At 41.4% G+C, this 121,192-nt stretch overlaps 8 protein-coding genes and 1 pseudogene across 9 annotated transcripts in view; 2 read left to right on the top strand and 7 right to left on the bottom strand.

The window, feature by feature from the left end:
• Window positions 1-12,832: 12,832 nt before the first annotated feature.
• On the bottom strand, window positions 12,833-14,449 carry LOC146275099 (uncharacterized; annotated as a pseudogene).
• A 2,613-nt stretch (window positions 14,450-17,062) lies between these two features.
• On the bottom strand, window positions 17,063-24,800 carry LOC146275098 (uncharacterized). The gene is made up of 6 exons (XM_084703690.1): window positions 24,743-24,800; window positions 24,463-24,616; window positions 24,030-24,190; window positions 23,719-23,925; window positions 23,444-23,625; window positions 17,063-23,323 (listed from the first exon to the last, which is right to left on the bottom strand). Exons 1-6 carry the CDS (start codon window positions 24,798-24,800, stop codon window positions 17,771-17,773), a joined length of 6,315 nt encoding a protein of 2,104 aa, XP_084559816.1. The 3' UTR covers window positions 17,063-17,770.
• A 5,773-nt stretch (window positions 24,801-30,573) lies between these two features.
• Window positions 30,574-34,946, top strand: LOC146275097 (patched domain-containing protein 3-like). Its single transcript, XM_084703688.1, has 7 exons — window positions 30,574-30,731; window positions 31,005-31,078; window positions 31,880-32,076; window positions 32,258-32,410; window positions 32,663-32,790; window positions 32,939-33,084; window positions 33,226-34,946. The coding sequence occupies exons 1-7, from the start codon at window positions 30,574-30,576 to the stop codon at window positions 34,944-34,946; spliced, it is 2,577 nt and encodes an 858-aa protein (XP_084559814.1).
• A 6,747-nt stretch (window positions 34,947-41,693) lies between these two features.
• On the bottom strand, window positions 41,694-45,177 carry LOC146275096 (patched domain-containing protein 3-like). The gene is made up of 4 exons (XM_084703588.1): window positions 44,491-45,177; window positions 44,083-44,210; window positions 43,746-43,891; window positions 41,694-43,604 (listed from the first exon to the last, which is right to left on the bottom strand). Exons 1-4 carry the CDS (start codon window positions 45,175-45,177, stop codon window positions 41,893-41,895), a joined length of 2,673 nt encoding a protein of 890 aa, XP_084559714.1. The 3' UTR covers window positions 41,694-41,892.
• A 3,117-nt stretch (window positions 45,178-48,294) lies between these two features.
• Window positions 48,295-53,274, bottom strand: LOC146275095 (patched domain-containing protein 3-like). Its single transcript, XM_084703608.1, has 4 exons — window positions 52,588-53,274; window positions 52,237-52,364; window positions 50,327-50,472; window positions 48,295-50,183 (listed from the first exon to the last, which is right to left on the bottom strand). The coding sequence occupies exons 1-4, from the start codon at window positions 53,272-53,274 to the stop codon at window positions 48,445-48,447; spliced, it is 2,700 nt and encodes an 899-aa protein (XP_084559734.1). The 3' UTR covers window positions 48,295-48,444.
• A 255-nt stretch (window positions 53,275-53,529) lies between these two features.
• rdh12l (retinol dehydrogenase 12, like) lies at window positions 53,530-60,525 on the bottom strand. Of its 2 annotated transcripts, none has more exons than XM_084703118.1 (7): window positions 60,399-60,525; window positions 60,016-60,131; window positions 59,540-59,695; window positions 59,303-59,407; window positions 55,119-55,328; window positions 54,590-54,769; window positions 53,530-54,398 (listed from the first exon to the last, which is right to left on the bottom strand). In XM_084703118.1, the coding sequence occupies exons 1-7, from the start codon at window positions 60,410-60,412 to the stop codon at window positions 54,286-54,288; spliced, it is 894 nt and encodes a 297-aa protein (XP_084559244.1). In that variant the 5' UTR covers window positions 60,413-60,525; the 3' UTR covers window positions 53,530-54,285. The 2 variants fall into 2 exon arrangements, with proteins under 2 accessions (XP_084559244.1, XP_084559243.1); XM_084703117.1 differs by having other exon boundaries at window positions 54,577-54,769; window positions 60,399-60,524.
• Window positions 60,526-78,768: 18,243 nt separating this feature from the next.
• Window positions 78,769-85,099, bottom strand: LOC146275093 (carbonic anhydrase 1-like). The gene is made up of 7 exons (XM_084702968.1): window positions 84,924-85,099; window positions 84,422-84,619; window positions 82,838-82,956; window positions 82,347-82,439; window positions 81,800-81,862; window positions 81,492-81,647; window positions 78,769-80,419 (listed from the first exon to the last, which is right to left on the bottom strand). The coding sequence occupies exons 1-7, from the start codon at window positions 84,955-84,957 to the stop codon at window positions 80,300-80,302; spliced, it is 783 nt and encodes a 260-aa protein (XP_084559094.1). The 5' UTR covers window positions 84,958-85,099; the 3' UTR covers window positions 78,769-80,299.
• Window positions 85,100-86,466: 1,367 nt separating this feature from the next.
• On the top strand, window positions 86,467-87,809 carry rbis (ribosomal biogenesis factor). The gene is made up of 4 exons (XM_084702425.1): window positions 86,467-86,553; window positions 86,859-86,975; window positions 87,100-87,216; window positions 87,312-87,809. Exons 2-4 carry the CDS (start codon window positions 86,865-86,867, stop codon window positions 87,378-87,380), a joined length of 297 nt encoding a protein of 98 aa, XP_084558551.1. The 5' UTR covers window positions 86,467-86,553; window positions 86,859-86,864; the 3' UTR covers window positions 87,381-87,809.
• A 9,505-nt stretch (window positions 87,810-97,314) lies between these two features.
• Window positions 97,315-121,192, bottom strand: part of ralylb (RALY RNA binding protein like b) — a 31,240-nt gene continuing 7,362 nt past the window's right edge. Inside the window, exons 2-8 of the mRNA XM_084703020.1 lie at window positions 106,718-106,793; window positions 106,059-106,106; window positions 105,192-105,379; window positions 102,250-102,366; window positions 101,680-101,849; window positions 100,433-100,471; window positions 97,315-99,273 (exon numbers count right to left, since the gene is read on the bottom strand). Coding sequence (XP_084559146.1) covers window positions 100,439-100,471; window positions 101,680-101,849; window positions 102,250-102,366; window positions 105,192-105,379; window positions 106,059-106,106; window positions 106,718-106,793 — 632 coding nt within the window. The 3' untranslated portion in view covers window positions 97,315-99,273; window positions 100,433-100,438. The remainder of the gene's footprint in view (window positions 99,274-100,432; window positions 100,472-101,679; window positions 101,850-102,249; window positions 102,367-105,191; window positions 105,380-106,058; window positions 106,107-106,717; window positions 106,794-121,192) is intronic.

Below are 121,192 nucleotides of genomic sequence, written 5' to 3'. Positions count from 1 at the left end.
TGCAGTGTTCTGTTGCATGGTGCAGATTTAGAGCCCCATTCACCTTTGGCTTCATTACTTTCTCAAAGAGAGATTTGTCAAGGGTTTCAATCAACTCATCATGCAGGACAACGGCACTGTGGAAAACCCCTCTGATTGGACAGGAGCGGAATTTCTTGCCAATCTGACCAATTGCGTTTTGCACATCCTCAGAGACAGAGACATCACACTTGATGCAAAGGATGCAGGAACCTGTCTCTTTCTCCACATTGTTTATTTCCTCCTGCATGTCTGGTGAGGGATTACGCCTGGAGAAAATGACAACATGCCCTCCCCCTTTCTGGGAAATGAACTTGACTGTTTCAAAGCCCAGCCCAGTCAGACCACCTGTAACAATGTACACCGCTCTTTTTTGGAAAAGCTGGATGGATTTCTGTTGCAAGGGAATATTGGAAACTGCACCTCTGGAGTCCTCCTTGCCCAGTGCCACCACAGGAACAATCCTTAAGTTGAAGTAGGAATCTTGCTCGTCCAAAGGAAGGAACTCAATGCTTCCGGACGTCTGTCTCTGAAAAGTGAAGCTGTCGAGAACAAATGCCCTCTTGTCTAAGTGCAAAGACTTGAGCCAATGATAGACATGTGGCATCTGTGCTCTGAGTGATCCCTTCTGTAAGATAATAGTCATCAGGATGTTCTGTGTGCGAACGCTATCCTTTTCACTTCTGACAACTGTGTGGGTGAGCAAGCCCTGGGTGTGGGATTCACAGACAATGACAACATGCTTCACTCCAGGAAAATTGACAGCTTTTGCAACCAAAGACTCATCAAATGGAGGTAGGAGGACAAATGCATCTATTGCATCAACATCTACAAAAACACCATTGGAATGTCCTCCTACAAGAGTACCCCATCCAGATTTGCTTGCTGTCATAGACAGGACTTTCAGTAGAGCTGAGTCACGAATAGAAGTCACGATTCCCAAAGTTTTCTTTTGTTCTTTTACTTTGGGCAATGCTCTGTTCATGATCTCCCATGCCAACACAAAGTAAGAAACACATGGTGTCTCTTTTAGAAATTTAAATCTTTTTGTCTTGTAGCAAGCCTCTTCAGGAACAATCATCTTTGTGGATGCCACAACTGGATAACAAGAGACAACTTCATCTCCCACTTTCAGTTTGCGTACACCATTCCCTACAGCAGTGACAGTACCATTGAAGTCTAGAGCCAGAACATTGTGGTTCTGAGCATCATGTTTGCTCCAGTAGAGTGTCTGGCCAAAGTTCAGGTCAGAGACGCTGACGGGGAAGTAATCAGAGGAATGAACGCACATCTTGTTGAGCTTAATCTCAACAGTCTTATCAGGAATGTACTGATTCTCCAAGTCAGAGGGAATGGCAGACAAGGTAGTCATTCTGTATGGGTCAGTAGTCTGAAATGTGCAGGGCTCAGTTGTTGAGCAGACTTTCCCTTCAGAGATTGAGCTCTCCGTTTTTTCAAGGGGAATGTGAACAATGGTAGAATTGAAAACCAACCCGTTTTTCACCACCAACTCAGCATACTTGCTGCATGGATACGATCTTAAAATGTGTGACAGAGCTTGGATGTCGTCAGTGGACATGGAGTTGATGTCAATCCACTGAATTGACAGCTCAGCCATCTCTGCAGCACATGACCTAATCATACCAGATAGGGCAAAGCCTGAGCTGATGTGGTCAACTGTGGTTTCTGCTGAGCGATAGGTTATTGCTCTGATGGAATTAGTGAAACGAGTGTCTCTAAGTTCTAGGATGACCTGTCGGAACGTCTCACAGCAGTTCACCATGTTCTCCAGAACACTCTCAGATGTATGCGCTGTGAGGTCCTCGTTACCCCACACAAACAAAACCTCCTCAAAGTTCTTCTTTATGTCTGTAATCTTGAGGTTGGCCAAGAGTGTGGCAAATCCATGGGTCAGGATATCCTTAGCATGTGTAAAGGAGATGTATCTAGATTTTGAACTCAAGTGCTGTTGCAAAGACCTCGATATTCCTAAGTGGTCAGAGAAAACCAAGGCTTTGCGACCACGAGATGATGCAATGTCTTCAGAGACGACACAGAATTTATTGTGGTAAAAGTCCTCCTCAAGTACAGCAGCGCGGCTCCCAAGGTACTTGATCAACACATCCCGAAGCTCAACCAACACCCTGCCCTCTTTGTCTGCGAAGCAGCCACACACCTCAAACTGATGATCCTCCACTTTAGTGGCTCTCAGATAGATGATCATCTCATCTTGCAGGGGTTCATTTACAGTCAAGCTTCCAATTCTGGCTGGGAACCCTGGCCTTCCATCAAATGTATTGGAAACAATAGGGAAGAGTTGCATCAGGTAGTCTAACACTACGGGATGAATGCAATAGTCATGCAATTGAGGCAGCAACTCCTCAGAAACAGTGACAACTGAAATAGCCTCCCCAAATTCATCCCCGTAGTGTATATCCCCCTTGTTTTGGAAAACATTACCATACTGAAATCCAGTCGAGTTCAGGTCAGAGTAAAGCTTCTCAGAAGTAATCAGTAGCTTGCATCTCTTGTAGATGGAGCTTAAGGAAATGTTCTGCTCCTCAATCAGTCTCTCTCGCTTGCACCCAACTATACCCATTGCATAGGTTGCAGTAGAAGACTGCATTTTGAAATGTGTTTTACCTTCATGAGGCTCAACATGCACTTGAATCTCAGGTGCATTCTGTGTGAGAAGGAATGGGCTAAGAAAGTCAATGCTGAGTTGCAGGGTATTAAGTGGAACCTTTGGTTTGACACTTTCCAGGGCAACAGTTAAACCCAAATCAGCATAGAAGGCACCTGGCAAGAGAGGGACACCATTGTGCTTATGTTGTAGGAGGTAAGATAAAGATGGCGAAGACAGATCACAGCTGAAGCCATTGCCGTCACTTGTCTGGCTTAGCGCTTTGTGATTACTGGACGTCTCTTTCTGCCATTTTCCATTGATAAGCTCTACCTTTTTATAATCAAACCTATACCTTGGGAATGGTGTTGGTGAGACTTCACATCCCTTGTAGAACTGGTCCCAATTAACATGGACTCCCAGCTCAAACAGTTTGGAGACAACAGACAGCATTGTCTCATGATCTTTATCTGGTTGCACAGAAGAGATGACTGTGATGTCCTTTCCGAGAGTCTCCATAATGTTCCTCTGTAAAGCCCTTCTGGGACCTATCTCTACAAAGACCACATTCTTCTTTTGGTCAGCTGCTGACCTCACTGCCTGCTCAAAAGCAACAGGTTCTCGGATGTTCCTGGCCCAGTACTTACCTGTCGTGAAGTCTGCCTGTTCCACCTCCTTCCCTGTCACTGTTGAGAACAATTTTGTCTCTGTCTCGTTCACCTTCAAAGAGCCAACCCTGTCCTCTATTTGGGTTAGGATGGGGTCCATCATATGGCTGTGGTAAGCGGCAGGAACGTCCAGGATATGGAGGAACAGAGTTTTATTCTTGTCTGGCATGTTTAACTTCTGGTGGAGACTCTTAATAGCATCTGCATCACCAGAAAGGGTGCAAGACTGTGGGCTGTTGTATGCAGCCATGCAAATCTTTCCAGAGTAATCTGGAAGCATCTTCAAGATTTCCAACACTGCCATGTTGCTAATCACAAGCATTTTTCCACCTGTGACCATACCCTGTAAGACGCTGCGGTGATAAATCACCTTCACAGCATCCTCAAGAGACAAGAGGCCAGAACAGTGGGCGGCAGCAACCTCTCCAACAGAGTGCCCAAGAACAGCGTCAGGTTGGACGCCCCAGTGCTTCAGGAGACTGGCGATGCCAACTTGAACGGCGAAGAGCAGAGGCTGGACAACCTCTGGTTTTGAAAAGTCATCAGCCTCAGACTCAGCCTCCAGTCTGTCTAAGATTGCCATGTTATTGAACCCCCGGAAAAGGCTCTCAACTTCCTTGACCTTGTCTCTGAACACAGGTTCCTTTCTCAGAAGCTGTTTGCACATGCCTTGGTAGGTCACACCATTTCCACAAAAGACAAACACTAACCTTGGATCTGAATTTGAGAGGGCAATGTTTTTATTCACCGTCAATTTCAGTTGATTTTTCAGATCATCCAGAGTGGAGGTCATGAAAGCCCTCCTGTACCTGTGTTTCAAGTGGCTTCTCCTACATGCAGATGTGTAGACGAGACTCTCCAGGTCAAATTTGCTGTTTTCATCTATCTGCTGAATTGTGTCCTCCATCATCATAGTAATCGACTTGACAGAACTTGCAGATAGGACAAAGCACTTGTAAGGTTTCCTTCCGATCTGTTTAGGAGTACGAGTATGCTTGTATTGTTTGACAATAGCATGTGCATTTGTTCCACCAAAACCAAAGTTATTTATTCCTGCAACCTTAACAGCATCTGACCACTTTTCTGGTTTGGATGGAACTTTCAAATTCAGGGCTTTGACATCTATACTGGCACTGTCCTCAGAGTAGAAGACAGAAGGTACCATGGTTTTATACTTCATCATCAAAAGTACTTTGATCAGCCCTGCGACTCCGGCTGCAGATTCTGTGTGGCCGATGTTGCCTTTCACAGAGCCAATGCGAAGTGTTTCTGAGCCAGGAGGTCTGGCTGTGGCAATGACTTTGGCGATGGTCCCTGCCTCTATAGGGTCCCCAATTGGGGTTCCAGTCCCATGTGCCTCGATGTACTGGACATGGGTCAGGTCAGACGCAGAGTAGATTGTGCGCAGCAGCGCTTCCTGTTGGACCATGGACGGCTTGGTGATTGGAGTGACTGAGCGGCCATCTTGGTTGACGGCAGTTTTGCTGATGATGCCCCATATTTTGTTGCCGTCCTTGAGAGCCTGTATAAAACAGTTAATGTGCGATATGACTTTTAACAATCTGTTCATTTAATGTGGCTCAAGTTTAAATAAGAATATTTTGCTTTTTTGATGACTGATTTTACATATAAAATACATTACTTGTTTCAATGGCTTTAACAACACCATCCCACAGCCTTCACCTCTGCCGTAGCCATCTGCTCTGCTGGAGAAAGGTTTGCTGGTGCCTTCAGGTGAGATCATCTTTGCTTTGCTAAGAGCGACAAAGATCCACGGGTTTATAATACAGCTGACGCCCCCGCACAGAGCCATCTCACAGTCACCTGATAAGAGGAAGCAAAAAGAAAGCATATTACAACTTTGACTTGTCTTGAATTATCAATCCAAGGTTATTGATGAATTTCCCTTGGCTATGTACAATGAATAGAATATGTACTTTAAGACCTACCTTGTTTCAATGCTTGACATCCTAAATGAATGGCAACCAGAGAAGATGAACAGGCACAGTCAATGGACACTGAGGGTCCAGTGAGATTGAACATGTAGGAGACTCGATTGGCTGCTATGCTCATAACCATGCCAGTGCCTGTGTAGTGGTTGATACTATTTGGGCTTCTCTGTACAGCACAACTCTCATAATCTCTGTTCATAAGCCCTTCAAAGTAATGCAGACACAAGCAGCACATGAGGTGTGGCCTTACAAAAGCCTTACATTTTAAATGAATCCTTGTTAAAGCTGGTAACTTAATTATCACTTACCCACAAATACTCCTGTTCTGGTCCCACTTGCCTTTTCCATTGGCAGTCCAGCATTCTCTAAAGTTCTATATGTACACTCAAGAAGGAGTTTGTGCTGAGGGTCCATTTGTTCCACTTCAGTTTCTGACATACCGAAGAATTTGTGATCAAATTCATTTAACCTGGGAACAGTAAAAAAACAAATAGAAAGAAGAAAAACATATCTCTATGTCTATAAAATATGGTGTTCGAATTGTAATACAATTTATCTGTGAAATGCATCCTTTGACTGTTTATAATTAATACATCATGTGGAGTATTTTGTAGATCCCAAAATCAATTCGTATGAAGTGCAAAATAAGACATTTGATGTGCTAGTCTGTTAGCAAAATATTTTACACAGCATGTAAATGACTCATCAAATATTTAACATCCCTCAACGGCCAAGTTAAGATAGGACATACCCGTCAATGAGAGCAGCTTTTTGCGTGCGGGATTTTCCGGATTTGTTGTCGTCTGGGTCATACCATTCGGACATGTTAAATCTTTCGTTTGGAATTGGCCCAGCACAGTTCCTCCCCTCCAACAGCACATTCCAGAAATTTTGAAGCCCCTCTCCTGTCAAAAGCATAAACTCAACATTTAGTAAATAGCTATCTTATCGGAATATATTGTATATGATAAATATAATTATATACAAGTCTCTGATACATAATGGTACGTAAAGCCAAAATAAATGTGTACCTCCTGGAAAATTGCATTCCATGCCAATGACAGCGATTTCATCTTCAGTGTCACCCATATTCACCTTACAGTGAAATGCTGCTGAGGATCACGCACATACAGTGTTTTACCAATATGCATCAAAACATATCATCTAAATAATAGAACAGTCAATCACAGCACTTGCTCTAAGTTTCAGACATTGAAGTTTGACCAAGAATTAATACAGTAAATAACCAATTCAACTGAATACTTTAGTCCCACCTTGTCTGCAGTGAATCCTGGGTTGGTACTGACAGCATTTTCTTTTTAAACCTTTTTATATCTTCGTCTAACCTTTCCTTGGAAACCTATCAGATGCTTTATTAAAGTGCCTTGTAAAATATTAGTAAATGATTCCTGTTCACAATAAGTACAGATAAAATGTTTCACCTTAATAATACTCAGGACAGGAAGAAGGAAGTACAAAAAAAAATCTGGTTTAAGGAGAACAATAAACAAAGACTGACTTAACACTTGATAAACTTTTATCACAGTCTTTGCTCTCTGCTCTTAACCCTTGCGTTATGCAACGTAAACAAAAATCCATTATATTATGGGTCAAATTGACCTGCACAGTTTAAACACACTCAAAACAGTCAAATAATCAAGTAAAAACAGCAACAACTTTATTTTGTCTCATCAGACATTTCAGAAAGAAGAAATACAAGACCTGGTGGTGAGTTGGCTACGATGGTGGGGGAGGACGCTGGTCAGGCCTGGCAGGCCCAAACGTAATGTGAGGGTCTGCTGGGAACGGCTGGCAGAACCCCCTGTGAGAAGGAGCTTCAACTCCCACCTCCGGGAGAGCTTTGATCATGTCTCGTGGGGGGCCGGGGACATTGAGTCCGAATGGGCCATGTTCCGGGCCTCCATTGTTGAAGCGGCTGACCGGAGCTGCGGCCGCAAGGCGGTCGGTGTATGTCGCGGCGGTAACCCTTGAACCCGGTGGTGGACTGCTTTTTGCAGATGATGTGGTCCTGTTGGCTTCATCAGGCCGCGACCTTCAGCTCTCACTGGAGCGGTTCGCAACCAAATGTAAAGCGGCTGGGATGCGAATCAGCACCTCCAAATCTGAGGCCATGGTTATCGACTGGAAAAGGGTGGACTGCAATCTCCAGGTCAGGGAGGAGATCTTGACCCAAGCATAGGAGTTCAAGTATCTCTGGGTCTTGTTCACAAGTGAGGGAAGAATGGAGCAGTGATGCATCGGTCCGTTGTGGTGAAGAAGGAGCTGAGTCAAAAGGCAAAGCTCTTTATTTACCAGTCGATCTATGTTCCTACCCTCACTATGGTCACAAACTATGGGTAGTGACCGAAAGAACGAGATTGCGAATACAAGCGGCCGAATTGAGCTTTCTCCGCAGGGTGTCCCGGCTCTCCCTTAGAGATAGGGTGAGAAGCTTGGTCATCCGGGAGGGGCTCAGAGTAGAACTGCTACTCCTCCGCGTCGAAAGGAGCCAGCTGAGGTGGCTCGGGCATCTGATCAAGATGCCTCCTGGACGCCTCCCTGGTGAGGTGTTCTGGGCACGTCCCACTGGGAAAAGGCCCCGGGTAAGACCCAGGACACGCTGGAGGGACACTGTCTCTTGGCTGGCCTGGGAACGCCTCAGGGTCCCCCAGGAAGAGCTGGTGGAAATGGCCAGGGAGAGGGAAGTCTGGGACTCCCTGCTTAGGTGGCTGCCCCCGCGACCCGACCCCCGGACAAGCGCAGATAAGAACGAACAAATGAAATACAAGACATTTTATCTAAAAAATATATATTTAAATACTATTTGCTAAACATATTTCCCCAAGTTTCCCCAAGTAAGCTTTTTTTCCCCTATTGGTCAATATTATCCCTTAAGTCTTTCTCTCCACATGTTGAACACATTGTGTGTGTGTGCTTTCTGTAGATGTATTTATTGCGTTCTACACAAGTGGTGCTTTTTTAACAGACACATCCACAATGTTGTAGAAAATCCCCAAAGGCCAGCGGGCAGTCATGGGCTGACAACTATATGTTGCTGTGACTTTATCCAAATTGTCAACTCCTCCTCCTTTGGTGGAATTGTAGTCCAGTATGATTTGTGGCTTGATGTCCTCTCTTGCGCTCAGCAATTCATCTTTGTGCCTTACATTACGAGAACATTCTTGTTCTTCTTTGAGAAGTATGAAACGACTGATGCATTTTTAGAGAAAGCAAATTTAGAGGAATGTACAGTTCTGCCCAGCATTTTCAGAAGCTCACTGGGAAGTTAGGGTTGTTTTTTTCTGATTGTTCCAACCATGGTCAGTCCAGCACTGAAATCCTGGTCCACTCATTTGTCACATCCCGCATCGACTACTGCAATGCCCTCCTCACCGGACTCCCCACCAAAATCATCAACAGACTGCAAATCATTCAAAACTCGGCTGCCCGGATCATCACCTGTACCAAATCATCGGACCACATCACTCATGTACTCATCCAACTTCACTGGCTCTCCTGGGGCCAAAAGGTTTAGGGCAGATGAGTCAACTGACTAATCCTAACCCCACTCTCCCCAACTTACATGCCCTTGCTGGCCATTGATTATATCAGTCATAAATACCTTAGCTTACCATTTGTTTAAACACAACCTCAGTCTCTTATAAACACATACTTTGTAACTATGTCAAAAAATGCCATTACACACTCCGCCGGGTGGCTTCCCAGTGTAAATTGCATATTCCATGCATACGTAGCTTGATGTGGCACCACATGCTGCCCACATTTTGATGCCATATTTTGCAGGCTTGTTTGGCATATATTGTCGGAAGGGACAGCGTCCTCTGAATGGAACAAGGCGTTCATCAACTGTAACATGAGGACCGGGATTGTACAGTAACAGTAGAATTTCCACCCATTTATCCCATACATCTCTGATTGCAGCTAGTTTGTCTCTTTCACGTTGACCCGGACTGATATCACGGTTATCAAAGCGAAACACGCGAGAATTCATGTGGAATTCATGTAGAGACATTGTTGCCCGAAATATTGGCCTTCCATTCTCTTCATTCCACAGGCTGGCCGTTGCTTCTCCGGTAGACCGGTAGACTTCAGCTAATATGAGCAATCCAATGTATGCAAGCAAGTCAATCCGATCCAGTGGCTTCCAGTTCTCTTGAAACACGGCTCCCCTCTAAGTTGGTCATGTCCAGTACAATTGTCTCCATTGCTAGGGGTAAAACAAGCTCAAAAGCAAATACAAAGATTGTATGTCATGGACTCGAGTGACAGTAAATTGTGTAGGCCCTGGAACCATTTTTATGACATTGGAAGCTGAGAGTTGTATACACAATCTACACAGACATTCCACAACACATCAGTGTGTCCAGATTTTGCAGTACTTTGGTTCATTCATTTAATTTCATGGTGAAAAGGAGAGGTTAACTAGTATTTTAGACAACTCAAAAGTGGAAATGGGTCAAATTGACCCACAACATAATAGAAGGGTTAAGATAAATCGAATTGATGTTTGGAGTAGAGGACCAGTCTCAGCATTTCGAGTCTTTATCCATGCTCATGTTTAGATTTGTTTCACAGGAAAAGGGTTGGTATTTCCAACTAACTGACTAACAACAGGTGAACTAAATGTCCCCCGTATAAGATTTATATTGAGCGCCCTAGAATACCCAGTGAAAAGGTATTCAGAAAGGTATACAACCTACGAATCTGCACTGATAACTTCTTTGGAACTTTAGTTATCTAGCTTGCGTCATGGAAACCTGGCCTGCGATTGCTGATGTGTCTGTTTAGATTAGATTAGATTTTAGTTGTCATTGTGCAGTAAAACCAATGCTGCAGCCATCTGAGTGTGAGGGGACACCAAAAATAGCCTAATGAAAAATGATCATAGTCATAATAATTATAATTCCGATATTATTTCAATATATAAATATTAGTCACGTTTTAGGCATGTGTATCTCAAAACAGGCAGAACAAGAGATATTTAATTGTTTAACTTCCCAAGAGACATTTTGCGCGTGCGCAGTGGATAATCTCCAACCGCGTTTTATATATGTCAATGTGTGGAACAGGTAACAAGCCTACAAAGCAGTGTCCCTGGAGCAGAGGGCCACTTCAGTTCATTCGACCTCAGGGACAAGGCCCATTACAAAGTACACAGGGCCGGGGCTGTGCTGGATGCAGGTGTTAATGTTGCTGCGGGGCCACTACCTACTCCTTCCACAAGCGGACAGTTTTGCTTCTCCCGGTCGGCTAGCTCAGCAAGCCCCTCAGTGCCACTCAGGGCTCAATCCCTGAAATACTTTACAAGGTAAGGCACATTTTTTTCAATTTCCATGCCCTTGTCAATAGAATATAAATATAATGTTCTCTTGTATGTTTAACATTTTGAATGAACCTAAATTTATTTCTGAATTCCAGGACTGTCAGTCTGGGAGAGGTACAGAGTGGAAAGGTTGTGAACAGCAGAATGGTGGTTGTAAGATGAACTGGCCAGTGTCCCATCCATGATTGCCAAAGTAAAAGCCTTAGGAAGCAATGAACAACTCACCCTGACAGACCACAATGAAGTGGAAATATTGCACTCAAAAGGAACAAGAGGTGCTTCATTTGAACAATTGTATTTACCATCTCAAATTATTGTGCAGGTAACCCTGTGTCTTGAAAATGTACTGTGAAAATAGCCTGAACTTTTAAGTTGCTTCACAGGTAAGTGGCAAATACATTGGACTATTAATTGTCACGTCAACATTTATAAAGTCTCACATTTTAAACTGGACCCATAAACAATCAAACCTTTGCCGTTTCAGTTAAATACTAAATGAATATGAATTCACATGTCCATCTTCAAGAGTGAGCTCTTATTAATACATACTGTATATTTTTTACTCAATTAGGCACCTTTTATTGGAAGCAAAACTCTCGAAAAATCATGGCTGTACCAGAGGTTGATTTCCAAGCTGTGCAACAAAAGAGGCGAATAATCTCGTAAGTTGGACTACCAGTGGCTTCTACCCCTCAGTTTTTCTTCCTGACATCAGGCACTGTGAAAGGCTAAGCATGGCCTGAATTAAAGAGCAGAGCTGGTCTGATACAACATATTCAAAGAGACTACATGAAAGCACCTCAAATAATGGCACATTTCTCCGTCAGTCTGTCCAGAAACACTGCCATGTTTATCTGAGTCTTTTCTTTGACAACTATATCTCCTACAATCGGACATCTTTAGTCAATGGACACTTTATGCAATATTTGATTGGCACAAAAGCAATCGTTTCTGTGTCCATAATCAATCTGAATGTAATGGCATGTCACAGCATTTGCATACATTAACAGTTTCTAATTATTTAATATATACATGTGGCGTTTCTCTTTCACAGACGCAGAGAAGATGAGGGTGGACTGGACAGTATGTTCGAGAAGATCGAGGAGCTTGTCCTGGCTGCTCAGGGTTTGTCTGAGGTGACAACTGCCATTCAGGGACTCTTTGACCTGGTCCATTGAAAGAGGAACAAAACATTGCTACCGACCGAAGAAGAGTCCAGAAATGTTAGGGATACATTCACTTGTCTGGTTTGCAGAGGTAAGTCTTGTCCTTAGGAAGGAGGAAATTCATGTATTCACCCTGACAAACATATTGTTGTTGTTTGGTGGAATTTATGATGTAGCGGTCATTTACAAGCTTAAGTGTCCTGCTCCTGGTTGTCTTTGTTTAGCCAATTGAGATTAAGAAAACCAATCCATAAAAAAAGAGCCATTCCTTAAGCGTACTTCAGGAATTTACATCCGTGATGTTAAGTGGTACGGGGTGTGCTTGGAGTATCTGTAGACAGAGAAAGGAATTTGTTAATTCTCACTGAACTTATGCCATATATAGACTCAGTTACATAAAGGATGCTTTTTGAAATGCTGTCTGACATTCATTTGGAAAATATTTTTCAGTCTTCATCTAGTATATGTTGTTTTGTGTTTTCAGACCTCTAATATGTATTTCTTACACTGACAGGAATCATGGAAGATCCATTATTTGCAGCATGCTGTGGAAGTTTGGTCGGATGCAGATCCTGTACTACTGTGTGGCTTCGGAATTCCTCAATGTGTTTGAAGTGCAGAGCAGATGATCAACATTCACAGAGTCACTGGCCTTTCTAGTGTAGTAAATGTCATGAGAGAGCTGGCACGCAAAGAGTAAATGTTGCTTTTCTGCTTGCCATCAATCCTTACTTTTCAGTGTTATTTCATGTTATAAATACTTTTGATATTGAGGATTGATGTTTTTATGTTGCATCGATGTTCTTAGCTATGGAGTTTTAAGAGCTAGAAGATTTAACAATGTTTTATGTTACATCATTGTTCCCACCTCACAGTGATTTTATAAGAGCTAGTAGGCCTAAATGTGGCAAGATGTGACAGGCTCTTCTGTGGAGATTTGCAAAGCTGGATTTACTTTGTTTACACAATTTATGTGTCTCTGATTATTCTTTCTGTACAAAATTTAAAAAAAATCTCCATAAAACTACCCTGTGAATAATGTGTAATATGGATACAATGACAGTAAAATTATTTATTAATGGTAACAAAATAGGCAGTTGACATTTTTTTGTGACACTTATATACACATGTAAAGTAAAACTTGTATGGTAAATACTATCAGGGTATACTTACACCGTCTACTGTTGTAGTAGTAACTTCATAATGGTGTCCACAGACACAGATGTCTTCACAATCCAGTGCACATGAAATTAGGAACAAGTCTTTGTTACATCAATGAGGTAGATCAAGGCCTCTTTGAAGGGAACATAGCTGTAATTGACAGCACTGTCAAAAACAACTGAAAGGTTGGGGTAATAATGTGCAAAGTGCTGCTCTGCTCTCACTTTGTCTGCCTCAGACAGAAAGGGGTCAATTCTGAATAAAGATACTCTGGTTAGGGAGGATCCCATGTCCCTGTCGTACATGTCAGCTGCAACTGTGGCATCTGGTAGAAGATCGGTTGTGATTTTTCTTGGTGTTCCAGTCCCTGCTAGGCGATTTGGTGACCCTCTCTCTTTAACAACACTAAAAATGTTTACTGTGATGTTCAATGATAAAACACAAACTGAGTAACTTTTAAGGGAAATGTGACATACCTGGAATCCTGTGAGCATTCCATGATTGCACAAATCTGTGTATGCCAGTCTGGCACATCTGGCAGGTCAGATTAGATGTGCAGACCCTTGTCAGATTAGATGTGCAAAACCTTGTCCTCAATATCTATTGCTTCCTGATCTTGTAGCTGGATGAGGGCCTCCTTAAATGGATAATTCACTCGGTTGTTAATTTCTGGCCACATCCTTTTCACTGTGTGATTCTGTGTTTTTTTTTTTTTTTTTGAATATTATAGAAGTCTGTTAACAATGTGTTTCTATGTTATTAACAGTTGGGAACTAGTGAATAGACTAATAAAAACCTTGTTGTGTAAAATTCCCAAGACTACACAATGTTGAAAACATAAGAAAAGGTTATGTATTCAAAATCCTAGAATAAGTATTATCGGAGGTACTGATTGTAACCACTCTTGACAATTGGCCCAGGATATATTTTAAATTATTAGATTACTCATTATGTAGTGGAGTATAAAGTAGCAGGACATGGATATGCTCAAGTAAAGTACAAGTTCCTCAGACTTGTACTTAAATGCATTACTTGGCTAAATATACTTTTCACCAATGGTGTAATGTAGATGCAGATGTTGACATTACCCTTGTTGACTGTGTTTGGAGGTATGGCTGTCTTTGCTGGTTGTGTCTATATTCTGACATCCTCTCTTGCATGTAGAGGCACAGGTAAAACTCTTTGCCATTATCCACACAATCTTGATCCCACATTCCATAATGTGTTACTGCAGGTCTACATAAACACATATAAACGCTCAATTATTAATATTATTAGAATTGATAAAATGTGTTTGATCAAACATAACATACAACACTGACCTGTACACCTCTTCATAGATGGCAAGATTTGTTTTTAGCAGGCATCGTTGCATTTGCAACAAGTTTTTTTCTGTATCCATCTACAGCAATCACATGAGTCACTGCAAACATGACCAATTTATCATTTTGGTCCATGTACATCTTGTGTCCCATATACTCAGCATTATATGGGATTGGGTTAAAGTTACGGGAACCCAATGCAAGCAAGAAATATAAATATATTAGTCAGCATTAGATATGGGCTAGGTATTATTAGGTATACATGTGCGTGGTATGGGCTACATGGCCAGAAGGGTGTGCCACAGAGGCATTGTTAGACTATTATTTTTTTTCTTCCAAGCATGCTCTGCACAATATACTCCTTGGCTATAGAAACTCCCTTTGCTTAACCCACTATACAACAGTTCAGGGACGCAAGTTTGATATCAGCTTTGGTGGCAGGGAGAGGTATATACATTGTTGGAATACTCTGCTGTTCGTTTGAGGTTTTTTATTAATAAAAATATTATAAAAGTCATCATTTTTCAAAATTGTACGGGTAGTTTTTACCCGGTCCCTAACGCGACACTGCAAAGTAGCGTCTTCCGAATGTGAGACGAATGTAGAATATGAAACTAATTCCACCTCGGTCTTTGGCAGGGACATCAATAGTTAATGCCAGCGTACATTCAAATTCGTATCAATTTGTGCGCAGATAGGCCTACATTTTTATGAACTTCATGTAATATTGTTTTTATGTTTTAGTGAAAATACGATGATCGGTAGGCCTATCATTTTGAAACTTTATTTAGTTTTGTAATGTTTTCTTAGCCTACCTCAATTGTGTCCGAGTCCTACACCTGGACTTCTGTGTGCGTCCTGCAGTGGCTATTTGGCAAGCTCAGAAGAGCGCAGTGACAATTAATTCTGCAGGCATCGGTTTGTGTTTTTGGTTAAACTGCTTTGATTTTACAAGCGTTGATACCTTTATTTTTTTCCAGGATCATCAATCTAAATGAATGCACTGACTAATAAAGTACATTGTTAAAACTCAAACTTTTGATTTTACTGGGGCACAGCAGATTTATCATTGGTCACGTGCCCCAGTAAAAAGGGTCTAACGACACCCCAGGTCTGCCAGCAGACCTCTGTGGGACTCCCATCTGATGGAAATTACATCAGAATCACCCACACTCTGTAAACTAAAGGTAACCACAGTAATACATAAACGCTGTTGGAGATTATCCATTGCGCATGCAGAATTGATGGCACCGTGGGAAATTGAAAAACAAATAAAGAAAAAGAAAACATCGTAAATTCAAATTCAAAAAATAATAATTTTTCCGTTTCAAACCCAAATCGGAGAAACCGAAAAACAAATTTGGTTGTTCTGCTTCAAAACCAAAACCGAAAAAGGGGAAAAATAAGTTTTTGATTGTAATTGTTTCGTTATTGTAATATTTTGCTGAAGTCGTGGAATTCTGGTGGAAATGTGGAGGTGCAGGCGCATTCAGTTCACAGTTCAAGATGGCTGCAAGCTTAATAGTTTTTGGGGGATTTCCTGCAGGTACAGGCACATGTAAAACTCATTCCCATGGTCGACCCTCACCTGTTCCCACATTCCATTGTTAACTACTGTACATCTGGAACAAATGTAGACTATATGTTAATATAACATGTCCAGTTGGTGCAACAGTCATACACAAATTCATTAAATGCATTAGACTCAATGATATACAATGCATAGACCAGAGATAAAAAGCATGTTTTAAATGGAGCGTTGATCCCAAGCATGTCTGGCTTGGTAGGTGGCCAATGCCTAAAGGGGTGCCTACTAATTGCAGAGAGGGGTACTGTGTGTAAGTGATGTCCGCAGACACCCCCTGTGGATAAAGGGTAATGTGAGTTTATATATAGTGACATGGAGGAGAAAGGGGAATAGGTGAGATTCTCTGCAGCGCTGAATTATGTGATGACAGGTAAGGAGGGCTAAAATGTTCTACAAAGCAGAAATGGGGTGAGCGAAACAACTTGGCTATGACCTGTGTGTTGATATTAATTTGATATTAGGCAGGTCTAATCAAAACGTTGCCCCGACAAACAGTTTAATTTGACTTGGCTTGAATATTTAATGCATACGGTTATTAACATTTTCTGATGCACTTGGATATGAAAGTAGCCTTGAGCAACCAGTCTTGGGAGCTAATAAAAGGGGCATCAGTAGACATGAACTTCTGAGCGTGTAGTAGGCTACTGAGCAATTATAGGCTACAAAATAGACTGTGTAACTGTTTTACTGTCATAGTTGCTGCTGGACAGTCATTTCATAAACTATTTATCCTCATCATCAAAAAATAAACATAGCCAACTGCATGTATCTTCGTCACTACCACACACAGAACTTAGAAGTCCATTGTTTTTACAATTTCAACTTTTCAATCATCAACTAGGCCAGCCTACTATGTTTTTTTCCCCCAGTTATAATTGACTTAGGCTTACTCACGGTTGGACATCGTTGGTGTGTTTTCACTTCCTCAACGCTTATGATGGGGAGACAAACATAGGGTTGGGACTGACAAAATCATCAAAGCAAGCTTTAATGAGCAAGGCAGCTCATTCATTGCAACAAAGTAGGCCTATGTGATCCAATTATGATGGTAAAACGAAGATCGGAGGCCAATAATTATATTCAACAATTTGGCAATGCATTCCTAGCCCTTCCACACCATTTGTACACATTCCGGGGAGATCTGCTTCAACAGTGTACACATTAAGTTTAATTGAAAATTGTATGCAAACAAAGATCGGCCTTTCATTACATAGTGAAGCTCCTGGGTAGGCTACACCTATGCAAATTATTGACACAAGTTAAACACAACATCAACGTTTTGAATGTCCTTTATTTGAATTGATTTCATGATGACTAGTTTAAAGTAATGTGACTATGATCTACTGTAGGCGATACACCAATGTTCATCTGCGTGTTGAAAACATTTTCAAACAATAAAGCATGTGCATTGCATTGTAAATGTGTAAGAGAATGTACTACATTTTGGACTTCACAACATTACAGAATAAAAAATAACAGTTGCATTAAAATAGTAATCACAAACAATAATGCTATGGTGATTTAGAAAATCCTAATTGTACACAATACAGTATACCTTTGGCTTCTAATTTTATGATGCCTGAATATCATCAAAATCCTGCTGGGATGCATTTTGCACATCCAGTGACATTCCCTTGATAATATGCTATTTACCAAGTAACAATATTATTAATATTATTGTTAATGATAGATTAATTCAGATTTGTAGCCAATTGTAGTTGTTTTTTCATCTTTGCATTGCATTAGTTTTTTTCATCATTTTCCTTTTTAGTAAAATCTTAGTTCACAAATTCCTTTTTTTTTTTTTTATATATCAGTTTCAATTGATGATTATAACCGTGTTGTAGTGTTGTTTCCTGCAATAAACGAATGCTCTTTCCCATGTAATGTGATTATGCTTTTATGTTGAACATATGCATCAGAGAGGCCTACAGCCTTGTTGCATCGAGGACTGCTTCCTCATCATCACCCTGATCCTTCTCAGCCTCTGTGCTTTCCCCCAGAACTGCTATCAATGTAGACAGTGAAGCGTCTGGGTCTAAGATTTTAACCAGTGGCAAGTTCACACCCCTCTCATGAAATATGCGATTTTGCAGAGTCATAGCAAGCATTGAGTCAATGCCCAAGGCATAGAGGGTGGACTCTTCGTGTAGCTCGTTCTTGTCAACACCCACTGTTTCACTGAGGAGAGATTTGATATATTCAGCAGGAGAAGGTAAGGAGACAGTTGTGTCTGCTCTTGAGTCTGACAGTTGAGTTTTGCGGAGTGTTTCCTCCACAACATCGATCAGGCGGACCTTTAGTGCAGCGTTTTGAGAGAGAACATTGTTGATAATGTTTTTGAAGTGAAACCTACACACTGCCTGTTGGGATTTGTTTAGCAGTAAGGCTTGCTCCAACCCTTGGCGTATCTCTGCCACATCCATCACCATCAGCCCCTTAGCTTCAAGGAACCTATGGAAATGGTCTTTGTTCAGCAGAAGACCAAGGTTCAAAGCCCCCCAGTTGATGGACTGCCCAGCCAGTCCAATGTTCCGTCTATACTGACAGAATGTGTCCAGGAACGTGTTTGCTGCACTGTAGTTAACTTGGGCGGCGTTACCAAGAAAGGCAGCAATGGAGGAGTAGCACACAAAGTAATCTAACTTGCAGTGTTTTGTTGCATGGTGCAGATTTAGAGCCCCATTCACTTTTGGCTTCATTACTTTCTCAAAGAGAGATTTGTCAAGGGTTTCAATCAAACCATCATGCAGGACAACGGCACTGTGGAAAACCCCTCTGATTGAACAGGAGGGGAATTTCTTGCCAATCTGACCAATTGCGTTTTTCACATCCTCAGAGACAGAGACATCACATTTGATGCAAATGATGCAGGAACCTGTCTCTTTCTCCACATTGTTTATTTCCTCCTGCATGTCTGGTGAGGGATTACGCCTGGAGAAAATGACAACATGCCCTCCCCCTTTCTGGGAAATTAACCTGACTGTTTCAAAGCCCAGCCCAGTCAGACCACCTGTAACAATGTACACCGCTCTTTTTTGGAAAAGCTGGATGGATTTCTGTTGCAAGGGAATATTGGAAAGTGCACCTCTGGAGTCCTCCTTGCCCAGTGCCACCACAGGAACAATCCTTAAGTTGAAGTAGGAATCTTGCTCGTCCAAAGGAAGGAACTCAATGCTTCCGGACGTCTGTCTCTGAAAAGTGAAGCTGTCGAGAACAAATGCCCTCCTGTCTAAGTGCAAAGACATGAGCCAATAATAGACATGTGGCATCTGTGCTCTGAGTGACCCATTCTGTACGATGCTAGTCATCAGGATGTTCTGTGTGCGAATGCTATTCTTTTCACTTTTGACAACTGTGTGGGTGAGCAAACCCTCGGGGTGGGATTCACAGACAATGACAACATGCTTCACTCCAGGAAAATTGACAACTTTTGCAACCAAAGACTCATCAAATGGGGGTAGGAGGACAAATGCATCTATTGCATCAACATCTACAAAGAAACCACTGCACTGTCCTCCTACATGAATACCCCATCCAGATTTGCTTGCTGTCAGAGACAAGACCTTCAGTAGAGCTGAGTCACGAATAGAAGTCACGATTCCCAAAGTTTTCTTTTGTTCTTTTACTTTGGGCAATGCTCTGTTCATGATCTCCCATGCCAACACAAAGTAAGAAACACATGGTGTCTCTTTTAGAAATTTAAATCTTTTTGTCTTGTAGCAAGCCTCTTCAGGAACAATCATCTTTGTGGATGCCACAACTGGATAACAAGAGACAACTTCATCTCCCACTTTCAGTTTGCGTACACCATTCCCTACAGCAGTGACAGTACCATTGAAGTCTAGAGCCAGAACATTGTGGTTCTGAGCATCATGTTTGCTCCAGTAGAGTGTCTGGCCAAAGTTCAGGTCAGAGACGCTGACGGGGAAGTAATCAGAGGAATGAACGCACATCTTGTTGAGCTTAATCTCAACAGTCTTATCAGGAATGTACTGATTCTCCAAGTCAGAGGGAATGGCAGTCAAGGTAGTCATTGTGTATGGGTCAGTAGTCTGAAATGTGCAGGGCTCAGTTGTTGAGCAGACTTTCCTTTCAAAGCTTGGCCTCTCCATTCTTTCAAGGGAAGTGTGAACAATTTTAGGTTTAAAAACCAACCCGTTTTTCACCACCAACTCAGGGTACTTGCTGCATGGATATGATTTTAAAATGTGTGACAGAGCTTGGATGTCGTCAGTGGACATGGAGTTGATGTCAATCCACTGAAATGACAGCTCAGCCATCTCTGCAGCACATGACCTAATCATACCAGATAGGGCAAAGCCTGAGCTGATGTGGTCAACTGTGGTTTCTGCTGAGCGATAGGTTATTGCTCTGATGGAATTAGTGAAACGAGTGTCTCTAAGTTCCAGGATGACCTGTCGGAATGTCTCACAGCAGTTCACCATGTTCTCCAGAACACTCTCAGATGTATGAGCTGTGAGGTCCTCGTCACCCCACACAAACAAAACCTCCTCAAAGTTCTTCTTCATGTCTGTAATCTTGAGGTTGGCCAAGAGAGTGGGAAATCCATGGGTCAGGATATCCTTAGCATGTGTAAAGGAGATGTATCTAGATTTTGAACTCAAGTGCTGTTGCAAAGACCTCGATATTCCTAACTGGTCAGAGAAAACCAAGGCTTTGCGACGACGAGAGGATGCAATGTCTTCAGAGACGACACAGAATTCATTGTGGTAAAAGTCCTCCTCAAGTACAGCAGCGCGGCTCCCAAGGTACTTGATCAACACATCCCGAAGCTCAACCAACACCCTGCCCTCTTTGTCTGCGAAGCAGCCACACACCTCAAACTGATGATCCTCCACTTTAGTGGCTCTCAGATAGATGATCATCTCATCTTGCAGGGGTTCATTTACAGTCAAGCTTCCAATTCTGGCTGGGAACCCTGGCCTTCCATCAAATGCATTGGAAACAGTAATAGGAAAAAGTTGCATCAGGTAGTCTAACACTACGGGATGAATGCAATAGTCATGCAATTGAGGCAGCAACTCCTCAGAAACAGTGACAACTGAAATAGCCTCCCCAAATTCATCCCCGTAGTGTATATCCCCCTTGTTTTGGAAAACATTACCATACTGAAATCCAGTCGAGTTCAGGTCAGAGTAAAGCTTCTCAGAAGTAATCAGTAGCTTGCATCTCTTGTAGATGGAGCTTAAGGAAATGTTCTGCTCCTCAATCAGTCTCTCTCGCTTGCAAACAACAGTGCCCGATGCATAGGTTGCAGTAGAAGACTGAATTTTGAAATGTGCTGTACCTTCGACAGGCTCAACGTGCACTTGAATCTCAGGTGCATTCTGTGTGAGAAGGAATGGGCTAAGAAAGTCAATGCTGAGTTGCAGGGTATTAAGTGGAACCTTTGGTTTGACACTTTCCAGGGCAACAGTTAAACCCAGATCAGCATAGAAGGCGCCTGGCAAGATAGGGACACCATTGTGCTTATGTTGTAGGAGGTAAGATAAAGATGGCGAAGACAGATCACAGCTGAAGCCATTGCCGTTATTGTTCTGGCTTAGCGCTTTGTGATTACTGGACGTCCCTTTCTGCATTTTTCCATTGATAACCTCTCCCTTTTTGCTATCAAACCTATACCTTGGGAATGGTGTTGGTGAGACTTCACATCCCTTGTAGAACTGGTCCCAATTAACATGGACTCCCAGCTCAAACAGTTTGGAGACAACAGACAGCATTGTCTCATGATCTTTATCTGGTTGCACAGAAGAGATGACTGTGATGTCCTTTCCGAGAGTCTCCATAATGTTCCTCTGTAAAGCCCTTCTGGGACCTATCTCTACAAAGACCACATTCTTCTTTTGGTCAGCTGCTGACCTCACTGCCTGCTCAAAAGCAACAGGTTCTCGGATGTTCCTGGCCCAGTACTTACCTGTCGTGAAGTCTGCCTGTTCCACCTCCTTCCCTGTCACTGTTGAGAACAATTTTGTCTCTGTCTCGTTCACCTTCAAAGAGCCAACCCTGTCCTCTATTTGGGCTAGGATGGGGTCCATCATATGGCTGTGGTAAGCGGCAGGAACGTCCAGGATATGGAGGAACAGAGTTTTATTCTTGTCTGGCATGTTTAACTTCTGGTGGAGACTCTTAATAGCATCTGCATCACCAGAAAGGGTGCAAGACTGTGGGCTGTTGTATGCAGCCATGCAAATCTTTCCAGAGTAATCTGGAAGCATCTTCAAGATTTCCAACACTGCCATGTTGCTAATCACAAGCATTTTTCCACCTGTGACCATACCCTGTAAGACGCTGCGGTGATAAATCACCTTCACAGCATCCTCAAGAGACAAGAGGCCAGAACAGTGGGCGGCAGCAACCTCTCCAACAGAGTGCCCAAGAACAGCGTCAGGTTGGACGCCCCAGTGCTTCAGGAGACTGGTGATGCCAACCTGAACGGCGAAGAGCAGAGGCTGGACAACCTCTGGTTTTGAAAAGTCATCAGCCTCAGACTCAGCCTCCAGTCTGTCTAAGATCGCCATGTTATTGAACCCCCGGAAAAGGCTCTCAACTTCCTTGACCTTGTCTCTGAACACAGGTTCCTCTCTCAGAAGCTGTTTGCACATGCCTTGGTAGGTCACACCATTTCCACAAAAGACAAACACTAACCTTGGATCTGAATTTGAGAGGGCAATGTTTTTATTCACCGTCAATTTCAGTTGATTTTTCAGATCAGCCAGAGTGGAGGTCATGAAAGCCTTCCTGTACCTGTGTTTCAAGTGGCTTCTCCTACATGCAGATGTGTAGACGAGACTCTCCAGGTCAAATTTGCTGTTTTCATCTATCTGCTGAATTGTGTCCTCCATCATCATAGTAATCGACTTGACAGAACTTGCAGATAGGACAAAGCACTTGTAAGGTTTCCTTCCGATCTGTTTAGGAGTACGAGTGTGCTTGTATTGTTTGACAATAGCATGTGCATTTGTTCCACCAAAACCAAAGTTATTTATTCCTGCAACCTTAACAGAATGTGACCACTTTTCTGGTTTGGTTGGAACGTTCAAATTCAGGGCTTTGACATCTATACTGGCACTGTCCTCAGAGTAGAAGACAGAAGGTACCATGGTTTCATTCTTCATCATCAAAAGTACCTTGATCAGCCCTGCAACTCCAGCTGCAGATTCTGTGTGGCCGATGTTGCCTTTCACAGAGCCGATGCGGAGTGTGTCTGAGCCAGGAGGTCTGGCTGTGGCGATGACTTTGGAGATGCTCCCTGCCTCTATAGGGTCCCCAACTGGGGTTCCAGTCCCATGAGCCTCAATATACTGGACATGGGACAGGTCAGACGCAGAGTAGATTGTGCGCAACAGCGCCTCCTGTTGGACCATGGACGGCTTGGTGATTGGAGTGACTGAGCGGCCATCTTGGTTGACGGCAGTTTTGCTGATGATGCCCCATATTTCGTCGCTGTCCTTGAGAGCCTGTTTAAAACAGTTAATGTGCGATATCACTTTTAACAATCTGTTCATTTAATGTGGCTCAAGTTTAAATTAGGATATTTTGCCTCTTTGATGACTGATTTTACATAAAAAAAACATTACTTGTTTCAATGGCTTTAACAACACCATCCCACAGCCTTCACCCCTGCCGTAGCCATCTGCTCTGCTGGAGAAAGGTTTGCTGGTGCCTTCAGGTGAGATCATCTTTGCTTTGCTGAGAGCGACAAAAAGCCTTGGGTCTATAATACAGCTGACACCCCCGCACAGAGCCATCTCACAGTCACCTGATAAGAGGAAGCCAATAGAAGGCCTGTTAAAGCTTTGACTTGTCTTATATTATCAATTACACTGGATAGAATATTTACTTTAAGACCAACCTTGTTTTAATGCTTGACATGCTAAATGAATAGCAACCAAAGACGATGAACAGGCACAGTCAATGGACAGTGAGGGTCCAGTGAGATTGAACATGTAGGAGACTCGATTGGCTGCTATGCTCATAGCCATTCCAGTGCCTGTGTAGTGGTTGATATCATTTGGGCTTTTCTGTGCAGCACAACTCTCATAATCTCTGTTCATAAGCCCTTCAAAGCAATGCAGACGCAATCAGTACATGAGGTGTGGCCATACAAAAGCCTTACATTTTAAATGAATCCTTGTTAAAGCTGGTAACTTAATTATCACTTACCCACAAATACTCCTGTTCTGGTCCCACTTGCCTTTTCCATTGGCAGTCCAGCATTCTCTAAAGTTCTATATGTACACTCAAGAAGGAGTTTGTGCTGAGGGTCCATTTGTGCTACTTCAGTTTCTGTCATACTGAAGAATTTGTGATCAAATTCATTAAACCTGGAAACAGTAAAAAAAATATATAGAGAAAAATAAACAGATATACACTTAATTTGTTTTGTTCATGTCAAAATGTGTTTTGAAATGTATGCTTTTAATGTTAATAATTAACACAACAGGTCGAGTATATTACAGCATTTCTAGAACCCCCCAAAAAGGTGGACATTAAGACATTTGATGTGCTAGTCTGTGAGCAAAACCTTTTACTCAGCATGTAAATGACTATTAATTTTTTTTATATCCTTCAACAGTCAAGATAAGATAGGACATACCCGTCAATGAGAGCAGCTTTTTGAGTGCGACATGTTCCTGTTTTGTTGTCATCTGGGTCATACCATTCGGAAATGTCAAATCTTTCATTTGGAATTGGCACAGCACAGTTCTTACCCTCCAAAAGCACATTCCAGAAATGTTGAAGCCCCTCTCCTGTCAAAAGCATCAACTTAACGTTTAGTAAATAACTATCTTATCGGAATGAATTTTACATGACAAATTAAATAATATACAAGTCTCTGATACATAATGGTACGTAAAGCCAAAATAAATGTGTACCTCCTGGAAAATTGCATCCCATGCCAATGACAGCGATTTCATCTTCAGTGTCCCCCATATTCACCTCACAGTGAAATGCTGCTGAGGATCAAAGCACAGACAGTGTTTTGCCAATATGCATCAAAACATGTAATCTAAATAATAGAACAGTCAATCACAGCACTTGCTCTAAGTTTCAGACATTGAAGTTTGACCAAGAATTAAAACAGTAAATAACCAATTCAACTGAATACTTTAGTCCCACCTTGTCTGCAGTGAATGCTGGGTTGGTACTGACAGCATTTTCTGTCTTTATATATTTGTCTTTGATTGGAAACCTATCAGACGCTCATGCCTTGTAAATGATTAACAAATGATTTCTGTATCACAAAAAGTACAGAACAAATGTTTAACCTGGTTTAACTCAGTACAGGAAGAAGGAAGTAAGAAATTATTTGTTGGTTTATGAGAACAATAAAAAAAGGCATGACACTTGACGCACTCATAAAGTCTTATCACAGTCTTTGCTTTCTGCTCTTGAGATAAATGTAATTATGTCTTGAGTAAGGGACCAGTCTCAGCATTTTGAGTCTTTATCCATGCTCATGTTTAGATTTGTTTTACAACAAAACTTACGTATCTGAACTTATTTGGAACTTTAGTGACATATGCAGCCGTCATGGAAACCTATCTGGCTTGTGTTTGCTGATGTGTCTGTTTCACTAAGTGAGTCATAACTGACTAAGGTAGAAAGGATAGTCGACCTTATCATTTAATGCAATACTTATTTGAAACTTGCTTAATAAGTCAAGCATCTAATAATATAAATAAATCATCTTATTTTTTAATGGTGTCTATTAAGTACTTCAAATACGATAAAAAATACATAATTTATATATAATTATATATATAGTTCAAGTTCAAGTCTTTTTATTTGTCAGGTACACAGAACAACCCAAGGTCAGACTGGGCACTGAAATTCTTAAGACAAGACAACGCAAGCACCTGGCATAACATTACATATAAGTACACAGAACATAATTTACATATATGCTGAGCTTAAATAAATTAAATTTCCGAAATATACAGATAGCAATAAATAATCGACTATACTAACGCTAATACTAAAACTTCCTAAATTACAGATAACAATAAATAATACACTATACTAACCCTAAATGCACATAAAACCTATTTCAACCCAATAACCTATTCTAACCTAAGTGGAGTACTGATATGTTACTGATAGTGCAACCAGTAGCTGAAGAGTGACAGTGTATAAGTGACTAGTGTGCAGTAAATCAATGTCCATATCATTGTCCATTCAGAAGCCTGATGGCCCTTAGGTAGAAACAGGTCCAGTCTGCATGTGCCCGACCGGATGCTGCGGTAACGCCTGCCAGAAGGCAACGGGGTAAAGAGACTGAAGGATGGGTGGGAACAGTCTCTTAGAATCCTGCCGGCTTTCCTTAGGCATCGTGTGTGGTAGGTGTCCTGTAGGGCTGGGCGCTTACTGCCGATGATGAACTCAGCAGAACGGACCACACTTCGTAGGGCCTTGCGGTCCCTGTCTGTGCAGCTCCCATACCACACTGTAATACAACCAAGTCAGAATGCTCTCTATAGTGCATCTGTAAAAGTTAGTGAGGATGACTGAGTCCATACCAAACTTCTTCAGTCTCCTCAGGAAGAAGAGACGCTTACGGGCCGATTTGACCACCTTGTCCGTGTGAACAGACCAGGTGAGGTCGTTGCTGGTGTTCACCCCGAGGAACTTGAAGCAGCTGACCTTCTCCACTTCAGATCCATTGATGAGTAGGGGTGCATGCTCCTCCTCCTGCCTCCTCCTATAGTCCACAATCATCTCCTTGGTCTTGCTGATGTTGAGAGAGAGGTTATTGTCCTGACACCATGATGTCAGGGTGTCAACCTCCTCTCTGTAGGCTGACTCGTCACTGTCAGAGATGATGCCCACGATGGTTGTGTCGTCAGCAAACTTAACAATGAGGTTGGAGCTGTGCGTTGCCGCACAGTCGTGAGTGAACAAGGAGAACAGGAGAGGGCTGAGCACACAGCCCTGGGGGGTGCCTGTGTTGGTGATCAGTACAGATGAGGTGCGGTCACCGATTCTCACCATCTGTGGCCTCCCCGTCAGGAAGTGGAAGATCCACTTGCAGAGGGAGGTGCTTAGTCCCAGGTCCACAAGCTTGGAGACCAGTCTGGAGGGGATGATGGTGTTGAATGCTGAGCTGTAGTCAGTGAACAGCATCCTCACATACGTATTCCCCTTGTCCAGAGAAAGAAAGATAATAATATAATGAGAAAGAAAAAAAGTTATTCATGGTCAAAGACCATGACTAGAAGAAAAAAAGTTTACCAAATTTGGCTTTGCCAATGTTATCATGTACATTGATCAATTTGTTTAACTTCCTGGAACAGACCTTTTATTTTCTTGTTTCCTTGTACTATTTGGATTGCATTGCTCACGTTTAATGGTTTGATGATCTCATTTTAATAATGAACTCTTGTTTGTATTTATTACATTTACATTTATGCATTTAGCAGACGCTTTTATCCAAAGCGACTTCCAAGAGAGAGCTTTACAAAAGAGCATAGGTCGTCACTGATCATAACAACGAGTTAGTTCCAAACACTGCAAGCAGCCAAAACATGAAGCATACATTGTGAAAAACTAAACAAGTGCCAAAGGGAAGACCCATAAGAGCATGCAGTTATACAAGTTACAAATTAAAACAATATGAAGCCCAAAAAGTGCAAGACTGTACCTGTAGGAGAACAATCAACAATAAAATATTTCACAGCGAATACAAGAGTTCAAGAGTGAACTTCGTTATAACTAACTGCTCTTGTTGCCTACAAGAGCAACAAGGCTCTCAATAAGAGTCATTGTGATCCTGGAGGAAACTAACATCCGGTCCAATCAAGCAAGCATTCCTAAGTGCCGTTGTACTTCCGGAATAAGTGCGTCTTGTATTTTCCCGGCATGACCTCACTCCCAGTTAGTAAGGAGTTAATATCAGACCGCGGACCGGCGATGAGGTCAATACGCGGCTGGCATGACTACCCATTAGCCAATCAGAACGCTCCCACTGTCGTTGCCATATCATAATATAAGGTTTTAGTTTTCACCCCCCCCCTTCCTCCCACACACACACACACACACACACACACTCACACATGCACACACACAAACACACACACATTTTTCTCTCATGCATTGCAATGCTTCGCTCAGCTAATTCAGGCATGGCACTCGGGCAGCGCGAGCCATATCACCCATAGCCGTGTTCTCAGCCCATAGGCTGTAGGCCGTGCACACATGCACGCACACGCGTCCTCGATTACCTTGTGTTCTGCGCAGCTGCCACCCACCACCATCCCCTTCTCCCCCATGTTGTCTGTCTGTTCTCCTCGTGGGGGATTGAACTCGTTGCTCCCTGCCTCATGTCATGCATGCTGCAGTGAAGGCAGGGAGCGCTTCCCCATGTTCGTTCCGCCAATGTTTAACCATTTGTCATGTGTATGAATAAATTGTGAAATCAACCACGTGAGTGTCTTGACTGAACTATTATTGAGTATCTTTACTGTCTTTATTTGTTTCTTTCTTCTTTGTTTTAGTGATGGCCAAAGCAATCAGACTTATTGCATATCATCTACTCAGTTTGCTGTGAAGTGACCAGTTCTGCTGCAATGAAGTATCTACTGTATACAATACAGTACATATGTGATGCTACAAATGTGAAATGATGATGTAGAACAGACATTTTGGTTGTTTCTTGATTGTATACTAAATTACACCTAGAGCCTGGAGGTCTGTAGGTCTTGTGAGATTAATTTAAGGGGGCCGAGCATTAAGCCAACATCCATTGTTCATCCCTCAGAGAGGAGGATGGAGATCTTGGCTGTAAGAGGTGGGCACTGGGCAGGGATGCCAAGGAAGGGGATGGGTCATGAATATGTAAACTGCCACATGCTCTTATTGTGTTTTGAATCTCCGAGAAATCAAATTTTTGGGCAAATACTACAAAAAATATAACAATTAAAAAAAATATATGTAAAAATAAGAATAATAATTTGAATGAGCAGCATGAGTGGGCAACTTAGTGCAATGAGAAAACTGCTCTGCCTTTCTCATACAATGTCACTTCTCTATCTTTTAGGGCCCTGACGACAACATCGGTCTCCTTGGTTGTGCGCCTGCAAATCCGCCATAATAATAACAATTCGCCATGGAACAAGCGCTGCTCTTAAAGGGAATGTGAGATGATGCTCTGATTGGTTTATTGCACGTTACGCCCAAACCACACCCATTAGTAATGTAGCTACTTCAGACCAACCCTTTTTAGATTTCATTTATCCCGCCGGCAAAATAACAACCAAGCTGAAGTCACGCCCACAAAGTTACTTGGGCTTTGCGTTTTGATACTTGCCTTTCAGATTGTCAAAATAGGGGGTTGGTCATTTAGCAGACGCTCTTATCCAGAGCGACTTACAGTAAGTACAGGGGCATTCCCCCGAGGCAAGTAGGGTAAAGTGCCTTGCCCAAGGACACAATGTAATTTTGTACGGCCAGGAATCGAACCAGCAACAATTGGATTGTTAGCCTAATTCCATAACCGTTCAGCCACCTGAATGCCTCACTGACTCCCACATGACATAAATTCTGTACATTAGGATCTTCTGACCCCTCCATAGACAGCATAAGTTAAAATTGAGATGACTTCAGCATTGATCAACAATGCTGGGACAACAGCAGATGGCTTTGAGATGCAGATCGGTGTGAACCACATGGGTGAGTACAAGCATGTATTAACAGGGCGAGGCAGGCACTTACACTTGGTCATTGCCAGGGAGATGCAAACATTTAACCTGTGTTTAGGCCACTGTTGATGATTTACCCTAATCATATAATTTGAAATGTTGAGCGACCCCAAAATGATAGTTAACAAAATAAGGAAGTACGGATTTAAGCATTGTATAATGCTGGAGTTCAAAGTTATTAATGGACGTTAGTCAATGCATATAACAATAATTAACAAAGGTAAGTTACATAATTGAAAGGCCCTTTCAAGGTTGAGGAAAGAAATCTGCCCTTAATCATTTAACTTGTTAACTGTCTTTACCATCAGTGATAATGTACCCACTCACCATGAATAGTTTTCAAAAAGTTAATTTATTTCCAGGTCCTGTTTCTATAACTTAAGGATACTATGACACAGAATAACTAAAGTTAAGTAGATGTTTTTTTGCGTGGACCCCAGGAATACTAGCAAACGCTTTGTGGAAGATAATGGTGATAAAAGAGAAAGAAAGGAATGAGTAAATACATAAAACTAAAAAGGGAGACATACACGGTCAGTTAATTCACCTCACAGGGTCTTGACACACATAGCCTGACGTTGTCATACTCATAATTTTCTGGTCCGAATATGAGTCTGAGAAACCTCCGTTTGGCTGTGAGTATGGGGCGTGTTTCAACCGAATTTGTCAAACAAATGCCTCTTTGCTCAATTAGATAGACGTACAACCAATCAGAGCAACGTAATATGTTGTTTGTTGAAAACAAATTCAACTCAAGTGGTCTTTTATGACGTTGATTACATTATTGTTGATCATCTGTCCATGATCGTATAAAGCCCGCCCTGACAATTTGATTGGTCCGAACAGCTCCTGTTCGGACGTAGTTTTTCCCCAACGAGGTTCTCCAGACCCAACTTCCCGACCAAAATTGTTTTGTTGTGGGCGGGGCTAAGTTGGGCTGGCAGTCAGGCTATGACACACAGGACCTGATCAAGAGATCAGCCCCATCCAGGATCATCAATGTGTCTACCATGGCCCATAGCTGGAGCACCATCAACCTGGACGACATCAACAGTGAGAAGGGCTACAACAAGAACAAGGCCTACAGCCAGAGCAAACTGGCCAACATCCTCCTCACTCACCTACTGGCCAAGAGACTAGAAGGTCATCTTTATCTCTCCTTCATTTGGTTAATGTACGGGACTCTGTACTGCAGCAGTCTATTTACCCTTGAGCACCTCAAACATGAATGCTTTGTGTGGTGTAGCTGCAAAATTATACAGTGTTGTACGTGAGATATGATGTTGTTGCACAATGTCTGGTCGTATAGAGATTGTTATCCGGCAATCATTTAAAAACAGTATTTATTATTTTGTAAAGCCTATACATTTGCTCTGTTGATGCTGTAGTTACTGGAATACTGTGAAGCCTCATGTTGTGTGTTGTCTGTGTTTGCTCACAGTGACTGTGCACCTGCCACCTGCTCCAGGGCTGCCACAGACGACAGTGTGGCTCAGAAACTGTGGGATCTCAGCTGTCAGATGCTCTCTATATCCTGGGATTGATCTGTGTTGACGTCGTCCAACTGTTTCCTCATTTATTACATAAAATCAAATATACATTTCATGTTGAGTTGTACTAAACCAACACTCATGACAATATTGAAATTATTATAAATATTTGCATGATATTTTGTGCAGAGACAAAATACAAATGAAAATGTTCTATTTTAGCACCATAATCACAGGCTTTGAACTTTGTTCTGTAAATGGTTGAGGATGAGTACAGAACTTTTTCCACGGAGGAATAACATTGAACTTACTCTCAAAAAATATATGTTATTGTTCCTGTAGACAAGTAAATAATACTGTATGTAACAACAATATAAATCTGCTTATTGGACCTGGCGAGTTATTACTGTAACCTTAATCATTAAATGTATTTTTATTAATTTATAAATATATTGTCTGTGATTTGTCTGTTCGGTGACATCGCTGTTCACTGTTGCATCTGATGCACTTTTATTACATGTTATTACTACAGAATATGAATAGTTCAACTATTACTGTAGAAAGCACGTCTTATCTTGTTGCCATGGACAGTAATAGCACACTGTATAAAAGGGTCTGCTATCAGACCTGACGGGAATCCAGAGTAGGCAAGTTGTTCACTTAGAACTGCACCTTAATTTCTTCTAAAGAAGTTAAATTAACAAGAAAATGCCTGAATGCAATACAAACTGCATTGAAAAGCCCTTGTCAGAGGGTTTTGGGAAACTGGGAAATTTTGTTGGAAGGCATCACTGGTGGTTTTTTATTATTCCTCTGTTCGTCTCAGCCGGTCTCGGAGGAGGATTCTACTTCCTCAAAGACAGAGAGGCAAAAGGCATTGAAGAGCAGTTTACACCTGTGAATGGACCTGCTAAAGACGAGAGACTCATTGTCAAAACTAACTTCCCAAACAATGACAGCGAATTTTCTCGCTTGAGACTGTGTACTGAAGGGACTTTTGCCTCCCTGATTTTGAGTAACACGGTAAATGTGCTGTCAAAAGACGTTTTTGCAAAGATTGTTGAAACGGACCAACTTGTTGAGGATATTAAAGTAGCAACAATTGGCTTCAAGGACATTTGTGCCAAGAAAAAAAACTCCTGCTGATGCTGAGAGCACAAACATTACATACCCATTTAATGGTGGTATTTTCACTGCCTCTGAGATTGGTGGTGTGAAACTTAAACCAGGGTCAGAGCTAATTGAAAGTGCAAAAGCTATCAGGTTATTTTATTTCTTAAATGATGTGAACCAGACTTTAAATACAATGTGGCTGACAGAGTTCATCAACAACATTTCAAAGATTGAAGACAACGAGGTAAGAACTTTTAAGATTGTACATATTTAGTACTACACATTCAAATAAAACAGTGCTGCTATACAGTTTTTATATGAACTTTGAACATGATTTTTCTTCTTCAAAAAGACTTGGAATAATGCCAGTCTCATATCTCACAAATTATAACTTTTGCAGTTGGCGAGTGAAATCTTTTCAAAATTTGTTCTGAGTTGTTTTAAAAAGGTGTGTGGGATGTACCACTAATATGTAACATTTCTTTGACAATTGCAGATGTCAATTTCTTATTTCACTTCACTATCAAGAGAAGAAGAATTTGAAAAGAGCACAGACTCCATCATCCCCTTGTTCTCAGTGACGTATACCATCGCCATTACTTTCTCTATTATGTCATGTACAAGGTATGTCTTGTCTTCATTGTATCTTACATAAACTTTATAATCACTCTAACTTATCTCTATAATGAAAATATCGTATCTGCTGTACTTATTATTTATAGTATTTTTTCATGGATGAACTCTTAGCTAAAGAGAGGTGTGTTGTTTCTAGGTTGGACTGTGTGAGGAATAAGGTGTGGGTAGCCACCTTCGGTGTCCTCTCAGCAGGCTTGGCAGTGGTGTCCAGTTTTGGGTTGTTGCTCTACTGTGGGATGCCCTTCGCTACCACTGTGGCAAGTGCTCCATTTTTGATTCTGGGTAAGTTTACAGACTAACATTGTGACACACGAAACGAGTTAAGAGGGATCCTGTGCTCTGTTACAATGCAACGATCTTAAAAGACGATGTATGTATATTACATACTGTGATAATTCGAATACTGTATTTTCTTTTCTTTAGGAATCGGTGTTGATGATATGTTCATCATGATTTCTTGCTGGCAGAAGTCTCAAGTTAACCACAGAGTAGAGGACCGTATGGCTGAGACGTACAAAGAAGCTGCAGTTTCCATCACCATCACAACACTGACCGACGCCTTGGCTTTCTATATTGGTCTCTTAACTCCCTTTGCTTCTGTGCAGTCTTTCTGTATGTATACTGGCACTGCAGTTGTATTCTGTTACTTGTACAACATCACTTTCTTTGGTGCGTTCTTAGCACTGAACGGATGCAGAGAGAAAAGCAACAGACACTGGCTGACCTGCAGGAAGGTACCAGAACCCAGCTCTGCCAAGTACAACACATGTAGTGAAGGGGGCTACTATGATGAAAACACAGGGAAGGAAGAACCAATGCCAATCAACAACTTTTTCAAGAACTATTATGGGCCATTTCTGACAAAGAAGTTGACCAAGGGGTTTGTAATGCTCCTCTATGCTGGATATTTGGCTGCAAGCATTTATGGCTGCTTCCAAATGAAAGAGGGCATCGATCTGAAACAGTTAGCAACTGATGACTCATATGTGGGTAGCTATTATGATGACGAGGACCAGTACTTCTCAGAATTCGGCCCAAATGTGATGGTTGTTGTGACAGACACACACTTCCGATACTGGGATGCTAATTCCCGGGACAAACTTGATGCTTGTCTTCAAAAATTTGAGGATCTAATCATTGATAATCGCCCATTGGTCGCCAAAAGTATGACTATATCTTGGCTAAATAAATATCTGACATATGGACATACAGCAAGTTTGAATCTTTCTGACAAAAAAATCTTCATTGATAATTTACCAAATTTTTTCAATCTTTCACCTGCCACACAAGATTTTAGACAGGATGTGAACTTTTCAGTGACTGAAGGACATATTTATGCCTCCAGAATGTTTGTCCAGACAGTTGATATTCGGACAGCTATTGATGAAAAGGACATGCTGAATGAGTTCAGAAAGACAGCTGAAGCCTGTCCTGAGGCCTTGGTTGTCTTCCACCCTGCTTTCATTTTCTTTGATCAATATGCAGTCATTGTTAGTAACACCATCCAAAACATTGTTGTGGCCACTGTTGCTATGCTGGTCATCTCTCTTCTGCTAATTCCCAGTCCCATATGTTCCCTATGGGTGACCTTTGCCATTGCCTCAGTCATAGTTGGAGTTGCTGGTTTCATGGCTTTATGGGATGTTAACCTAGACTCTGTCTCCATGATCAATCTTGTCATCTGCATTGGGTTCTCAGTGGACTTCTCTGCTCACATTTCTTATGCCTTTGTCACAAGCAAACAGCCCACAGCTGATGACAAATTAATAGAGGCTGTTTTTAACTTGGGGTATCCTATCATTCAGGGGTCTCTGTCTACTATTTTAGGAGTAGTAGTTCTGTCTGCATCTGAGAGCTACATCTTCAGAACCTTCTTTAAGATAATGTTTCTGGTCATTTTGTTTGGGGCTTTACATGGTGTGACTTTTATACCAGTGTTTTTAAGTTTCTTTGGAAAATGTAGTATTCAAATAAGTGATGAAAAGAAAGACATTGAAAAGTCTGGCTCATCCAACCCACCAGTTAACGTGTATGCAAATCAGATAAGTATCACTAACTCCAGTCCTAATTTAAATGTTTCAAAGTATAGCACTAATGAAAAGGTGAACAACGCATTTGAAACTGATGCTCAATTCAATAGTTAAAAGAGGATAACTGTTCAATGACACAAATAAACATTTAAAATGTAAAATCAAATTGTTGTATTAGTCATGGGATAGATTATATGGCATGTAAAACTGATCATGACTAACAAGGAATGTGTTGAATCCTTGCTGGACAAAAAAAAGGATTTTGTTTTGGGATTTAAAAGATAAACAGTTGTCTGTCTTTGTATTAGAGGCAATATTACTACTACTATTAACTACTGAACGCAATAGATTCAAATTGAAATGATTGTAAATAAACTCTATTTAGGTTTATAAGTGTACTATGTTATTTTAATAATTCGCTATTATCTACAAGCTTCAAGTTATTTATAATATAAATACTGTACAGTTTGATATTATATGTTTAGCTGGATGTATTTGGGTCTGTTCAAATGGTGAAATACAATTTCATATTTTTTCATCAAGTTCTTCTATGATTTGATTATTTGTTTCACATTGTATGACAGACTTTAGGACTCAAAACACTGTCTAACTCAGCATCGATGAGCATTAATCCCTTATATTTACTACTCTCTAATAGTTGGTGATAGCTTTGCTTTGCCAGGCTGGATTACATTTTTCACTCAACAATAGGTACTTGCAAAACTGTCCAGGAGTATCATCAAATGCCGTTCATTATATAAAGATATTTTGATTACAAAAAGCCTCGGTTGAAGATAGTCAAAACCTAGGCAAGGTCACATTACACAGTAAGTACATCATGTATTTCGGTAAAATATTCTTTAAACATGTACACATACAGAACTTGCAAAATATATTGTAATGTTAGCTATTATTTTGACATTAATGATAATTTGGTGGGCGGAATTTTGCGTATTTACCATTAATGTGTGGCGGTCTGCAAGAACCTGTCAGATGTCGCGGCCGCTCATTGTTGGCTATAAGCCAAAAAAGATCGAAAATCTGTTTTCTGTCCAAATTCAGATTTTTGATGTTTTGTATAGTTAACACCCTAAACTTAATTGTAATGTACAAAAAGTATATGATAACTGAAGAGGTCTGTCCTTAAACAATTGATCAGTTATAACAACAATTAAAGATAATAATTACTTTATTACTTCTACTGTTTAACATTTTCTGAATCTAATAAACAATGTTTGATCCATACCTTACAATATTAAGCTCACGAGCACATAACCCTTGGTAAGGTCCTGGAGAGAAATGCCTCTCTATTAAGTTCCTTGAATCATCGATAAACTGTCATTGTGCTGTTTTCTTATGCCTGCATAGCCATGAAGTTAGGTGCCCGTAGGGTGACTAGGAAAGACCACACAATACTGCCAAAGTCAAAGTGTAAAATGCCATGCTACTTTGAATGAAGAAAATAGAAGGAGCGACAAGGCCATTTCTCTGAGCCCTATCTGAAGACCTAAACAAAAACTATGTGTCATTCTGTGTCATTTTTCAGTGCCAAGGCTTTGATAATAAATGTACATCCTTCCATATTGTGATACCATATACTCTCTTGATTTCCTGTATTCAATGTCTAGTCTTTTGTGATACTCAACTTGAGTGTTACAGACACCTGAACCTCACATTTGTGTAATAAATACATTGATTTTGTCTTGAACTTGTCTTGAACTCATCTTACTGTAACTGTTCCTTTCATTGACTTGGTACTTTCATAGCAATTGGGTACTATCTAATATGTCTCCATTACCAATGAAAAACAGTTAATTTTAATGGTTTTTGGACATGTTAGCTAGCATGATTATCAAGCCATGTCAAATCAAATTATGAAATAGAGTGGAATCTGTGAATGCAGTTTTTTCCCTTATCACTTTTTGTCACAGATCAACTTTAAAAGTATGTAACTTTAGTTGTGATAAAGATATCTGAGTGATTTAAACATATTTATATTCAAGATAGTTTGTAGTTCCAAAGATGTTAACAAACCCAGAAAGTCACATTTTCACCATGTGAAGGGTTTCCCCATTTTGTAAAATAAAGAAGGATTGTAAAATGTGTGTTATAATTAACATATCTGTTGTAATGGTTAAATTAATATGTTTTGGCCAAATTATTTACATTTTGCATTTACATTTATTCATTTGGCAGACGATTTTATCTAAAGCAACTTCCAAGAGAGAGCTTTACAAAGTGCATAGGTCACTGATAATAACAACCAGATAGCCCCAAGCTTTGCGGGTAGCCAAAACAAGAAGCACACATTGTGAACAACCCAAAAATAAGTGCCAAAGGGAAGAACCATAAGAGCATGTAGTTAAGCAAGTTACAATTAAAAACATTAATTGCTAAGTGCAAGTGTACCTGTAGAAAAGCAAGCAACAGTAAAAATAAAATAAAAAATAGGATTAACTAAAATAGAATATTTTGCAGCAAATACAACAGTTTAAATCAGTTACCACTAACCAACAAGAGCAACAAGTCTCAAAGCAAGAGTCATTGTAATCCTTAAGGAAACTAGCATTGGGTTCAGCAAACCATTCCTACTACCAGTCTGTAGTTCTGGAGGACGGCTGGGTTAAGGGAGGGTTTTTTGAGTAGAAGGCTAACTCTGGCCTGTTTGAAGGCAGAGGGAAAAGTGCCGGAAGTAAGAGAAGAAGGACATGGAGAAGAAAAGTTATGATGGACGGAGAGATGGTTTGAAAGAGAGGGGAGGGGACTGGATCAAGGGGACAGGAGGTGGGGCGATGAGAGAGAATGAGTCAGAGATCTCTGCCCCAGACAGGGGAGAGAAAGGGTTTAGACATTTAGTTGGGTCAGTCATAGAGAGTGAGGGAGTAGGAAAGGAGGGTTCACAGAACCGACTGCTAATGTCTCCGACTTTTTCCTCAAAGAAGGAGGAGAAGTCATCTGCTGTTAGGGTGGAGGGAGGGGGTGGGGGAGGTGGGTTAAGAAAGGAGGAGAAGGTAGAGAAAAGTTGGTGGGGGTTTGAGGCGGAGTTTATTTTGTTCAGGACGTAGTGGGTTTTAGCACAAGTTATGTGAGCAGAGAAGGATTTAAGGAGGGAGTGATACTAATCAAGGTCCAGACCGTCTTTGGACTTGCGCCATTTCCTCTCAGCTGCCCGAAGGGTGGACCGTTCTTTACGAATAACATCCGTGAGCCACGGGCAGGAGGGGGAACGAGAAGAACGAGCAGGCCTGCTTGACAGGGGACAGAGAGTGTCAAGTGATGCAGTTGATGTGGATAACAGGGTGTTAGTGGCAGTGTCGGTGGGGTGGGACATTAACTCGTCAATGGGAGGGAGGGAGGGAGGATGTTACAATGGAGGAGAAATGGGAGGGGGATAGGGAGCTGAAGTTGCGGCTGAAAGTTACAAGGGGAGGATGTAGGGGTTGGAGAGACAGAGAATTGGATGATGAGGTCGGTGGTTAAATCCATATTATAGTAGAGATAAATGACTGATTAGTGAACACGCATACTTTAGGGTCGATGCTCTGATCAAGCAGACGATTTTTATCTACGTCAGAGTTTCATGTCATTAACTGTTTGGCGCTCAAGGTTACAGGTAACGCACTTGTGCACATTTCTTAAAATTGGAGTCAGATATTAACGAGTCAATTATCTCCCTGAACATCTAACCAGAATTTAATTGTGTTGCCCAAGCCGGGGACAAACACGAAGCTACTCCGGCCTTACAATTCAACAGTGTGTGTGTGTTTGTGTGTGTGGGAGGGTGTGGGTGTGTTTATGTGTGTCTGAGAGAATTGTATTGTAACTTGTGTTTGTGTCATGTCTTGTGTGTATTTGTAAATTGATTTTGTTTTTGTGTGTATGTCTGTGTGCATATGTGCGTGTGTGTGTGCAATGTGTCATGGATCAGATTTTGAGGAGAATATTTAACCATGTTTTCTCTCTTACAGTCTCTCTGTCTAATATGTGTGTGTGCGTGTGTGTGTGTGCTTGTCTGACAACTATCCCTACGCTATTTGTTTCCTTTCTGTGTGTATGTTAACTCCTGTGTGTAAACCCCTGATGTTGTGAAAGTATCTCAAACTCTAACATCACTGTTCTATCTGGATGTGCTGTGTGATGTTTAAGCTGCATGTGGCTATAAGCCCCATAAGATGTACTTTCCCCCAAAAATGTATAACACAGATTGTTGAAATGGACCAACTTGTTAAGGATATTAAAGGAGCAAAAATTGGCTTCAATGACATTTGTGCTATGATTGCTGGAGAATGGATGACAAATTCCATTTTTGACATTGTTAAAACTCCTGCTGATGCTGAGAGCACAAACATTACATACCCATTTAATGGTGGTATTTTCACTGCCTCTGAGATCGGTGGTGTGAAACTTAAACCAGGGTCAGAGCAAATTGAGAGTGCAAAAGCCATCAGGCTATTTTAAGACAGAGTGTATGTAGATAACATACTGTGATAATTTAAATACTGTTTTTTCTTTTCTTTAGGAATCGGTGTTGATGATTTGTTCATCACGATTTCTTGCTGGCAGAAGCCTCAAGATAACCATAAAGTAGAGGACCGTATTGCAGAGACGTACAAAGATGCAGCAGTTTCCATCACCATCACAACACTGACCGACACCTTGGCTGTCCCCCAGAAAGAGCTGGTGGAAGTGGCCGGGGAGAGGGAAGTCTGGGCCTCCCTGCTTAGGTTGCTGCCTCCGCGACCCGACCCCCGGACAAGCGGCAGATGACGACGATGACGCAAAAAGATGTACTTCCTGGATTTCATCCCATGCCAATGACGATTTCATCTTCAGTGTCCCCCATATTCACCTCACAGTGAAATGCTGCTGAGGATCAAAGCACAGACAGTGTTTTACCAATATGCATCAAAATAGGAATTTACATAATAGAACAGTCAATCACAGCACTTGCCCTAAATTTCAGAGATTGAAGTTTGACCATGAATTATTACAGTAAATAACCAATTCAACTGTATACTTTAGTTCCAGCAATATCTTAATCTAACCATTATTTGGAAACATATCAGATACTTTAAGGTGCCTTGTTAATGATTAACAAATTATCACAAAAAGTAATTTTTTACTCAGGACAGGAAGAAGGAAGTAAGAATTTGTTGGGGGGTTCATGAGAACAATAAACAAAGGCATGACTTCACACTTTAGGTGCCATCATAAAGTCTTATCACAGTCTTTGCTTTCTGGTCTTAAGATAAATGTTATTGATGTTTGGTGTAAGGGACCAGTCTCAGCATTTCAAGTCTCTATATCCATGCTCAGATTTGTTTAAAACAAAAGGTTTGGCATTTCCAATTTACTAACGAACAATTTGGGATTAAAATGTTTCCAGTACAAGATTTATATTGAGCACATTGTATACCCAGTGAAAAGGTATTCATAAACGTATACAACCTACGTATCTGTACTGATAACTTGATTGGAACTGTAGTGACATATGCAGCCGTCATGGAAACGTGGGTTGTGTTTGCTGATGTGTCTGTTTCACTAAGTAAGTCATAACTGATTAAGGTAGAAAGGATAGTCGACCTTATCATTTACGTAATGCAATATTTGAAACTTGCTTGATAAGTCAAGCAAAAATCTGTGTGACAACAGTATATTTTTTTATGGTATCTATTAGTTACTTATAAAATATGATCAAAGAATTAAAGGAAAAAAGTTATTCATGGTCAAAGAACAAAAAAAATTGGCTTTGCCAATGTTAGAATGTGCATTGATTGATTTGTTTAACTTCCTGAAACAGTACTTTTATTTTCTTGTTTCCTTGTACTATTTGGATTGCATTGCTCTGCATTTAATGCTTTGATGATGAGTTTCACATATTATTTGATTTCACCACTTTATACATTCTCCAATTGTATTAACTTCAACAGACCGTATTTGTTTTTTTCAGGTGTCTAAAACTATATATTATTAGTTTTCAACACCCCCTCCCACACACACACACATACACTCACACACAGACACTCACACACATACACTCACACACGTACACTCACACACAGACACTCACACACAGACACTCACACACAGACACTCACACACAGACACTCACACACATACACTCACACACATACACACACACATACACACACACACAGACACTCACACACAGACACAAACACACTCTGGAGTGGAATGACTGTGAATGATTATGGACTGTGCATCTGTTAAGGCAATAATGAAGGCAAAATTGTTATGGGATTTTTCCATCCTGTTAAAGAGTATCTTTACTTTCTTTTTTCTTTATGTTCTTTGTTGATGTGATGGCCAAAGCAATCAAACCTATTGCATATCATCTACTGAGTTTGATGTGATCTGACCAGTCCTGATGCAATGAAATATGTACTGTATACAGTACAGTATATAAATTATGTTACACAAGTGAAATTATGATGTAGAACAGACAATTTGGTTGTTTCTTAATTGTATACTAAATTGTCGTAGATTGTACCATATTCCAATTTAAATGAAATCCTTAGTTGGTTTACTGTAATAGTAAAGAAGAGTGTTTCAAAATCCTGTATTTGCACACTATCTAACCAGGATTATAGACAAATGAATCACTAATGATGACATAAACATCATAAGCCTTAAGTAAATACTAAAGAAAAACAGTGAAAAACGTTTTTAAATGCATATTTGTATTATTATATCATTATAAAACTTGATTAAATAAACTGTCAACATGTTTTCAGAAGTGCAATATGCAAAAGTTATAATCATTGTCATAATTATGTAATGAGTAAATTAACATATTTCTTAAAAAACACAATTTAACAAGTTTCAAAATGTTAACATCCTTTTCTTTTGGAAATCATATAGACAAATATAATAAATGCACTATTACATAGTAAGTGGGAAGGTCTATAAAAGTGAACTATTGCACAAGGAGTTACATCTTTCCTGTAATTGTAAGACAGAGAGGAGATCCACATACTGTTCTGCATAATGTGTGGTTCTCAAACAGTAGGAGATCTAAGTGTTGCACTGATAATCTACATTAGTAGCAGTCAGGATCACATGCATAATTTACCCTTTCACCGGTAGTATGAGTTGAAACATTTAAATTATGATTGGATTTTCTAAAACTCATCTGATTTGCATACATGTTAACTGGTGAGTTGGATGCGTCAGACTGATCATTGTCCTTATTTTCAGCACTGATTTGAATACTACATTTTCCAAAGAAGGTTAGAAACACTGGTATAAAAGTCACACCATGTAAAGCCCCAAACAAAATGACCAGAAACATTATCTTAAAGAAGGTTCTGAAGATGTAGCTCTCAGATGCAGACAGAACTACTACTCCTAAAATAGTAGACAGAGACCCCTGAATGATAGGATACCCCAAGTTAAAAACAGCCTCTATTAATTTGTCATCAGCTGTGGGCTGTTTGCTTGTGACAAAGGCATAAGAAATGTGAGCAGAGAAGTCCACTGAGAACCCAATGCAGATGACAAGATTGATCATGGAGACAGAGTCTAGGTTAACATCCCATAAAGCCATGAAACCAGCAACTCCAACTATGACTGAGGCAATGGCAAAGGTCACCCATAGGGAACATATGGGACTGGGAATTAGCAGAAGAGAGATGACCAGCATAGCAACAGTGGCCACAACAATGTTTTGGATGGTGTTACTAACAATGACTGCATATTGATCAAAGAAAATGAAAGCAGGGTGGAAGACAACCAAGGCCTCAGGACAGGCTTCAGCTGTCTTTCTGAACTCATTCAGCATGTCCTTTTCATCAATAGCTGTCCGAATATCAACTGTCTGGACAAACATTCTGGAGGCATAAATATGTCCTTCAGTCACTGAAAAGTTCACATCCTGTCTAAAATCTTGTGTGGCAGGTGAAAGATTGAAAAAATTTGGTAAATTATCAATGAAGATTTTTTTGTCAGAAAGATTCAAACTTGCTGTATGTCCATATGTCAGATATTTATTTAGCCAAGATATAGTCATACTTTTGGCGACCAATGGGCGATTATCAATGATTAGATCCTCAAATTTTTGAAGACAAGCATCAAGTTTGTCCCGGGAATTAGCATCCCAGTATCGGAAGTGTGTGTCTGTCACAACAACCATCACATTTGGGCCGAATTCTGAGAAGTACTGGTCCTCGTCATCATAATAGCTACCCACATATGAGTCATCAGTTGCTAACTGTTTCAGATCGATGCCCTCTTTCATTTGGAAGCAGCCATAAATGCTTGCAGCCAAATATCCAGCATAGAGGAGCATTACAAACCCCTTGGTCAACTTCTTTGTCAGAAATGGCCCATAATAGTTCTTGAAAAAGTTGTTGATTGGCATTGGTTCTTCCTTCCCTGTGTTTTCATCATAGTAGCCCCCTTCACTACATGTGTTGTACTTGGCAGAGCTGGGTTCTGGTACCTTCCTGCAGGTCAGCCAGTGTCTGTTGCTTTTCTCTCTGCATCCGTTCAGTGCTAAGAACGCACCAAAGAAAGTGATGTTGTACAAGTAACAGAATACAACTGCAGTGCCAGTATACATACAGAAAGACTGCACAGAAGCAAAGGGAGTTAAGAGACCAATATAGAAAGCCAAGGCGTCGGTCAGTGTTGTGATGGTGATGGAAACTGCAGCTTCTTTGTACGTCTCAGCCATACGGTCCTCTACTCTGTGGTTAACTTGAGACTTCTGCCAGCAAGAAATCATGATGAACATATCATCAACACCGATTCCTAAAGAAAAGAAAATACAGTATTCGAATTATCACAGTATGTAATATACATACATCGTCTTTTAAGATCGTTGCATTGTAACAGAGCACAGGATCCCTCTTAACTCGTTTTGTGTGTCACAATGTTAGTCTGTAAACTTACCCAGAATCAAAAATGGAGCACTTGCCACAGTGGTAGCGAAGGGCATCCCACAGTAGAGCAACAACCCAAAACTGGACACCACTGCCAAGCCTGCTGAGAGGACACCGAAGGTGGCTACCCACACCTTATTCCTCACACAGTCCAACCTAGAAACAACACACTTCTCTTTAGCTAAGAGTTCATCCATCAAACAGAGCAGATAACAGCTCTTTAAAACTGCTTCAAGCTTTTAACGTGATTTTTTGTTTACCATTGTTTTTTCAATAATATTGTCATTAGAAAGATAAGTAAGAGTTATTACATAGTTTATGCAAGGTAGAATGAAGACAAGACATACCTCATACATGACATGATAGAGAAAGTAATGGCGATGGTATACGTCACTGAAAACAAAGGGATGATGGAGTCTGTGCTCCTTTCAAATTCCTCTTCCCTTGATAGTGAAGTGAAATAAGAAACTGACATCTGCAATTGTCAAAGAGAGATAAGACATTAGTGGTACATCCCACACACACTTTTTTTTTAAAACAACTTCTCAGAACAAATTTGGAAAAGATTTCCTTCGCCAACATTTAATTGATCTGATCAGCAATAATCCAAGTCTATTTGAAAGAATCAAATATGTTTAAAGTTTTTATAAAAAACGGCTAAATAACAGATTTTCTATTGTACGTTATGAGTTATAGCAGCGCTGTTTTATTTGAATGTACTAGTACTAAATGTGTACAATTTTAAAAGTTATTACCTCGTTGTCTTCAATCTTTGAAATGTTGTTGATGAACTCTGTCAGCCACATTGTATTTAAAGTCTGGTTCACATCATTTAAGAAATAAAATAACTTGATAGCTTTTGCACTTTCAATTTGCTCTGATCCTGGTTTAAGTTTCACACCACCAATCTCAGAGGCAGTGAAAATACCACCATTAAATGGGTATGTAATGTTTGTGCTCTCAGCATCAGCAGGAGTTTTAATGATGTCAAAAATTGAATTTGTCATACATTCTCCAGCAATCTTGGCACAAATGTCCTTGAAGCCAATTGTTGCTACTTTAATATCCCTAACAAGTTGGTCCGTTTCAACAATCTTTGCAAAAACGTCTTTTGACAGCACATTTACCGTGTTACTCAAAATCAGAGAGGCAAAAGTCCCTTCAGTATACAGTCTCAAGCGAGAAAATTCGCTGTCATTGTTTGGGAAATTAGTTTTGACAATGAGCCTCTCGTCTTTAGCAGGTCCATTCACGGGTGTAAACTGCTCTTCAATGCCTTTTGCCTCTCTGTCTTTGAGGAAGTAGAATCCTCCTCCGAGACCGGCTGAGACGAACAGAGGAATAATAAAAAACCACCAGTGATGCCTTCCAACAAAGTTGCCCAGTTTTCCAAAACCCTCTGATAAGGGCTTTTCAATGCAGTTTGTATTGCACCCAGTCATTTTTGAAAACATATACAATCTAATAAACACGATCTCAACTTGAAGTTCAGGAGGAGAAAACGTGCTTCCTTTGACTTTCACCCAGCTGACAAGATATTTGTACAGTCTGCTATAACTATGGAAACATTTACTTCCTTCAAATAGTTGACCAAGTAATGACACATGGGCGTTTATGGCTGCATCAGATAAATTAACCATTAACTGGTTGTTTCCACAGAAGGGAGGAATTACTCACAATTTGTCTGGAGCGAAACCAGACACATTTACAATAACATGGAAGAATGACTCTGCTATACATTTTGGGGGGACAGTCTGTCTACGCATAGACCCTCAGATCTGATTGTAATTCTGTCAAAATAACAGCACCCATCTTTATTTAGAATTGAAGCATATCCTCCATTTGTTTGTGATTTGTGCTTTAAGGGATCTATTCTAGATCATGCTAGAAGTACATACAATTTGGCCAACACACATTAACCTATTAATTTAAACATTTTATTGACTACAACAGATATGTTAATTAGAACACACATTTTATAATGATTTTTTATTTAACAAATGGTAAATATGCAAAATGACAACCCCTCAAATGTTCATTAATGTCAATATAATGGCTAACATTACAATTTAATTTGCAAGTATGTGTAACTGTTTAAAGAATATTTGACAAAAATACATTTTTGTACTTCCTGTGTAATTTGACCGTGCCTAGGTTTTGACTATCTTCAACCACATCTTTTTAGAATAAAAAAAATATTGTATATATATATATATATATATATATATATATAATATATAATGAACAGCATTTGTTGATAGGGCCCCTGTCAGTCAGGGGGCCTTAGAATCGTCCTAACATCCCCCCCCCCCCCCCCCTATACGGCGCCCCTGCTTTGAGGGTTTTAGCCCCTACTGGGCCCAGGAAGGGGACAGTAGCTTAGCAACATGTTTAGATTCGGTAGTTTCCCTTGAGGAAGCAAAAACCAATAAGAGAGCGTGCTATATGGACAACAGTGTGTTAATGCGCAAATGGAAAGCGCGTGCCATAGACGGTGAGTGGAGCATTATGTGGTGCCTCCCACTTTGTATAGACAGCAAGTCCTGTCTGTGGCTCATGATCCGGCACGGTCTGACTTCTGCATAACCTGTCTTGTGTGTCATATTATGGGTAAACCCAACTAAACCACTCCCCGCGCTCCTCTTCGTCCCATTCCATTAGTGAGGGACCCGTTTGACAGGGTCATTGTTGATTGTGTGAGCCCGTTACCCAAAACAAAATCAGGAAACCATGTTTTTTTAATGTGCTGTGCTACTCGCTACCCTGAAGAAGTTCCATTACGGAATATTACCGCAAAAACTGTGACCAAAGCGCTCATCAAATTCTTTACAACGTTTGGTCTACCAAAGGAAATTCAAACTGATCAGGGAAGCAACTTCATGTCCAAGCTGCTGACACGATGCAGTAGAAGCCGCGAGTTTAAGGAAGGAAATCAGGTGTTAGTGTTACTGGTCCACACATGGTGCAGAGAAAGGTTAATGACACTTATTACATTGTGAAAACTCCGGAACGGAGGCACTCGGTTGTGTCATGTGAAGATGTTAAAAGAGTATCACATGCGTAAACCACATCTCCCCAGTACCCAAGACCCGATTGTCGTGGCCACTGTGGTGCTGCACTCGGACGCCTCCCTGGAAGACAATCAGGAGGATAGGTTGGAGCCAGATACTGCTAATGTGCAGGGTGAACGGTTGAATAATTCGGTTTGTCTGAAAGTCTTACCGTCCATAATGCCACATTATAGACGGTAAAGCGCTAAACTACACAAACTAGTAACCTTTATCCATACCTTTCCTGAAATCTTTAAGGATGTTCTGAGCCGTACCAGTGTGCTGGAGCACGGCGTGGATGTAAGCCAATCAACATAGTCAAAACCCGTAAACGGGAGCTGATGAGAAAAGAGACAAATTTGTTGGAGAATGACATGGCAGAACCCAGTAGCAGCCCATGGAGTTCTCCATGGGGGGGGGGGGGAGGGAGGGAGTTGGCTGCTTTCTGGTAAGCATTGTTTTGTGTATGGGTAAGGCCCACTACTGTGTTTAGGCCTGTGTTAAGGCCAGTGTTTTGAATTCCCCTGTGTGATAACCGTTAACCTTGTGTCTTGTTTCTTATGTCTTGTGTTTGGGTTTTGGGCTGCTTTGTTTGTAGTGTTTTGGTAGTGTTATTGTCGTCCATAAAATATTTTTTGTTCTTTGGTCCAGGGACTGGGGATTAGTTTAGAGCAGCCCCGGGGTATCACCCGTAGGGATTATTTTCTGTCTAAATACACTAGACCTGGGCAGACCAGTCCTGTACTTTAGGTTAGGGAACATCATTCGTGTTAGTTTTGCTTCGTGTTTAGCTTTTGGGAAGTAGCATAGGTTAGGGGTGGGAACTTTGTGTTGATTTCTTTTTTTTGGTCCTGTCCAGCCCTTCCCTTGTCCCTACTTATTATCATTCTTATATACTGAACCTTGGTGGCAAATAAAAGCCCTAGTTAATTCAACGGTAAAAACTGTCTCTATCTTTGCTTGCACTCATCACTCCATGCCCTTTCACCAGTCTCTGAGGGTCTTAGAGCGGTGGCGGAGGTCAGGTTCCCTTTGTTATAGGCATAGACTTATAACTCCAACTATTAGAAAGTTGTCAATATGAGGAATTACATCTCATTGATGCTGAGTTAGACAATGTTTAAAGTCCTAAAGTTTCTCTTTTAATGTAAAACAAATAATCAAATCATATAAGAAATTGATAGAAAATATGAAATTGTATTTGACCATTTGAACAGACCTGAATACATCCATCTAAAAATATCATATCAAACTATGAATATATATAGCTTTCCAAACTGCATATTTGAGGACAAAGAAGCAAGAAATCCATAGTTTTCTTTTTTACATTTAATTGAGTAAATAGATAAGAATGGATAATAAACATGAAAAGTATACAGTACATGAAGCTTTTACATAATGATTTATTAAAAAAGTGTAGTACACTTATAAACCAAAGTAGAGTTTAGTTAAATAATGAGTTCAAGTTTAAACTCTTGCGTTCAATGGTTTAAAATATTGGCTCTAATACAAAGACAGATAACAGTTTTATCTTTTAAATCCAAAACCCGGCAGGGATTCTGCAAATACCTTGAAATGTGTGTTAGTCATGATCAGTTGTACATGCTACATAATCTATCCCATGACTTATACAGTTACCGGAATTTACATTTTAAATGTTTATTTTATTTGTCTTATTGAACTGTTTTCCTCTTCAGTTTCTCCATCAGTTTCAGATGCGTTTTTCACTTTTTCATGAGTAGTATACTTTGAAACATTTAAATTAGGACTGGATCTACTCTGATTTGCATACATGTTAACTGGTGGGTTAGATGTGTCAGAATGATCATTGTCCTTTTCTTCATCACTGATTTGAACACTACATTTTCCAAAGAAGCTTAGAAACACTGGTATAAAAGTCACACCATGTAAAGCCCCAAACAAAATGACCAGAAACATTATTTTGAAGAAGGTTCTGAAGATGTAGCTCTCAGATGCAGACAGAACTACTACTCCTAAAATAGTAGACAGAGCCCCCTGAATGATAGGATACCCCAAATTAAAAACAGCCTCAATTAATTTCTTGTCAGCTGTGGGCTGTTTGCTTGTGACAAAGGCATAAGAAATGTGAGCAGAGAAGTCCACTGAGAACCCAATGCAGATGACAAGATTGATCATGGAGACAGAGTCTAGGTTAACATCCCATAAAGCCATGAAACCAGCAACTCCAACTATGACTGAGGCAATGGCAAAGGTCACCCATAGGGAACATATGGGACTGGGAATTAGCAGAAGAGAGATGACCAGCATAGCAACAGTGGCCACAACAATGTTTTGGATGGTGTTACTAACAATGACTGCATATTGATCAAAGAAAATGAAAGCAGGGTGGTAGACAACCAAGGCCTCAGGACAGGCTTTAGCTGTCTTTCTGAACTCATTCAGCATGTCCTTTTCATCAATGGCTGTCAGAATATCAACTGTCTGGACAAACATTCTGGAGGCATAAATATGCCCTTCAGTCACTGAAAAGTTCACATCCTGTCTAAAATCTTGTGTGGCAGGTGAAAGATTGAAAAAATTTGGTAAATTATCAATGAAGATGTTTTTGTCAGTAAGATTCAAACTTATTGCATTTCCATATGTCAGATATTGATTTAGCCAAGATATAGTCATATTTGTGGCGACCAATGGTCGATTATCAATGGTTAGATCGTCAAACTTGTGAAGACAATCATCAAGCCTGTTCCGGGAATTACCGTCCCAGTATTGGAAGTTTGGGTCTGTAACAACAACCATCACATTCGGGCCGAATTCTAAGAAGTACTTTTCCTCGTCATCATAATAGCTACCCACATATGAGCCATCAGTTGCTAACTGTTTCAGATCGATGCCCTCTTTCATTTGGAAGCAGCCATAAATGCCTGCAGCCAAATATCCAGCATAGAGGAGCATTACAAACCCCTTGGTCAACTTCTTTGTCAGAAATGGCCCATAATAGTTCTTGAAAAAGTTGTTGATTGGCATTGGTTCTTCCTTCCCTGTGTCTTTATCATAGTAGCCCCCTTCACTACATGTGTTGTACTTGGCAGAGCTGGGTTCTGGTACCTTCCTGCAGGTCAGCCAGTGTCTGTTGCTTTTCTCTCTGCGTCCATTCAGTGCTAAGAACGCACCAAAGAAAGTGATGTTGTACAAGTAACAGAATACAACTGCAGTGCCAGTATACATACAGAAAGACTGCACAGAAGCAAAGGGAGTTAAGAGACCAATATAGAAAGCCAAGGCGTCGGTCAGTGTTGTGATGGTGATGGAAACTGCTGCATCTTTGTATGTCTCAGCCATACGGTCCTCTACTTTGTCGTTAACTTGAGACTTCTGCCAGCAAGAAATCATGATGAACATATCATCAACACCAATTCCTATAGAAAAGAAAATACAGTATGCAAATTATTACAGCATGTAATCTACATACACCCTGTCTTTGAAGATTGTTGCATTATAACAGAGCACAGGATCTCTCTTAACTCGTTTGGTGTGTCACAAGTGCTGTCTGTAAACTTACCCAGAATCAAAAACGGAGCCGTTGCCACAGTCGTAGCAAAGGGCATCCCACAGTAGAGCAAAAATCCAAAACTGGACACCACTGCCAAGCCTGCTGAGAGGACACCGAAGGTGGCTACCCACACCTTATTCCTCACACAGTCCAACCTATAAACAACACACTTCTCTTTAGCTAAGAGCAGGGGCGTCGTTAGACCCTTTTTACTGGGGCACGTGCCCCAGTATAAATCTGCTGTGCCCTTGCAAAATCTAAAGCTTGAGTTTTTACAATTTACTTTATTAGTCAGTGCATTCATTTACATTGATAATCCCGGAAAAAATAAACGCAATATCCTAATCAACGCTTGTAAAATCAAAGCAGTTTCACAAACCGAGGCACACAGAATTTCATGTTAGAGCTCTTCTGAGCCCTGTGGCTATTTGGCAAAATAGCCACAGCAGCACGCACAGAGTCCAGGGGCCTCATGTATAAACGTTGCGTATGCTCAAAAAGCTAGCGTACGCTGGTTTTCATGCACACAGTGTGATGTATAAAAATGTACTTGAGGTGACAATGGCCACATCACAGAAACTTTGGAGCAGACGTGAGAATGTGCGGGCCGCCAGTAAAGTCTTCTCTGGCTCTGTAACGTGGCAAATTGTAATTGAAATGTGCCTAAACTCACCAAATATTACAAAATAAAGTTTCCACTACAGTTACTGTCATACGTCTATGACGTTGACTATTCAAAAAACATACAAATAAAAGTTTAATCATTAATGTGGACGATCGCATCAAAATGCCGAAACCCAAACGGGAAATGCTTTATATCGCTTAATCCGTCACCACTTAATAACTTATTTTAAACTTGAGGGTGTCAAATGAACAACAAAATCACTCAAGAAATATCACGCTAAGCTATAGCTGCCATGCTGTTACGATGGGCCACCACTCGTTTTTTTTATTTCGAGTTTTACATCAGACCATTTATTCTTAATTTCTGCCATGGTCCGGTTCTCCGAACCCACATTATTTACGGCCCTATAATAATAATTGTATTTGTAATACACTTTATATTTAGCTAAATCTCAAAGTGCTAACGGTAAAAAATAAGATGGGGGTAAATAGTGAGTTTTCCACTCCTCCGACTTTTTGTTACTAATACCAGATGACAGGCCGCCAAACAGGACACATTTTCTCGCCTCCACCTCTGTTGCTCGAACCTCGATCATACACTCGATCATGCACCTCAGGAGTGCATTTATAGGTCGTCTGCATATACATTTATAGGAGGAGGCAAGGCGGGGTCAGTGGCTCGTTCACGTGCGTAGGTACTTTACAGGGTTTGGCTGTACGCCATCTTCTGGTATGAAAGCTGCACAATCTTTTATACATGAGGCCCCAGGTGTCGGACTTGGCACACAAGTCAGAATTGAGGTAGGCTAAGAAAACATTAAAAAAAGAAAGTTTCTAAATGATGGACTTACCAATTATTTTATTTTGACTAAAACATAAAAACAATATTACATGTAGCTAAAAAAAAAAACGGTATTTGCGCTCAAATGAATGTGAAAAAAGATCGCACTCGCATTAACTATTGATGTCCCAGCCAAAGCTGATATCAAACTTGCGTCCATGAACTGTTGTATAGTGGGTTAAGCAAGGTGAGTTTCTATAGCCGAGTAGTGCATTGTGCGCAGCACACTTGGAAAAAAAAGGGATATGAATATGGGCCTGTGCTCCAGTAGAGCTTTATGTCTAACAACGCCCCTGCCTAAGAGTTCATCCATTAATCAATACTGTAAATAGTAAGTACAGCAGATAACAGCTCTTTAAAACGGCTTCAAGCTGTTGAATCTTCTATAATATTTGCATTATATAGATTAGTAAGAGTGATTATAAAGTTGATGTGAGGTAGAATGAAGACATACCTCATACATGACATGATAGAGAAGGTAATGGCGATGGTATACGTCACTGAGAACAAGGGGATGATGGAGTCTGTGCTCTTCTCAAATTCCTCTTCCCTTGATAGTGAAGTGAAAAAAGAAACTGACATCTAAAAGTCAAAGAGAGATAAGACATTACTGGAACATCCCACACAGTTTTTTAAAACAACTTCTTAGAACAAATTGGCAATATTCCTAGTCTATTTGAAAGAAACAAATATTATATGTTCAGAGCTCATATGAAAAACAGATTTTCTAATGTACGTTACTATTGCAGCGCTGTTTTATTTGAATGTACTGGTACTAAATGTGTACAATCTTAAAAGTTCTTACCTCGTTATCTTCAATCTTTGAAATGTTGTTGATGAACTCTGTCAGCCACATTGTATTTACAGTCTTGTTCACATTATTTAAGAAATAAAATAGCCTGATAGCTTTTGCACTCTCAATTAGCTCTGACCCTGGTTTAAGTTTCACACCACCAATCTCAGAGGCAGTGAAAATACCACCATTAAATGGGTATGTAATGTTTGTGCTCTCAGCATCAGCAGGAGTTTTAACAATGTCAAATATTGAATTTGTCATACATTCTCCAGCAATCTTAGCACAAATGTCATTGAAGACCATTGTTGCTACTTCAATATCCCTAACAAGTTGGTCCATTTCAACAATCTTTGCAAAAACGTTTTTTGACAGCACATTTACCGTGTCACTCAAAATCAGAGAGGCAAAAGTCCCTTCAGTATATAGTCTCAAGCGAGAGAATTCGCTGTCATTGTTTGGGAAGTTAGTTTCGACAATAAGCCTCACATCTTTAGCAGGTCCATTCACGGGTGTAAACTGCTCTTCAATGCCTTTTGCCTCTCTGGCTTTGAGGAAGTAGAATCCTCCTCCGAGACCGGCTGAGACCAACAGAGGAATAACAAAAAACCACCAGTGATGCCTTCCAACAAAGTTGCCCAGTTTTCCAAAACCCTCTGATAAGGGCTTTTCGATGCAGTTTGTCTTGCATCCAGGCATTTTCTTGCTCAAGTAACTTCTCTATAAGAAATTACGGTGTGGTTCCAAATGAACAACGTGCCTGCTCTGGCTTCCCGTCAGGTGTGCCCCTCTCATACAGTGTGCTATTACTGTCTGTGGCAACAAGATAAGCCTCCTGAGAAGTGCTCTCTACAGTAATAGTTGAACTATTAATATTATGTGGAGTAATAAAATCTGCATCAGATGCAACAGTGAACGGTGATGTCACCAAACAGACAAATCACCCACAATACATTTATAAATAAATAAGAATACATTTATTGATGAAAATTACAAGCAATAACTCGCCAGGGCCCACAAGCGAATGTATATTGTTATTACAAACAGTACATATGTACTTGTCTCCAGGAACAATAATCTTTGGTTTGTGAGAGTAAGCTGCTCAATGTTACACTTCTGTGGAAAATGTTCTATACTCATTCCCAACCAATTACAGACCAAAGTTCAAGGCCTGGGATTATGGTGGAAAAATATAAGTTTTTCATGTATATTTCATTTCTGCACAAAATATTCTGCAAATATTTATAATAATTGCAATATTGTTATGAGTGGTGGTTTAGTACAATTCAATATAAAATACATATTTGCTTTAATGTAATAAATGATTATTGAATAATATATGGATTATTAAGGCTATGAATTTTACAATAAGTATAACCCCATGCATCATTTTGCCAGACAAAAAATCACTAATTGTCCACAAATCACTAATTGCATCATTGATCCTCCCCAAGGAATGTATATACATACTTCAGACACATAGAAACACAAGATGCTACTTTCAGGCATGGCACTTCAGAATGGAAAAACAATACATAAGTTAACACTGCGCAAAACAACTTGGATCATAATCTACCATAAAATCATATAGGATTGCATGATGACGATGGAATGAAAAAACAAATAAATGCTATAATTGTATGTGGAATCTCTACTTGATCCTTTTGTGTAAACTTCAACCATATTTCAAAAGGTAGAAGTTGGACGACGTCAACACACATCAATCCCAGGATATAGAGAGCATCTGACAGCTGAGATCCCACAGTTTCTGAGCCACACTGTCGTCTGTGGCAGCCCTGGAGCAGGTGGCAGGTGCACAGTCACTGTGAGCAAACACAGACAACACACAACATGAGGCCTCACAGTATTCCAGTAACTACAGCATCAACAGAGCAAATGTTCTACTAGACAACATAATACATACTGTTGTTATTATTAAATAAATATGATTATTATCTCTGTTTTCTGAGTGACAAACAAACCAACCAAACCTGAGCTCACCTGTAATACCCACCACTCTTGGTCTCCAGTCCAGGGTCCACAGCGCAGTAGACGGTTGTCTGAGCTCCCTGGACTGAGTTCTTGGTGAACGGGCTGACCATCTTCATGACAGCCTGCTGTGCAGGGTTGAGGTGTCTCCACAGGTCAGTTTGGACCACTCCAGGGTGGAGGGAGTAAGCAGTCACACCGGTACCTAGGAAGGGAGGGAATGTTAAGCTCCATCATACAGTACTGTACATTAATAAGTATTCATTTACTATACCACTTGCCATTATCCAACGTGGGGTAAAAACTGCATGTAGTAAGTACAGTAGAAAGTCACGGACTAGTTAACCGTTCTAACAGTGTTACAATGATTGGTGCCAAATAACAATCTCTATTTGACCAGACATTGTGCAACAACATCATATCTCACGTACAACACTGTATAATTGTGCAGCTACACCACACCAAGCATTCATATTTGAGGTGCTCGAGGGTAAATAGACTGCTGCATTACAGAGTCCCGTACATTAACCAAATGAAGGAGAGATAAAGATGACCTTCTAGTCTCTTGGCCAGTAGATGAGTGAAGAGGATGTTGGCCAGTTTGCTCTGGCTATAGGCCTTGTTCTTGTTGTAGCCCTTCTCACTGTTGATGTCGTCCAGGTTGATGGTGCCCCAGCTGTGGGCCATGGAAGACACGTTGATGATCCTGGAAGGGGCTGATCTCTTGATCAGGTCAATCAGTAAGTACGTCAACAGGAAGTGACCTAAAATGATGGTATGACAAGACCCTGTGAGGTGAATTAACTGACCGTGTATTTGTCTCCCTTCTTAGTTTTATGTAATTATTAAATCCTTTCTTCTTTTTTTATCCCCATTACCTTCCACAAAGTGTTTGCTAGTATTCCTGGGGTCTACACAAAAACACAAATAACAATGGGCCTCATTCACCAAAGGTTCTTAAGAACAAATGTGTTCTTAAACCCCACTTACGCAGTTTTCACGAAGATTCTGGCATTCACCAATGTTTTCTTATTTGTGATTTGTTCTTAGGTAAGAACAGAATTTACACACAATTGAGAGCTGACATGTTTGCACAAAATAAGTAGTTATACGGTTTTCGTCCGCTCCTATTTAAAACTGAATATTTCTCTTCTTTATAATTTTGCACATAATAATATGTTTGTTTGAATAAATATACACTACACTTTTGCCCATTTGTAGAGCACTTTGAATTGCCATTGTGCATGAATTGTGCAAGGCCTATATACATAAACTAGCCTTGCTTTGCCTTCAATTCACTTCAATTATGTTAATGGGAAACCTTGCCATCCATAATTAGTGACTTATCATGGTATTAATAGGCCCAAAGTAGGCCTATTCCACACACTAGGACTACACCACAACATTTTGCAGATGGTGCCCTGAGGGAACGCATCTTCCGCGACCATACCGATTTATTTGCAGAGTGACGAGTACCTGTTGGGACGCTTAAGGCTACCAAAAACAGTCCTCATGGATATTTGTAACAGTCGGTCTTCTATGTTTTGAAAAAATGTTTTTTTGCCCCAGATTTCAGATCAAACCTTTTATTTTCACTTCATCAGTTCTGCTCCCTTCTCCAAATACAGCGTTCACTGCATGAGTAATTGCATTCCATGCATTGGTTTTTATTTACTGCTTTGTATCCATCGCTGACGCTGCTAAATCTGATGTATCGTTTGTCGCTAACTTGTTTGGTGTCAAGGCCTCCACCGTCTTTACCACTTCTTTTCGACATCTCTCTGAGTGTGCACACGGGCCTGCCAACTCATGCCCTTTCATGGGAATTAAAGGGCGTTTACTTATGCTAAATAGGAGCAACAGGGCACAGGCTTTCAATTTACGACATTGGGATTCATCATTCTAAAGCCACATCTGTGAACAATTCTGCAGTTCAGTCTGCTGTTTTCTTTTCTTAGGAACTTTCTTAAGAACAAATGTGAGAAATAACTTAGGAAGATATTGGTAAATGAGGCCCAATCTACTTACAGTTTTTTCTGAATGCTTAAACCCTTAACGTGATTCTTTTAGCACAATGTCTAAAACGACTAATACGCCTAGCAAAACCACTCACTGAGTTTGCAAAACTAAAAGCACAAACACTGCTTTGCACTCAGTTTTGTAACACACACTTTGCAAAACTGTAGGTACAATCCACTGCACAGCACTCTTTTTGCGGAACTGTAAACACAACTCACTGCTTTACACTCAATTTCCAAATGATCAACACACTCCTTGCAAAACTATACACTTGCATGGCTATTATTTACATTATTTTGCCAACTGTCTGGCACACTGTCACATGTAAAAACTGTTTTAGACAATTAGTTCACTTTGCAATCAGACTATAGATAAGCAACAGGTAAGCTGTCCGTGTGGAGCACAATGGAGGGAGCAGGAAGAGTGAGGATTAGAGGAGGAAGAGGATGTGGAGGTGAAGAAGCGATAGGGAGAGGACGACCAGGACAAGGAGGTGAAGTTAGAGGAAAAGGACAAGGAGGTGCAAGAGGAGGACGAGGAGGTGGAAGAGGAAGGGTAAGAAGAGTAAGACATATAATTACTGATGACATCAGAGCTACAATAGTGGACCATGTAATCAACCATGGAATGACCCTGAGGGAAGCTGGCCAACGGGTTCAGCCTAACTTGAGCCGCTACACTGTAGCAAGCATCATAAGGACATTTCGAAATGAGAATCGTTTAGTTCAGTCACTTTGCACTAAGTTTTGTAGCACTGCCATACTCTAATGACAAACACAACAATACCATACATTTAAAAATACTTAAATTGTTACTTTACAGAATTGCTACACGTCCAGATGCTGGGGGCAGAGGAAGAATGTTCACTGCAGAACAAGAGACCCATATAGTCAATATGGTGATTGCAAATAATTCCATAAGGCTACGAGAAATACAGCAGTGCATAATTGAGGACGACACCACCTTCCAAAACATGCACAATGTGAGCATTTCTGTATTATCTCGTGTACTTGCTCGCAACAGAATCCGAATGAAACAAATCTCCAGAGTCCCCACAGTGAACGTGTAAAACAACTGCGATATGACTATGTGCAACAGGTAAGCTATAGTATCATTGGTACTGAATCTGGAAGTGCATAGTGCTGTGCATGGGCCTAATGTGCTGCATTTGTTGTGTCTTGTCCAGAGAGTGATGGAGCTAGAGGCAGATGCCATGGGTCATGAGCAGCTTTTTGTGGATGAGGCAGGTTTTAACCTCACTAAAACAAGGAGACGTGGCAGGAACATTATTGGACACCGTGCCATAATCAATGTCCCAGGACAACGTGGTGGTAACATAACTATGTGTGCAGCTATAAGTCAAAATGGTGTAGTTCACCATCATGCAACCCTAGGCCCATATAACACTGCACAAATTATTATATTCCTGGACACCTTACATGACATGCTCACTAATGTTCAGAGACCAGAGCAGACCAGATACGTCATCATATGGGACAATGTTAGTTTCCATAGGGCTGCTTTGGTCCGCAACTGGTTTACAGATCACCCACTCTTCACTGTACTCTACCTCCCCCCATACACTCCATTCTTGAATCCAATTGAAGAGTTCTTCTCTGCCTGGCGCTAGAAGGTCTATGACCGTCATCCCCATCAACGCAAAGCCCTTTTACAGGCACTGGAGGAGGCATGTGGGGATATTGACCAGGCATCATGTCAGGCCTGGATACGGCATTACAGAAGGTATTTTCCCCGGTGCCTTGAACTAGAGGACATTACATGTGATGTAGACACAATGTTGTGGCCATGTGGCCAATGTGGACTGATTTTGTTTTTTCATTTTTTTTTCAGTGAAATTACTATTTGGTGTTTCGACCTGGAAAAACACACTTGTGTTTGTTTTGATGTGTGTAAATACACACCAGTACTTGAAGTTTGGATCCCTGTATGTCTACAGAACTATGACAAAAGTATGACCTCAAACTGACATAGCCTACCTCGTGCACAGAGACAGCAAAAGCCGGATGTGTTTTTTATTCATACCATCAGTGTGTAGTTGGCGCATTGTGTGCTTATTAATGTGATGGCTTGTGTTAACTGTTTGATACAAAAATTAAATGTTTACGAAGAGTTAAGCAAGGTTCATTAGCTTTTGCAAGAGAATTACAATGTTTTGCTGATTTGGTGAAGGGTTTTCTTATTCGTGTGAAGAGTTTAGCAAAATAGCCAATAATTACAAAAAATGTGCTTAAGCCATCAGAAAAAACTGTAACTCTTGTTATTCTGTGCTATTGTATCCTTGTTACAGAAACAGGAACAGGAAGTAAATTAAGTTCCTGAAAATAGTTAATGGTGAGTGGGTACATTATCACTGATGTTAAAGAGAGTTAACATGTCATGACTTGTTTAATGATAAAGGGCACACTTATTTCCTCAACCTTGAAAGGGCCTTGCATTTCTGTAACTTACCTTTGTTATCTATTATTTTATTGACAAACTAAAGTCCATTATTTTATTAACTTTGTATTCTGAAGTAATGCTTGAATTCATACTTTTTTCGTCCATTTTTGTCATTGAGTCGGGGTGGTTTAACATTTCAGATTATATGATCAGGTTAATCATCGACAGTGGCCTAAGCACAAATTAAATGTTTGCATCTCCCTGGCAATGACCAAGTGTAGGGGCCTGCCTCGCCCTGTTAATACATGCTTGTACTCACCCATGTGGTTGACACCGATCTGCATCTCAAAGCCATCTGCTGTTTTCCCATAGGGACAAACCATTACTCCAGCATTGTTGATAAGGATGTTCAGTTTGCTTTCCTCTACAGACAGATCAGAGGAGAGTCCAGTATAACAACAATGTGGTGTGCAATTATCTCCACTGAAACGTATGGTGTCTATGGAGGGGTCAGAAGATCCTAATGTATAGAAATGTCATGTGATTATGCTCCTACCCCTGTTGATGACCTCTGCAAACTCCTTGATCGACTTGGTATCTGACAAATCAAGCTTTAGGATGACAACGTTTTTATTGCCGGAGCCTTCTATAACTTCTTTCAGTGCAAACTCTGCTTTCTCCATATCTCTGCAAGCCATGATGATTCTGGCTCCTGTTAAAAGGTTAAATAAAAAAGTATTCTTGAAATCGGAATCAAAACTGAATGTATGGTTCCACCTCGTGTCACCGGATGGTATAAACATAAATAATAGACTTCCCCCGGACATCAACAGGTCATCAAGGGGTACATTTAAGCGTATGATCAATAACTTAACATGCTATACTCCGTGTGATTAAATGATTAAATACAATTTTACCAACATTTATTAAAGCACCGAGAGCATAAAAAGAAACCTGTGAGGATAGGGCAATCTTGGAGGACATGTGAGAAAAGGAAACGCTTTATCTCGGTATTGCAAAAGCATAGCCTACCTCTCTTTGCCAGATCCAGAGCTGTCTCTTTGCCGATGCCAGTATTGGCTCCAGTGATGACAACTGTTATATCATCGAGTCGCGCATCTGAGGACCATGGCCTCCGAAAAATGTTTCTAATGAATTGAGTAAAATGATTTAATTTCCAGTTGGTGGTCAATTTGCAGGAGTTACAAACATGTGATAAGTGAGACACTGGTTCTTTTAGCAAGAACGACCTCGAAAAAGAATCACGTTAAACAAAACAGACATGACTTTACTTCCCTGAAATGAAAACCACCCAGTTGTGCAATTAGTTTGTCTTATACTTGTAGATCTTATTTAAAAATCCAGAAGATCTCCTAGGATAATGACACACTTGTAAGGTTGTTGTTTTATCTCACCTCAAAGATTGCATTTTAGATGACAACAGCGCAAGATCCTCTTGTCTTGTAAATTTTAAAATATTTTTTTGGAAGGCACTTCCAAGTGGGATCGCTGGGAGATTTAAAACACGGAAACGTAAAAAACGTAATTGCCACATAATAGGGTGTCATCAAGTCAATCATCAGGTGTTGACCAATGAAATCTTTCTTAGTCAATTTCGTTCCGCCTTCATACAGCCGTCTAGCTGCTTTCCAGTGGGCTTTCCACTCTTAAACACAAGATGGCAGAAGTGTCCTTTTAATTGTAGATCATGCCAAGAGCTTGACGAGGTAGAAACCTGTTCAATGGGGAAAAAATTGACCATAAACAGTCATGATCTTTGAAATATGAAGTATTAGTGTTTTAAATTAGTTTGAATATGATTGATAAGAAGCATTCACATATTTCATCTTCATAAATTCCTAATAAAAACGTGTATTTCTTATATTTTAAGACCCCTGTCTGTACTGACCAGGTAGAACATTAATTGTTGGTATGTCTAAACCTATTTGACCTAGGAGGCAGTCTACATCCATGTGAATCGGCAAGCCCTGCCAAAACATAGACACTTTTGAAAGATATACCTTACCAACTTGAAAGTAGGTAGGGTATTTGGGTAAAATTACTTAATGGTTTTCTCTCATTCTTTCTCCAGCAAGAAATCAATGTTCAAAGGCCTATGCACCCATGACAAGTATCAATAGCTCACACTCAGAAATGAATGGTTCATTTCGTTCAGACTGTACAGGCCAACACTGGCTTTTAAACTGTCCTCCATGACATTCAGTGTCGTGAGGGTCATCAGAGCAGGAAATGTGTTGCTAGCCATCAGCTGATTGTCTGTAAGTAAACATTTCCTTCCCCTGGCTCAGCAAGCCTAGACACTGAAATACAGTGCCTGAGTGTGTGTGTGTGTTTGTTTCATGTGTGTATGGATTTGAGCTATAATTAGATTAGCTGTGATTAAACCCCAGCAGGGTTTCCTATAGAAGGACAAAGCTAATTCAAGCTACTTTGTGTTTCCCTGGCCGGACTGTAACAGGGGTCCGCCACTGTTTGCTTTTCTCACACCAGCTTCCTCTTCCTTCTCAAGAAGTGGAGGATGATATGTGCCTCTGTATAAATCTTTTTTTTTATATGGCATTTAGATAAAAATAAAAACAATGGAAATACCCACTTGTATGTAAAGCAAAGCATTTGAAATACTACCTTTCTCATCTTGTCATTGTACCTACAATATATATGGCACAAAAGGAGGAGCAGAATGCATAATGTTTGTGTATTTCTGTCTATTTTTGACACAATGACCAACAGATAGGATCTATTTATTTGTTAACCTTTTTTGTCCATGTTTGTATTTATATTCCTTGTCTTTCATATGAAACCCATTCATTTGTTAGCAGAACTATGAGCCATAACAGTTTACTTAACCCACAGCTGGCGCCATAGACCCTTCCTACAGCCAGAGACAAGAGGAAAGCAAGAAGGATGCACCCTTTGGCTCCTCTAAATAATGGGAACAAACCATGTTGACATGAAAAAATTCATGCCCCTCGCTCTTCATCTTGCTCTTCCTCTCTCACCTCCAGGTGGCAACAGTGCCAAGGAGGAGTAAAAGGTTGAGTGCGTTTACAGGGTACATGAAGCAAACCTGGCAGAAGATCACAGAGAGTGTAATTGGTGGATAGAAATGCAAGAGGTGTCCTTTTCCAGAATTTAAAACTTGTAAGACTTGTGTATTCACTTGTGAATTATTATTGTCAAGGTACACTATAATGTTAAATAATGAATGGCATAATTCAAAGCAACCAATTTGTATCTGCCCTTTCCACACAGGTTACCAGTTGATCCCACAGAACTAACAGTCCAAATGTTGACATTTCAACACGGTTGCTACAAGGTCACGTCCCAGATTGCCAGGCTGTCGGGTTTGTACTGTAAACTCCCAAGTACAAAGTAGCCAAGGGCTTGAAGGGCCAGAGTAAATGTTGTCTTCCTCCTTCCTTTCTCCCTCACTCTAACCATCATGGTGTCACAGTTTGTCCTTTTCTCTCGATTTATCTGTGTCTTTCTGTCCCCGACTCCCTCCCCTTGGTGTCTCACCCTCCTTTGCCTCTATTTCAGTTATGTAACACATAAACGGTTCCATTCTGTCGCTCCCTTCATTCCTTTTCCCCTCTTTACAGATCCAATCTCAAATGTTAAATGGATTTTTTCAACTGCTGCACCCTTTCCCCAGATCACAATCATCGCCTTCATCTTTTTTTCTCGCCTCGTCTTTTGCACCCGGTGATGGTGCTCTCAGAGAGAGAGAGACAAACGAGAGCGAAACGTTGACTGACACGCAACATTTCTAATTAAGCCAGCTACCTCGGTTCCCTTGGTACTAGACGTCCCTTTTTCTCGCCAACATTTTGTTTTCTTTGGTCCGTTTTTGTGAAACAGACACATAGGGGGAGTGCACAGAATCAACATAGCCTCCTCTGCAGGGACACCACCACTATCTCTGCAGAGCGGAACAGAGCCACAGTGAACGGCAAGGTCACACAGAGGTTGTCCTTATGTTGTTGCAGACCAGAGTTAATCTTCCAGGACCTCCATGGAAAATTGTTCATGGTATGGCCTCAAGAGAAAAGATGGGGCTTAAACTGCAACCACAGACATCAGTTAGTTGTATAAAAAAGGTTGTGTTGTGTAATGTCTCCCTTTCTGAAGGGAACTTGTGAGTCTCCTTTCCTTATGTGCAGGAGGCCCTTGCAGCCACTAAATCTGTGGTCACACCAGAATTATGATGGCTTGATTGGCCAAATGTACAGTGGACACATGAAGTTTCACAAAAAGTGAAATACAAGAATTAGCCTACACGTTTAAGAATGAAGTATGCTGCATTATGTTACCTATACCACATACATGGTTTTATGCATGCAAGTCAAGAGTAATAAATCACTCAAATGCATTCCGCCTTCTGCTACATCTGCACATGTTGCACGGTCCTGACATGCCAGTGTAACTGGATGTCACACTGCTCAGAGAATGAACAAAAGGCCAACGTCTCCCCTGCCACGTTTGTAGCCGTTTCCAAATCCTACGTGATCCTCAGCATGGATTCTGAGCTCTTCAAACACATTGTTTTCCCTTTTCTCATGTGTGTCAAAGTAACCCTGATATCTCCACCATCTGAGCTGTGCATGACAGGTGAGCACGCCCTATCCCACACTCAAACTTCCTGTTAATCAAACCTTTTGATCTTGCCTGTTTTATCTCCCAGGCTCTGTCCACAACGTAGCCCCCTCTGATGCAGTGGAACATGACAAAGAGATCTGGGATATACGTGGTCTGTTTGTGACACAATCAGATTGACAATGACCTTAGGAAGGTGCTAAGGCGATGTTGACCTGTTCTGTTCTCCTTTGAAGGTGAGCAGCCGTCCATGTTTTGCTCCAGTCTTAGGATGTCTGCAGCCCAGGCTATATATAGAGCGGTCTCAAGGAGTCAGTGATGTAAGTCACAGTCCGTCAGGGTCTAATGCAGCCTTTGTTCAGGGTGGGTTTATGCAAATGTGTTGACAAAGACACATTTGAACGTGTCACATTCGGCGTCTTACAAGAAGCAAATCTGAATCGAGACATCAGGGCCTTTCATAGGGTGATTTGCTTTGTATCAAGACGTTTTCCCAGCAGTACAGCGTATATTATCATTGGTAGATTGTGGACAATGGTTTACACCACTATGAAGGGCTTTGAGTTGTGCAGAGACATAGTGTACAGTAGTTCCTATTTTAGGATGCATGAAACGTAAATCTGTCCGGGCACACATTCAACCCCCCTGCAGCTTGACACATTTACTCCGTACATAACCTTCAAATAATCTTCCCCAAATACAGAAGTGGGGAGTGTGAGACTACAGCGTATCATTCATCATAAATGACACCCTGTGCCCGACTTTCCCACACAGACCGCTTCAGAGCCCTCCTCCCTGTCAAGAAGTCCAGAACGGACACATCGGGCATACACCCGGCCCCACATTGCTGCTCTGGCTGCACAGGGTCCGGTGACAACCCAGCTCTGAAGCTCCCTCCCACCTCTCAGACCAGATCAGGTGTGCCTGCCCGGCTTCACATCCAGCTCCAGGGCGACCAACACACAGCAGCTGGCTGATGAACCCAGCCTGTCAGCTGGATGCTGTTTGGCTGACTTAGGTCATTTACATGCAGTAGTAAATGATCGTTTGGAAATGCATACTGGATTTTACAGTGGGAGTATGAAGAGGGTGTTGGAGAGGGTATATTGAGGCTGCCTTCTCTTTCTTACAGATTTTTCAGTGTTTGTTCAGTGTTTTTACGTGTCATGCTTTGCTGATGTTTATCAAGGCAATGTAATGCGTTATAATCAGTATGCTATTCATTTCCTGGTGTTGACCAACTGAATGTGTTCCTCTGTCTGCAACAAATGTATCTCTACAGAGACGCATGAAAAAGAGAGGACTTCACAGTGTTAAATGTCAAGTGTCAAGTGACAAGTGCTTTGTCAGTTTGGTATCCTCTGTGTGATGGCCGAATAAGCCATTCCTATGATAGTGTTATGACAATATTATGAAAATGCCAATTAGCTACATGTTTACAAGAGGTCTGGGGCTGAATAATGACGTACCAGTAACAGAGCGACACTAAGTGAATTATGAAGAGGGAAAGCAGATCCTTCTCCAGCCTGCCCGTGCTCAAACACACAGAGACCTATACAGTACTCTATAGGTCGGTCTGGGCTGCGGGCGCTGGGTTTATTTATGGGTCAGTGGTCTGTCAAAACGGATGGAGCCTTTCGAAAGAGGAATCATTCTGCTTCTTCCTGCCCCAATAGTAAATCACACAGGTCCTTACCGTCCTCTTATGCCCAGCAGGCAATGCTCAAGCTTCCATCCCAGAATACACAAACGGAGGACAAACAAGCCAGGCAGAATTTAACTGGGGACAGTTTAAAAAAACAACAGTGGGTTAATCCATAGAAACATTGTTTGGTAAAATAAATTGATTCACAATATCATTAGTTCTTACGAATGTTCTATGTCAATGTGTTCCACCAGATACTGTAGGAGTCATCGGTATAGGAGCCCAAGGCCACAACTGTCCAATAGTGAGCAGTATTTCTATATGTTTGCTGACAGCTGCCAAAGGCAGAAAGCCTAGAAGTATGTTCATGGTGTGTGAAGCGTTACATGCAGCTTGCAGCTCCACCTGTGTTTCAGTTTTGGACAAGGCCCAACCTGTGGGCTCCTAATATCCCAATGAACTACAGCAGGGTGCAGCTTTGATTTTAGCCATGCCCTCCTTTGGGATTACATTATGTAAGGCACACTAATCCTGATTTGTATTTAAACTACATTTCAGGATTGATAATATGGAGAAAAAAAACCCTAGCTTGATAAACCGGGCTTCTTCCTTCCATAAACACCCTATATTTGGGGTTAAGATGAATTATGTGTTGAATAATGGAATAAGCACGTTTATGTGTTTGTTAAATTGATTTACAAATGAAATGCATCTTCAGTAGTGACTGAAAGAGATATATGTTATTACCTCTTACACCACTTTCCAGAATTCCCAGGATGTATGGCGAACATACGGCCTGATGTTTTCCTTCTTATGTGTCTCAGATAAACACTTAATGATCTTGGAGCTCTGCCATAAATCTCCACTGCATTGAGACCAATAACATCATAGTAGGACTCCTAGCTCAGGAGGAGTCCTGTATGTAAAACACTGCGGCACATTGAAGTGCCTACAGAGCATGGGACGAGAAGAGCATGCCAAAAATAAATGATGGCACATTTAATACTTCTTCTTGCAGACACACTCAGTAACTCACACACACACACACATACACACACAACCACACACAGACTCTCTTGGGTAACCTGAAGGGAACAGAACCTGGTCAATAGAACCTCCAATCTTCTGTCTGCTGCTATTATAATGAACAGATGCCATGCCTTCTGTAGTGAGGCAGACCACATAATACAGAATCCTATATCCATGGTTTTGTCCTGAGATGTGGTGATCTGGAATTGAAGTGTCAAGCCTAGATTCCTCCCTATTCACTCATACAAAATTACACAAAACATGAATGGACTGGGGGCGACACAAAAATGAGAAGGAGCGAAAATGGCCTTGAAGAGGCCGGTAGGAGGGAGAGGGAGTCCTGGCCCAGCGGTCCTCATATGCATCTGAATGAGCGATTTGCAAACAGGTTTTTGGGCTTTGAGCCATGAAACTTCTTTTAGACTGGCAATGGAAAACTGTCCAGCCGTGAACTATTGATATTCTATTCATGTCCTCCAGTGTCAGTCCCAAGAGAAATTCAGGTCACGTCCAAGCAACAAAAATGTGCAGGACAATAAACGGCAGTTGATGCAGCACACACGTTTCTACTATTATCTGTAATGTTACTATCAACAACATTCAATTGCTATTACAGTAAGGAATGACTATTTAATTTGGCAGATGCGCTGTGTAGAAGCCATGGAAAATCAATGTTTTTTGGTCCTGTGCTGACCAAAATCTCTCCCCTGTGCCTTCCAGCTGAAAGTGGATGGATATGACATTAGGATGAATTAGACTGTCTTTCCAGACCCCCCCTTTTCCATCTTATACTCGAGGGAAATACAAATATAAAGTATGTCCCCCTCCTTTTCAAGAAGACATTTTCATATTTTCGATGTAGCCTACTTTAATCATCATTTAAAAAAAAATCACCCCCATCACATTCTGTGTGTATATCCTGCTTCACTGTCTACAGCCATACACATGAACTACTGCGTTGTCATGACTACCATGCCCAGCAACACACAGAATTTGAGAGAGATTATCCTCGGGGTGGCTAGCTATGCTAAACAGCTCTTCTAGACATTCACTGAAACGTGGGGAGACTCTAAAATCGGCCTATTGACGATGGGGCCAGAATGTAGTCTACCTTTTGTATTGTCGCCTTTGTCTGGATAATTCCAAATGGGTGAGCTTCACACCCCATGCTGGTAATGCACTGGTGGTGATGCTGAGCAACAAAGAAGGTCTGCTAAATATATCCCTCCATTACAAAATAAAGTACGGTCATCAGAAAGCCTACATATTGCTTTGGCTGCATGTGTAACTGTTTTGGACAACAAGCCATCTTCTATGAGAATGTAAACAGAGCAGATGCCACTGCAGGCATGTTTCTGTTCTCATTCTGTCAGATTTCACCACTTCCAAACCTTGAGTTGCTTGTCTCCTTTCCATGCCTGAGTCGCCTGCTGACAATATATATATATATATTATTTTTTTATTTTTTTTGGGGGGGGGGGGGAGTTTAGGCGTTATTTTGAGGAAAGTTTGGCATGTTCTCAGTCTGCTCAAAAACTGCCTTCATCCTAGACCCCTCCTCATCCTCCTTCTGGGCAGTTGGCCTGGACAGGGCCCATGAAGCCAGGAAAACAGACACTGAAAATGTGTGTGTGTCTGTGTGTGTTTGTGTCTTCAAGTGTGTGTCAGCGTGTGTGCCTGCGGATGTATCCGTGAGTGCAGTTCTGCGATTCAATATGTAGATTTTGTGCAAAATTGAAGCACAAATGAGATTTAATCAGTGGCATTGCCATCTGATTTGAATGGAACAGATTTACTGTTCAGTCTCTATGGAATTGCATCAGACATCCTCGGTAATATCTACTCAGCCATCCGCAGTAATGGGCACCTCAGAAAATGGAACATTTCTAAATAATAACCTAGATAATGGCTTTATGGATCCTTTAGCACATAACACAATGGCAGCAGAACATGCTGATGAATAATTCAAGGGTGGGGGGCAAATGATGACCGGAGGAAATGTGCAGAAAAAGGACACTCACAACTACATGCCATCAACAGTGGGGATGAGCAGGGATACAGGTTGGTTGGTCTACTTTCCACAAGATTACACTGTGGTACCATAGATGAAGGGATTGTAGAGATTCAGAGATCAAAGACTCATACTTCTAGCTTTTGGTATATGAACAGAATGTACCAAATAAGGGGGGGGGGGGGGGCGTGCTTGAAGGCAAATAAGACCTTTCAGAGGATAGTGGTTATTTCAAACCGTAAGATCAAACCGTTTTTTTTTCTCTTGTTTTTGCAATGCCGAATGACCTTTGGTGCACTTGGGACATGCTCAGGTCTTATCACTAGTTTGATCGTACTAATTGTGTGAGTTTAACCCCGCTCAAACCCCAGCTGTAGTATCGTGTACATTCAGGAAATGCTCTGCAATGGAAACATCCAAACAAGGAAGCTCAATTAGTCCCTTCATTCCAACAATCAAAATGTTGTTTTCAAAGAACTTCACAAGGGGTTTTAATCACAGAATCAAAACACACATGCTATTACCCAGCATGGCAAAAGGCTTGACAAACAATCATTAAACGCAGGGTAAGTTTCGCTTAAGCAATTATGGCTTGAGTTTGATAGTATCCAACCTAAAATAGCACCCAAAGTGCTTCTTGAATATATTATTTATCCCAGCTTCAAATCATTTGAGTACAACATACGTCCAGTAAGCAGATTTGTTCATTTCAAAGGGTGAGAGAGAAATGTAAACAGTCTGGAGGAGCACAAGCATCCAAAGACATCTGAAATCCATCTGGTGTGTAAATGGAAATCCCATTAAATCTGTATACCGTAGGTGTAACAATACAATGGTCAATGAGGTGGCAGCCGCGCCATCTAGACTGAGCAGCATGTGGAAGTGTATTTGGTGATGCTTTGGATTCCGCTAAGTCGATTCCTCTAAGCACCCTGTGTTCTATATTAAGGTAATGAGATCTACTCTCTAAAGACTGGCCCTCGGACATGACCTTGACCCACAATCGTTGGCAAAAACATTTCACCAACACAACCTTTACTGTACTATAATGGTTTCTATTGTTTCAGAATAACAATTAAACAGCCTGCCCGATTGCCTGTATTGTGTTGGATTTCTTAAACATTCTTGTTTTCCTCCCTGAAACATAGCTAAGCCTCAGGTGCAAAGTACTGTTGAATTAATACGATTAAACCGATCTTCAACAGCCATGAATGCAGACCTTTGTTCCCCTTTAAGCGTCTTAAGGAACATGTTGGTGGTTTTTAGTCAAACAAGGTAGTGTGTGATCATGATGTAGTATCAGTCAAGACACTCAGATATTGAGCTACCCATTTGTTACAATGGAAATAGGTTTGACTTTGGCGGAGTTGTTCTATCCTAGGGGAAAACTCCCTCGCCTTGAACCAATTAGCACTGGCACATGCACATACAAAGGCAGGGACAAAATACAACATAAATCCTGGGTGGACAGGAAATCAAATCACACTTAGTGTGCAGTAGTATTTAAGTCCCCTAAAGTGTTGATCCTCAAACTTGATCCTCCGGGCCCACTCTCCTGTATGTTCTAGATGTTTCCCTTCTCCAACACACCTGGTTCAAATGAATAGGTCTTTATCAAGCTCTGCAGAAACCTGATAATATCCCATTCATCTTAGTCAGGTGTGTTGGAGCAGGGAAACATCTGAAACATACAGGACAGTGGGCCCTGAGGACAAGGGTTGAAGACCACTGCCCTAAATATGAAGGTATCTGACCTTCTATGAACACACATGCAGTGATTATGTGAGTCTGACATCTGCGGTCACATGACGTGCATCCCAGAGTCATAACTGAACTGAGTTCAAATGAAGGTGGTGTTGTCACTTAAAATATGATCCAAAGGGTGCTGTTGTCTGTAATACGAGAACATGCTTTCATCAGTTACATCTCTTAAAGAATGCACTTGTTGAGGTTGAGCAGGCATCCTCTGTTCTACTGTACCCCACAGGTAAATCATATCGCTGACCAACTCACTTTGCTCTTAAAATAGACCAAACACTTTACTCTACAAAAAGAAAATACTTAACTGCACTAACGTAATTATGTCACTAGCTACTCAATTTGATGTACAGTACTGTAATTTAATTTAATGTACCTTCTGATCACTAATTATGTCATGATTAGAATGAACAGACTTGTCTTTGCTGTGTCGTTATAGAAAGGAATCTCTGGCAGGTTACGGTGTGAGTCAAATCCAGAGGCAGTCTGTGTTCACTTCTGTTTCAGGATCTTTTTAACGGGTGGTAATTGTGAAATCAAGTTTTACTGTGTGCGCATGCCTGTATGCCTGTGAAGATTCCTTTCAAATGTACACTGCCGACATTGTTCACCCAGAATGGATTTGTAAACAATTTTTCCTCTTTACGTGACAGTCATGCTATGTGTCACCTAATGAACCACTAACCAATCAGGCAGCCACTAACCAATCAGGCAGAACTAGTCTACTGGGTTCCAAGTACATCAATTGTCTGCTTTGCTGGTTTGCCTGTTGTCTGGTTACATACTGTGCCCTCCAGAGGCCCTTGTTGGCCCCTCATGCTTCTCCTACTGCCTAAGGAGGAAGTGAGATGGAAATCAGTTGGGCCATTAGTAGTATCTGTTTTGACTTCAGATGGTGGAGGTATGTGTGTTTGATTTGCCAACACTGAGAATCTGCTCTACTGTTCCTACAGAGAGAATGTATCTGCTTGTGGACCGGTCTGTACCGGTTCCAGGGCTGTAGGCAAGGAGATAACATGGGGAAGTCAGAGGAAGGCCATATTCACATTTCAATCCTCATAGCAGGATGACAAGTTTCTTTTCTTCCTCAACATTGCATCTGTTGAAAATTATTTTGAAAGCAGTAAACATTTTCTAATGTGATGTTTCTTCACACGATGCAAAGCCAATCAAATAAAAAAATACTATAAATTAGGCTCTGAAAAGGGAATTGAGGACAGATGCTAGACAGGTTGGAAACAGTAGCTAGCTGCTTCTCCAGATGAAAAATTAGGAAGCACAGGTAACGAGGAATAAATACACAATCTGTTAATTAGACAATCTCTTGGGGGAACCAGGATAAGTTATGTAAGTCAGACCGAAAAAAGCTTCTTCACCGTGTTTATAAAAATTATTTTGTATGTTTTTATTATTTTTGTAGTTATTTTTATATAACTAAAAATGTGTGTGTGGGTGTGTTCATAACAGTAGCCTAATCAGCAAGGTGTTGCGTCCATCTTGTGAAACAACTGTCATGACCTCTCAATGACACCCACACACAAATGCACACGCACACCCACACAGTAACACACATCCTCTAACATCCTCCTGCCTTGACCCTTGGGGTTTTTCTCATGTCTGGCCGTTTGTCCTATTCTCTGTGAAGTTGTCATTCCTAATACTCTTACATTAGCATTGCACCTAAGGGCTTCACTGGAATATATATTTTTTGTACTGAATTTAACTGCCACATAAAGCGCAAATATACACAGCTTGCATTTGTGGTAACTTTGCAGTTGCACTGGATTTCGGATAACCAAGATAGCCATATCATTGCACTGCTGTATGATTACCAAAGACATACATTCATTTTGTGGGTATGTTCTTCCTGATGGCCATTCACACATGCTGTTGCAGACAATCATTTTTTACTGTTCTTGTTGGAGGGTCTTCACAATCTGGTCTTCCTGAGCACTTTATGTTATCGCACTGGCAGCATGTTGAGGCCAGCAGCGTGGGTCAGAGGAAGATTAGAGATTAGGATAACAGGCCCACCCAGACCCTCCCTCCTCATCCAAGGGGGTTACTGAGTGTAGAGGAGACACCCCCTGACATGCAACTTTCTATTGAGTTCTTTTTTCTTGTTTTAATATTTGATTATGGGATTCTCTAAATTTTGGGAATTTTCCTAAATTAGGATTGACCATAGACTGTACAGTAAGGCAGTGTTATCATGGGATAACTCAAGACTGTTTTTTTAATCATTACATTTACATGTATTCATTTAGCAGACACTTGTATCCAAAGCGACTTCCAAGACTTCATAAAAACTATACTGTATGTGTTCACAGCACATAGTACATTGTGTGTGCTATGTACTTTTGATGTGAAGGGTATTGTACACAATATATTTGGAATCCTTTTTATGCAGGACATGAGAGCAAATTAAATGAACAATTACTTATTGTTTGAAATCTTCCGGTTCCTGCTGGTGATCAATCCTGTTTATCCCCACCTCAAATTACCCTAGACAATGTCATATCCAGATGACGTTTAGTGGTCATTCAGGATGTATAATGATATAATATGGCCCTGTTTGAACACCCATCATTAAGGTCAACGTTAACCTTGTAGGTTTGCCAGACACACTGTGCTGTTCGTGAGAAACCTGTCACATCCTCATTTCTGTGAGAAAGACAAACCATAGACTGCTTCCCTAAAATGCCACTGCAGTTAGTCAGACAGACAGACAGACATGGTTTGCGAAATTATGACAGCCACAAATTGGACAGTTAGGAGAGAGACACAGAGAGAGAAAGATATAGGGGGAAAGACCAGGAGAGAGAAAGAGAGAGAGAGAGAGAGAGAGAGAGAGAGAGAGAGAGAGAGAGAGAGAGAGCGAGAGAGAGAGAGAGAGAGAGAGAGAGAGAGAGAGAGAGAGAGAATATGAAAGAAAAACCTAGTCGGCCAATTAAGCTCAATGCACTCCAACCTTCTTCTCTCTTCTTTGCCTTCAACACAATTCTATCCATCCTTCCTCTACACACACGAGGAAACACATGATGCCTCAGCCTTACAGTCAACCCCTATAGACACCTTCCACTGATCTGGGCGCAAGATTGTGAGGGCCTGCATGACTTGGTACACTCACATTGCATTCAATCCTGCCATCACTGGAGTCTCTCATGTATATCACAACTCTTGGTCCTTCACCTCAATGATATGGTGTATTTAGGGTGAAGCTGTGTCTTTATCTTTTACGATCATAGTGAAGAATGTTCTTCTGCGTGTCAGGCTCCAGACACAAGCTATCTTGGTCTACATGTCAAAGGCGGGTTCATCGGACACATTGTTCTTCTGATAAAGACAATGGTCCAGTGTGTGGAGGTGACTGTGTTCTTCATGAAGACGACAGTTGGCTTTCAAAAATGTACTGATTAGGGATATGTAACCTTTGAAATGGATTCCTATGCTTCATCTCAAAGCGACTTACAGGAAGTATCCTCATTGTGTCAACATGCTTATATAATAGAAGGAATCTGATCTTGTCTTGTTCTAGCCTAATCTCTTATTCTCATAAGAGATTACTGCATTGTGTATGCATGTCTGTTTATGAGAGAACCAGGGGAAGGAGGATTAAACTGTTGACAAAAATGTTTGCGTAAAGATTTGTTTCGTATAGAGGGACCTTCTGTTATTCTATCTGTGCCAAACTGAACTTTTTTTGATACCAAGTGTGAATTTCTGTATTCATATGTGAATTGTGTTACTAGTCAAGTGTTCCCGTTTTGTGTGTGTACGTGTGTGTGTGTGTGCGTGTGTGTATCTACAGTATATATGTGTGTATGCAAACAAACTGAACATTTGGTCGGATACCTTTTTATGGCATGCGCAAGCTCTCCTGCACCCTCTGCAAAATACCTAACCACCAGTTTGGCCCTTAAAAAACCCTAGAGAAAAATTGCATCAGGAAATTGAAACAGTGCATTGACTTTCAATGGCCTACTATCTAGTGTTAGCTTTACAGAAACTTAAACTTTGAACAGGGTTATGGACTATAAAGCAATAAATCACTGCATTCAAACATACTGAGATAACACTTTTGATATCAGGTATTCAACAATGGTTCTGTGTTTCCTCAGATACATCCACACCTTCAACAGCTGATTGCCTTTGATTATCCGACATTATGTGGTTAATCCCTTGTTGAAATGGGTTAAACAAGCATACAACAGTGCTCACATAAAACTAAATCCCATTCAGTGTAATTTAGGGCGTATTCTACAAACCCTACAGTACACACTCCCAGAGTCGTCCTGAGCAGTGCCATAAAACACGCTTTGACCGATTGGGGCCGCGGTCCCTCCCTCTCCGCTGTGACCTCTGAGACGGCCGAGGCTAGGCGGTGCGGACCGTGCAGCTGCCACCAGCGTCAGGTGGTAACGTGAGAGACCTAACCTCACGGTGCTCTCTGGGAAACCCTACTCCCCGGGGTGATGTGAGACCCCGCTCTCAGACACGACATGGGAGAGGGAGCAGGCAAACCGATTGGAGAATCGCTGGGCCGTGGTGCGATTGGCAAAGGAGAGAGAGAACAGGAAGAAGGGAAAGAGAGCGGTGTGGGGTGGGGTGCAAAATGTGAGGGGTGGAGTGGAGGAAAAGTGGGTAGGGTGTGTGCGGGGGGGGGGGGGGCTGCTTGAGAGTGAGAGAGAAAGCCTGATCTGTTCTGTTCTATCCAAGCAAAAAGGGTCCCTCCTTCTAATAACAACCTAGTCAACGCTTGCATGTTTTCTGACACACACTCCTTGTCTTTCACAGCATTTCCCAAGTAATGGGATATAGCAGTGTGTAAAAAAAGCCTTTTTTGCTCGATAGCCTTATTACTATGGCTGCCAGAGGTGTATGGTGGCCTATATGGATGACCTAGTTAAGGTTGTTCCTGTGGACTAGAGCAGGGAACATGAGGCCTCCCACAGCGACACGCCCTCCTGGTATCAGCCGCCCTCCTCTGTCTTATCAAGGGCTGCAGAGAAAACTCTAAAGTACCTCACTGTAAGATAATTGGGACCAAACAATCAGCCAAAAAACAGATCCCCGTTTTTCTAACCACACTTACAGTATGGCTTTTCCAAATGTATAAATGACCTTTCCTGACATATTGATATAGCTCTGAAGACTTTAGTGGTCTGCCAAGGAAAATGGATGTTGTTCATGGGATAAGAGCACTTGAAATCATTCCCATGTTGTTGAAGTAGTTGACAATCAGTGTAATCTAATTGTAGTTGTTTAAAGCATTAGGCTGCAGCCTGACCCTCCACCATCCCATCATCCTAGGATCCTGTTGTGACTGTGTTGTACGTACATGTTACAGCACCATGTCACATGACAGCACCCCGCTGTTTACTGTGTAGATAAGAAGGGGTGCTGTGCCTCCAATTACCTACAGCTTTCTTCAGTTCATTTTCTGCTAGAACAATCATCCAAAATGTCAAGAGGAACCGTCTAGAAAGTGATTCTGAAGAGCTGCCACGTGTCCATTCTAGGTTCGGTACAACAAGCACACGTGGTCCTTGACTAAAACGCATTCACAGAGATTCTTCATTGAAAGGGCCTCCTAAACAGATTTGAGCTATGTCAGTTGAACTGGCAAGTTTGTGTCATGTTCACAACAACAACCGTGGCATGTTTAAGACTGCTAATATTCCCTCTGGTTCCCCTCCAAGACTGTTTGCAAGACATCAGGCACTGAGAACGGGAAATTGTGAACTCATACTGGGAAGAGCTTATTTTGGGAGATATGGTTGACCCCCAGCACATGGTTTATAAGCCAACCAAACTTCCATTGCTAATCCTCTCTAAAAATGAATGAAAACACACACTCAAGTTAAGATTTAAACAACAATCATATCAAAATGTCTCTTCAGTAGTTTAAGAAACAGTTGTTTTCTTGTCTAAGCTTGGGGAATGTGTGTGTTTTCTCATCACCATTCCAGTGGATTATTATATGTTGATGTATGAGGCAAACATCCTGTTTGAGTGACCACAAGTGTCTCAAGATGAACTAATATTATGTTCTGGTTCAGAGTTATCAACTCTGTCGTAGTGATAAACCACTGCATGAAGTCTGACAGGCATTGTCCACAGAAGTCATGGCATTTTTGATGTTTTAGCTTTGTACTGTAGGGTAAGATGGCGATGACGTGTTCTGTATGTTCAGGATGAGAGGATACACCAGACGTGTGTGAATCCAAACACGTCCTCATCTCAGTTAAAGCCGGGCAGAGCCCTGTACATTTGTTGGAAAAATTAATCAGTAGCCTTGGTTTCTGTTGAAAAATGTGAGTAACAGCACACACACACTCCTGAAGACAACTCCCACAAACCACATTGAGCGCAAATACAGGAAATTACAAAAGGAAATTGTTATGACAATATTTAGAAACTGTAGTGCAATTCTCATTTCTTGGTTTACTTTATACTATGTACATGTTTATGTTAAACCAATGAACTCCAAGAGCCTCCACTCTCATGTGTCCAATCTATAAAAGAACTGTTACATACAAATTGGCCCAGTTTAACAATATGTTATACAGTCATTCTCTTGCCTCAGATTTGTGTTGTACCTTACTAACACTGACTCAACACTGCCATTCTGATTCACTTCTTCTTTGGAACCCACTGTTCAGCCTTAATGCAGCTGTTTCAGAGCAACTGTTGTGTCGTAACTGGTAGCATACATCATCTTTATGTTCTCAAAGCCAAAACAGGGACGGCAAGAAATAAAATAAAAATCGGCTAGTAACTTTAAAGGCTCATTGTAAATGAATAACGACATGAAGAGCGTCGATTCATACTACCATATTGAAAAAATGACTGATCTCTAAAACAACTGGGTGAAAGGTGAAAACATCAAGAAATATCATCGACTTTGCCTGCTCATAAATATACCTTCATTACACCCGGTCCAGTAGAGCTCCCATTAGACTCCCATCATCAATAAAGCAATAATACATTATACAAACCCAACACTTTGATTCACAGAGTACAGTACATCAATGCAGATTGTGTAAAAAAATGACGTGTTCAGACGTCATAGAGGTGGAAACATCTTAAGAGGAGAGTATTGCAGGGGTCCCTGGTGAGCCTGTGTGGTGGATGTGCTGCAGTGCGGATGTGTTTCAGCGCCTGGGGAAATGGCTGTCCCTGTCCTTGACCAGGCTTGGATTTCACATTGGCTCAGCAAAGTGCACCGTCAGCTTTATTGACCATGCAGCACCACGCATCGCAGCGGAATCCATTTCGATTGGCTCCATGTCTGGACCGTGTCTGATGTCTGTGTACTTGTGTGTGTATGCAGAGAGAACTGTGTCGGCTGAATGTGTGTTAGTGTGGGTCGTGTCTGTTTAATATACATCTGCCACATTGCATTACACAACACCACTGGGAACAAGGCTGACTTGCTGACCTCTCACCTTGACCATGTTCTCAATTCAATCAAATCAATGTGAATGTTCTAATGTGAATCTGTTCGCAGTCTCTCTCACGCTGCCTTCTCCCTCTCTCTGCTCCCAGCGACGCAAGTGTCCCCAAACCTGTTATGTCATTGCGATTTACGACCAAGGGATCCAAGACTAGACCAGGACATCATGTGTTAATGGTGTCATGGCGGTTTGTGAAGGAAGACACAGGCTACATGTAAGCCAGAGAGCAGCTGCTGTGGTGCTGTGACTGGTAACTAGCGGGCTTCTGCCCCTACACCCCTCAGCTGTCACCACAGCAGGAGCAATGGACACACGTCAGAGCCGGCAGGCCAGGATGACTCCCCATGAGAGAAGGAGAGAGAGAGACAGGGGAGAGCGGGAATGGAGGAGAGAGACAGAAAGGAGAGAGAGAGAGAGAGAGAGAGAGTCATCTGAAAACACTGAAACATGTACAACAGATCAAGAAGGAAGGTTCAGTGAGTGATTAGAGTGCTGTCTCATTTAGAATCCTGTTGAGACAATAATAACTGTCTCTTTTACGCTCCTGTGCTCTTCTGTACCATACCTATATGGCTTGTCGATGCCATGAAGTCCAATGTATATCCATTACTTTAAGACAAAGCTGTTGGATCATTTAAACCAAAAATAATTCCAGTGGCTGCTTTGACTAGTCTTGCAGTAGGACATTCATGACATTACATTTACATTTAGTCATTTAGCAGACGCTTGTATCCAAAGCGACTTACAAGAGAGAGCTTTACAAAAAGTGCATAGGTCAATGATCATAAACAACGAGATAGCCCCAAAAGCATTGCGGGTAACCAAAACATGAAGCATACATTGTGAAAAGCAAATAAGTGCCAATGGGTGGAACCAGAAGAGCATTAGTTAAGAGCGTATTAGTTAACCAGACATGAGAAAGAACACTGACCTTGGTTCCAGCCCTCCCAGCAAGGTAACACCACATAAACATTATTCATCGTGATTGTCGAGGCTTTAGTTGGGATCTGTGATTTCATGAAATCTAAGAGACAGGTTCGAATGTTATATGTGGAGTATGTAAGGTGGTTGTAATGGCAATTTAGGTTCCTGTTATCTACTAAAGCTGGAATATAAATTGAATAACTTGTAAACATGGCATCTTCTTTATGTATTCTCTCTGTTGTCATCTGTTGGAGATAGCGAGGATCATTGGGGATCATTTTATTTAGAGGTGAAGGTGAAGATGTTCATAGGCTAGACAAGGATCACACATGAGAATAGGCGAAAGTCATAAAATATATTTATTCACTTCCAAAATAGCATAACAGCAAGATGTACCCCCTGGGTGGCCCTATTGCTTGGCACAAGGCTTTCAAAGTCAAATTCAATCAATCAAATACAATCATTCTTTTTTGAGTGCCATCGTTGTTTTCTTCCGGTTAAAAACGAGAACCACACAACCTCTAGGTGTCACAATGGTGTGGTACCAACATTACAGATGACCTTTCATGATTCCAAACCTGGCCAGTGGGACTTGTCGTCCAACTAGAATAACTACTCTCATCAGCAGGCAGGAAGGTTTCTTGGTTCTGTGGGGTGTTAAGTCTTTTCCACTGCCACTGGCCTACACCTTGAAGGCGACTACGTTTGAAGCATCACAACACAATTCATAATGGGGTTATTATACAATCCAATATATCTTAAAAGGGTCATCCCCTTTCATTGTCACAATGGACAACACAACCAACACTAAGAAGCATTCAGTTACAAAACGTATTTAGGAAATTGTTGTTTTTTTTTTTTTTCAGAAGCAGTCAAGAGATAAAAAAAAATATTTTAAAACTAAGAATCAACAAACGAAACAAAGAATTAAAGATTGAGCTGTAAAAACACTGGAAATATTGCCACTGTCATGGTAGACTCCTATGTGTATTGTCTGAATGCTGTTTGAGACCATGCTTTTATTTTGGAAATCAATAAGCAGGTCAATGCCTATGGGCATGTGTGTGGTGTATATCTGCATGAGATTGTGCGAGTATGTCTCTCTGTGTGTGTGTGTGTGTGTGTGTGTGTGAGTGCTAGGAGGGATTTTCTAGTTCAATCGGGTGTGATGAATGTGACTGCAGTGTTTCATTAAGCTGCCTTGATCCAAAGCAGGCAGTCAGTCAGAGATTACAGACAGGCTGGCAGGATGAGAGTGTGTGTGAGCATGTGCGCGTGATTGCTTGTGCATTTGTATGTACGTCTGCATCATAGTGTGTGTGATTGTGTGTGTCCCTTGCTCTGTGTCTTGCCCTGCTCACAGATGGTGAAGCAGTTACCTCCGCCCCAAGCCTGGCAAAGCCAGTCAGCACTGTCTGTCTCCTCAGCTTCCAATTCCGTCCATGACAGCACTACATCCCTGTCATTTACAGCCTCTTCGCAAGCTTTGTTTGTCTATAATGCTGACACATTTCCTAACTATCAGGAACTACAGAGCCAAGGAGACGTCTCTAAAACATTGGCACCACATGCATAATCCCGGTAAATCTGTCACGAAGATGCTGCCGAGCGCCTGTCTTGTGAAATAGCCACGTCAGGACTCGGTTATTCCACCATGGCACAGTAAGACACAACTCTGGTCGGTGCTTCATCTTCCAGAGAGGCAACCCAGCTTTGCAGGAATGGGCGGCAGGGATATGGTGTTTTGGAGGCGGCTTTGTGTGCTCTGCAGCTCCCTGCAGGGGGAGGCACTCCCGTGTGTCTCACTAAGCAGGGGGGAGGGGGTTGGGGGGGGAGAGGTGGCCCAGAGAGGATGGGGGGAGGGGAGGGATTTTATTTGAAGGACGCGCGCACGGTGCGGCCCTTGAGGGGCTGAGGGGGGCGGTAGTTGTCCACCATGCAGCAAGCCGCCTCTCCTTCCGCCGAGAAGAGCAAGCTACGGAATTTGCCCATCTGTGAAGAGGAGAGGGGAGAGTCAGGCCTCAAGATACCTCCTGTCGCTGTCACTCACTCGTGTCTGCTGTCAGACTGCCCGGACATAGCAATACACATAAAAATAAAATCAAGCAAAGGAATGAAATGGCTAATCCAATGGTGGATTCAGATTCATGCTTTTAAGCGTAGTCTTGCTGGTGCTCCAACTGGAACAGGAGAAAGAGGTCAGACCCGTGGCACAGTCATTGACCCATTTCGAGGTTTGTCATTAACTTTGGGTTATGAATAAGTCTGAGGTCACTGGATTCGAACTCCAACTAGACACCAACCAAATCAAACATACCAAACATACCAAAGAAACACATCAATGAGAACTACTTAAAACTGCACACACCAACATTTTCCTACGAGCAGTTATATCGTTTTAGGCAACTCATATAATACCACACTGGACAAAGCGTAGAATTTGTGAGGCTGAACCATTAATGCTGTTTACAGTCTGTGAGTGATATGATTATCTGGTTTCTCGGGCTGGAGCAGTGCCATGTCTAAAGGTTATGTACACAACTCCATGTTTACCCTTGAGACGGTCTCTGCATGGCAGGAAATAAACATCTGACCAGTCAGTGTTAATTTTCACATGGTCACACGAGAGTTGGACCACGAGGACAGTAGAGGGGACGCTGCCCAGACCAGAGTCAACAGCTCGCTAAACTGGAATGGTTCTTATTTGATAGACCTGGTGAAAGCAAACCCCTCACAGAACTGTGGCTCTGGATCTTGAATATGATATACAGGTACATCAACTGTGTGATGAAACAGCAAGATCCATATGATTATGTCGTCTGGGATTCACTGCTCAACACACATTACTGTGTAATGAGTTGGAGGTACATTGGAAACAGTTCAGCGACTGGAACTAAACCTGAACCTGATTCCCACATACGCAGGCGCAAGGAGGTGAACAAGATACATGCTATGCTACAGTCTGAAACTTGACTGATTACGTTATCTGGCGCCTCCATAGAGATTAGGTGATTAGGTTATTTCAGACTGGGAGCGTGAAATGTTTAGATCATGAGAGTCATACCTGGGCGGGGCTGACGCTGATTGGCTCCTTACAGACGATCCAGGTGACGCTCTCCAGCAGAGGGGGTGTGGTCAAGGAGCCGTCATAAGTCCAATAGTCTAGTGAGCCGGGGAGCAGGGTTGTGGGGTCAAAGTTGGCGAAGGCGGTCTGTTTGCCCTGTAAGTATTGATGGAGACAAGAGGAGCAGATCAATGACTGGACTGGATTAGCAATTGATTGAATCAGTGACTCCATCTTAGTTTAATCAGTGAATAAATTAATCAATGAATGAATACAAAAGGGCGTTCTGTAAATCCAGATAAATCTACCTTGGCCTGGATGGCATCAAAAGCATCCAGAACTTTCTGAAGCTGGGCATTCTCACCTCCAACCTGGAAATAAAATCAGGCACACAATATCCTGTAAATAACGATTCATTGAAGGATCCATATTGTTGTGTTCCCGTCAAATTTGACAGATTTACAAATGTTCAGTCTGAAAAACTGTTAATTTAATCTGATTGTCATGAGGTTCCATGACTTTGTCCACATAGTTTATCTGAACACACAAAATACATTTTTATGATTTTAATAAGATCTTGGGTGTTTTATTTTACTGTTGTACACCTGTGGTGTTGCAGGTCAAAAATGACTACAAATAAAAAAATGTGTTATGTTACAAGAACTTGAGTTGATTAAAATACCTAACATAACATTAGGTGATAAAAATATGTATTATTATAGATTTATGAACACCTATACTGTGGCAGTCATTTTTGACTGGTAAAACAAGGAGGTCCATGCAAAAACCATCTTAATGTTGATGGTTATATACTGATGTTTCCAAGAGAACATGGCGGTGTCCATCGCTGCTCACCTTCAGGAAGACACCTACGACAGCCAAGCCGTCCGGCTTGCTAGCAGCATCACCAAAGCTGGGATACTTGGTGTTCCAGTGCACTAGATGGAGCTGGGAGAAACAAACAAAAGCTGTCTGTAACCAGATTCTAGTCAAAGGTTTGTCCCTTTTCCCTCAAAAGCTCTGTGATGTCTTTTCTGACCACTGTTCTGCTAGCGTGGAGTCCTTTTGTACAGGGTTACAGGCCTATTGGGCTATGTTTTCACGCCTGGGAGATTCTATTCAGTGACTGATGATGGAAGGAACAGCGAAGCTTGGACCCACTTAATAAAATTGAAATTCAACTCTTTGTCTCTGCATAGCTACCCAGTGGAAATCCGGAGCATATTCAATGACAAGCATTCAATGAGGCATGCAGATGGTTTAAGAACAATCAAACACAGCTCAACATGTTTTCTATGAGGGAGTGCGTCTGAGTTCTGAGAGCTGTAGAACAGGCTGGTGTGTACCTCTGATGCGTACTTGGTCCCGGACACTGTGTGCTCGGAGCCTCTGTCGTCGGACGCACCCCAGTGGAAGTGGAACTGCTTCAGCCTGTAGGTGCCTGAGATGGGCCCCTCAGTCAGAGCTGAGGAGGAAACGTTATGCAACATCGTTAGATGAGATGTTATTGTTGCACTGTGTCTGGTTGAAATACAGACCGGTCCTTAGCACTGACCACTGGGATACTGTGAGAACTGCACACTTGATTATCTGCTGTAGTTACTATATGCACCTGCTGCACACCACTGCAAGCCAAACTAGGTAAGCCAGATCATAGTGCAATGTCCAAGTCTACTTGCAATGGTACTTTAACAGACTGAAATTGCTAGTACTGCCCAGTTTTTTCCTCACAGACTTGAAAAGTGCTCATGCTAATACAAAACGAGTTTGCAAGGCATATGCATTCCAAGAATAGACACGTAATCATTTCACTGTGATGGTTCTGTCTCCTGAACGTTCAAGTACACATGTACACATACACACACGTACAAACACACACGCACACACACACACACAAATACAATCATCATCACAGAGACAGACTTCCTTTTTTGTTTCCTGTTACGTAATTCCAGAAAGTGGACCAAAGTCTAGAATAACGTAATGATGTGGTTTCAACCTCCTTCATTAAGACAGGTCAGCATCTAATTACAGTGTACAGCAGTAAGTAGTCCTTAATCTAGTTTCCATCTCACCTAACAGTAATAAGTGGTTCCTGAACCAGGACATTTGCAGTTGTGTCTAGGCAGAATAATGTTACCTCTCTGTGTTTAGGGATAAGCCTCTACCACTACGGAATGACTGAGATTCAAATGCCCAAAAATACTTCAAACACAAAGTCAATTACAAAATGCATTAATTATGATACTTATAGCCTACAGGCAAGTACTAGACATACACCCATTTTACATTATAAAATCATTATCAGGAATTTATTGTAGCACATTGTGCAGAAATATACTTAATACTAATAATACTAAGAAAAGGTAGAAACACTGAAGTGGCTCAGCTGCTTAGCTGCTTGGCCACTAATTAAGATGAAAACTCAGCGTCCAGTTTACAATAGAATAGTTTCATAACTGTAGGGAGTTGGTATTGCCACTGTATTCTTAATACAATGATACAACAAAATAAATGCATTTATGTCGAATTTGAGAAAAAGTTCAATAAAACTAATCAATACGAATAATTTAAATTTGAAATCACAACAAATGAGTTGCAGGACGTGTATTGCATTTGGTGACCTAACACATTCCTATGTCTTCATTAATGGTTAACAAAGAAAGACGTTGTGCTTCGTTAGCTGTGACATTCGGTTTCTGCTTTTGATAAGGAGTTAAGAGTGTCTGACACTACAAGTTAGTCCACTTGCAAATTGCAATAGTGGATTTTAAAAGGACTGATGTAATAGCGATCTACATATTTAGTTACGTTGATAAATGTGCCAATATGTTGTAATAAATCAATTCATTCATTCGCTTCAATCACATACACGAAAAGCCAATGAATATGACACCTGCACACAGTGAGGCATTAAGATGGATACTAACTTGAGCTGTCGTTGTCATCGGCGAAGGTCACTTGGAATGAATGTCCGTTGTTGAGAATGTCAATAGAGGTGGAGGGGTCGTACTTCAATTTGAGCGGTTTCAGGGCAGCATCATATTTTGCTTCACCAGGTAGGATGTCTATGGGAGACTGGCGGGGTCCGTTGGCAATAGGGAAGTTATCAGCCCATTTGTCGGGTCCTACAACGACAGTTTCATTGTAATTACGGATCATTTATTAATCAAAAATTAATTGCATAATATGTGCATCTTATATAGGTTTGCCCAACAATAAATACAAAAAATCAGCTGCTTAAATTACCCGTGGTGAGGTGTTAAAATGCATTGTAATACTAATAAGTCAAAGAAGGACTATGGAAATAATTGCCAAATATGATTCATAAATGCATGACCCTTGTATTTCCATTCATTCATTCACCAACATTTGCCATTAACAGGTTCCTTTTTCAATGTCATGACAAGAACAGAGCATAAAATGCCTCACCGTTGTTCGGTGCGTATCCCCATGCGTGAGACATTGTACTATTTGGGTGTTTAGGTATCTAAACAGCTGTAATTTCCTAAATTGCGTTGTTCCCGAGTGTAATCAGCCAGCGCCTTCCACTTGACAACTGTCAGAGCTTATATAGGGTCTCCGTGGATGGTAAGTCTTTCTAGCTGGTGGGTTTGGCCACATGATGTCCGCGCAATACAAATGAGAAGCAGGAGGAGTTACGCACGATGGATCGGCAAGGAGTCATTCTCTCTCTCTCTCTCTCTCTCTCTCTCTCTCTCTCTCTCTCTCTCTCTCTCTCTCTCTCTCTCTCTCTCTCTCTCTCTCTCTCTCTCTCTCTCTCCCTCCTTCTCCCACACACACTCTTTCTCTGCGTGTACGTTTGTGGATGCGTGTGCTTGCACTCTGAAGGTGTGAGTGGGTTGCAGGCTATGCAGGCTCCCTCATCTTTTAGAGCTTGCTACGATTATGCGGGGATATTGAATATAGCCTACCTGTTCCATGCACGTGTAAAAACTATTTAATGTTGAGCCCGCATGAAAGGATTGTTCAGATTGCGAATTGTATACAAATATACCTAGGCCTACTCAAGAGTGCAGTCATCCCAAAGATTTTGGTTTATAGAACACGTTTTCTCGTTATCCATAGGCCTAGGCTGTTTAAATTAATTATTTTCAAGTGTTTGCGCATGCTGTCAATGTTTAAATCAAGAATGATTTTGTCTTTGTTCAAATGTTTTTTGTCATTTGTTCAAATGTTAAGTGTCATGTGTAGAGGTGAACACATTTGGTCAGATTTGACCTGGACGCATGTTAAATGATGTCAGTCATTAATTATGATTCAGGTCAAAGTATGTAAAATATGGAGACATAACACTTAAAGCCTTGTTTAGGCCTAATTTGTAGGCTGTCGGCTAATTGTGCAGAAAGAACATAAATCATCTAGAAACATAGACTTAGTACCAGAAAAAGGCCAAGGTTTAGCAGTCATAAACTAACTAATCTCCGTTAACCCGAAAAGAAAACGCGAGGAATTCATGCGCTACACAAGAACTTTGCCTTGCGAAAAAAAACAGCTCTGTGAATCAATCATTGAGTGCGGCACAGAAAGCGGATTGATATGTGTAGGCTGCCCCCTGATGGTCAACTGTAAGAAAGAAACGCAAGAGGGTACATATATTTATTGTTGCACATTGTATGTATTCTGTATTCTGTTGTTTGTTGATTTGGCTGTTAATTTGCCCTAAAAACACATGTATGCAAAAATATTTATTGTAAAAAAAAAATGGTCGTCTAAGCCTTTCCGTAACCTTGAACTTAAGCTATTTAACACTAGCCTACTCTATAAACAAAACCAGCAACATAACATGTGGAATAGAACATGTTGAATACATTCGTCTTGTAAGTATAACTAATATCCAATCGCCTAATATTCAAAAGTAAAGTAAAACAAAAATAATGTTTTAGAGTACACTATTGAACAGCACGCATACTAGACATATATATGTCTATGCTTTACACTGATTGGCTTTGCGTTGAGGTCGCACAGAAAACACGTCACAAGGACGCACCCACTACATTTGTTTTCATACACGTGTGAAGAGTTTGTCAGTCCCTGAAAGGTTTGAGTTTTCATTGCTTCAATTCCCTTCATTATTTGTGTAAACTGATTTCTGTCTATTCTTATGCCTGCAAATACTGTTTTCAGACGAAGACAGGGGGCTCATTTTAGCTAACTGTTTGACTCGCCATACACACAAATAACGCCCTAACTGTAACGAAATGTAGGCAGGCTAGCTAGCTACATACAAAGTGGACTGACTGCCTTCTTGGAAAGCGTTAGCCATGTAAATGGGGAAGGGAATTTAGAAATTGTGAGCTATTTTATCAAAACTCAGCGGCATGTGATTATCCGTCTCGTTCTCAGGTAGTCATGGCCAAGAATAAACAAAAAGGTAAAAAAACAAAGAATGTCTTCCAGGTGGCAAACAAACAGACGAAACACAAGAACAAAGCAAAACCTGTCACCACTACCCTTAAACATGTAAGTTCTTAACCTGCTACAATGAATTGTATTACTCTCTACAGCACAACTGGCCTACGCGACATTGAAAGACTGACTTTCCAGTGTGCTGTTGCGATTTCAACTTCTAACATTCTATCCATAGATCAATGCTGTGAAAAATGAAAAGGTGGAGAGCCTCAATCAGATATTCACAGAGGTGCAAAGGGATGTCAAAAGTGTATCAAAATGCACTGCCAAAGTGCCCACAAAGCCAACACAGGTAAAGGTTGAGATTGTCACGGTCATCCGGTATGTAGACGATTACCGACACATGGCTCTCTTGTATTCTGATTCTCTGTCTTGGTTTTTGGTCAGGTGGTCCGGAAGGCTCCACGGGAATCGGTAAATGTGGATGGAGCTGCTCAACTGTTCTCTCAGCTGTAGAAGATGGAGGAACGTCACCAACACAGACTGCTGGAGCACATCATTGGTTCCCGGATGTTGTCATTGCAGCCTTGAGCGAACCTGTCAGTTTGACTTATTTTAGGCTTGTATATTCTGCAGATAGACTTTATTATAAGTAGATCTGGTCATGAATATGGGATCTGCACTTGTTTTATTAGAGGTGAATGAGTTAGGATGAGGATTCCATATAGTTTTTAACGGTGTGCTTGGGCAGATGAAGGTGTAGATGAGATATGTAATCACATTTTGTCTGGATTTCAAAAAATGTCCTGTCTTTGCAAAAGGCTAATAATTCATTGAATAGAATGCTCAATAATGAGTTATTTAACTCATTGTTTTACATGCTAAATGCTGTATTGTACTTATCTCAGTAAATTTGCCAGTAAATGCCAGTGTGTTGCTGGTAGAGACAGTTGAATTCATTCTGTGACATGGACAATTACAATCTTAGCATTCATCTCCTTGGCTAGCTGGCTACCAATGGAGTTGTCAGCATGCTAGACACATCCCTTTTCAGCCAGTTGACATTAGAGGTCACAGGTGTACTGATGTTCTGCCGATTGCCTGTCTCCGTGGCAACCACAGAGCAAGATGGTCGATAGGCGGATCTGTCAAGGTATGATTGCTAAAAAGGCAACCAGTCTGTTTCCGAAAGGTCTAATAACTGAATCCGTACAGACACAAAACAATTAAGAGCTCCTGTTGAATTATTGTTGCATATTTTTCCTTCCGATTTTGAACGACAGGATGTAGAAATAATGTTGACAGGGGTACGGGCATTTAATTGAACTGTTTCATGTGGTGTGTGCAGAGTGATTGGACCCAGCAGGGTGACTGTGACAGATGCTCTGCGAAGGTGTCAGCCCAGGAGCAGGTACATCATATTAGGATCCAGATGGTGCTGCCACAACAGTCAGCAGGCCCCACCATACCCTGGGGAGACAGAACGCATCAACATATAAGTGTGTGTTGTGTTCCTGAATGCTTACAGTGCGAGTGTGGCTCGCGAACAGATCTGTTGTCGTGACAGTTGAAAATCCGATCCAACAGGTGATTTTGAAAGTATGGCTGTAATGGACACAGTACCATAGGCTACTCTGATTAGTTTGTGGATTTTGTCAGCAATGTAACCTATTTACAGTTGAGGACATGGCTCTGTTCTGCTGTCATTCTTAGTGCAGTGTTTGCACTATAAACACTGATTCCTATTCATGTTGGTGTCATATTAACATTGTATAAAAGTTTCAAGCCTGCTGAGTGCTGAGACATTTTTGCTCCTTGTTGTTGAGGTAATAACCGCTGAATGTAACTAATTGAAACGCAAATTCTGTTTATCTGGTTTGTTTCACAATGAAAAGCAAACGGCATGTGATTTTCATCCTTGGCATGGATGGATCATTATAAATAGTTTTCTTAGTATGTCGAGAATTCTAGACCTTTGATATAATTAGATTAATCAAGCAAAAGTGAATTTGGCAGTAGGTAATTGAATGCAATCAGACCTGTCATGTTAAAGGAGTCTAATGAGAAGTAATGTCTATGATGTCCACAAGATGGTACTGTAAGGTGCTCTTGGATGGGGAAATTCACTCAAGTGGTTAAATTAAAAGTCTCTAGATACTCCTTTTTAACTGCGATCGTGTGTAGGCATTTTAATTGGTCAGCAGCACCCTATTCATGCATGTGTTTGAGAGAGATGGCATGCAAACCCAGGAGTGACGACACAGTTACAGCATGTCCTTCGCTCAGCACAGCTGGGGTTTTCACTTTGACAGGCAGAGACTAAATATAATACACAGTTGCCTGCCTGGCTTTGACAGGAATGGAGAGTTTGTATTCGAGCTGTCTCAATGTACCTTTTAGAGGTGATGTGTTCCTTTTATTAAACTGCAGGTGTTGCTATGGGGAGGTAGCATAAGAATCTCTTCTTGTACACCTCGATGACCAAAATAATTTTGTGAAATAGTGCATTGGGAAAGTTACCCATGGTATAATCCCCTGTAATACAATTATCCCTAACCCTAATCACCAGGACAATACAGACCTGTCTCATACAAGTACACTTGAACAATAACTGTGACGACTCAGTCCATAAAAAAAAAAAACTGCATTTATAAACAGAATCAACATGAGCACAAATTGATTGCCTATTTTGGAGTCCAGCCAACAAAAGACAAATGCTAGAGTTGGATCAAAACCAAAAAGCCAAACATCCCAGCAGTATGTGCAGCTCTGTTTTCCATCTGCAAAAACCTACCCGAGCATCACGCCATCTGTTTGGCACAAAGAGAAAGAAATAGGTTTTACACTTGAGAAGATACAGAACCTAGCATCGTTTTTTTATCAATAGAATCCAAGTCACATTGCTTATATGCTGCTGGTTGAGTCACACCTTCAGATTGTGTGGCGCTTGAGAAACAGGGAGAATGGCTGATGGCAAATTTGAAGAGGTGTGTATGGATGTTAGTGAAGTGGAAAGAATAGCACTTCATGGTACACCTGTTGGAAATGTGCACCATGTATGTCTGCTCACAGCACACATCCTCAGTCCCATACCCCATGTAAGAACAAAACCGTAAGATACATCCAAATTCTCTGGATGCATTATACCACAAGTCCCCTGTCCATCAGAGAGGGATTGACTAAGCAAGGTTAGGACCAAAGCTAGGTACCAAAGGTTTAGGATTTATTTGTCGAAATTAAAAATTAGAGCGGATGTTCGTTAGACCTCTAAGAAACAGTCAAAAGGAGCAAGAACTTGAAACTTTTAATGGAAAAGATTTTAGAATTCTGTCTGTGGAGGGCCTGTCTGAGACTCCAGGTGCTGTGTCTCTACTGTCTTCTGGATGGAGGTGGGCCTGAGGGCAAGTCTTCTAACGATCACGGACCATTCTGGAGCACATCCACAAGGGGGGGTGGGGGGGGGGGTAGTCCTTACCCCCAGGCAAGGAGGAGAGATGATGATAAGAACACAGCTCACTTCAGCCAGAGGAAGTTAGATGACCAGAGAAGAGAGGAGAGGAAATAGATTTCAAAAGAAGAGCACAGGTTCAGAGAGGAGGATCAAAGACAACACTGTGAGTTCTAAGAGGAGAAAAAATGAGGAAAGGGAGGAGAGAATGCAAGATTCCGTTTTTTTTTGCGGAAGACTGGAAAAACACAATACCACCCAAATAAATACGTGAGGACTGGTTTGACATGCCAGCTAAAGTCGTTTTGAGGTTAACATTTCCGGAAAATTCTAGACTAATATCTAGAAGGCCACTGAATAATCACGTACGAAATCAATCCTAGCCAGGTGCTCAACCTACTGTTGAGTTTGTGAATTAAAACATAGACCATCTGTATCGGTTTGTCCAGAGATGTTTTGCAAACGTACAGCCTTATCAAGGTATCGAAATCCACATTATGGATTCCTTCCACCTCTCCAGAGTTCACAGACATTACTTAGCATTCAGAGCACTCAGCCTCGCCTACACCCTGCAGGAGGAAGGGAGGGGGATTTGAAACAGGTGAGCACACCCAAGGATATGAAACCAGAGTTGCTATCGACTCCCTCCACTGCGGATACCCGTCCACAGACTAGCCAGTCCAAGGCGGAGCCACAACTGACTAACAAGTGGAATGGTGTCAAAGCTCCATTCTCTTGCATAGTACTGTGAGTGCCCCCTCACTCACACACACACACACACACACACACACACACACACACACACACACACACACACACACACACACACACACACACACACACAGGGTAGTCAACAGTTTAAAGTGAAATATAATATGTAGTTTAGCCTACCAGAGGTACTAAAGATATTACACAGATCTTGCATACTTTTACTATAAGATCTTGGGTAAAGTGATTATACTGCATGTTTAAATTGATCAACTAGCTCATTAGAGAACCTTCTGGCATGGTTTAACCTTTCATCTAAGATAATCAAGTTACCTGTTACCTTTACCTGGTAGTGTGGGGGTAGGATCACTATGGTAACAAGGTTCTTGGTTTATTTTTTGTTGGTCTTACCACATTTCCATGTCACTGGAAGGCTTCCAAGGCTCTGGAGACTTCTGTGAGATGGTCTTTGTGAGAGGCAAAACACTGGATGTTCCTTGCATAATCTGTATAGGTGGTAAAAACTAAAAGTGAGCAATCTCACGGTCTGTATGTGATTTATCGGTGGGTTCAAATATCATACTATAGTCTACACAGTTTGTGGGTACTGTTTTGTTGTAAAGGTTAGGGTGGATTCCAACCATTGACAATCAACGTTACTGTTCCTGAGAAGTTCATGTACTATGATGAAGACAATCATGAAAAACATCCGCTTAAACAACCATCACAGTCGTTCAAAAGGATGACTGCACATTATTGATTGTGGCATTAAGAGAAACCTATCTAATTGAGCTGGCAGTCTTCTAAGTCTCCTGGTTGTTTTCAGAACACCTCCCTAGTGCACCTTTTGATTAGACGCGCCCCTGATCACGCATCCAGCTGTTTAAAATGAAATTATGCCTAGAGATAAAATTCAATTCCAGCAGGCTCTTTGCATAATTCATGATTTATGAACGCATCGTGGTGCTATTAACGTTGTGAAGAATTCTTATTCTGTAGAATTCTTATAACTCCATTCAAGATCGATCCCTGTTACATTTTGGATATCTTTATTGTTTTAATTACACTTGCTTGGCAGCTAATCGTGTAGACCTACAGACATACATACTGTATCTAGGACGTTTTGCAGTATAGCTTGCCTCCTGTTATAGCTAACCTTTTGAAAGGTTAAAGCCTTTCCTTTGACATTTTAGAAATGGCCCTTTTGCTTCACCCGACACGTCATCAGAAGGTGATACAACTCATATTTCGTAGCCTCTTAAACCTACAGAAGAGGGTGAAATGTTTGGTTTGTTGTTATAACTTTTTGGTTTCCAAAGCCTCGGGTAATTAAAAAGAGAAAATACAATATTGTTCTCCGGAATTAAAATCCAACTTTTTATCTTTTCTATGGGGTATGGAGTAGCAGTTCAGGAACTTCACTCCAGCTACAGTCGAGAGTGAAAAGTTGATGAATGGAAGGGTGTTGAGCAGTTGTCCGTAACATAAAGTCAGTCCACTGGAAATCAATAACTTAGCTGCAGGTTCTACACTCACCCTCTAATGCCTTACCTAGACCTCTTCTTCCCAACCGTGGATGATCTTATACAATATTGTCATAATATGTGAATTACACTGTCTAGGCTACATCCGTCAGATTTGAGGTTAAAAGTAGGCAACATATTAATATAAAAAGTAATAATAATGTTGATCTTTTTTTTCTTAAAAACTCAGCTTGACGCTCTAAATAACCACCTATCCAAATTCAATTTCATGCTTCTCTAACTGAGAAATTAATCAAATATAAAAGCATACCACCAAACTAGGGGAAAATCTGTAATATTGTACTCTTTTAAAATATTTCCACTATAAGTGATTCAACCAACTATAAGCAACTCAAAATGTCTGTAGATAAACGTAACAAGTGTTTTAAAGTGAGTCTTTGTCGAAATTTTACAAACTGCCTGACATTCGTAGCAGCAGTGTACTGCCAGTGAATCTCGGAACCTTGGAATCCACAGGACATCATGGAGTATACTCCGTGGCAGCCTAATCAAAAGACTGGTGCCCCCACCCCCACCAAATCACAGTGGGGGGAGGTTGGGGTTCAGAGCAACCGACTTCCTCACAATACCACCTCGCCTGCTTTAAACACAAGTCTTTGTACATTGCTTGCCCATTGCAAGCACCGATTATATAAAGACTCTTCAGATTGAGATGAATGGAATAGCCTTGACTGTCAGTGTCTTCCACGTCCAATCCTACACACTGTAAAACGGTCAACCAATGAGGAGACCAACCAAAGATCAGGTCTGTAGATTGGAAAAACAAACAAAAAAATAGTTATGAAAGTCTATTAAAACCGTAGGGAGGATAAATGGGTGCATCTCATTATAAGCATCGACCCCTTGGTAGTGTGTGACCCCTGACAAGCAACTCACATCACTGGCAGTTCAGTCAGACCAACTTCCACTCGCAGGGAATCAATCAACAGTGAGATATAGGCAGCTGTCAGGAAGGGGACAGATTTTGGCATTTAATGCTCTCGCTTGATAGACAAAGAGAAAGAGATCAATAGACAATTTGGTCGTGGAAAGGCAAACTGGATCCCAGAAAATTCATTTTCTTCTTCTCTTCTGCATCACTGTGAGAGCTCAAGGAAGTATGATGAACATTGATGACCACTGCCGTAAAGGGGAACATCATTCACTGGCCGGACACTTGGCCATTATAGATGAGACATTTTGAGCCTGCTCTCTCTCTGTCTTGGTTGATGTGAAATCCATAGCTTTTTCATCTTAGAACTGAGTTCAGAATGGGGTTCCTCATCCGTGAACATGCTCTGAGAGGATGCATCCACACTCACACTTTTTAAACATGAAAAATATACAGCTCCAATGTTTTGCTTTTTTGGTGAACGTTCTGGTAAATGATGTGAATTGTGGATGCTGGCACACCTCCTAAAAGACCACTGTCTCCCTGCCTCCTTTCCCCCTTCTCCCTGAATTCATAATTATAATGTGATTAATTCTAATCTCCCACATGTTGTCAGTCTCCCATTGAGATGCATATTAGCCTGCCTAAATAATGAGTCAGTCCTCATAGTTATCAACTGGTGATAGTTCATGGACAGGGTTATCTGTGTAACACTGCTGGGCTCTGCCCTCAGTCTGGCATGCCAGACTATTGTCCTCATTCAGTGTCCAGATCGATCTGAACACCTAGACTGATGTGTTCAATTACACATCCAAGATCTTCGAGAAGAAACATGCCGCCTTTTCTAAAAGGAGATAATTCATGTCCTGGTATAGCAGTGCTCACATCAGAGTGACAGAATGTCTTGCCTTTCTGGAAGTCTTTCCCAGTCTGTCTCTCCTTAACACTCCACCTCTCCTCCCTCCCCTTCCCTCCCCTCCCCTCCCCTCTCCTCTCCTCTCCTCTCCTCTCCTCTCCTCTCCTCTCCTCTCCTCTCCTCTCCTCTCCTCTCCTCTCCTCTCCTCTCCTCTCCTCTCCTCTCCTCTCCTCTCCTCTCCTCTCCTCTCCTCTCCTCTCCTCTCCTCTCCTCTCCTCTCCTCTCTCCTCCCTCCTCTCCTCTCCTCTCCCCCCTTCTCCCCCATCTCCTCTCTCCTCTCTCCTCTGCTCTCCTCTCTCCTTTTCTCTCCTGGTCCCCAATTCTGTAATTTCCTCTCCTTTCATCACTCTTTCTCTCTCTCTGATGTCAAATGTTCTTCTTTCTAGCATCACATCCTCCTGCTATATATGGACAATTACTTGACTGAGGATGTTGGATAGTGCTGTCACTCCTAAGTGCTTCCAAGGTCAAGCTACAGATGTAACAGATAACCTTTTCTCTCACTTAGTGTCATTGATTCAGTATACTTAGTGCTGAGTACATAGATGGATACGTCATTAAACATGGCTCCAATTTATTCTCTCCATTAATTTATTTAGGATTAATGAGTCAATCCCTGTATTGATTGATTGAAATATTTTTTTTTATTATCTCCTCCAACTTTACTTTATTCAGACTGTATTACCCTGATTAGTTCCTTTCACATAGGTCACAGGAATACAGCCTTATCACAAGCCCATTCCCTCCAAGCTCTGTCAGGATAAACATCTAATCACCTTTACGTCCCCCCCATCCCATTACCCATTACCCTGATGTTATTCATCACAGTGGCATAGTTGATATGTTACATTATCTGCTGATGGATATTCCTGCGCTATCTTGATGACTTTCGCAGTGACTCATCCCTTAGGCGAGGATAGTTCACTTCAGCCATTCAGTCAATGGAATTTTCTGTGGCTCTCCATTTGCTTGAAAATAACCCTGAATCTAGAGTCATGTTGTTATGTTCAATGAGATATTCAAACTTATCAATCTGTATCCATTATTGTTTTTGCTATGTGATCAAATCTGTGGGAATACCGTTGATACAGTTAAAAGAGTACAGTAATTTTAGAACTATAATTAGTACTTTGATACGCGAAGCAAGACATTAAATAGTAATGATATAGTATCTACTTATCGAGTATATATCTTACAGTGGTAAATAATCTCTATTTACTGATTTGCGACATCAGTCACAAAAATATCAATAACTAAGCCATCAATAACTGTAACCTACAATCCATAGTGCTACTGTAACTTCAAATGTAACTTCCTGTCATTGCAATTTGTCACTCTAATGTTCTCAAATATTCAGATAATGACATTCTGCCCTTCACAGATAGGAAATCAGGTCACTTTATTCTACTATGCTGCCTGACTCACAACATTGGTAACACACACACAGTCATTTAAATATTTTTCAAATCAGACCATGGAAATATGCACATCATGCACCCCTGAGCTAATATAATATAAATGTTAATGAAGATTTGTGCAGTCAGTTGGCTAGATGAACATTTGCAATATTGCAAATCCTCAACAACTTTCTGGGGATATGAAATTGGATATTGGCATAAAAATAGTTTCCTTCGGAGTTGAATGTTTTCCTAAAAGTTGGCATGTCTGGAAAAATAAATATATTTGATGAATTAGATGAATGATAATTATGTAGGGGAAAATGGAGAATGAGAAATGTTATCACTCAATTGCCTGCTTGAATTTCACTGTGTTGGTTGGCGTTCCTCTAAACACCCCCCTACCCCTACCCCAGTAAACCATACATTTGTCATTAAGAATCATTCTAATGTGATCAGTTTGGTAAATACGTATGCAAGCACAAACAAACGAGACTCGGCTGATAAGCCCCCCCCCCCAAAAAAAAAAACTGCATCATTGATTGTCTCAATTATTTAGACGATGGCAAACAAGCTGACATTTATGGATTCAATCAGCCGTCTTATTTTAATTGGTTTCAGTGATTTTAATGAGTTACGGCTTGACCGGTTTGACTGATTGAGAGATTACTAAAGGGCACCTGTTCTGCAGTCTCTTACTCACTGAGCCCATTGCTAAGAACAGAAATAGACATTTAACAGTGAGTATTTTATCATCTACATTCAACAATCAACCTGGGCAATTCAAAGGTCTTTTATCCAGCTGTAAACTAACACCCCTCCATGAGAAGGCATTACAGAGGGTGAATAGTTTAATATAGGTTACCTTAAAACAGCTGGGGGCTATCCAGCCAAGTATTGGTGTACAGATGTAATACAAATGACTAATTATCTATGACATTGAAGTTGGCCCTCGTCAACCTTGGTACATTACCTTTTACTGTTGATAAATGGAGTCTTAAATTAGCCACCTGATGCTACTTCCTCACTTTTACAGAGCTCTTCATTGAGGGGGGTTGACAGCACCTTTCAAGGACAGTCGCCTTCAGTCACAGGAGAATCTTTCCCAGATTGGACTGTGCTCTGTACCAATACAAGACTGTTTGATTTGGTTCCATCTCAGTGTCACTCAAGTCTTTCAACTGTATCCTGTATGGTGAATTCAACTGTCACAAATAGAATAGTGAGCCAGGTGAACACTTTTTGAAAACAGGATTTTCTCCATTTAAAAACTAGTCAATGGAAGAAAGACACCCAAACCATAACCTTGGGATTTTGACTCTTGGCTGCTGCTAGAAATTGTAATCAGACCAGGACAACCTAATATCTTGCAACACAATCACTGCTTCTGCTAATATACATGTATATCCCAAAGATTGATTCCTTGTTTACTATTGAGGCTCGATAATATTTGGTTATATTTATTTTCAATGGCCACAGTAAATGAAAACATGACTTACGTCTTTCAATCAATATTTATTTGCAAAACAAAAGAATGTAATTCAAACTAGCAATTGCTTAATTACATAACACAAATAAGCATTTTATTGACTGAAAAGATTTTACAAATGTAACTGTACATTACATTGTTGTATTTTGTTCTATGCAATGGGGCCTACAGCCATACAAGTTGGCAAACACACTGTACATAGAATGAACATACAGAAACAACAAACATGCCTTTAATAAAAAATATTTGTTTTTACAAAAATGTACATTTCTATACAACATTTTTTTTCCCCATTGCACATCTTTCAGCTTGCCTATTCTTCCCATCCTCTTAATAAACATTTTTTTTTTCCCTTTAGAGCACACAAGGTCAATTGCAACATTGACAAGTATCATATCACTGCAGAGGTCTTCTTCACCTGTACAACACTTTCTCTATTCTAGTTAATATGCATGTGACAAAACTGAGATCACATGTCTTCGGTTGCAAGGGATATTTACAGGGTGCAAAAACACATTGATAAAATAAAGTTAGTTTGATTGTAAAGTAAATGCAAGTAAACCAATGGGATGAGGCTTGCAACAAACATTTTATAAGGTTGGTTTTCAGTCAGATTCCGACCTGCACTGCAGTGCTGCACTTCGAACAGACCTCTAGAAAGGCAACCTCTATCAATATTGGTCAGTTTATTGATTTGGCAAATACAAAACATCTGTTTAATTACCTAATTACAACAATAGCTATTTGAAATGTCTGTTCCGTGTGCTGCAGTGCAGATTTGGCAATCGTGATTGTTTGAGAAATGGGACTTTACTTCTTAAACAGGCCGACAGCAGAAAGGACCACATTACTGCAAAACGATTTGGCAATGCAAATATATATGTTAATTGTCAACATTGGATATTTCTTTTTTTTGTGACTTCTTGTTGAAAAAGATGACATGACCAATCAACAATCCAGTGTAATAATACCTAAAAGCAGAAGATACTATACATTTTTTTGGATACTGCGGGATGAAAAACAGTGAGATGGCTTCATGTCACAAGTCATGACATAATTAGCCTACCGGGAGCAATTGCGTTAATCATTCAATTAGGAATAACGATTCAATTTGCAATAACGGGTGACAGAGCATTAGACGGTCCAACGTTGCCACTATCTGTTCGTTTTGAAAAGTTTCAGAATCCTCAGCCTAGATGGTGCAGAGCAAAGAAAAAAAAAAAAAAGAGGAAGTTGAAGAATTGCATCTCCTTAAAAGAAAGGTCAAGTCAGTGTGAAGGGAGGTGGGCAGCTCTTCTTTGAGAATGTTGCATGCTGGGATGCACAGCCTGCACAGAGACAAGTGTGGAGAGACAGAGGGCTCTGCTCCCTGGCATGGTGCCCATGCAGTATTTGGCAGGGCACCACAGGGGGGCTTGCTCTGCCTTATACATTTGGCAGGAGCTCGAAATACTTGATAGAATACCTCCCACAGGGTGAGCATGCGATAAATGGATAAGCTGCTAAAGTTATGCTAACAGCTATACTGTAGCTTATGCATGAGTACAAGCCCCAAACAGCCAAGAGAGATTTTTCACCGTTTTTGAAAATCCTTTTTAAATGTCACTGTGTTCATCAAGCTGAGATGTCAGAATAATTAGGGTGTACATTGTGCAGGATTTATGATTTTGTACAGAACGCGAGTTACAGACAAAACATTACGTAAACAGCATATACTAAACAAACACTTTTTTAAAAGATAATGGTAACTGTTATAAACACTGAGAATAATTTCACCACTTAAAACGGAATAAAACCTTCAAATCAATATTCAGTCTGTGCTACGTTTGCGCACAATGCAAACGTAAAATCAGTTTGGCTGTTCAAAAGGGACTGGGAACATTTGTCATTGTTGGCCGCGTTCACTGGGCATCTGAATACATGTCTTTGACACAGAAAGAGGAAGATCAGCTTTCCACTTCATAAAATATGTTTTCCCCTCAATTCTATGTTGATCCAGGACGGTTGTAAAGGTTGAGAGCAAGCGGTTCCTCATCCTGAAAAGACATCCATGAATTTTTAAGTTACAGTTTAAGAAAAAAAAAAACTAGAAATGGGTGTACTGTATCACCTTCTCCACCGCCATGTTTACTATTCAGAGTTCTGCTAATCGGAAGATTACACAGTTAAATGTTTACCCAGTGTGAAATCTCCTGAGAAATATTTGGGAGCTGGGAGGGAGTCCAAACACTTGAATGTGTTCACACTTATCTCCAGAAGCTTTAGAACTGTGCATTCCCATTTCTAGATGTGCCAATGAAAACCACATGGGATTGCCAGGTTTCTAAAATGCATGCCATGTAAGGTTCTGCAGCTCAAGGCTGGGCTGGCGATAAATGGCAAAACATATGGAAAGAAAATAGGAAATCACAGTGGAACATATGGCTGCTTTATATGTGGATGAGAAGGGTAGAACTGAGACACCAGATGCATGGACAAGCAGAAAGAGGAGTAGGGTGGGTGAGAGAGAGAGAGAGAGATGGACAGAGAGAAATAGAAAGAGAAAAAGAGACAGGGGGTGGGGGGGCACCAGGATATGATGGGTTGTACTGTATGAGAACATTTTGTCCTGCCCTTTAAAAGCTCATAAAGCCACCAACACAGGGGGCCCCACACATTTAATGACCAAACAGCACTAATACAAACAGTGGAAACCATGTCTGGGCTTTCCTTTGCCTCCGAGAGGGCTTCTGTGTTAATGTTGTATCATCAGGACCTAAATCATAAATACCCAGAAGTGGCCCCAGCTATCCCCAGGCCTACTGATGATGTCTCTGGATCATTACACCCCCCACCCCAGCTTGATGTGGGAGAAGCAAGGCAACGCAGCCTTGCCATGGCCACTTCCACACAATTTAATTAGATGGATGTTGTTTATAGGCAGTTCTGGGCCATTGAAGCACTATTACTGCTCCCTCTTTCAAAACCTGCATTATCTGCCCTTCACTGGAGCTACCTTTAGAAAAGTCACAGAGCTTATGAGTCAGGGTATAATTCATTCATGCTGGGCAGCAAAGAAGCAGTCCATTGGATCTGGCATTAAAGTAAGCCAAGAACCGTCTGGAAAAACCTACTAATCACAGAGGCTGACCAAGCAATCATGTGTGATCAGCGAGCTTGTACAGTGTAATCAGTAAGCTTCTAAACAACTCTTACCTGTTCTCAGTTGTCAATATCTGATACGTGGTTCTCCATCTGAAATAGGACAAAACACATCAACAAAATGAACTCCGAAAACAAGCTCTACAAGAAAAGCTCCACCCAGGGAGTTTCAAAGAGGTCAAAGAAAGTCGAGAGGCTCGAGATTCTGCCATTTTGAAGTGGTCCCTGGCATGAATTATCACTGTCTCTGATCAATATGACCTTCAACAGGGAAACAAATAAATCTCCCCACACTTCCCTTCCTCCATATAATCTCCTCTATAAGTGAAGAGGACACGACTTAGATCTGGAGCGTCAGGCTCCCCCCTGCTGTTTCATGGGTTGTAAATATGATATAATAAGGAATCTGTGGTTGCAGGGAACCATAGATGAACCCAGAACATGATAGATTAAATATTTTGATGAATTAATGCATAGCTATATCTATGTTTTCATTCCTATATAAGTTTAACAGAATGTTACTGTTTTCCCATTATCAATGGATTTTGCGGGGTATCTAGATTGTATTTTTATTGCTTGCATTATCTTTTATAGTTCTGATGTGCATTAGTCTCGCAATCCATTTTTAAACAGTCTAAACCGTCATTTTTGTCGCTTGTAAAGCATTTTGATTGGAATTGTATTTGATTAAAAGTTATATAGTTTGATTGATTATCAGAAATACGTGGTTGAATTAATCCACAGACAAACCCTGAACAAGACAAAATCCTTTGATCTAACGGCTTGATCTTGAAATACGGTGTAGCGTAAATTGTATTTAAAAATAATTGAGCAGCAAGTTGATGAAAGAGGCAGTGGATGACACTTCCTAATCCAAGAGGAAGTGACTTTGCAAAACACAGTTACACCATCCCCTTGACATCTTTATTTCCATATTCATACCGGTTCAGGCCAACCTCCAACTCTCCCCTGTGTGTTCACAGCTCTCTGTTTTAATTAGAGTGTTACGGTCTGTGTGTGTGTGTGTGTGTGTGTGTGTGCATGCTAAGGCCTGCCTCTGCCTTCAGTTAAGCCAAGGCTGACAGAGAGAGAAAGTGTCAGCTGAGCCGGCCTCACTATTCACTCATGTGGAACCCAACACTCAGGTTGGAAACCATGAATAATTCTGTAAAATTAACCATTGCAAGGGCACGACTGTGTGTCCACTTGAGATTTCCCATACTCCCTCTCTATCATCCAGCCCCCCCCCCTCCCAGAGCCCCCCTCCCAGAGCCCCCCTCCCAGAGCCCCCCTCCTTGTACCAGATGGTGGCCGCCTTCCTCATCGTAGTCGTCCTCGCCCCCGTCGGTCATCTCTCCTGCCTCTACCTCCAGCGCCCCGTCGCCTGCCTCCTCGCCGGAGTTCTCGGCTGCCTCGGACACAGACTCCTCGTTCAGGGAATCACAGTTGTCCTCGTACTTCCTCTGAGTCTCTGGACAGCAAAAGGAGAGAAACAAAGAGAAACAACACGGTGAAACATAGACTTTGACGGAAAAACAATTACTCAGGTAATTACTACTGTGTATTCATACTGACCTCTACAGCCTAGAGAGGAGCAACCTTTAGAGCAGAACCTCATCCATCCTCCTCCCTCCCTCCCTCCAGTGTCCTCCAGTCTAGGACATCTATAAAGGCCTCTCATACTGTGCCAGAGTTGTGTTGACACCCGCCTCTGTGTTATGACAGAGAGCTCAGGTCCCTTATCTCCCTCTCTGTCAGGAAGACTGATGGTGTGTGTGCCCTCTTAATTTCCTTCCCCCTGGCAGTAGTAGGGTTTTTTACAGGTCGTCCCCCACCACCACCACTGCCACCACCACCACATCTGTTCTCACCAGTCTCAGCCCTCTGCTGCTTCTCTATCTTCTCCAGGCGGCCCAGGAGAGAGTCAATCTTCATCTTAATCTGAGTCAGCTCCCGTTTGATAGTCTGGAGCTGATCCGACTTCACTGCTGAGACAAAAACACAAAGAAACGCACACACAGGCTTTCAGTAAATCGTTTTATAGGCAACTACGTTTTGGTCCATTTTCCCCATGCTGATTCAACATGTAAGTTGTGAAATGAGCTTCACAATTCCTGTTGATAAGCAGCTCATCACAGATCTAGAGCTATCATGAGATAATATGTTCCAATTGGCTCAACGTCCTATGATTATATCAACCCATTTTTTTGGGGTGCAATATTTTTCCTAATTTATCTTGTGTTCTCTTAATCGAAACGTGACCCTTCTGGGATTAATCTGTACAGTAGATTGGATCACGGCTCACATCCACCATGCAGTTTAATTCACACTCACTACCTGTGACAAAACCTCCATCTATCCAATACCTCCATCCAACATGCTTATCTCTTCGATTGCCTTTTTAATGAGGCTCTGGAGTATGAGAAGAGGACACAAATATATTGCCATTTCTTACATTGTAACACTGACATCATAGAATAGAACTAGTTTAATTTTGGACTAAATCAACACGTCCCTGACAAGCGCATCATCTATGGACTGTGTAAAATGGTTTTGACTTCTTGAATCTTTCTGGCTCGCCAAGCTGCTTTCGTTATAAGTCATGAGAAAGCCTAAAAGGCAACAGAAAGACTTGACCTTGATCACGTCAGTATTCTGATCAGCTAAACATAACAAGCACATGAATAGACGTCAAGATGAATTCAAGCTCGTCTCTGAGGGTTTACCCTAACTAGTTAGAGCCGAGCTGGTTATGGAGATTTTACTCCTAAATATAAGCCAAATCTGTCCCCCTAACCTTAAATACATAAATGTCATCAACTGAAAACATAAAAAGTGAGGAAAAAAAGTAAAAGCGTGAAATCACATTTGACACCAATCAAATCCAATCAATTGTGCAATCAGGATACAATTTGGGACTGTAAAAGCGTTCCCTAGTCCACTACACAGCTTTCCCTTCAGAATCAGAAAGCTTCGCTCCAAAACACATACTGTATAAAATCAGATCAGGTGCGCTCTGACAGGGTAAGCTATTAAAAGCACACAACTGTGTATATGTGTGTAGTTTCCAATTTCACCAGTGTTATGTCCAGGTGTTGTGTGTGTGTGTGTGTGTGTGTGTATGGGAATCTCTCAAATGAGCCTGCTGTAGTGTTCTGGAGAGTTTATTGGCTCTAAACGCTGAAGAGTAGCACAGAAATGACCTTTTAACAGGAAGAGAAAATGGGAAATGGATCTGATGTGGTGTCTTTCTCTCAGCGTCCTCTGGTTGCAATGGTGTTTCATGTGGAATACACACTCAATGCCGATTCACTCACGATCACACGCACACACAATCTTTTTTCCTCAGGGTAATGTTGTCATTTGATGATCAGAAAGTGTTGAGTAGTTTTGAATTCATCAGTAGCTTCAGGAGCTGGTTCTTAGTGTTAAAGTCATAAAAACACTTCCACAGTTCCAGAAATACACAGTCTTATCCGATATTTCAGAAACTGAGCATCTTTTGAGAGCCTGGATTTAAGGAGTGAAAAAAAAAAGTCTTCTTATAGTTGTTTTGAGGGAATTGCGGGCAAATGGATTAATCTAATTTGGGGATTTCATGATGACCACAAAACACGACTGTTTCTGAAATGCTAAAGGTCCTTGAATTGCAGAGATGGAGATTAAACTTGACAAAGAGAATTGAGGCAGCTGGGTCTGAAGTTATTTCAGACTCTGACTGGCATCAACAAGAGGCAATCACTAGCTTGCCCTAAGATCGCAGGGGAATAATCTTAAATAAGTACCAACTGATAGCATTGATTGACTGAAAATGGGTTTAATAATTGTAAAACACTCATTCAGAAACCTTCTTCTTGATCCAGTCATTCTTTGAGTGAATATATGTTTTACATGCTCGGTCTGGTTATTGGACCCTGGAATAGAGGAAAAAATATGCTCTGTATAAATGTGAGCTAATTCATCAGATGGCTCATGTCACACGTTGAGATCTTTAATGCTGTTTTGCATCACAAGTATGGCGAACCAACGCAAACCCAGAGGATAGCTAACCTTAATACACAATCAATCAATACCAATACAAGTAATTTCTCACAACATTGTCTGGCTTTCACAGACTAGCAGAAGAAGAGATTTGTCTCAAGTCTGAGGTGGAAAATCTATAAATAAAAATAAAGATGAGGAATACGCCTTTTTTCGCTTTCTTTCTCGTTTTTCTCTTTATTTTTTTACTCTCTGGCTCCGTGAGACCTGTGTTGCAGGCCCCCTGACAGACACCACCAAGCTGTTCTCCCAGATAAGGCTGGACTGAACAGACAACAATAAACGAGACAGACCGCACACTGGCTTCAATTATACAGGCCACGGTTAAAGACGGCAGTTTAGGAAAACAGAACTAGACAGGCGACTCTGTGGGGACCACCCAAACCCTCCCTCTTACATGACGCTAATTACATTTAGTACACGCTGTTGTCATTCATCTGCCGATCAAACACTTCAGCAGTAGGCTAGCCTGCTCGACTGGGTCCCTAGCAACAGGAACAACGGCGCTCCCATCGTGAAAGGAGGGCATTCAAATACGTTTCACCACTGGTGTGTCCTGTATTGTTTGCTGATGTGGAAACTGCCAATTAGCATGGCTTTTATAGTGTTGAGCCGTGGCGTGGCTACATTGCAGAGGGAAAATGTTGTCCCTTGGAAGTGGATTTCTATGTCAAAATACTCCAAAAATGTAACATCTCTAGTATAACATGCAAGTTCTTTTGTAATCTGATGTATCTGGAAGCCCTGGAGAAGACTTCTCAGGTGAACTTACGTTTGAGGCCAGAGGAGGAGGAGGAGGAGGAGGAAGTGGGTGGTCTGGAAGAGGAGGAAGAGGAGGAGGAGGTCTTGACGGGAAAGGAGGTCTTGACACGGCGCGTGGAGGGCGCCAGGATACGGGAGCGTTTGAGGGGGATCACAGCTCTAGGAGGGGGGGCTATTCGCCCGTGGTAGTCAAACAGCCTGGAAGGACAGGGTGACTAATGAGAATGAACCTACTCACACACTGCATCATCCAACCATCGACAGACGACATCAAAACTAAAAACTACGGACTGTAATCAGTCACACTTTCGTTCTCCTCAACAGCAACAAAAGAATTCTAACAACTATTCTCACATGCAACCAAAGGTCAGATCTGACTTGCTGATACTGTACAATAGCAGCTGCCGCCCCGCCCCTTCAGCTTTATGACAGAATCACTACCGTGAACGTAACTGTAGATTGGCAAATGCTTCAAGAAGGCGAACACAGGGAGTCGAGCGAGCAGTAAAATGTCAAACAGGGGATTTTGCCTTGACTTCTTTGTTCTCAGCCAAAGTAGACTTCTATCACGGCTCACAGTCGACTTGACATTTCGTAAATGTCTCCAGAGATAAAGGCTCTGATCACCACCAAATAAAAGACCAGACAAAACAGCAGTGTCATAAACATTAACAGTGTGATCTGCTCTGAGAGTTCACTCATTTGAGATGGGTCTCAATGCGATGGATCTCAACCTTTTCTTTTCTCACTCCTCGTTTGACTGTCTCAAGGAAGGTTTGAGGGCTCCCTATTGAAACAGGAGTGCTTTCAAAATGTCAAACATCCAATACTTTCAGTCACTCTTCATGAGATGAGAAACAAATGATATCAATCGTACCGGCTGTAGAAATCATCTCTGTAGTAGTCATAGTCAAATTCATAGCCGCTGTGAAAAATGTGTCAAGAAAAAGCAGGGAAGAGGGGAAAAAGAGGTGAAGAGAGAGGAGAGAAAGAAAGGGAGAAAGTGTCAGGATGTGTCCATCCAAGTGTGTCCAAACAGAAACCATTTTAATTAACTGGAAAGTTTCAGGTGCTTATGTCAAGGTCAATGTGTATTTAGAACACAATCCTAAGCCAAGGGTTGAAAAGGCTTTGAACGGTTTCAACAGTATCCCAATGTCAATGAAGATATTGCAAAATATTCCAAATGTGACATTGGTCAAAAGAAACAAAAGTTAACACTGACAAACTATTTGACAGAAACAAACAAAAATAATTGAGCTTTCAAAACCCACTGTAAATGTAATTAAAAGGTTACTTTCCATTTAGAACAGTGCAGTGCCGCGATAGGTTATCTTGTTAGGGTTTATTTTGACAGCATATTACTATTTTGAGCTGTGATATTAAAATGCATGACATTGTGAAACCAAAAACACCAGAAAGTGAAAAAGAAAGCTTGAGAGAGAACAAGACGCAGATGGAGAGAGTGAGACGGAAAAAACAGACAGGATGAAAGGTGAGACAGAATGAGACGAATGAATATACAACCAGGCCAACCTGTAGACAGCCGAGAGTGGTCGCTTGGACCCGGCCTTGGGCCTGTAGGGTTTGGGCTCTCCTGCCATGTTAATGTCTGAAAACAACAAACAGGACAGGCATCATTAATCACTCTTTGTCCCTTGTACAGCTTCTTGTATATCCTGGAACCATCAAACATCAGGGGACAATGGTTCAGACATAGATTAAGCAAAACACTGGCCTATATCACTGCCTAGTTGGAGAGCGTTTATTGGGAAAGGCAATTTTTCACTGCCTAGTTGGAGAGCGTTTATTGGGAAAGGCAATTTTTGGTAAGAAAAATGTTTTTTTAAAGCAGCACGTCAGGGCTTCTTCTGTCTCGAAAGGGCCATGCCAACATCAAATCCAATTTAACACTCTGCTGTGTAAGTGAATGAAGGAGCATCTTCTATTTGAAGAACACTTGCAGAAGGTGGGGTCCCTGAGTCATTGGCTAATTTGATCTGTAGAGACTGCATGTTGTGCAACCTCCTGCATAAGAGTACACAACTTTGTACAAGAGCAAAATACATTCCATTCAAATCCAAACATTGCGTGCACTGTTACACTAATTATTCACCACCTTTCAGTATATCTGAATAACATGAAATAAATCGTCACAAACATATGTGGCTGTACAGTGGAACACAAACAGGTAAGCTTTGTGAAGAGGACACAGTCTTGATGAAAGTTGATTATTCCTGGGTCTTTTGTAAGTAAATTCATCAGAATTGAGTCCCTCAAAGACCCCAACATTACAAGACAAGAGCCATGGGAGGCATTTTTGATACAGTCATACACACCCACACTTGGGTATGAAATCTTGGGAGACCACAAGAGCATCAGGGGCGGAGGACATTTGATCACGGACTATGAAGGTTATTCAAATTCCCAACTCTTCACTTGGCAAGGTTATTGAACGTTTCGCTTCCACTCTCCATCCCCTTCCAGTCTGTTTCCACGTGGAGGAGATCTCAGAAAAGACACCACTTCCATTTTGCAAGAACAATATATAAACGACAAACAAAAGATTTTAAAAGATCTTGGACTGTACAGTATTGAGTGTAGTAGCACAATCTCATTCAGGTCTTAACAGGCAAATCTGAATAATCCATGCCAGCTCTGGCTATCATCACCAGGGAAGAAGCAGAGAGAGAGAAGAGAAAGAGGCAGAGAGAGAAGAGAAAGAGAGAAAGGCAGAGAGAAGAGAGGGAGGGTGAGGACAGAGTCGGGGGTAGAAGAACAGGGTGAGGAGAAAGAGGGGTGTAGAAGGGAGTGAAAGACCAGGCAGTAACTGGATGCAAATTCTGTGCCTCCTTCCCTTTACTGAAGCAGTAAGAAACATGATCCAGCCCAGGGCTGTGTGAACATCACCCAGTCAGTGTGTTTTAGTGATGACTGCGTGTGTGTGTGTGTGTGTGTGTGTGTGTTTGCACGTGTTAAGCAGAGCATGTGGCAACGATTAGTGTAATACCAGGCTTGCAACAAGGCATGTTAGGCTTGGGACTCATAGATGCAAAAACATATGTAACCACATCTTCTTCATGTACACAAACGATGATCCATAACCACACATTCATCTTACTCTGGTAATCAAACAGGTTGAAACATAATTAACCACTCAAATCGATAAAACAACCAACCAGCCAGAGACTGCAGTTTCACCCTCCTAAGTTTAGACATTCAGCACCACATCCAGCACCAACTTCTGTACGCTGAGTGGTTTCAGCCAGCCAGCTGACAAACTGTCCTTGGGCACTGGCTCCACTTGGCTGTCGCATCCCTGCGTGAGGGGAGCTTTAGCCCCGTTTGACTGGGCTGTCAGGATAAGGCCTGAGTCAGGAGTTAAGTCCTCTGGAGCAGTGAGAGCCGTTCATACAACAACACATCACAGCATGTCGAGTGCTAACAAGACTCGGGAACTGGCCTCCTCCCAGGTCTTATTATGTGTGTCTATCTAAACAGGGACGGTGTGTTCTGTGGTTTCGTGCTATGCGAGGTAGGGGAAAACCCTCCCTGTGAATCACATTCCCGGGGTCGAGCACTCGGCTTGTTTTACTTATTCATGGTTCATTAAATTATTCATCTGTTTGCTATTCATCTGTCTGTTTGCTCAATCTGCCACCTGTACACACAGCAAGATCCCAGAGTTGCTGAAGTCCATGGTGATGAAGGCAGGAGGAAGGAGAGAATAGGAGAGCAGAGCTGTCCATGGTGCTAATGAAGCAGTGATTCAAATACAAATGGGGCCCAAATCCAAGCTTGTGAAATATATATGGCCTCGAGACTATATGAAACCACAATGTGCATTCTTGAGTTAAGCCCCTACTGTATATGTAAAGTTAAGCCTTTGCCAAAGAGGGAGGTAGCTGTCCGTGGAACTGAAACCCAGGAAGGGAAACAGGGGGAGACTGACTTCTGGCTGCAGGATAAAATGAACGCTTTCTTTTCTTTCATGCGTGGAATCTTACGCCATAAATATCTACATTCCAATTGCTCGGTACTCGCTTGCTGACCTAAAAAACAAACAAATGAAACAGGCTAGTTAGGGTCTTTGGGTTAACATGGGTGGATAAATAAGTCAAAAGGTGTGTTCCCCGAGAATAAACAAAATAAAACTGATAGGAGCATGCCGTAGTGAAATAGAAGCCTGAAGTATGAGCTGTTACTGCAGTCTATCCCCGACAAGCCAACATGCACCAGTGACCCCCTGGGATATCCCAGGCTTCCTTGGATATCGGACTCATTTGTTCCCTTCCTCATCTATCTCCCTCGGGCTCTCTGACAGAGCGAGTGTGTGAATGACTCTTTTTCTCTCTGTGACTCCCTCCCCCCCCCCGCCACCATCCTTTATTGTCACATTTCTTGCTCGCTGCAGCCCTCCCCAAACACTCTCTTCAACTCTCTTTCTCTGCCTCGCTCTCCATCTGTCCTCCTCTCGGTCTCCTTTTCTCTTTCTTTACGCCTCTCTTTCTCAAAAGGAGAAAAGACATCTCATTATAAGATATTTCAATTCTGAGAGTCACCTGCAGGTTCTTTCTATCTGACACCTGGGGTGTGACGAAGGCCTTGCATGTCTCTCTCTCTCCCCTTGCTTTCATCAACCCCGGAAGTGGGCTAGGAATATTACACCATCAATGGGAGGAGAGGCCTTGAATAAACATGGTAAAAACATCATAATAACATTTTGGAATATGCACAGATTTTAACATTCACCTCAGCACAACTATAAACAGAAAGGGAGATAAATCGTGAAAGAAATAACGAGAAAGAAGGAGGGAGAGAGTAAGATTATTAGCATTGCTGGCAGACTCATGCTGCTAGATGGGTTTTGGTCACATCACACTCTGTGCCTTTTACACACAAACACACACACACACACACACACACCACAGTTATATATCCAGACAGGGCAATTCCATAGTTCTAGAAGAGGCTGATTGTTACAAACACACACACACACACACACACACAAGATGGAGAAGTTCTGCTCATCTAGCCTGGGGCTTCAGAGAAGGAGCTGGCTGGCATAGCCTGCAGGGATCAACACAAGATCAGATGGGTAGGGGAGTCTGAGACAAACTTAGCATTAGTGTGGGAGACACACAGTCTCTCCAGACAGGGAGGGCACTGAGGATAAAAGATATTGGACAAAGAGAGGGCTTGTCAGCCAGGCAGAAGAGTGAGGGAGGGAGAGATGGAGAGGACTGGGTACACATTACAATTGGATTTGTGAGTACCTATATTAGCTGGTTTGTGACAGTAGCTGTGTCCAAATAGTGCAGATCTTATCTCAAAGTACAAAACAACCACTTCAAAAATGTGGACCGACACTGAAATGGACTACATGCAAAATCAAGCCTTGTCGCATTTCAGTCCAGACAGTTTACCCAGAAACTCCGGCACATCCTCTGCCACAATCTGCTTCTAAGCCCAATAAGCTCACTGATTAAACCAGACGCCTGTAGATGACAAACTAGCGTTATCAGAAAAGGTATAAGTGTTGATGTTGCCACTCCAACAATGTTCGCGGGCCCAGGGAGGCTGGTTGAAACGACGGCATGACCAATCCCTTTGGCTATGCCGGCAATCGTCCGGATTGACATCAATGTTCCTCCTCTGACTTAAAACTGCATATTTGTACCATTTTTCATGCACATTTAAAGTGTATTTTTCACCTTGTATCCTCCCTGGCTATGTGGCACGATAAACATTAAAAAGAGACAAACAAGGAGGGGGGGGGGAGGAGGGGTGTGCAGAAAGGCAGAGAGAGACAAGAAAAGCAAGAGAAGAAACCGCCAAACGTTCCCTCGTCTTCATTTATTGAACTAAACAACTAATTATGCAAAGCGGCTGGCGGCAAGAACGAGGCAGGGACCAAACTACCCGAGAGAGAGAAGCTGTAACTCGGGCCTGGTGGACATGAGGAGTTGATCAGACCACCCAATGGCCTGCTCCCATATCATCAGCGTGTCTGTCTTTGATGCACGCCCCTTAGACCTCCTAAGATGTGACAGTGTGGGAGTGTACAAGCAGGGAATCTGGGATTCAGAAACTGTTGCATCTCATTCCAGACAAAATGACGACGCCAGAAGAGATGGTAAACATGGACCTGAGGGAGCAACACTGTCCAGATCAAAGAGCGTTTGATCCTTATTGTTCATAACTTTGTTATTCGTTTCTCACCATCAATGTTAACCATATGGGGCCTTTTATTTCCTCTTCAGATGACAGCTTCTCATAAGCCACTACTGGAATTAACATTCCACTGGTGTCTCAAACATTTAATCAAGCCTCAGAGCCAGGGACACGGAGAGAGCCATCTCAGATAAGCTCAACTGACAGATGAACTGCATCTCTCTGTCCCACACAGAGCCATCATATGACCACTGTCACTCCTGTGAATACGAGAACTAACACCAGTTATATCCCTCAAAAAAAAAAAAAAAAAAAAAAAATGTATTTTGGACGTCATCCAGAAATATTTGCTGGCTCTCTTTCTTAGTAACATAACTCTCCCACATTGTCATGCCACCCATCATGCCAAACGGTTTACCCCATCCTCTCTGACTTCCATTCCTGCTTGTTAAAAAGGTTCAATGCCTTTCCAATGCCTCCCCCCCCCAAAAAAAAAATAAATAAATAATAATAAAAAAAATAAAATAAAGGAAAAAGAAAAGAAACGTGAGCGGTTGTGAACAAGTCTACAGAGAGCTCCATAAAAGGGAGGGACCATGGCTGCAGCCTTGGTTTCAGGAGTGGTTTCATCACTCAGTAAAAGGACTGCTATAGGAGGCCTTACCACCATCTGCATATCAAAGGAGAATTACCTTTAGACCTCCAACTATCAAAGAGACAGAGGCGATTCATTAAAACACCAGTTAGTGGTTCTCTCAATGTGACCACCTGTGTCTCCAAACCCCATTACAGGTATCAACAAAACAGTACTTTTCTGAACAACTCGTTCTGCATGGCACAATGCATTCTGGAAAGTGGGTGACTTATCCACATCTAAAGCATGAGCAGGTTGCTACCAAACACATGCTAACCATTGTGTGGCCAATCATTTTGCGTATATCCAAAGCCAGCCTGAGGCCCTTTTCACCACAGTGTGCATTCGCTGTTGAAGTGAGAACCCAAATACGAAACTCGGCCAGGGTTGAAATATTCTTTGCATAAGCAATTTGTCCAGTCAGTGATATAAAACGAACCGTGTCTCACCCTTTCCATTAAAGTACAGAGGCTGCGCTATGAAGGAGTGAGTTTCATCACCCTGCCCCACTTAAAGCAGGCTGGGCTATTGAATAAAAATAAACCCGCTCAAAACCTTGTGGCTGGGAGAGATCCAAAGAAACAGACAAGAAGGGGGAAGGCATCTTGATGAGATACCATCTGGATACAACGTGCAAAGCCTAACGAAAGGCCTCCCTTGTGTAAACAATGTCCGGAAACGGAGAAACGAGGCCATGGTGCTGGACGAGTGAATACTGTCCCACTGACGATGGAGTTAATTAGCTTAAAAGCTTGAGATAATTTGATTGTGGGCAATAAGGCGTGTAAGCGCGTGTGTGTGGGGGGGAGACGACAACAACAACAAATACATCAACATTTACAACACGAGTTCCCTTTGATACTCCTCGGTTAGAAATAATCATGACAAGCCGTGATAATCAGGTTACTCAGTGCGTTCATCTCCCGCAACCCGCTGCTGAGTGGAGTCTAAAAATAGGCCGTCTTTGGTGCGAAATCTGTGACAGGAATCTCTTTGAACATCCCTTGCATCATCGCTTTAGAATCCTCTGTGCAAAATGCATATTTAATTTTGATGTGGAAATAAGGCAAGTCTATCCTAAAATGGAGACACGGCTTCCTTGTATTTCCGGCATGGAGACAAAGTGATGTCAGTGTACTTGTCCGCTAAAATGTGTGAGACAGCGTGAGAGAAACACTTTATTTCAGCGTCTATCAATTCATGAGATATGCAACAATTGATAACTAGATGCTGTGAAACGTCTATCTAAGTCCGGTGTAGATGTCAGTCAACTTCTCACATTACGCCTGATACAGGAAAATGTCATTCACACAAGTCTTCGCTACACCGGAGGGACTCAAACAGAGGTAAAAATTCAGACCTCATTAGAGAAGCTGAACATTTCCACCACAATCTGTCAGTCATTGTGTGGGTTGTGTGAGCGAGAATGAGACCGCACGCGCTCATACCTCGCCATCCTCTGCATGCGCGGGTGAGTGACAGCATAGGCCGACTGATTGGTGTTCATCCTGGCGACTGTCCACCCACACACCACTCCTGATAAGCGAGGCTGGGATGTGGAGAGGAGCCGAGACATGGGAAGACTCATTTACCCTGTCACCTCCCCTCATTAGACACCCCAGCTCGTCACCTCCCCTCATTAGACACCCCAGCTCGTCACCTGCTTGGTGGTCAATACTGGCTCCTATCGGGAGAGACCGGGAGTGCTGAACTTTGCAGAAAACATGCTTTGTTGGTCACTGGAATCTGGTTAAATCGCAGCCATACTGTGTTGATGGGGAAGGGTAGAGTGCTGCGCTAACAAGCTTCATTGGAAGCTGCTGTTAAGACATGTCATGCTACAGTATGGCTTAATGTGAGGCACAAAAGACACGTTGCTCATCATTCGTCAGCGCTTGTGGTCTCTTCCTCTTCCATCCGGGCTAGATGTCTACTTTTCATTGCCGGTGGGAAGCCTCAACAAATATGCTTGTTTACAGGATGCAAGATGGTGCGAGATGGTGAGGTACAGATGGCGACCTGTTCCGGTTGTGCGGCTGGATCGAAGAAGGACACGGGAGATCCACCAGTGGCGTCAGGAGAAGACCATCCATGTGGGCTCTCCATCTTGGAAGCATTGTCCAGGCATTTGCCCCACAGCAGGGGGGAGGAGAGACTGGAGCGCTGGGCCTGCCGCCAGGCTCCTCCCACATGAGGAAGACGAGGTGTTGAGAGGGTTCCGCTGGCTCAAGAGCTGGGGGCTAGTGGTCTCCATGGGGATAGCAGCCTGTCCTGTGGCCTATGAGGGATACCTTACTGAAGAACCTCGTCAAATGCCAAGCGTAGCCTTAGCTGGGGAACAGTCAGCGATGCAGACATCGAATATGGACTGACAACTGGACATTCAAATCAGCTAAAATACATGTGTCGGGATAGGGGAAAAACACACACACAAATTTGCCATTCAGCTTATACTTATTATAAGGAGGCATCTTACTATTGCCAGTTGCCCTCCTCATGTCTGTGCTGCGATCCCTCTTCCTCCCTGTCAGGATTAAACACACAGCAGTGATAGCATCTGGACAACAGGGGGATGGTACTGACACACATCTGCCATGCACTGCAGCCACTCCACCATGGCAATAACTGTCCACTGGACAACAGAGGATGCTTTGCAGACCATCTTGAAGGTGTTGATGCTTATGGCTGTTAACATTGCTAACAGTGTGCAGGAATCACAACCACAAAGGAAGGGGATGAAACATGAACTGAAAATTATTGGTCTCTCACAGATATGTGAGCACATGTGCACAAGAGCACGCACGCACGTGCGCACACACACACACACGGTATAAGTAGGAAATCCCAGGAGATCAGGGCACTGGAACATGTAAAAAAATAAATTAAAAAATCCTCTACTACTAAATCTTAAATATTTATGTTTTAAGGCTCAAACTCCCTGCTTCATATCCAACACACATGAAAGTGTTAATTAAATTACTAAGGAGGAGAGCAATACTGTGCACTTCGACTTTCTAGATCAAAGACATGTAATCACATTTCTTTGGATGGCACACAATACAGTATGTTTTCGAGTTTTAATAACAGTACTGTATGGGTAATGTAAAAGAAAAGTTAATTGCGTCACGAGAACACAACAGATGAAATAATTCTACATTTTTGTATAACTACCTTGTTCAATTGCAGATTGCAACTAAATAAAGTTAAGAAAAAAAATAACTCCAAATATGATTCTAACTTATTATAATCATTTTCGGGTTGGCAAAAATTAGCGTTCCAAATTTCACTTACGTTTCTAGACAGACCTCTGTGTTACAAAGAGTGTTCAGTTTTATTTTTTGACATAAGAACATCAGATGCAGCACTACTCTTACATCGTAGGTTACTAATTAAATAACTAAAACTGAAATGTAACAAAAGTAGGGCCTATCTTTCTACTCATTAAACACCATTAGGAGTTTCACGTATACCAAACACTGTAATATGGGTGTCTAAAGGCTGGAAGTCAAAATTAAACATATAAAACACTCCGACATTTGATCAGCATAGTTGGTAAAGTGTCAATGGGATCAATACATTGTATACAGTTCACAATTTAATAATTTGGTATGGGTGTGTAATGTAAATTCAGGTGCAAACATTATCAACAACTACCGCTCAGTCGGCTATGAAGTCTCGATCCGGCTTGTGTGCTGAGCTACTTACATCGTTGATTCCGACGTTTTCCCTTGTACATGGTCATTCTGTACGGGTCCAGTTTTGCGCGAGTAAAGATCCCTTTAAAAAAAAAGTCGATGCACGGGAATGTTCAACCTCCAGCAAGCAAGGTAAATGACTACGAAGTAAATCTCCTTTTCAAGGGAGAACTGAAACCACTTCTTTAGTTGGGAGCGTACCAAGAGCAGCATTCAGAGAGGGGTGGATGACACAGATTTATGGTGTAGAATTTGAAGACTATAGTCTTAAGATCTTAATTCAGAACGACAAGACTGCGTGAAAACATGAAGCATGCCCCACATCTTACAGCATGTTTGCTATTTTCCTATAGAAACAGAAGCAAACTTAAATTGAGTGTCTAACGGAGTACATGTCCTATGCCTGGAGGCCTGTATCATAGTAGACTGCCTTCCAGGGTCTACTAAGTCCCGTATTGATCTTCCTATGTACTATACTGTTCATCTACAGTATAGAACATTTGATGACAAAACCAACACTAGGTAGGCAATTCAATATATGTCAGATGGTATAAAATATGTTTGCTATTTTACTGAGAGGAGAAAATAGTACTACAATTGTAATCGTAATACAGATTCCCATTGTGAACTCAACACAATGGTGCTTATTGTGGTTTAGTCTAAGACACTGTTGATTTCAACAAATCTGGAGCTCAGATGGGAAGAGAGGGGGAAAAAGTTTGGAGTATGGGGATATTAGGCCACCATGGACCACTGGACCATTCACCAGTATACTACTGCAAGGGTAATAAGACTCGGACACTCAATACAAGGGGTAGTAAGGCTATGAGCTCCAAAACATGGCCAAAATAACATTTTCCATCATGTACCACTTTTGGGTACACTTGAAGATCTGCACACTTGCAAAAGCAAAGTGTGTTGCTAAGGAGACAAGGATGAAAAAGTAGGCGGTGTGTTGATATTGGGCAATTACTTCTGTTATTTTACATCACCTCTATGTGGGCAGAATAATAACTGTTTTGGGCAAAGATGAATTGCACAGTGGGAATGAATACAAAAACCAATTGCATTGTATGGTAATAGCCATCCAATCAATATTTCTGAAACTTCAGCTTGTAACAGTTTGAAAGATAGCATTGTTTATGTATTCCTTTAGTTGAAGGCACCTGAATTTAGTAGGAATGTCCACTTCTACTGGGTTACTAAAATCTAGGGACCAAGTAGCTATTGTATCTTACTGTAACAGAATATATTTGATCCAAAACGATTTACAGACAGAGGAAAATGTTTATTATCATCTTCCCAGGATAAGGGGTTAACTTGGAGACAAGTATTTCTGTTGTCCACCAAAGGATCATTATTTTCCTGCATCACCATCTAGTGTGCAGACAAGAATATTGCAAGCTACAAATTTGATAATGTAAATCCAGGCTCAAGGACTGGCATGTGTCAAAATCAAAAGCTTTGTATTTGATGCATCAAAAAATATTTTTCTTTACCGCAATAGCAAAAGGAATGAAATATAGGTTGGTGACTATTTATTTTATGAACATTCTGATTGACATACTGTGATGTTCCTTGTAGAACATGTACCATCGTAGCACCCTGTATACATTTCTTGCAAGAGTGTTTGTATTTTTTTATAAAATCAGCTATAAACATACTCATTAAACATACCATACAGTGTTTGCTAAGCTGATGAACACATGACACTTTATTTTGAAATGTGTACGCATCCTGCTCGCCCTCTGTTCGCTTTATGTGTCACTGGTATGATACTCGTTTTTAAATGTGTGTTACTTGTGTATGACTTGTTTTGATGCATTGCTGTAAAGTCGCAAATTCTCCAATCTCCATCTTTCTATATATTTAATCAGCTCCACAATTATTGATTGGTATTGTTAAATAATGTGAGATGTGCTACACATTGGTCTGCAAGTACGGGCGGATCTACCGGGGTGGCAACTGCCACCCTAAAAATAGCCTTTCCACCCCAGCTGCCACCCCAGTTGGCAACTTTGAAAACAAAGTTGTGGTTCATCGGACATTTACGAGAGCACATTTCTAATGGCCCACTGCAAGTGAATGCAGCACTAGAAGACTCCAACCACCCTGCCCACTCTGCCGGCCGAAGTTAAACACAAGGAAGGCGCAAACTGACCATAGAAGGCTTCAACTCAAGGAAGCAATTGTCGGCACGGACAGTAGACCACACCGGAGGAATGAAGTGTCAAGCAATTATCTATTAATGACTAAGAATAATTAGAAAAGTGCAGGGCTAATGGAGTTGCATCGTTAGTTTTCCTGTTGAATTGAGGTTAATAACGTTAACTCGTGAATGCTTTGGGAAAGCAACAACAAAGATGACCGTGGTAAAGTTAGTTCGAAGTTCGATATTCAACAGTTATTCGGATGCCCAGTTTTGTGTTATTTACCCGGTGTTCAGCACCGCTACGACCGGCCGCTTAGCCTATGCTTTCCTCTGCATAAACAACGACTCAGTGCCGGGGTCAGATGGCTGAGCGGTTAGGCAATCGGGCTATCAATCAGACGGTTGCCGTTTCAATTCCTGGCAGTGACAAATGACGTTGTGTCCCTGGGGAAGGCACTTCACTCTTCTTGCCTCGGGGGAATGTCCCTGTACTTACTGTAAATCGCTGAACGTCTGCTAAATGACTAAATGTAAATGTTTAGGGACCATCAACAAATAAAACATTTCAAAAGTCAATAGCTTTTCAACAACTTGAACTATGAGCATCAAAATAATGTTAAACTGTTGAAGACGTTTGTATTCATGCTGCACAGACTTTATTTTGTTAATTTTCATCTTAGGTTATTAAAATTTAATTTGTTATTCAAAATAAATCTTCAAACTTCAATAGCTTTTTGGTCATGGGATTTATAATCCTCAAATTCATTTCAGAGTATTCACTGACTATGCATACATGTTGCACAGCCTTTAGTTTTTTCATTTTTATCTCACACGCTTCTGCCACAGGGTGCCACCCCTCAAAATCTCCTGCCACCCTTTTGCCACCCCATTAATATTTTTGTAGATCCGCCCCTGTCTGTAGGGTAAAAAATGCCAGTGTCCAAAACAAGGTTTCTCCATCTTTAGCAGTCCGGCTTTCGGACAGCATATAGTACAGAACTTTATTTTCGGCTAAACATTTAGCTATGCCTCTCTCCACCTAGTGGCAATGGCTGGTTCTGTCATTGTGATTTAAGGGCCATCCCTTCTCTCTCTCTCTCTGGAGATTTTAGAGCCCTCTGTCTCTTTGTTTGTCTCGCTCTCTCTTTCTCTCTCTCTCTTTCTCTCTTGCTCTCTCTCTTTCTCTCTTGCTCTCTCTCTCTCCCTCCTCTCTCTCTCTCCATATCTCACTCTCTCTCTATCGTCTCTGCATGTGCCTCTCACTCTCTTTCCCTCTACATCTTTCCCTCTGACATCTTTTCTATCTATTTCATACTCTTTTTCTACGTCAGTCAGGGGCAACAGAGTGCAAAGAATCACGTTAGGAAATATTTAAATGTTGCTGATTGCTATGCAGGCAGGCATTAGCAGATTACTAATCTAACTCGGCTCAGAATCTATCACTCTCACAGTCAGTCAACCAGCCAGCAGATAATAAAAACCACACAGGCCAGCGGGGGTTAGCTGCCACATGACAGAACGTCTCCCAAGAAAAACAGCATACACACCACGCAACACATAGAAAAAAAATGAAGAAAAATCGTTTGTCGTTTTTACTAAATCTTTTATTTCCTTTTTGTACATTTCCTTTTTTTATGTTTAATACATGCCTTCACACTTCACATCCTCTATTCTTTCACAGCTTCTAATTGAGCCACAGAAGCATCAATCAGTAAGATAATGCAATTATTCTCCAACGCAATGGTTGAAAGTCAATTGTCAAAGTCATGACAGATAGTCTGGGAGCAACACAGCATGGATGATGGATAGCAAAGGATACACAGGAGCTTCATGAAGACTGGCAGCTTTGTACGTTCTCTCGAGGACTGAACTCACTAGGGTATGTTTCAGAGGAGAGAGAGTGGAAGGAGACCCTGTTGGAGCCGTTTCTGAGGCCCTCATTAACTGTGGGTAACAACTCAGGGTGCAGTGGAGGGCCACGTTGTCTTTCTGCTGAACGCTTGATGATGCCCTGGATGAGTCATGATGTTGTTTTCCACCTGTCTCCTTACCTGTCTGCTAACCCCTCTCTCTCTCTCTCTCTCTCTCTCTCTCTCTCTCTCTCTCTCTCTCTCTCTCGCTCTCTCTCTCTTTCTCTCTCTCTCTCGCTCTCTCTCTCTCTCTCTCTCTCTCTCTCTCACACACACACACACACACACACCACAAAACACTGACACTTTCTGAAAAGTCTAAGTCAAAAAGTTGATAGCTAACAGGCACAGTGAAAATACCAGTGCACATTATGTGTATCAAATCCTGTTAGAAATACAGCCACTGCTTTAATCCTCAGCAATACCTGTAAGTGGATTAAGTATCAGACGTTCTACCTTCTCAGGATATGATCCTCTTAAAGAGAAAATTGTGGCAAAAAAACATTTAACATTTCCATTTCAATTAACTTCAGGGCTGTGTAAGAAGATTGTACAGTATATAATTGATGTATTCAAGTATTAACAACCTAAACCTAAAGGTGTGGCCTAACATCGAAGACTTTCAAACATCATAAAGATGCAATAGGTCAAAACATGCATACTCCGTGGCCATTATAACGATTTTTTTCATCCTTCCACTGTAGCACTGACCAAGGCCTGCCACCGTGTGGCGCTCTGTGACCACAAAGGACTGAGCGATAACCTGAACCCAGTCTTGGTCGCGTCATGCCTGTTCATAAGGCTTCCTTAAACAAACTCAAGACCTGACTGACAACGTATTTACCATAATTTCGAACATAATTGATATTTGATTAATTTCCTCTCCCGTTATAACTAGGCCTGATCATCTGAGCTCGGACCCAAATCTCATTTGACACCAACGCTCCCCTCCTCTCAAATTAAAGTCATCTCATCTCCTCCAGGAAGATGAGGTCCATAAATACAGACACGACCCATTAATAATGCTGTCACACAGGTAGGCCTGGGAGAGACGGCACACTCTGCTGAACACACACGCACACATTCATGTGGACTTAAATAACCTATCTTTTTTACATTCCATTTTTTATACGTGTCTCTGCATCCACCCGGTGGACTTGCGTGGAAGCAGTGGCCCACTTCAGAAGACAACCTCGTTCTCTGAGGAATAGTGGAGCTCTGTTTGTTTTCCTTGCCCTGTTTAGCCTGCTAGACCAAAACAGTTTTGGGAAAGAAAAAAAACAGATCTTGGTAAAAACATATTGTTGTGACAGTGGTGCTTGTCAAGGCCCTTCTCAACCACACACACACGCACACACACATGTGCGCACACACACACACACACACACACAAAAAGCAATCAGAGGGTTTACACCAAGGTCAGAATTCTGAATCTGTCATGCATGA

The sequence above is a fragment of the Hypomesus nipponensis genome, chromosome 8 (assembly GCF_054491055.1).
Source record: "Hypomesus nipponensis isolate SF chromosome 8, ASM5449105v1, whole genome shotgun sequence".
NCBI lineage: Eukaryota > Metazoa > Chordata > Actinopteri > Osmeriformes > Osmeridae > Hypomesus > Hypomesus nipponensis.
The sequence above is the reverse complement of the archived record's forward strand: the minus strand, read 5'-3'. Positions and strand labels throughout refer to the sequence as shown.

Coding starts and splice junctions, on each gene's coding strand:
- LOC146275098 (XM_084703690.1), bottom strand. CDS start 24,800: ATGGGGGACACTGAAGATGAAATCGCTGTCATTGGCATGGGATGCAAT. Junction 23,926..24,029: donor CAGAACAGGAGTATTTGTGG/GTAAGTGATAAT, acceptor ATTGCTTTGAAG/GGCTTATGAACAGAGATTAT. Junction 23,626..23,718: donor ATGTCAAGCATTAAAACAAG/GTTGGTCTTAAA, acceptor TCCTCTTATCAG/GTGACTGTGAGATGGCTCTG.
- LOC146275097 (XM_084703688.1), top strand. CDS start 30,574: ATGGCCCATAGCTGGAGCACCATCAACCTGGACGACATCAACAGTGAG. Junction 31,079..31,879: donor GAAACTGTGGGATCTCAGCT/GTCAGATGCTCT, acceptor TGTTCGTCTCAG/CCGGTCTCGGAGGAGGATTC. Junction 32,791..32,938: donor TCTATTATGTCATGTACAAG/GTATGTCTTGTC, acceptor TGTTGTTTCTAG/GTTGGACTGTGTGAGGAATA.
- LOC146275096 (XM_084703588.1), bottom strand. CDS start 45,177: ATGACTGGGTGCAATACAAACTGCATTGAAAAGCCCTTATCAGAGGGT. Junction 44,211..44,490: donor CAAAGATTGAAGACAACGAG/GTAATAACTTTT, acceptor TGACAATTGCAG/ATGTCAGTTTCTTATTTCAC. Junction 43,892..44,082: donor TCTATCATGTCATGTATGAG/GTATGTCTTGTC, acceptor TGTTGTTTCTAG/GTTGGACTGTGTGAGGAATA.
- LOC146275095 (XM_084703608.1), bottom strand. CDS start 53,274: ATGCCTGGATGCAAGACAAACTGCATCGAAAAGCCCTTATCAGAGGGT. Junction 52,365..52,587: donor CAAAGATTGAAGATAACGAG/GTAAGAACTTTT, acceptor TTTGACTTTTAG/ATGTCAGTTTCTTTTTTCAC. Junction 50,184..50,326: donor GGCTCCGTTTTTGATTCTGG/GTAAGTTTACAG, acceptor TCTTTTCTATAG/GAATTGGTGTTGATGATATG.
- rdh12l (XM_084703117.1), bottom strand. Junction 55,329..59,302: donor GATCGGTGTCAACCACATGG/GTGAGTACAAGC, acceptor CCATCATTTTAG/GTCACTTCCTGTTGACGTAC. Junction 54,399..54,576: donor AAGAGTGGTGGGTATTACAG/GTGAGCTCAGGT, acceptor GTTTGCTCACAG/TGACTGTGCACCTGCCACCT.
- LOC146275093 (XM_084702968.1), bottom strand. CDS start 84,957: ATGTCTCACGCATGGGGATACGCACCGAACAACG. Junction 81,863..82,346: donor TCGTAGGTGTCTTCCTGAAG/GTGAGCAGCGAT, acceptor TTTTATTTCCAG/GTTGGAGGTGAGAATGCCCA. Junction 81,648..81,799: donor TTGATGCCATCCAGGCCAAG/GTAGATTTATCT, acceptor CAATACTTACAG/GGCAAACAGACCGCCTTCGC.
- rbis (XM_084702425.1), top strand. CDS start 86,865: ATGGCCAAGAATAAACAAAAAGGTAAAAAAACAAAGAATGTCTTCCAG. Junction 86,976..87,099: donor TCACCACTACCCTTAAACAT/GTAAGTTCTTAA, acceptor TTCTATCCATAG/ATCAATGCTGTGAAAAATGA. Junction 87,217..87,311: donor TGCCCACAAAGCCAACACAG/GTAAAGGTTGAG, acceptor GTTTTTGGTCAG/GTGGTCCGGAAGGCTCCACG.